Below are 128666 nucleotides of genomic sequence, written 5' to 3' on the forward strand. Positions count from 1 at the left end.
TCTTGCACGCACGCACGCATTCTGATGCGCGCAGACCGAGCAACCAAGTTATTCCCAGTGTCCGACTGAGTTAATTCTAGGGCCACGTGTTAGGCCTAGTCAGGGTTAGATGCCCCGGAGTGTAGGTCCCAGATTGATACCCCTAGGGCAGCCACTTCCCTACTACAGGACACAACAATTGGCGACGAGGGTGGTTGCCGACTCCTCGCTCGGGGTGTGTGTGTGCCCACTCTTGCGTGAGGCGGCTGCGAGCGTTGCCAACAGCTCGTGGTGCTCGTGCCTTGCTGTCCCACACACCCCCACACAGCGTGCCTGGAGAGACGACGACTTCCACCCCTGGCACATCGAAGGTGAGCCGCGCTGCCCAACGCTGACCTGCCGCGCATCGTGGCTCGAGTGGCCGTGTGCAGACTTTCTCCCGCTGGGCCTCCCTGTCCGGTGCCGCACCGAGCCCGTCGGCACGTGCGTGAAGCTCTCCTCGGCCCGCCTGGCACGGCGATCAGGGAGGCGGCCGGTGCTGCCTGGCTGTTCGAGGGGACGTGGTGTCCGCCCGTCCCGAGGCGCACCATCACCATCCGAAACCGGAGCGCCGGTCGCACTCGCTCCGCTGCCCTTGCTGAGGGGCACGCCACGGCCGCTGTCTACACTGCCTGTGGGCACCGACGCGTCCTTACAAGGCCACAGCCGTCAGCGACTTCCTCAGTGTGCCACCTTGGGTCTCGCCTCGGCCGGACACGAGCCTGATCAAGCGCGTCCCGGGCGATGGCTACCATTCCGCCCATTGAACCGTTTGTGGTGGAGGGTGCGCCATCCACTCTCGCTCCGAAATGGAAGGAATGGGTGGACAGGCTCCTAATATTCTTTGAAGCCACGAAGGTCCACAAGGAACAAAAACGCGCCATGGTCCTCCACCTTGGCGGCAAAGACATTCACTCCATTGCTCGGACCCTCACAGAGGCGACCCCCAAGACTCATCATACCCTGATTAACGCCCTCAATGCACATTTTGAGCCCATGGCGAACCAGGACTATGAACGTTTTGTCTTCCGACAAGCACGGCAACTGCCGGAAGAGTCACTGGACGCATACCACACCAGACTCAAGAAGCTGGCACTAACTTGTGGGTTCCAAGATGTAACGGAGGAAATCAGGGGACAAATAATACAGGGCTGCGCCGCTGCAAAATTGCGAGAGAGGATTCTGGAAGAATCGGGGAAGCCTCTGCCCGACATCCTCACCCTTGGCCGCACGAAAGAGCTTTCCAAGGCCAGGGCGGCACATATGGAGGCCGCACTTCAAGCCAATGTGAAGGTGGAACCGATCAACAAGCTACAGGTCCAGACACCATCCAGGTGGCACAAAAGAACGACACCCACCCAAGGCGGGGCATCGGGACATTCATGCGGATACTGTGGAGGCCCGCGACACCCGGCACCAGAATGTCCGGCACGGGGCAAACGATGCTCCGGATGTGGCAAGATGAACCATTTGGAAAAAGTGTGCCGGTCCAAGAGGTTCCGCAAGCCACGCCAAACGGTACAGACAGTTGTGGAAGGTGAACCAAGCAACAGCGACATGGATGATGATGAAGAGGAGGAGCGGTCCGTGCACAAGGTGCACATGATTGGCACCGCCACCAGACGCACCAGGACCCTGCCCCAATGCTCCATCCAGGTGGCGGATCAGGAGATTATGGCGGTAGTGGACACAGGCGCGTCCATAAACCTCATGAGTGCGTCTCTCTACAGAACCATGCCTACACCTCCGATCCTCAGCCCCACCCCCATCACTGTGTTTGCCTATGGTCAAGACATTCCACTCCGGATCCGAGGGAAGTTTCGAGCGGCAATCCGCCATGGGGACAAAGTCACAAGAGCTAACATCTTCGTGTCGGAAGAGGGCCAAGGCATGCTCCTGAGCTGCAGAACAGCCGAGGACCTGGGAGTGGTCGCGATTGCTTTTGGAGTCCACGAAGAGTCGGTGCAGCAACTACTCATGGACTTTCCGGATCTATTTGAGGGCATTGGATGCTTCAAAGGTCGGGAAATACATTTACACGTGGACCCCACAGTGCAACCTGTGGCCTTGCGACACCGTCGCATTGCATTCCACCTTCGGCCGCTAGTGGAAGAAGAACTACATAAGCTGGAAGCGGCCGGAATAATCGAGAAGGTCTCAGGCCCCACCCCCTGGGTTTCGCCCATTGTGGTCACGCGGAAACCGAAACAGCCAGGAGCAGTCCGGATCTGCGTGGATATGCGCCTCCCAAATGCTGCCATCAAACGGGAGCGCCATATCACTCCCACAATAGATGACCTAATCGGGCAAATGGCCGGAGCCTGCTGGTTCTCAAAACTTGATCTCCGTGCGGGATACCATCAGCTGGTGTTAGATAAGGAGTCAAGAAACATCACCACCTTCTCCACACACATTGGACTCCGCAGATACACTAGACTTAGTTTTGGGATCTCCAGTGCGGCTGAAGTCTTCCAAAATGTAATTCAGGAACTGATTGCCGGCATACCTGGGGTGATAAATGTCAGCGATGACATCATGGTGCATGCCCGCACAATCTCAGAACACAATCACCGGCTGACGCAAGTATTCCGCAGGCTCCGAGGTGCGGGGCTCACACTACATCGAGACAAGTGTGAATTCTTGCGAACCAAAATAGGGTTCTTCGGATATGTCTTCTCAGCTGATGGTGTCAACCCAGACCCTGACAAAGTAAAGGACATCAAGGATGCGCCACCACCCACGACGGTCACCGAAGTCAGGAGTTTTCTTGGCATGGTAAACTACTGTGGTCGTTTCATTAAAGACCTGGCCAACCTAACTCTCCCGCTGCGCGAGCTTACAAAGGACTCCACTCCGTGGAACTGGGGACCGGAGCAGGAGAAGGCGTTCCAAGACATCAAGGCCTCCCTCTCCAGTAACACCACGCTGGCATTCTTTGACCCTCGAAATGCCACACTCATAGCGGTAGATGCCGGACCAGCGGGTTTGGGGGCCGTGCTGATGCAAAGGCCGAGGGATGAAATAGATTGGACCCCAGTTGCCTTCGCCAGTAGGTCCCTCACGGACACAGAACAGAGATACTCACAAATTGAAAAGGAAGCAATTGCAATTCATTGGGGATGTCGACACTTCCACCTGTATGTCTATGGGAAGCCATTCACGGTGGTGACCGACCACTAGCCGCTAGTGGCTCTGTTCTCAGGGACTTCATCAAAACCACCCCCAAGAATAGAGAAATGGCTATTGCAACTGCAGGAATACAACTGCAACATTGAGTATCAACCTGGAGCGAAGAATCCGGCAGACTATCTATCGCGCCATCCCAGACCCGCCACTCCGGAGGAGATGGATGAGGCGGAAGAAACAGAAGCGTATGTAAAGTGGGTAGTGGCCAGGTCATGCCCGCGCCCCATATCCCTGGAGGACGTTGTGAGCGCCACGGCCCAAGACGCCTGTATACAGCGGGTCAAGGATATCCTTCGGACTGCCAACTGGCATAAAGCCAAGGAGAGCTGGACGGCGCTCACCCCGGAGGCCCAGAAAATCATGGAGAGCCTATACCATGTCAGGGAAGAACTCAATGAAGACACGGCGGGATGTCTGCTGCGAGGGCATCGTCTAGTAATACCCACGGCCCTTACGGGACAGGTAATACAACTAGCGCACGTAGGTCACCAGGGGATGGTCAAGACCAAGGCCCGGCTGCGAACAAAGGTATGGTTTCCCCTCATGGACGACATGGTGGAGAACATGGTGAGGTCGTGCACTGCCTGCCAAGTCACGGGAGAAGCTTCTCGGGAAGCCCCCATCATTGTAGAGCCCCGACCCCAGGGACCCTGGGAGCGGGTCAGCATGGATTTTGGCAGTCTCCCGGACGGGAGACACACGCTGGTGATGATAGACGACCATTCAAAGTACCCAGAAGTAGAAATCGTGGCAAGTACAAGTGCAGACTGTGTAATCCCGAAAATTGAAAAAATTGTCGCCACCCATGGTGCCATGAGGGAGCTTCGAACGGACAATGGGCCCCCATTCCAAGGGCAAGATCTGGCTACCTATCTGTCGTCTCTTGGGACTCGCCACAGGCGCATAACACCCCGGTGGCCTCAAGCCAATGGGGAGGCCGAGAGGTTTATGAGAACACTGAACAAAGTCATCCGTATTGCTCATGATAAGGGACAGTCCGTGGAAATGGCCATTTTCACTTTCCTTCGAAGTTACCGCCAGACCCCACACTCAACAACGGGGGTAGCCCCGGCACATCTTCTCCTAGGACGAGTAGTGAAGGACTCCATTCCTCATCATCCCCAGTGGTCACCTGAGGTGGTTAATGAGGAGGCCGTTGCGAAGAAAAGAAAGACTACGTTTGCCAAAATCAGCCAGACGCGACGGGCGGTACCGCCCCAATTCAGACGAGGAGATGTGGTGCTTCTTCGCAACCGAATAACTAGTGGCAAGTTCAGACTCAATTATGAGAGGAGACCGTGGCGAGTGATCGGGGTGAAAGGCACCCGTCTTACTGTGATCCGAGGGCGAGAGATGGTAACTCGCAATGTATCTCACTTCAAACTCTTTCACTCAGCAGCTACAGAATCAGAGCCTCGGCAGAGTGTTGAACAAACTGAAACTGCAACTAACACACCAAATGTTGAATCAACACCCAGTCACGAGGTCAGTCAAAGTAGCGATCTGAGAGCAGCAAGCGAAGAAGTGGGAGGTGACGCGGAGGCCCTCGAGGAGGCTCCAGATCCGGAGGGGGCCGACAGAGAGGCGCCAGGTCCCGAGTCAGGGGCTGGAGCGGAAATGCTGAGTCAAAGGGGGTCGCAGCACCAGTTGAGAAACAATCCTGCTCCCTCCTGCCGGCTACGAGACTACTTCACGTAAGACTGTTCCTACTGAATGTCTATGTAACAGAAAAAATAGTAGATATGATATTGCTACAATCAAAGGACGCTGAAGGTGTTTACTAAAATGTTACCTGAGACTGTTTGAAAACGTTTGAGTTTGGGTTTTCGTTGTGTTCTGGTTTTTCCTTATTTTAGGAGGAATGTTATGTTCCTGGAGGCACGCCCCCGACGCCCTGGGCGTGGGGCGCGCCAGTCATGTGACTCCCTATAATAAACAGAGGTCTTGCACGCACGCACGCATTCTGATGCGCGCAGACCGAGCAACCAAGTTATTCCCAGTGTCCGACTGAGTTAATTCTAGGGCCACGTGTTAGGCCTAGTCAGGGTTAGATGCCCCGGAGTGTAGGTCCCAGATTGATACCCCTAGGGCAGCCACTTCCCTACTACAGGACACAACAGGCGCTTCGCTTCGTGGCATTGACGTCTCGACGAGAGTTCCTGATTTGGCCTCCTGACTTTGTCGGTATCCCTGAGCTAGAAAGGGTCCTGTTTGCCTTCCGCCCTGCTCCCTGTGTCCAGCGCCCCACCCTTACCTTCTTTAGGATTTCTCACTACCTAATCTGCGATCTCTGCAAAAGCCCCTGGGCTCTCCGGTTCCAGTTCTTTGCCGGTTTCTACATCGGAGCAGTTTCCAGCGGCAGTTCTGATCTTGGCTCCAGTCCAGCAGCTTCCGGTGAACCAGCCTCAAGAACGACCACGGTTCCCTTCCAGCAGCTTCTGGTGATCGCCTAAACACAGAAAGTAAGATCGTTACTGGTTACTTAGCAACGAGGGCAAAAACAAACAATCCTTGGTAACTGTAACATGTAATTACTGAATAATCTTTTAAAAGGAGAATTAAGAAACGATTCTTGACCTCGTTTGTTGGGCTTTTTTAGTCGAACTTTGTGAAGACAATTTAGACAATTCCAAAAACAATTGAGCATTGGTAAAAACAATTCAAAGCACAGCAGTGACAGAAAACTGCAGCCTTTGTTCTCAGTCAAGAAACTTTCAGACAGTCATTGATATATGCAAAGTCGATGTATATTTGTTATGAGAAATTCATAAATCTGAAGTTAGAAAAAGCATTCTAGACAACTACAGACGGTTTTTGACAATACCAAAGTTAGATGCTTGCATGTTCTTTTCTTTTCTCTTTTCTTTATTTTTCAAAAATACAGAACCCCACTTTAAAGATTCACATTTACATTGGCAAGGTAAGATTAGTGTGTAGAGTTATTTTCTAACCAAAAACTAATCACTAATCCAAATCATCTCATTCCAGTGATGTTGTAGAACTGATAACATTTTGTATTCATTTAAAAGGTTTGAAGTCTTAGAAAAAACTCCTGCCAATTGTAGAAGTGTCAGAAAGGGCCATTTCTTGAATGGTATGTCTCAAAACAAATTTTGTTATTAGATGTCTTTTGAGAAGGTTATGAATATATTTTGAATGTAATTATATGCTATACAGTGACAACTAAAGAGTCCAGTAGAAGAGGCCCTGAACACTTCAAGAGAGAAAACTTCGCTGTCATCTCAAGAAGAGATCCAGTGTGTGCATTGTTTTCTCTGTCCACTTCCCCTTTCCCTTGGAGATTAGTCATTTGGTTAAGAGATTTGATATCTTGCTCATTGACTGGTTCACGAGGGAGTTAGGAGTTTGCGTCGCCAAGAAGAAGACAACAGGAACCTCGTGAGCATCGTCTTGACAGAAAGCGAAGCCACACATTCTCTTGTTTCCTTCTTGTGACGCAACCACGTTAGAGAATAGTCAAAATTGAAATAGAACAGTTAACTCAGTTAATTCAGAATATGACCGAAGAGAAGCAGGAATTGCGTCAGGAGAATCTATCACTCAGACATGAATTAGATAAAGCTAAAGCTGGGTTTACAATGTGGCGAGAGACAGCTGAAGATAGACGTCCAATACTGACCCCTCCTAAGTTTGGTGTTCCTAACTTAACTCCTCAGACCATTTCAGGACAAGGTTCTAATCAACCAGTACAGGTCACTGTTGTAACCCCTCATCCTATTCCTCTTGCTAATCCAGAAAGGTTCACCGGAGATTCCAATCGTTACAATACTTTTATGAGTCAGTGTCAGCTGCACTTTTTGTGCAAACCACAAATCTTTAACACTGATACTGCAAAGGTAGCTTTCATTATTTCATATTTAGGTGGAGTAGCGGCTAATTGGGCTATGCCACTTGTAGATTCTGATGATCCGGTGATACATAACCTGAGAAATTTTAAAATCGCAATGTCCAGTCTTTTTGCCAAACACGTTTTCCTACAGGCATCTGATAATGAGTTACTGAATCTCCGGCAAGGTTCAAAAGATTTGATAACATATATCACTAATTTTAATAGACTGTTAGCTGAAACCAGGTGGCCTGCAGCAGAAAAGAGAATTTCACTATTCTACAAAGGTCTCAGTGATAATTTAAAAGATTCACTGGCCCACATAGTAGATTTACCGGATGACTTTTCCGATTTCCAAAATTTGGTAGTTAAATCAGATCACAAATTAGGCGAAAGAAAAAATGAAAGACCAAAAGCTGATTTCAGACAATTACATTTCAAATCAGAACGCAGAGAAGTTGAGGATAAAAATGCTCATGTAGAACCCATGCAAATAGGTGGAATAAAGGGTCCTCTTACTCAAGAGGAAAAAGATTGTTGGCGAAAAGGAAACCTATGTTTGTATTGTGGTAAATCTGGGCATTTCGCTAAAGATTGTCCAGTTAAACCAGTTAAAAAAAAAATTATGGTGATCGCATCCGAATCTGCTCAACTTTCGGAAAACTAATTATCTCGGGGAACAAAGAGATCGACTCCTTGGGAGGTTCAAGTTTGATGATCTCACAATATGCTACCAGTGTGACTAATCACATACCCAAGCATTTCACCATAAGAATCATTTTGATTCTGTCTAATCAGCAAGACACAGTATTCCCATTCTTATTGATTCCGGTGCTACAGGGAATTTTTTTTACTTTAATTTGGCTCGGAAACTAAACTTAACTCAAGTACCCAAGAAGGAACCTGAACCTGTGAGAGCTGTTGATGGATCAGCGCTCTCTTCAGGATTAATTCGGTTTCATACTACACCTTTGATTCTTGTGACTGACAATGGGCATACTGAATCAACCATTTTTGATCTTATTGATACTCCTACTTTCAGAGAAATTTTAAGAATTCCTTGGCTAGAACTTCACAATCCTAGGATTGATTGGATCAAACGTACGGTAACATTAGATTCATCTTATTGCGAACTTCATTGTTACCAGGAGACCAAAGACCCTGTAATGCCCTTATATTGTGCTACGTCTCATTGCGAACATGATTCAATACCCATGGAGTACTTAGATTTTGCTGATGTATTTGACCCCGTCAAAGCTACTAAATTACCCCCTCACAGGATTTACGACTGCTGAATCGACCTGATTCCAGAAGCTAAATTGCCCTGCAGTCGCATTTATGCTCTAACTGAACCTGAAAATCAATATTTAAGTACTTACCTAGACAAATTGTTGGAACTAGGTTTTATCCAACATTCTACTTCACCCGTGTCATCTCCACTCTTTTTTGTGGCTAAGAAGACAGGTGATCTCAGGGCTTGCATAGACTTTCGCTCAGTCAACAAGGCAACTATAAAAAATCGATACCCATTGCCTTTGATTCCGGTATTGTTAGATCAGGTGAAAGGTTCAAGCATTTATACGAAACTGGATTTACGCCGAGCCTATCATCTGGTTCGCGTAAAGGAGGGCGAGCGGGCATAGGGCCAGATACTATGCCGGTGGATACTCAACTACCGACTGGTTATTCAAGGGAATACCTGTTGGAGCTCCGGGATAAGGGGGACTCACCCTGCTGCCAGTTTAAACATTTTGATCCTCTTTTTAGGGCATGTAACCGATGTGCTACTTCTAGCCTAGATGGAGATAGTGGTAGGCAGGCCTATAGCAACCTCTCAATGGCGCTTTTGAACTGTAGGTCTCTTCCGAAGCATGCCATCGAGATCAACCTTATGCTCCAAGAGGGGGGTCTCGATGTGCTGTTTCTCACTGAAACATGGCTCTCTTCTACCTATGAGTTTGATATTGCTGCTGCCCTCCCGGATGGTTTCCTCATACAGTGCTTACATAGACAACAGGGGAAAGGAGGGGGTCTTGCTATTGTCTATAAAGATAAATACAACTGCAGAATTGAAGACTGTGAAATATCAGACTCAGAGAGTGCTCGCTTCACTATTCAAATACCACCGAATAAATCTCTCTCAGGTCTTTTTATCTATCGCCCGCCGGGCGCCATAAAACAGTTCATAGGATCCCTACTAGAAACCACGAGCCGCGGCTTTTTCTTCTAATTTTCTGATTCTAGGAGATTTGAATCTTCATTTTGATGATCCAAGTGACAAGGTGTCAACTGATCTCTGTTCAGATCTTAAATGTCTTAAGCTAAGGCTTGTAAATAAAGAGGCAACACATAATAAGGGTCATCTTTTAGACCCTATTTTCTCAAACTGTAATCAGCTCTTCTCTACTCCCCCCCTTCCTGTACCATGGTCCGACCATTTCCTAGTTCCATTTTCTTGGAAAACAGGTATAGAGGTACAACGGCCAGCGCCGCCTCGTACTCTTGACAGGGCATGGCCCAAACTTTCTTTGGAAGAGCTGACTCGAGCACTTGAACAAACCGCCCCTAATATTGAACCAGACCTATTGGCCGCAGATATTAGTTTCTGTAATTGGCTGAACAACTCCCTGGATCAGGTATTACCGTTGAAAACAGTAACTAAGAAAAGTTGCACTTTTAAGTCTCCATGGTATAATCCAGAGCTCAGAGACCTTAGAAAAACCTGCAAAAAATTAGAACGTAGATGGAGGAAAGATTGGGCAATTAACAACAAAGATGCATATCGCTCTGCTCCGAGACTATATAAAATCGCCCTGAAAAAAGCACAGGTGGCTTTTTTTGAGACTAAAATCAATTCGGCCTCCAACTCTGCGAGAGAAACCTTTAAGATAGTTAAACAACTACTTAGGGTGCCTTCCCCTATTAACGCCCTAGATTGCTCAGAAGAAAGATGCAATCAACTTGCGGACTTTTTTGACTCCAAGATAGTTAACATCCTTGAGAGTCTTCCACAGAATCTCTCTACGCCGGATGTTAACTCAGATTTGGCAGCCGTCTCTGGCCCCCGGCTTGATTCTCTGAGCAGTATTACAAGGGAAGATTTTTGCAAAGCCCTATCCTCCATGAAAAGTGGCTCCCCGGCCGATCCAGCGCCTATGTATGTTCTCAAGAAGATTGCAGACACGATCGCCCCAGTGGCAACAGAGCTCCTAAATGCCTCCTTCACCTGTGGGGTCGTGCCACCCAGTTGGAAACAGGCAAGGGTCAAAACCCTTTTAAAAAAACCGGGGCTCGACCCCATGGACCTGGCCAACTTCCGCCCGATCTCACTGCTACCCGGTCTACGTAAGATCGCTGAAAAAATGGTCAATCAGCAGCTTTCCGGATTTCTGGAAAATAACCAACTGCTGAACAATTCTCAAACTGGCTTTCGTCCGGGGCAAGGGACAGACACAGCCCTTTTAGTGGTAGCAGAAGAGGCAAGGTGCATCTTAGATTCAGGAGGATCCGCTGTTATGATCCTCCTGGATCTAAGCGCTGCATTTGATACGGTGGATTATAAAATTCTAACGCACCGTCTCGCCAAATTGGGCATTGCAGGAATGGCCCTTAAGTGGCTCACATCCTTTCTGAATAACTGCTCTTTCAGAGTCTGGGAAGGTGGTCTGCTGTCTAAATCCACCCCCCTCCAGTGTGGTGTCCCTCAGGGCTCTTCATTGAGCCCTACTTTATTCAACGTTTATATGGCCCCACTGGAGGAAGTAGTCGCCCCCTTTGGGATTAAAACAGTCACCTATGCGGACGACACACAACTAGTCGTCTCGCTAACCCAACAAGAAGGATGTTTGGATAATCTCTCCGCCTGTCTTGTTGAGATATTCTCATGGATGTCCAATTCGCGGCTTAAACTCAATGGAGCGAAAACAGAGATTATGCTTCTCGGTCACCATCTTACATCTTTCCCTAAAGCCGCCTGGCCTTCTTGTCTAGGTGAGCTGCCCACACCAAAAGAAAAAATTAAAAGCCTAGGGGTGTGGCTTGAGCCCGAGCTGACTTTTAAGACTCATGCACAGAAAGTTGCAGGGACCTGCTTCGGACTGCTCCGTTCAGTACGGAAAGTTCTCCCTCTCTTGCCTCCCCAGTCCAGGACACTTCTGATTCAGGGGTTATTACTATTGAGGCTTGATTATAGTAACGCCCTGTTTCTGGCAGCCCCGGAAGCCACCCTTAACATTCTCCAACGGGTGCAGAATGCAGCAGCCAGGATGCTTGCAGGCACGTCGAGAAGATCTTCGGCCAGACCGGCCCTGAGAGCACTCCATTGGCTGCCAATACGCGAAAGAGTCATCTTTAAAGCGTTATGCGTCACCCATAGGGCTCTGCAGGGCAAAGGACCTCCGATTCTCAGGAGCCTGATATGCCCTTATAAACCATCCCGGGCTCTCCGGTCGGACCGTGGTAATCTTGCAAGGGTCCCCAGAGTTAGGAAGGCACACACAGGGGGTCGCCGTTTTTCCTTGAATGCAGCAAAAAATTGGAATTCTCTCCCCAACTGGATCCGTGCAGAACCCTGTCATCTTAAGTTTCGAAAGGCACTTAAAACTATTCTTTTTCCCAAGGACCCCTAATTATTGGTTTCATCCTCAGTTTGTTTTTTGTTCTACTTTCTGTTAGCGCTGGGACGCTTTCGGGCAGCCATGCGCTTTATAAATCTAATTTCATTTCATTTCATTTCATGAATGGAAGACCACCTCCGTACTAAATTTGGCCTATTTGAGTATACAGTGATGCCGTTTGGTCTCTGTAATGCTCCAGCAGCTTTCCAATACTTTCTTAATGAGGTCCTACATGACTTATTGGATGTTTGCGTAATTGTATATATCGATGACATCTTGATATATTCAAAAAATCCTGAAGAACATACTGGACATGTTCAAGCTGTGCTCCAGAAGTTGAGAGGCAATGCACTATTTGTTAAATTGGAGAAATGTGTTTTTAACACATCAAAAGCTGAGTTTCTAGGATATTGGTTGAGTCCTGAAGGAATCACAATGGACCCCAAGAAAGTTGATGCTATTTTGAATTGGCCATCACCAACTTCTGTTAAAGAAATTCAACGAGTTTTAGGGTTTGCAAATATTTACAGACGTTTCATTTCTCAATTTTCCAATATTGTTTCACCAATCACACAATTGTTACAAAAAGGAAAAAAGTTCCTTTGGAGTTCAGAAGCTGAAGCTGCTTTTCAAACTTTGAAAAAAAGCCTTCACCATGGCACTAGGTGTGGGCGGAAAATCCGTTCCGCTCGCGGATTTTGCGGATTTTCGGGAAATCCGCAATCCGCGAGATTTGCGAATCTCCCGCAAAATCCGCAAATCCGCGAGCAGCGGATTTTGCTCGCACTGCTCGCACTGTTCGCGTGAGTTCGCGTGAGTTCGCGCCCCGCGAATAAGTGCAAAATTGCAGAAATACGATCTTAGCAAAACTGAAAGTAACTACTTACCAGGTTCAAAAGTTCAGGCTCATCATTAGTAGCCATTTCCTGTAGTGCTTCCTGAGGGGCCCCTCCAGAGTTCAGTTGCCAGTTGAAACTGTTATGTGACCCTGCTCTGAACCTCAGAATAGTTACACATATGCCACAAAGGTCCTGAATTACAGCTAAGGGAGACAAGCAGGAGCCAGGCTGGAAGTTAAAATCCATTAATCAGCCCCTAATTCATTATTGTCAGTTGGGGCAGGGCAGGTGTTGTAACTAATTTTGCAACAATGAAAGCACTTAGCAAGTGCAAAAGATCACTAATCAGGGCGCACTAAGGAAGCAGGTGCCAGCTAAAAAAATATTCTGTGACACATTATTCAGCCCCAAATTAATTCAGGTCACTTGAGGCAGGGAAGGTGTGCTTTGCTTTGCCGAAAATAATGTACACTGGACAACCAGAGGGTGTGGTGATGAAACAGAGGGTGGCATGGGTGGGCCAGAGGGTGGCATGAGTAGTCAGAGAGTGGCAGTGGTGACAGAGAGTGGCAGTGATGAAGAAGAGTGTCCCAAACAGGCTGGACACGTAGAAACAACAAGTTCGCGAAACTTGCGACCCGACAGGTAAGTTCGCAATTTGCGAAAGTGTACAAAACCCTCGCGAACTGGCAGAAACACGGGCGAACACAAAAAAAAAAAAAATCCGCAAATTCGCGGGAATTCGCGGATTTTGCGGATTGCGAATCCGCAAATCCGCAAAATTCGCGAACGCGAGATCCGCAAAATTCGCTCATGCTTACATGGCACTAATTTTGGTGCATCCAGACTAGGACAGACCTTTCTTTGTGGAAGCAGATGCTTCTCATACCGCCATAGGTGGAGTCTTGTTATAAAAGGATGTTTCTACAGGTCATTTACATCCAATAGCTTTTTTCTCTCGAAAATTGTTGCCTGCAGAGCAAAATTATACAATAGCTGAACGAGAGTTATTAGCTATTAAGGCCGTTCTCCAAGAATGGAGAAATCATCTCCTAGGGGCTAAGCACACAGTAACCATCTACTCAGACCATAAGAATTTGCAATTTTATTCCACTGTAAAAGTGTTTACACCAAGGCACATGCGGTGGCTGCAATTTTTCAGTGAATTTGATTTTATAATTACTTATCGTCCTGGAGTAAAACAACTACTTTCTGACACCCTGTCATGATTAGTTTGTGAGAAAAACAATGAACAATCAAGAGAATTACAGAGTATTATCCCAACTGAAAAGGTGTGTGCAAAAACTACCTCAGACGACTTTTTAGCCATTTTAAAAAACAAGACACAAAAGATGGATCAACAGCAATGGCTTTCACAAAAACAAAACACTATTAGAGATGGATATTTTTTCTTTAAAAAAAATTGCTCATCCCAGATGAAGAGTTGAGAATTCAAATTTTGAAAAGGAATCATGACATTGCAGCAGTTGCACACCCAGGCATTAACAAAACGTTAGAACTCTGTCAAAGACACTTCTGGTGGAAGAATATGGGTCAAGATGTACAACAGTATGTGCTTACTTGTCCTATCTGCACACGACAAAAATCATTACACACATCTCCAATGGAGTTATTACAACCTTTACCATTTCCACCATTTCTTTGGCACACTATAAGTGTGGATTTTGTTACTGATCTACCAAAGTCTCATGGGTTCACCACAATTCTTGTAGTGGTAGATCTTCTTTCGAAAATGGGACATTTCATTCCTCTGACTAAATTACCAACAGCTCCAGAATTAAGTAAAATTTTCCTGAATAATGTCATAAAACTTCATGGTTTGCCACAGAAAATTATTTCGGATAGGGGCCCTCAATTTGTTTCCAAGTTTTGGAAACAATTAAATGATCAATTGGGAATTGAAATAGCTTTGTCATCCGCCTTTCATCCTCAATCGGATGGTCAAACCGAAAAGGTTAATCAATACTTGGAACAAAGCTTACACTGTTTGACCTCTACAATGACCTCAGGTTGGGATGAAGCTCTACCTTTAGCCGAATTTGCCTATAATAATTCATTACATTCAGCTTTGGGTTGTTCACCTTTCTATTTCATTACTGGTCAACATCCACGATCACTGCTTATATTAATTCCAGATAAAGTTCAAAGCATGCCAGCAGTTTCAGAAAGATTAGCTAGCTTGCAAACTTTCCAGGAACAAGTTCGAAAATCTTTAGCCAAAAATAAAGAAAGAATGAAACAAGCAGCAGATCTTTATAGAATTCCAGCACCTAATTATAAAGATGGAGATTTGGTCTGGTTATCAACTAAGAACATTTAGATAGAAGGCCCTAAAAAGTTGAAACCTCGATTTATTGGACCCTTTCCTGTGGAAAAAATTATCAATCCAGTGTCCATTAAGTTAAAATTACCCCAAGAGTATTCAATTCACCCAGTTTTTCACGTTTCTCTATTAAAACCCTATGATCCAGACACTAGACCAGATAATCCACCTCCTCCAATTGTGGTTGGGGACCATGTTGAATATGAAGTAGAAAGGATTGTAGATGCAAAATGTATTCGAGGTCGTCTGTTTTATTTGATAGCCTGGAAAGGGTATGATGCTTCAGAAAGATCTTGGGAACCTGAATCTAATGTACATGCTTCCCGATTGGTTTGCTTGTTTCATGCTCTGCACCCTCACAAACCAAGACCTGTGAGACGACCTTTGGGGGGGAGAACTGTCAAGAATTCACCTGTTATAATTTGATCTTGTACTATTTAATGTATTAAACAGAGTTGTATTCATAAGGAACCTTGTTTAAGAACAATGCAATTTGGTTTTGCCAAGGCTTGATGTTTTATAGGGCAGTTTCCAATGCTTGTTGATTTCTGTGACCAAGCCTTCAGGCACGTTAAACCTAAACTTCTGTTCACGTTCCTAACAGCAATCTAACTACACGTGTCTCATGTAGCCAACGCCCTTGCTCTCAGACTATATAAACACTCTCCTCTCTGTTCAGGCGCTTCGCTTCGTGGCATTGACGTCTCGACGAGAGTTCCTTATTTGGCCTCCTGACTTCGTCGGTATCCCTGAGCTAGAAAGGATCCCGTTTGCCTTCCGCCCTGCTCCCTGTTTCCAGCGCCCCCACCCTACCTTCTTCAGGATTTCTCCCTACCTAATCTGCGATCTCTGCAGAAGCCCCTGCGCTCTCCGGTTCCAGTTCTTTGCCGGTTTCTACATCGGAGCAGTTTCCAGCGGCAGTTCTGATCTTGGCTCCAGTCCAGCAGCTTCCGGTGAACCAGCCTCAAGAACGACCCCGGTTCCCTTCCAGCAGCTTCCGGTGATCGCCTAAACACAGAAAGTAAGATCGTTACTGGTTACTTAGCAACGAGGGCAAAAACAAACAACCCTTGGTAACTGTATCATGCAATTACTGAATAATCTTTTAAAAGGAGAATTAAGAAACGATTCTTGACCTCGTTTGTTGGGCTTTTTTAGTAGAACTTTGTGAAGACAATTTAGGCAATTCCAAAAACAATTAAGTATTGGTAAAAACAATTCAAAGCACAGCAGTGACAGAAAACTGCAGCCTTTGTTCTCAGTCAAGAAACTTTCAGAGACAATCATTGATATATGCAAAGTCGATGTATATTTGTTATGAGAAATTCATAAATCTGAAGTTAGAAAAAGCATTCTAGACAACTACAGAGGGTTTTTGACAATACCAAAGTTCGATGCTTGCATGTTCTTTTCTTTTCTCTTTTCTTTATTTTTCAAAAATACAGAACCCCACTTTAAAGATTCACATTTACATTGGCAAGGTAAGATTAGTGTGTAGAGTTATTTTCTAACCAAAAAATAATCACTAATCCAAATCATCTCGTTCCAGTGATGTTGTAGAACTGATAACATTTTGCACTCATTTAAAAGGTTTGAAGCCTTAGAAAACACTCCTGCCAATTGTAGAAGTGTCAGAAAGGGCCATTTCTTGAATGGTATGTTTCAAAACAAATTTTGTTATTAGATGTCTTTTGAGAAGGTTATGAATATATTTTGAATGTAATTATATGCTATACAGTGACAACTAAAGACTCCAGTAGAAGAGACCCTGAACACTTCAAGAGAGAAAACTTTACTGTCATCTCAAGAAGAGATCCAGTGTGTGCATTGTTTTCTCTGTCCACTTCCCCTTTCCCTTGGAGATTAGTCATTTGGTTAAGAGTTTTGATATCTTGCTAATTGACTGGTTTACGAAGGAGTTGGGAGTTTGCGTCGCCAAGAAGGAGACAACAGGACCCTTGTGAGCATTGTCTTGACAACAACACTCTAATCTATTACTACATCAATGAATGAAAAATTTGCAAAAACTAACCATACCTAGAAGCTGGCTGGTCAAGAAAACTGGAATTTGAAGTTATGCACTTTTTTTTATTTTGGCAGAGCCCCAGGTGAAGAAAATGAATGGAATAAGATATCTACAAAAACACTCTGTAGACTGTGTAACAAAACGGTGGAGAAAATTATTCACGTTACATGTGTATGCCTCCGACTTACAAAAGAAAGAAAAAAAATGCTGAAAAACGTTTAAATGAGCGGGGAATCCGCACTTGTGGGCAGGCATGTCTAAGATTTACAGATCCAATGATCAACTATCTATATAAAAAAAGCTATTAGATACAGTTGAGCATTGGTCGGCACATGAGATTGTATTAAATATGTACAGTTTATTCTGCCATATTTTGATTCATTTTAACCTCATGTGTTATATTTATATAACACTGCTAATATTATTGTACTTTTAATATAGCACAGCAGATATGCACTCTAGGGATACAAAATACTGCTAGGTATCCAGAACAGTCTATATGTAAAACCGTCCTCATTTTAGAAACAATATATGCTTTTATGAAAGCTTTCTTCTTTTTTATTATCTGTACAATAATATTTGATGACATATGTCTGATGTATAATCTTTTTAAATTCATTTTTCAAAGTTATGATAAATGTAAGGTGAATGCTATTGTTTTAAATAACTTCTTATTATTTAGAAGATCATTTTAACTTGCTTGTTGTATCACCAGAGAGGGTGAAGTACATTTTGGGATTTGAATCAGTGACCTGCAGGCTGCACACAATTATCTGCAGAAGCACATAAAGCAGCTGGACATTTTTAGAGTTGTAAAATGTTTTCATTATGTACCTTGACTTTTGGCTCATAACAAGTACTGTGCTAAAATGTCTTCACTGCAACAAAAAATAGAATCTACCAGCACCTCATATGGACACTCCAGTCTACACATTTACCACCAATTCTTGACAACACTTGACATCATGGCTCAGAAATGCTGAAAATACTACTTAGCCTGTGACTGATCTTAGGATAAGGAATACCGGGAGGTATGAAACTGCACTCTGCACCACATCACACCACTCCACTTTATGCCACCTTACTCTGGAACACTGCACTCCATGAAACTGCACTCTACGCCAATGCACTTTACTCCGCCCCACTCCACTGTACATCAGGGATACCTGGAGGTATGAAAATTGTGAATAATCAATGTTTTGTCAACAATATGCCAGTAGCAGGATGCGGAGGGCTATCTGACATATCAACTGCTCTGACTTGATGAGTTCAGCATGGATTCCCTGGGAGGCGTGAACATTAAGAAATGAGACGCTGTGGATGATTGATTCTTTCAATACTGCAGCTTGCAATTTTTGGGATTTAATCATATTAACGCCGCAAATGTTGTGCAGGACCACCATACGGGGGCTGTATCTTGCTTTACTCCTCCTTTGGATGCCCTTCCCCCATCCCCTTTCCACTGTCCTGAGGAAGACCCGCCCACAGAGGATATAAATTACCATAACTGCAGTAGGGTCGAAACATCGACACTCTCCCCCAGTGGGCCTGTACCTGACATCCTCCTAGCCCTGCCCTTTTCACAGATGGACACTCGCTGCACAACATCAGAAAATCATGAAATAAATACTTGAAAAATCCACAAGGGACAGGTCTATTTGTAAAACCGGTGCTACTGTGAACCTTGACCAGTCTAATGAAAATACTAAACTGATTGTTTGCTGAATTTGCTTTCTAGATTCCCCTCCTTTTATATCTATCTTATTTCATGAGCACTATTCTCCTTCACACTGCAGCAACCTTTATTTAAAACAATTAATATGGTGAGCTGTTATAAAGAAAAATAAACAGTCACTATTAGAGCAATACTAGGTGATTTGTGTTTTTTGAGGATATAAATGTTTGTATATTGTAGGAATTGGTGGTAAGTTAATTGCATATGTATCATATGTATGTTTTTTGACTATTGAATGGTCTTTACAACCAAATTGTAGCGCTTAAAAGTCTAGGACCATTGTTCTCTATACTAATTATTACCCGGGTCCATGGACAATTGTGGGTTAACCCATTATACCTTTTCCGGTTTTGCAGCACTTGAAGAATTGCATTATTTCTTCTGGAGTCCCAAATGTGTGTTATCCTCACTTTGTCCCTCAACCTAGAGGGATATAACATCACATATTTGAGCTTGTGTGCATGAAGTTTGTTCTTGATTCTGACAAAGGCTTTCCTTGCTACCTGTATGGTTGGGGTGAAGTCGGGGTAGGAGGATACCTTAGTTCCATGGCATTACATTTCTCCTTTCTCACTAACATTTGCAATCTCTACCATTTAGCAATGTAACTATCACACATTGCAGTAGGCTGCCTGGAAGGTATCTGGGCACAAAGGACCTGTGTGCTCTTTCAGCCATGTAAATTGAGGAGAGATTGTCTTGTGCAAAAAAATCAGCAGTCATATTTTCTCTAATTCTCCATTTTGCCCTCCATTGTCAATTTCGCAAACCCTATAATACAGAGATTGTTCTGCTGTGATCGTGACTCTAAGTCTCATTCTTGCTGTGAGCTATTTCAAAGGTCATATCATCTTTAGTATTATCAATTAGAACCCACCTCTATGAGAATCATAAATATTTTGATTTCCCAAAATGTGGGTGTTAATATTGAATACATCTAAATATTGAGACTTAAGGCCTGATTAGGATGGCAGTCGGTCTTACGTCCAACCGCCATCCTGGTGGGAAACAGGACCGCCCAGCAAGCTGGCGCGGTGCCACACCCTGACTCATGATGCGACCACCTTCAAGGCAGTCACAAGGTGAATATTTTGTATGGTGTCGGGTGCTGCAGGCTGCAGCACACGCTGAAGTACAAAATATGCTTCCCAGGAGCCATGTCGGAGGGCCAGGGAGGAAGTGGGGCCCACTAAGGGTACCCAATGTCCCTTTCTGCCTGCCTGCCTTCTCATGGCGGGTAGACAGCTATGAAACAGCTGGCGGGAAGGAACATTGTAATACCTACAGAAGTGCCTGGCAGGTCCCGCCACTGTTGTAGGGATACAAGTCCCTCTGATGGACCGACTGCGTGGCGGTAAGTTTTTCCGACCACCAAACATCCACCCGCCATCCTAATGTGGCTGGCGGTAATCAGTATTACGATGGCGGTGAGACCGCCACTGATGGGCTGTTGGTGGTGGTCCTACCATCATCATAATCAGGTCCATAGTTGTTCAGCCCTGTTTCTCTTATCTGTTGTCAAAATATGCTTTTACCTATGACATAAAATAATTTTCTATGCTCATATTACCATGCATATCCTGCTTAAATATATTTTCTGTGCTATATGCACACTCCAAAATTATCTGAATGCTAGTTCACAACATAAATTCCTTATTACCTTGTTTAGGATGTTTTAAAGGGGTATATTTACCAGTCAGTAATGTCTCAACTCTCCGATGGGAGAGCACTTCGACAAATGTCAATAAAGAAGAATATGCATCGATATTGTAGCCAGGTTATATGTTCATCAATATACAGGGTAATATTAGCCTAATTGCAACTTGCTGCTGGATGCCTGAACTACATGGCAAAACTGATAATGTTTATGGTTTTTGTAGTAATGTAGTTTTGGTATTTGATTTTACAATGACTGACTCCACACAACAACAGCGGACACTTGGAACCGCATCGCCCACGGAGACTATAAGATTTGAAACAAATCTGATTTATTTGACTAGATATGAGTAACATTTAGAAAGATGAGCACCTAAAATTAATAGACCTATATATGGGATGAATTAGAGTGTCCAATCCCCACATTAAACGAGAGGTGGTCTTAGTATAGACAGCAAAACAAAGTATTGGCTACGGTGGCGATCATCAAAGTGTGGATATCCTCTTCAACATCGCACAGCTGGTGGCTGAGAATTACATGTGCCTACCATGGAGACCAGCACTGATTGCTATTCATGAAGGTGTAATTTTCAGGTGGCACTACCCAGCCATTAAAGGAAGGGGATGTTCTGTCAGATGAAGAGCGGATCACCAAGGGATCAGAACAGATGATTAGACAACATTTTTTCTCTTGAACTGTATGGTATAAAAGAGGTCATCAGGTGAATGATACTGCTTTAGTCGCTGTACATGCACAGGTCATTCCTAAAGGAGCTAACACCTATATCCTTCTCTGAAAACTTGGTACATGCTTTCACCTGAAGATTTTTATTACTCATTTTTCTTATCAATAAGTGTTTTCTAAATGAAAAGGAGCATGGATAATGGATCTGAAAATTGGTTTGTCTTTAGCATTCTTACTTATGTTGGCTACCTTTAGGTGTTGTACACCTCGGGGCAAAATGCACACAATGGCATGTTGGGGAAGTGTAAAAAAGTTACAAAGAATGGAAAAAGGGTTAGGAAAAGCATTGTCAAAGCCAATAGTTCTGGAATTTTTAAGTGGATGTGTTTCTTTGTTAATTGTCACCTTGATATATCTTTGTGTGGTGGGTGAAACATCGTGGTTCCCATGTTGTAGTTTTGCCCTTTTAATTTTAAAAGCAGAGCTTCAAGTCCCACAATTCAAAGAACTACACCAGACTTGACAAGCTACTTACACTTGACATGAAAAAACTTTAAAATATCTATTTGATATCACCACCCTTGTTTGGGTAATTGACTCCTAGCTAGAATGATAGCAGCTACTTAGCTGACACAGAGAGGACATGTGATCTATTTTGTAAAAAAACATATTTTCACTGGGAATTTAGCCTGACTTGGAAAACATTAACAGTGGTTCATACTGTCCCCTGGCATTGCTAACTCTGAATCAGTGGTGATACTGCCTATTATATGGCAGACATCCACGGTGTGATGATGTCCACCATTAGACTTGTGCTGCTCCAACTATACTGATAGCTCTTTACATATTGTGGGCATATATTGTATGAGATGGTAATACATGGACATTTAATACAGAATCTATCAATGTGTGGCAGTAATCTGGCTCTTTTATTTACCTATCATCCCTCCAGAAACATTTTAGTTATGTACAAGGTGTGTTTTTTGTTATTGCTATATTGAATGATATTGTGTTTTTGGTGCCATATCAGATGCTTTCCTTGTCAATTTTGTAACGTAAACCTGGTGCAAATCGGGATTTTCATAGAAAGGTTGTGTAAAGTAATACACACTAGCGGCATGAGCTACTTTGGTCAAGTGAACTTAGCGTGGGTTTTATTTACATGGGCATTCCCATGCAACCACGCATGAGTTTTGACACAAATCCATAAGTTTTAACACAAATCCCTAACTATTAGCATCAAAGGAATGCCCTCTTGATTCAAAGTCCTGGTTTGGTTGGATAATAAATCCCACCAAAGACGTTGCACTGTGGCGGCTGTGTAAATGCTTTTAATGTACCCCCGTTCAAAGCCTTAATAAATGTATGTGGAATGCATGTGGAATTGATTTGGATTATAGTATTGAGGTGGTCACCACTGAAAATCTTCAACCTAATCATTGAGCCACACTTCTCGCGGAGAAGTGTGGCTCAATGATTAGAGCGGCAGACCCTGATGCAGAGGTCTAACCCGGGACCAGGGTTCAATTCCCCGCCTCGGCGGGTCTTGGGCTCAAAATTCCACTGACCTGATAATTCTTGCCTCGGTGCCTATTCCAATCATGGAGTCCAACTCTGGCAATAGCTTGCTTAATCTCCACAACGCCCCCCACAACACTAAGGATGCCTGGCCTCCACCTTGGGGGTGCCCAGGAGTGGACGCCTCACAGGGAAAGCCAGGATGGGTTCCACACCGGTATTCATTCAAGCACCTTGAGACCCTTGCGGGTGAGTAGTGCGCTATACAAGTATCAATTTACATTTACAATTTTTAACCTCTAAAAACGTTCCCATTCTAATGCATTATGTTTTTTTTAGCTATACGAGCCATTAAGTTGGGGTATGTTTGCAAAGTGTCTGTAGGGCCCCGATAACCACCCATACAGCATACAATTGGATTTTTCTTACCCTCTGTTGTTTTAGTTAAACGATAAACTAGGCATGATAGGCTGACTTTCTAGCAAAGACTCAGAGCATAGTGGAGAATACTTGCAATTTTCTCTTTGACGTTGTTTTGTAGTCTCTGTGATTTCAGTGATCTGGACAATGGCCATCCTGTCGCCATGTTAAAACTCTGAGACATACATTTCTAGTGCATTGTTGCTACTGACTATGTTTAGATGAACAGTTTAAACACAATTTGAACTTGCTTGAGGTTGTTCCCTGAAAACCTGTGCAATCTAAGAGTGCAATTGCTGGTCAAATGGTGTTTCCACTCCCTGCAGGATTTTGAAGATCGAGTTAATTTCAGGAATTGTTTCTTTATTCAAAGAATTCCAGAGGACAAATAAATAAATGCAGGGCAGTGCACAAGTGTTCATGCATAGTAGACCTGCAGGGAGTGTCGAAGAAAACTTGCGATAGGCAGAGTATAAAAGCCTTATGGAACTATCACTGCTCCGACCGGTATCTCAGTTAATTTATGTGTATGTGCTGTACCACTCACTCTCAAGATTGAACAAAGTGCCATTTCAAAAAGAAAACAACATTCCTGTCACTCATCACAAACAAGTGAAAGCACTACTTTTACCTCAATAAATGAAATATATTCACCAATTTTACTTATACTTGAAAAAACAGATAAGCATGTGACATAGGTGTCAGCACCGTACCACACCTCTGCTGACTCAAAGATGGTCACACATTGTGAGTTCACCCCTTTCAATAAGAGTCGCTGGTCACATTTAGTGGCAAGAACTTCTCAGGGTGGCTCTGGCTCATGATTGTATTCCTGGAATCATGGGTCCTGCATATGGAAATGGCAGCTGCATCTTTCCTTCCCCCCTGTCTTCCGTCCTCTGGGTGGGCCTTTGCGACAAGTGGTATTGGAGGTCACAGCACTTTGACAGCCATACACAGGGAAATATGTACAAGGGAATGGTTTAATGCAACGCTGTGGCAAATTACGGAGTGCGGCACTGTGCCATTTCCAAAAAGCAAGAATTCACAGTATTTACAAGAATATGGCACATCCCTGTGTTTTCCCTAGCACTGGTGCTAAACATAGCTGCCTAGCACCAACACAGACACCTTTGCCCCATAGGGCACGAGGGCCTGCATTGCCATATGGATTGTTTATGTGTCGGAAGGGACACATTCCTGCACACAAACAATAAATGATGGCAATTTGCTACTTCTATGTGTGCTACATACAGCAACATACATAGTAGTCGTAAATTGTCATTATTTAATTATTGTTTTTGTGCATGAAGGGACACCTTTATGCACAAAAAAGATAATTATTGGTGTTTTGCTCTTTCTATGTGTGCTGCAGAATGCAGCACCCATACAAAAACCAAAAGCGAGGAGAAATAAAAGTATTTCACATTGTTGCACCAATCTAATGCCATCTTTTGCATGGTGCCTTTGATTTACAGACCCTTGTAAATCTGGGGTAGATCTAAAAAGCAAGGGCTGTTGCGGTGGAACGCCCACAGCAACACCCATTGAAAGCCCCTTTCGTGCAGATACCTGCATAAAAGGGTACCATACGTACAAAATGGTTTTACGTCACAAAAAAGTGGCTTAACGCTACTATGTAAATATGGAGCAGGGCAAAGTGACATTCCAGTTTCACAATATCCTTGTACGTATGCCCCAAAGTCTTTCTCTATTTGCACTTCTCCCCATCCTCCTCCATGGCTTCTTACTTGCCAGAGTTCGGATTTCCCCATAGTTGCAAGGAAGACCCCACTTCTTCCTTAGATTCACCCCAACATGTGGAGTTATTCATGTGGTGAGAGAATGAATGAGAAAGATAGACATTTCAGCACTGCTCCGTCTCCGGAGTCAGGTGAATATTTTTAACAATAATATAGTTTTGTTGAAAATTTCACAATTTTCAGTGTAATTGCAATTTCTTTTACAGCACTCACTCAAGCCATCATCCCTATGGTGCACGGCGTGGAGCTGCTGAGGCGCTTTATTCAGCTGAATCTTCTAGGCACAGAGGGCCAGATGTATTTTAATAAGTTTTACCAAATCATAATTTGCGATTCATAAGAAATCGTAATTTGAGCTCTGGTAATTGAAATGCACTATCTTGTACATGTTCTTAATGGCGATTTCCAAGGATTCGCTTTCTTAAAATGCAAAATCATTAAAAGGGATTTCTTCCCATTTGCAAATTATGAACAGCACCCAGACACACACTCATGTCGTCACCATCAGGAAACAAATGTGTGCACTGCGACCTGAAGCACAGGAGCATGCAGCGAGGACCTGTGTGTACTCCCAGTTACCTCTTGGTGCCAAAACTACAGCTTACAAAGGGCAGCCATTGGACTCTTGCAGAAACTGCAAGCACACTTTCTCTGATGAGTTTGCAATATTTGTGGAGGAGGGTATAGCAAACAATGAGTAGCTTTTTAGAAAAACGTCTCTGACTAGCCCTGAAGCCACCAGCAAATGAATATGGAGCCATATCTAAGAAATGATGGGCCTCATTTATGAGGCTGTGCGTCACTTTTACTCTGCTGGTGCGTCACTTTTTGTGACACACCAGTGGCGTAAAAAATGCGCCTCGTTGCGCCATATTTACAAAGTGACGCATCTAGCTAGATGCGTCACTTTGTATACCCCTGCGCCACATTATACCTGCCCCAGGTATAATGTATGCAAGGGGGGCGTATTGACGTAAGGAAGGGTCGTAGAAGTGACGCAGTGAAATCTATGAGATTTCACTGCGTTACTTTTAGGACACCGTTGCGTCAAAATCTTGCGCCTGCCTCACAGCAGGCGTAAGACTGATGCAGGCCGTTTCACATGGGGCTTGCCCCATGTGAAAGGACACATTGCTGGAGTTGCGGCACTTTTGTGACACACTCCAGCAATGCGTCACTTTTGCGCTTACAGATACGTCAGAAGTACTGACGTGTCTGTAACTCCTTGCGCCATGATGCGCCATACTGTAAATATGACGCATCAGGAATGTCGCAAGGAGTGCGCACTGAGAAGTGACGCATCGCTGCTTTCACGCAGGGATGCGTCATTTCTGATAAATGAGGCCCGATGAATGCTGAGGGGGTAACTACATCCAATATTGCTGAAATGCAGGAGTAGCGGCACGGCCTTCACTCACAAGGAAAGAAAAGCTGGCCAGCATCAGAAAAAAAAAATCGCACTAGAGTTGGAAATTCCACTCTGCCACCAACTACACCATTAGATATCAAATATTGACACCGATGAGCCTCCTCGGCAGCAAACAGGTTAGTGTTAAATTAAGATAATACACATATTGTACATTAAAACATTGTATTAAAAGTGTAGTTTAATGCTGTCTAAACAGATACCATTTGAGTTGGCCTCATTTTACCATTCAATTCATTAACATGTATTATGTTCAACAAATTGCATTATGGGATTTGCAGTCCAATCAGTCTTTCAGTTTTTAGTAGTGAAATAGAAGGCACAGTTTATTATTGTGTTAAAAGGTTATGACTTTACTAAATAGAATAACTTGAATCTGTAGTACCATGAGCCTAGAAAAACAAAATTAAAATTAGTACAGCGTACATTTCAGAGTCTCTCAGTTCAGCATATGCTGGTTTGTCATACTAAAGCAAATATATTTTAATGAAAATTATATTCCATTTTACATATGCAGACAGAACACAACATTACAGAGGAACATGATATTCACAATGTTGCTGATGTATTGGATCAGGAGTTTAACAACAATGACATGCTTCAAGCAGTGGACATCTAACCAACATCAAAAATATCAAACATCATTGCCTACAAGAAGATACACACCTAGATCTATAAGAAAGGTATGGGCAACTACACATCTTGGAACAAACTTTTATATCCAGAGAGTCAGAATTCAAAGATTCTGGCCACAGGTTCCAACCAGACCTGGCGATACAGGTGCCTCATCATCTAGATCCAAATTGGTCTGAAATAGAGAACTCAATGTTAGCCATTCAAACAAACAGTTGAATTTTTTTTAGTGTGATTACAATTGGCATGGATGAGGGCATGTCTGCTATTATTGATAGTACTGACAATTTACATGAAACAATGAAGTCATTATGTGATTTTATTGTTGAGCAAACAGAGCAACAATATGTAAAACATCAACAGGTATTATATAAAATGCAAAATTTAAAACATTGGCAACTGGAACAGGAATACTTGGTCATTGCACGATACATATTCAGCAACAAATATTACAAAGGGGAAGCAAAATGTTAAGGGAAAATACCAACAAAAACTAAAACCACTAATAAATAGCATGGTTTAATTACCCCGAGATTATGTTACGAGTGTATGATAAACACTGTTCTCAACTAAAACATTATGAACAGTCTGCAGAATCAATAGAATATAAAATCCAGCAATGTTATGTTAGTTTTACCTTTGTTCACGGGGTCCGGCGTTGTATTATTATATTGCAGCTAGGGATTTTACCATCAAACGCTTTTACATCTAAAGGGACTGCCTGTGAAAACACCACCAGTACTTGTGATTAATGTGATGGAGGAGTGCAAGACTTAACACAAGTACTGTTTGAATATCCAAACCCGACACTGGTCGAGGCCAGATGCCGGTTTTTAAACCCTATTCGTACCAGGCACAATATAATTATAATACAAGGCCTTATATTGCTTTTAAAATCACTGCCTGATGAATTTGTATGTTATAAACTGCATACATTTCTTAAGAGTTTTTTAAAACTGTTTTGATGTGGTTACATTATCATCGTTTTAGCTGAATGTATTTTTTATAATTTGCTGTCCTCAGCAGAGGACTAAATCAAATAAAAATAAAATAAAACTTCTTAGCATGGTTTAATAATATTAATGTAGACAAATAAAAATACAGATGCTCTCCCCGGTGAGGGGTACTGGGGCTGCGAGCTGGGTGTAATTCATAACGTGGTGATTTTATTGACAACTTGATTTATCCTTCACCAGCACTTGGAGCGTTTTTAAATTTGACTACACTTTACCATATCGGTGCGCTTTTATTTGGGGGGCTTTCAAAGAATTAAGGAGAATGATTTTGTGAGGCACACTGACAATCTTACTATCCTCTATCGCCCTCACTCGGCACTGCCGCTTTTGCCAACACTCGGCGACGGTGGGCGCCATATTGAGTGAGGCGGGGAGAGCGCTCTAGTCGCGCCGTCCTCCCGCCCTCTTAGAATATTTAATTGTCCTTTTCCTCGCGCTCGGTGCCTTACAGATGCTCTCCCCGGTGAGGGGTACTGGGGCTGCGAGCTGCGTGTAATTCATAACGTGGTGATTTTATTGACAACTTGATTTATCCTTCACCAGCACTTGGAGCGTTTTTAAATTTGACTACACTTTACCATATCGGTGCGCTTTTATTTGGGGGGCTTTCAAAGAATTAAGGGGAATGATTTTGTGAGGCACACTGACACTCTTACCATCCTCTATCGCCCTCACTCGGCACTGCCGCTTTTGCCAACACTCGGCGACGGTGGGCGCCATATTGAGTGAGGCGGGGAGAGCGCTCTAGTCGCGCCGTCCTCCCACCCTCTTTTCTCCCTATAATATGTGCAGGCCGGCCAGACGGCGCAGCGGGCTGGCGCAGCGGGCGCGCCGGACGCGCGCCGAAGCCGCGCCTAAGCCAAGCCCGTCTGCGCCCGTCCGCGACCGAACTGCGCCGGGCGCTGGGCATGCTGCTCGAATACCGCTCTCTATCAGGTATGATAACAATGAATTACTCGCCTTACGTTATAAAACAGTCACCGAGCATACGGACTGTCCCCCTATTGATCCCCTTATCTGCCCCCTTCTATGTCCACATTGCAAATGGTCACCCCCCACAATAAATTCAGATGTACCCGACTTGACTTGTTCTTCAAAGAATAACCTCACTCACTTTAAGGGAGGTCTTATTAATGCCAGGTCTCTAGCCTGTCACTGCCAAGACATACATGATTTAATATTAGACCACGAGTTAGATGCTCTTTTCATCACTGAAACCTGGCTCAATGATTCATCCAACCCTGATTTGGCCACTGCCCTCCCTTCAGATTTTACCATCTTTAGGCGAGACAGACCCATTGGACGTGGGGGCGGAGTAGCACTTGTCATTAAGAAAGCCTTTACTTGCCATACTTTTGATTTAGGCCACCTTAAAGACAGCGAGGGCATAGGTTTTTCAATTAAAATCAACGCTTCCACCTCCTTTTCGGGGGAACTCTTTTACCGCCCTCCTGGAAATGCCACTCCTTTCCTAGACTCTCTAGATGAGGTTCTTGGAGCACTTATGCTACAGTACCCCAACTTCACACTATTAGGTGATATGAACCTACATTTGGAATCTCAGGCTGACCCCCACACCACTTCCTTCCAACACTCTTTAAACATCTTTGGACTATCCCAACGTGTCACCGCTGCTACTCACCGTGCTGGACATACTCTTGACGGCATCTGCTCTAATCTCACAACCTTGACCACGTCCCTCCCGATACCTCAAATCTGGACTGATCACTGTTTTATCCCATTTGATATTGTGTTACCAGCCCCTGCCTTATCCAGCACGAAGCGGTCCCACACCTCCTTCACAGTTAACTGGAAGAAGGTGACGGAACGCATTATGCAGGTTTCTCAACCTCTACCTCAATCCCCAAAAGCCACTGGAGATGTTGTAGTTGACTCTCGCAATTTCCACACTTGGATGGACCAAATTGTTTCGGATAATACCGAATCTAAAAGCCTTCATGCAAAATGTTTTAAGAGAAAGCCTAACGCTCCCTGGTTCACTCAGACTTTATCTGATAGTCATCTTCTCTGTCGAAGATTAGAAAGACAGTGGAGGAAAATGTATGACGAGGCTGCAAGAGCACTGTATGTCAAACAGAGGAAACTATATTTTGCCAACATAAAAACGGCAAAAAAGGAATATTTTACTAAGGTCATAAATGAAGCTCAGCAAAACCAAAAAACTGTCTTCACAATAGTCAAGTCTTTTACCCATCCTAAAGCCCTCTTGCCCAAAATTCCACCCTCAGAGAGCCTGTGTAATCAAATCGCAGACTTCTTCGTAGATAAAATCGTTAACATCCAGAAAGACTTTCCTCTTCCTCTGTCCAATTCCTCTGAGTCAACTGACAACCACCCCCTGCTTTCCAGTTTTAAACCTGTTTCCTTTCAACAAACAAGCAAGGCAATTCTGGCATGCAAATCAGGAGCCCCCACTGACTCCTGTCCTCCTATCATTTTGCATCACTTGATCGACGCAGTAAACCCTCACATTAATATCATTATTAATGAATCCCTCGAATCCGGGCTAGTGCCGAACGACTGGAAGAAGGCCATTGTTAAGCCCCTGATGAAGAAGCAGAACAAATCGCCTACGGATCTTACCAACATGCGCCCTATCTCGCTACTACCCGTCCTTAGTAAAGTCACGGAACGGTTAGTACATGATGAGCTAAAAACATTTACAGAGGCCCATAACATCCTGCACCTTCAACAGTCGGGTTTTCGCTCCGGCCACTCCACTGAAACAGCCTTGATCGAACTAGCTGACTCCATCAAGTTTTTGCAGGATGAGGGTAGGCAAGCTGTCCTCATCCTGCTTGACCTTACAGCAGCGTTCGACACTATCTCGCATGTCATACTAATCAACAGAATGCGAGAGATCGGCGTGACAGGCACAGTCTTGGCATGGATTACATCTTTCCTTTCCAATAGGTCCCAGACTGTGTCCCTGGGTCCCTTTCTATCCAGCGAAAAATCCATCACATCAGGAGTGCCCCAGGGGTCCATATTAAGTCCTCTCTTTTTTAACATCTATATGGCGCCCCTCCTCGCTGTGATAGAATCACATGGGATCCTCGTCACGTCATACGCCGACGACACACAACTTGTCGTCACCAGCGACAAAAAGTGGTCTGATGCAGATCTATGTTTTCAAAACTGCCTCTCTGATGTATTCAACTGGCTGAATAAGAACCATCTAAGATGCAATAGTGCCAAGACAGAAATCATACCGCTGGGTAAAGATCTATCTTTCTGTCCGAAAGACTGGTGGCCCATGGGATCGGAGGCCCCCCCCCAGTGCAGTACCATCAGCACGGAACCTTGGCGTGCAATTCGATTCACTTCTCTCTTTCGACGACCACGTCAGGATCACTGCTGGTCGCTGTTTTGGACTTATTAAATCTTTGAAAATTTTTTTTGATTTCCTCCCCATTGCAGCTAGAAAATCAGTTGCGGTAGCTTTAATACTCTCCCGACTTGATTACTGCAACGGATTAATTGCTGGAGTGAAAAAGTCCACCCTCAGAAAGCTGCAGAGCATACAACATGCTGCTGCGAGACTGGTCTTAAAACTCCCCAGAAGGCCATCAGCATCAGCTGCACTAAAATCTCTGCACTGGCTACCATTGCATAAAAGAATCCTTTTTAAATTGCTTCTCACTGTTTTTAAATCCATGCAAAACACAGGGCCTCATTACCTCGCTAATCGCTTTACGCGTTACAATCCCTCACGATGCCTTAGATCCTCTGGGACAAATCTCATCACGATTCCCAGATTTAAATACAAAACCAAGGGTGGGAAAACCTTCACTGTCTTGGCAGCCAAGGCATGGAACAACTTACCAGCCAACCTTAGATTAATCGAAAAGGAGAGCCTTTTTAGAAAACTCCTTAAGACATGGGTGTACCAACAACCAGACACCTCCGTACTGGCAGCCATCTAGCTCCATATCTTCATCATATTACATCTTCCATTTATGCACCGCACGCAAGCTCAGCGCCAATATGCTCCCCTGGGAGCGAACGTCCGCGCTCTACAAATACCCATAAATATCAAATATCAAATAAAAATGCCTAAAATAAAACCATCCAAAAAATTCCCCTCTTGTAAGCTGGTGTATAATGCACACTGCCGGAATTTATAGGAATGGAACTTGGGAATTTTGGGACAAGGTCCGTAATTAAAGAGTGAGTAGTGCAAACTATCTGAATGTGTAAAAACTGTTGGTTCTTCTGATTACTGTAACAAATATGAGTAGCACTAGTGTGCCAAAGTAAGAAGTGTTCCATCAGCATAGCCTATAACCTGTGGAAAATGTGGCACATAAAAAACTACATCAAATTCTGGGGCATATTACCAAGGGCAATATCGCCACTTTTGCGGCACTTTTTGCCAAAAAAGTGGCGATATTGTTATCACCCTATTAGCAAGCCTGCGCTAACATTCGTTAGAGCAAGCTTTCAGGCACTTTTTCCATCGCCTTGCATGTCAGCGATATTTATCGCTAATGACTTGCAAGGTAGGTGTTCCTTACTTAAAGTCCATTAAAATAGTTGCAAACTCAGCATCGCCCTATTATCAATGCGGCCCCTGACCTGTGAATTGATAATAAAACTTGTGCTAACCGCGGTTATCGCAGAACTTTAACTCCTGTTCAAAAGGTGACTTAACCATCTTTCCAATGGGAGGTAGATTGATGGGTTAAGTCTACGCTTGCGTATTAGCAAGCTTTTTCAAATCACTATATTTTTATCATAGGATTTCTCCCGCTATCGCAGGTTATCACCCCTTCACATCGCCTATTGGCGGCATGTTGATAATACGCCGCTAACAAGGCGATGTAATCCATCGATAATAAAAACCTCGCTAAACGAGGATTGCGATAAATATCGCATTTTGTAGCTAATATGCCCCTCTGTTTGCTGAAACTCTGGTGAGATCTTGAAAAATAAGTATACATATATATATATATATATATATATATCTATATATATATGTATCTGAATAATCGTCATCCAAAGAAAAGCCTTCGTATAAAGTACCCAATGACAAAGAGCAGACCCTTGAGTTACTGGTGCAAAGTGTTTAATTTATTTATGCCAACGCGTCCGCCATGACGCGTTTCGCCTCGAAAAGAAGCGTGATCACATGATATACTGTAAGCCAAAAGGACAGACTTTTAAAGTGACAGTGCAATTGCGTTGATTGTCAAGTTATAGACATAGACAAAATACTGTGCAAAAAACGCCATGAAATAAATACATAAATATTGTTACATATTTCAAAAACGTCGAGGTAGTGGCATTACAGGGGCACATTATAAAATATCCATGGATAAAAACATGTATAAAATTTATATTTATCCATATTGATCATGGTGGCAATAGTGAGGAAATAGTGAGGAAAACAATCTGACTATAAAAACAGAATACCCTCAATGCCACCGGCCCAAATTACAAAATGCCGCTAAGAATTATGTGCCTCTGTATCAAAAATTGCACAATCCCAAATTTAGGAATAACAACTGTCCTATGTACCATCCAGGTTCATATAAATACATCTGTGTATGTTGATCAGCATTGCAACTAAACAATTCCTAAATACATATAACAGTATTCCTTGCAAATTCCCTCCTGCTGTGGAAACAACTCCCTGACAGCTTCCTGGGGCTAAAAGGTGCATTCAGCAAAGTACCGGAATGTGAGTTGGTAAAGAAAAACATTCTGGGTGTGTCCTTCTTAAACAAAGGCTATACTTCAGCAATTACATCCAAAATAACAGTGCTGCTGAGTTTATATTTGTTATATATCTCCTCTTCACTCTGACATTCAGCAACCCTGATTCTGGAAATGTGCTCCTCTTTTTACCTTCTCCATTGGTGGTGTAAAACAAACAGCTTTATCCTCCTCGTCATACCATACAGGGCATACACAGAAATCATTGTGGAAAAAAAACAAGTTTCAATCCCATTTATTGTTTGTGCATTTTTCCCACCTGTTTCCACTTGATGCAAATTTGTGATTGCTAAAACCTGCATTCGTGATTATTCCTAATGTGTGAACCAATAGTACATTCAAGGATAACAAATGCAAATTGAGAATCTCTATACGCCAGAGCTAATTCCAGTTGCAAAAATAGTGATTTGTTTTGGTTCACATATTTTGTTTTGGGGCGGGGGGGCTGAAACAGAAAAAACACTTTGATACATACAAAACATAACCTTTCTGCATCGCTAACCTATTTGCAACTGATATAGGAATCAGAAACAATTAGTACATCAGCTCCAAAATGTGGTCTCTGATACACACAATTACTCTCATTGATTCATGCAGTTTGTGGGGTCACTGATTCTCTTGACTAGGCTCATTAGTGTATGGACTGCAGTGCTAACCAGTGCTAAAGTGCTTGTGCTCACTCCCTAATACAAGGTCAACATGGTTTATACCTAATTGGCATATTTTTAATTTACTTATAAATCCCGCACAGAGTGATATACCACATACCCATAGCCTGTAAATTAAATGCCACCAGAGGGCCTGCCGCACTTATTGTGCTACCCTCTTAAGTAGCACCTAAAAAAATTCCCAGATCTGTCATTGCAGCCTGACTGCAGTTGTAAACTGCCATGCCGATTTGGCATTTAAATCCCCTTATCAAAGATATGTCATGGTTGGTACCTATGAAGTTGTAATGAGAAACGCTCTTTAATGGTAAATTCAGATTTTTCATTACAATTTTGAAAATGCAATTTTTAGAAAGTTTGCATTTTCTTGACCTTTGTGCGTGCACACTATGTTTACTCACATGACTGAGTGTAACTGACAGACTTTGTGAAGTCCTCCCGGTACACAGACAAAATATCGATTTTTAAATATCGATATACAAAAATATCGAAGTTTAAATATCGATGGGACAAAATATCGAAGGTAAGTAATATCGACAGTCTTAATATCGATATTGGTATGATATCAGTAATATCGAAGTTGTAAATATCGATGTCAATAATATCGAAATTAATAACTTTGATGTTACTAATATCAATTTTTAAATAAATTTAGTGTATATTATATTGTATTTATTATGTTTTATTATTTATTTTTAATGTAATTTAATTAAATATTGTCTTTTACTACTGTAGCGGGTTGTGGGTTTATAGGGGAATAGGGTGGGAAGTAATTTAATTATGTTAAATTAATTATTAATTAGTAGGAATTATTAATTAATTAATTGAGAAATAATTTTTATTTATTTTTAATTAATTGATTAATTGATAAATATGTTCTGTAGCGGGTTATGGGTTTATAGGGGAATAGGGTGGGAAGTAATTTAATAATAATTAATTAATTGATATATGTTTGTACATATTTTAATTAATAATTAATTGGTAATTAATTTCTATTAATTAGTTAATTAATTAATATAATTTTTGACATATTTATAATTATTAATTAGTTGGTAATTAATTAATATTAATTATTTAATTACATTAATTATAGTAATGTTTTTTATATATAATTTATTGTTAATCTTAATTAATTAATTGGGAAAAATAATATTAATTATTAAATTAAATTAATTACAGCAAATGTGCTAATATATTTACTTTATTGTTATTGTTAATTAATAATTAATTGGTAATTAAATAATATTAATTAATTTTGGGTAAAGGAGTATTTTTAGGGTTCAGGGTCAGTTTTCAGTTTTTGGGTAAAGGGGTATTTTTAGGGTTCTGGGTCAGTTTTCAGTTTTTGGGTAAAGGGGTATTTTTAGGGTTCAGGGTCAGTTTTCAGTTCATGGGTAAAGGGGTATTTTTAGGGTTCAGGGTCAGTTTTCAGTTTTTGGGTAAAGGGGTATTTTTAGGGTTCAGGGTCAGTTTTCAGTTTTTGGGTAAAGGGGTATTTTTAGGGTTCTGGGTCAGTTTTCAGTTTTTGGGTAAAGGGGTATTTTTAGGGTTCTGGGTCAGTTTTCAGTTCATGGGTAAAGGGGGATTTTTAGGGTTCAGGGTCAGTTTTCAGATTTTGGGTAAAGGGGTATTTTTAGGGTTTAGGGTCAGTTTTCAGTTTTTGGGTAAAGGGGTATTTTTAGGGTTCAGGGTCAGTTTTCAGTTTTTGGGTAAAGGGGTATTTTTAGGGATAAGGGTCAGTTTTGGGTTTTTGGGGTACAGGCGTACAGGGTAAAAACAAAAAAAAATTACATTAAATCAAATAAATTACATGAAAAAAATTAAAATTACTTTAAATTATTAAGTGTTTTATTTATTTTAAATGTATATGTATTAGTTTTAATTTTGTTTTAATATTTTTATTTAATAGTTGTAAAATTATCTGTATTTTAAATTTATTTTTACATTATTATTAATACATTTAAAAAAACGATATTTTTGATTCCGATATTTTTGCACTTCGATATTATTTTTTTCGATATTTTTGTACTTACCTTAATGAAGATAGGATTCCGATATTTTTGCTGTCGATATTTTTGCTCCGATATTTTTGCATATCAATATTCTGTCTGTCGATATTATGTCAGACATTCGTCCTCCCAGACAGTCATACAATAGAGTAATTAGGGGTGCCTCAATGTGCCATCTACTGGCAGGATGGGGCTGCAGAGCTCAGCACAGCTCCATTAACACATGAATAATCTGTGCTCTGCCTTCACAAAAAGGACCTAACAACCATGTATTGTCATGTATTGTCACTGCAGCTAGCTTGGACCCAGGGCAGTGGATTCAGGAAATTCTATGCACTCAGCCTTAGCAGGTCCTGAACCCCCAAGCGGTGTACCACCAGTCCCGGGCACATGGATGTGGTGCCAAAGTAGCCTGAGGGTCAATGTCCAAAACTGAGGACTGAAACAAAATCTGGCCAATAGAGCTCTAAAAACCAGGAGGAGACTTGTACCAATCTGCTCGCATATCTGCTAGAGGTGTATCTCTGGTCAGATTGACTTCACAACTTCTCCTGCCACATTCTTCTTCGCAGCAGCAAATCCATTTCAGTAGTACTTCGCAAATGGGGTAAACAACCTCTTGGAACTGTCTTCAACCACAGTCATCTGCTTCATCCTGCAGGAGTTTTTGACTCGATTATGGTGACCAATCTCCGGTTGAGCATCTATTCTGACCGGCCCACAGACCGGATGGAAAACCTCCATTTCAAGATCCAGACCAACCCATCCTCCACCCTCCGAGGCACCCTCATCTACAGACCCCCCCGTCCCTGCGCTCCTTTCTCTGACTCCATCACCAACATCATCATGATGCATGCTATCACCTCCAACGTTTTCACGCTACTAGGGGACCTCAACTTCCACCTTGACAGCCAGCATGACCCCAACTCCACCACCCTCCACACCATCAGACTCAAGCAGATTGTACCCGGACCAACACACTCAGCTGGGCACACCCTTGATCCTATTTTCAAAGCAAGGAACTCAGTTACCTTCAGCCACACCTCCAAACTCCCACGGACGGACCACCGCTGTGTCCACTTCACCTTTAAATCCAACACCCACCGCAGACGACCGCAGCAGCTCCAATGCAGGAATTAGAACAAGATCCCCGATGACCAATTCGCGACCCCCTCAGCAGCTCCCTCTGCTCCCTCCACAGACTCTTCCTGCAGCCTTGCCATGCTAAACATTTCCTTCTCAGACATTTTTCTTCAAGAATGTTTATAAGTCCAAAGGTAAATGCTGGCCGGGTCCAATCAACTTCTTTTACCTGAACCATGCATCAATGCGGTTGGCCTTAACTTTTGACTTTGACCCGGTATCATGCGACTAGATGTCCAGGTTTGACGATTTGGGGCTAGATGTAGGTAAATCAGATTTACCGATTCATAAATACTGAATTTTACCGATTCGGTATTGATGAATCGGTAAATCTGATGTAGGTAATTATTCGGTAACAAATACCGAATTGGTAGGATTCGGTATTCACCAATTCGGTAATTACCGAATCGGTATTTGCCATTTGTTCCTATGGGCCTTGAAGCCCATAGGAATCAATGGCAAATACCGATTCGGTAATTACCAAATCAGTAAAAATACCGAATTGCCAAGGGGGACAGAGTGTCACTTTGACACCATGTTGCAACCCTGTTTCTGGCTTGTGTGCCATGTGACCCACATCTAAGCATGGGCGAATTTTGCGAATCTCGCGTTCGCGAATTTTGCGGATTTGCGAACTCGCAATCCGCAAAATCCGCGAATTCTCGCGAATTTGCGGATTTTTTTTTTGTGTGTTTGCGCGGGTTTCTGCCAGTTCGCGAGGGTTTTGTACAATGTCGCAAATTGCGAACTTACCTGTCGGGTCGCAAGTTTCGCGAACTTGTTGTTTCTACGTGTCCAGCCTGTTTGGGACACTCTTCTTCATCACTGCCACTCTCTGTCACCACTGCCACTCTCTGACTACTCATGCCACCCTCTGGCCCACCCATGCCACCCTCTGTTTCATCACAGCACCCTCTGGTTGTCCAGTCAGTGTACATTATTGTGGCAACGCAAGCACACCTTCCCTGCCTCAAGTGACCTGAATTAATTTGGGGCTGATTAATGTGTCACAGAATATTTTTTTAGCTGGCACCTGCTTCCTTAGTGCTTCCTGATTAGTGATCTTTTGAACTTGCTAAGTGCTTTCATTGTTGCAAAATTAGTTACAACACCTGCCCTGCCCCAACTGACAATAATGAATTAGGGGCTGATTAATGGATTTGAACCTCCAGCCTGGCTCCTGCTTGTCTCCCTTAGCTGTAATTCAGGACCTTTGTGGCATATGTGTAACTATTCTGAGGTTCAGAGCAGGGTCACATAATAGTTGCAACTGGCAACTGAACTCTGGAGGGGCCCCTCAGAAAGCACTACAGGAAATGGCTACTAATGATGAGCCTGAACTTTTGAACCTGGTAAGTAGTTTCAGTTTTGCTAAGATCGTATTTCTGCAATTTTGCACTTATTCGCGGGGCGCGAAGTTGTACTGGGAAGCCGCGAACTCACGCGAACAGTGCGAGCAGTGCAAGCAAAATCCGCTGCTCGCGGATTTGCGGATTTTGCGGGAGATTCGCGAATCTCGCGGATTGCGAATTTACCGAAAATCCGCAAAATCCGCGAGCGAAACGGATTTTCCGCCCATGCTTACCCACATCCATGCCCTTAGGGCATGTCTGTGTGCCACATGGCACAGGTGTACATGCACAGATGTTCAGCTCGGGTCCTGCAATGAGACAACGCCGGACAGAGCGGAGCCTCCTTTTTCCTGAGCTGGGTTCCAGGAGAGGTGAGGTACACTCCCTGTACTATTCAGATGTAAGAGACACCGTTTGGTACAGAGGAACACGATTTTGGACTATTTATGTATATCCTTTACAGATTGTCGTTACGTTCACTTTATGTATGCAGTAGCTAATGCTTAGAACTCTGGCCCTGAAGAAAGCCATGGGATCTTGTCCCTACCGGCTGAAACATGTTGGCCTTGTAAAAGCGGTTATATGTTTAGACTGCTTCCTCTGCATTGTTCTTGTTTGTTTGAGGGAAAGGACAAATTACATTAGAGTTTTTCGCCTATTGATCCTTTTACCCCTTGTTTTTAACTCACACATCTTTTGATTTTTGCACTGCACTCGATCCCATCTTTATCATTTGTTCATGGGTACCTTAGCGATTGATGGTACGACCCAATTGAGTAAGGGCGATGGATGGGTCTCATTGATCAAGAGACATACCACCCCATTTTTGGATGACCAAATGAGAACACTTGATCTACATACCTATTTGATGGGAATCCAACACATCTCTGTACGGGTCTTACCAACAATCTCAGTAGGTCCTTCGACAGGTTTGTCCTGGCACACATTCTGATATAGAGACTTATATAGCTCTATTAGCGCCTAACTCACTTATGTAGGAGTTTTGCAGCAGCTCGGAGTACTTGAAGCTCCGTTATAGACCCCCGGTTCTTTTGTTGTTAGGATTATAGTTAGGGGGATACGAACTGGGCAGGTCTTTAAATTTCCCTCAGACCCTTCTTCAATTGTTTGTGTTTTACAGATGTGCATGTACACAGGAATTCGTTATTTACCATGCAATAGTATTACATGGTAAATAACGAATTCTTAGGGGCCTGTGGCACTGTTTGCAGTGCCACCTACATATAGATTTACTGAATCGGTAAATTTACCGGTTCAGTAAATTTACCGATTCTGTAAAATTTAGGCACCCTACATCTCAATCACCAAATACCGGTCGGTAACGGCCGAAATCGGCCGTTACCGACCGGTATTTGGTGACCTACATCTGGCCCCTGATCTTTTAGGCGCTATATTTCACTTAAAATATATACAAAAAATCATAACTCCTGTTATACTGATTGAGTTTCTGTCACTTTGGTGTTAAATATTTTATTAAAATGTACTCTCCTACTATAAACTGGTTTGGGATTTTTCTTGTGTTGTGTTTTCACCTTATGTCTGTTTGTGTGCTGCATAAATACTTTGCACATTGCTTATGAGTTAAGCCAGATTGTTCTTTTTGCCAGGCTACCTAAGGTTAAGCACATTTAATTTAGTGACTTTTTGTTGTTCGCCCTGCAAGGGATTATGGCTGTTGCTTGACCAATGCTCTCTACCCAGTCAATCAACAACCCAATTTCAAACACCCAATGAAACTTGTTAGCAGTTCGATTGAAACATGTACTCTTTGATGCCTTTGACAGTCATTATTTGGCCAATTGATGGATGCACTGTGAGCAGGCACAGATGCTTGTTGCTAGGATCTTTCAAGACATGAATTGTCTGGTGTCATTTGTATTTATTGTGAAGCACATCAATAGGCAGTTTGGGGGGCCTCTGAGACCTTTCTTAATTGACCTAGTGAACTTGCCCAATGTCTAAAATCAGTTGTCCAGTGTCCACGTTGACACCCAACCCATTTTTGGTCAGCCAGAGGCAGCTTTAGCTTTCTTCCTGAGCTTACATCAAAAATACATAGAGAATTACATAAGTTCACCCCCTGAGGCATTAGAGTTGCAAGTAACATTCAGAGTTTTTTTTTCTTCACTCACATAACAACCAATGTATGTGTCATTGATGAAATATGGAGTGTTTTGTCATCAAAGGCTTCCATAATTAATTTAGGTGTGTAAAAGTCTATCTGGGCCCACATGATTGCTCTCTTTGAAAAGCTGGGGGTTTCAGGTTAAAGTTTCATCATATATGCAGAACACTGAGTTTTATTGTATTTTTCTCTAGGTCCAATGATGCCCACATGAGTATAACAACCAGTTGTTTTCATAGAAATGGTCATGTGATTAGCTTTAAGACTATACCTTGCTCTCACACATTGTCCTTTGTTTTGCTTTCATAGTCTCCTCTTCTGGTCCATGCTGTGAGAGAGTTTATCCTACTGCTCATGAGTCCTCACCATGGCAACGGCACTAACAATCATCACTATACTGATCCACCTGTGGGCAGTAGTACCCACTGCAAGTGACTACCAGCCAGGCTGCCATGGACTATCTACACCAAACATGGGGGCCTATTCCGGGGAAGGGGACGTGGTGTTTGGCATTTTAGCCGCAGTCCATGAGGCAAATTTGTTTCCTTCCACCAACCTCTTGTTTACAGATCCTCCTGTTCCGAGGCGCTGTGAAAAGTAACTATCTTCTCATTAAGAGATTGTTCAATTATTTACAGGTGATGTTGGCGCCTTTGAAGGATCAGAAATGTTGTAATGTCATATTTAATATTTTGTTGCAGTTAGTGACGTGTTTTCAAAACTAGTGTATCTAAGTTCACCATATGTCTCAATTTCACCACAGTGACAGTTATAAGTTGCAAGGTACTTGCGGGTGGCAAACTCAGCACACAACTTTCTATTACCATGTTGGAACACCCCGCCAGTACCGTTAAGGTGGTACATTCCTGCCAGAGCCTTTAAATGGTGCGGAGGTTAAGAGAGAGACAGTGGTGGCCGGCATGATTCGTGGGGGTTGGGCGGGTGTGGGTATGCGTGGGGGGATTGGAAAAGGGTGTACAATGTAAAAAAATATATAATAATAAAATAAACACTTATCCTGCTGCACCAGGTTTGCGTCTCTGCTCCTCCTCTCCTCATTGGACTGAGGCACAGGAAGCAAAGCCAGACTCCCCTGACCAATCAAAATGCTTCACTACGGTGTTGTGATTGGTTTTGAGTGTCCTGGTTCGACGCTCAACCAGGGAATGGTGGCCAGGGCCTGTTCTCCATGCAGGCTATATTGCAGCCTCGATGGAGAACGGGTAAAGTGCGCATGACTGGTTTGGACGGCCTGATAGGGCCAACCACACAGTCATTGCACACCTAGGTGTGGGCAAACCACTCCTTCCCTGCCCTTCTCCATCTGAGAGCAGAGCAGCCCCACCCCCTTGCCTGCCACCCACCTGCCTGCCCGCACAGGATACATAACATGATAAAAACTCAAAGTTATTATCATTTTATGTTTCCTTTACTTTGCAGTTCACTGCTTAAAAGCAGTGTGGCGACGCTCCCTTGCCACAGCGGAGGAGCCGCCACTGGAAAGAGATTGTAAAATGAGAGTAGGGAGGAGTAATAATAGTTCTGGGATTGGTGAGCATTGCATGGCCCACCTTTCCAGAGAAAAAGCTCAGATGGGGGCAGGGTTCTGAGCTTGGTTGGGGCTCCAGCTGAAGCCGCAAGTGAATTTAGAAGTTGGTATTTCAGGCTGATAATATCAGGGGCTTGTATTTCCACATCAAGGATTACCAGGTGTGGGTCCACCAGGCCAGTCATTAAGTGAAGCATAAATTCACGTCAGAATTCCTCTCTGCTTGACTTGTAATCCTAGCCGAAGGGGGCAATCCTTCAATTTGAGGTTAGTGCTTAACAATGTAACGTATCCTGGGAGTTGTAGTCCAGTTTACATACAGGTAATTAATTTTAACTGACAGACCTGAAAGTAATGCTAAAGGCAAAACTAACACATGCTTGCACATTGCATCACTGAGTTCAGACAGTCCTCTGGTAACAGTGTCCTAAGTATAACATAAGGCGTCATTTAGAACTTAATGGATGGGATGCTCAGATAGAAATGTGGTGGATACTGGTCCACTGTAATACAGGTGCATTGTAGCTGACTGCACTTGTAATAGGGCACCCAGGATATCAGCCACATTTGTGGCAAACATTCCAGTCTGTTTGATACCTCCTGTACCAAGGTGCTCGCTCCGCCCTTTTCTGATTTTAAAGAAATCAAATAAAAGTATATTTCTCTCTCGTTCCAGTCTGTCAAACTCCAAATAAGGCCCTGTGGTTTTTGCCATTAAATTGCAGAAGCTGAGCAAGCATATTTCAATGTCTAGCACATGTTACCCCATTTAACTTTAGATACACATCATTTGGCACAATAATTTGCACATTGCTTGAACGCGTTGTCATTTTGCAGTGGAATAAACGGCTGCTTTCTGCTACCGAGTGCAATCCCTTTGCGGGCACCAGCATCATGGAGATGAAAGAACTTATGTATGTGCGACAACAACACACTCATATGTGTGTGCTTGTGACCTATCTATCTATCTATCTATCTATCTATCTATCTATCTATCTATCTATCTATCTATCTATCTATCTATCTATCTATCTATCTATCTATCTATCTATCTATCTATCTATCTATCTATCTACATACCCTGTTGAAACTGCTGCTACAGCCTCAGCGCTGTGCCTAGATTTTAACAATTGAAGGAAACGCTCGCACTGCTTGCACTTTAAAAAATTGCTAACTGTTATTTGTCACCTACCCTGATCCTGTGAGTACAACAGCGAGTCAGGCTGTTCCTCGTCATTTTTTAAAACTGCCTATTTTGCACTGCGAGGGCGGCAGCGAGTTAGGCTGCTCCTCGTTATTTTTTATATTTCTATTCCGCAATGTGACGACAACAGCGAGTTAGGCTGCTCCTCGTTATTTTTAAAATTGTTTATTGCACTGTGAGGACAACAGCGAGTCAGGCTGCTCCTCTCACTCCAGCATTTTTGGCTGCCAAATCCCGGGCTCCGTTCCACCACGGCTGAGTGCCGATTGCGTGGAGAGCCTAAGGGGAGGTAGGCAGACCAATCGGGGGCCATCCACCACGGGACAGAACGGGGGGCGGAGCCACGAGCCTCGCTTCCCCCTCCCTATTTATCTCCATGTGTTGGCCGAGGCGCAGCGGACGGGCGCAGCGGGCGCGACAATGGCGCGCCGAAGGTGCGCCTAAGGTAAGCCCGTCTGCGCCCATCCGTGACCAACCGGGACCAGGGGCCATATCCCCTGCTGGTTTTACTCGAAACATGCCCACGCCCATCCGCTACTCCCGTAGCGAGTTGCTAGCCTATGCTGACAATAAGGGCAACAATGAAAGGCTATGTATTCAAACGGGCCCAGGATCATCCTATGGACCTATTTCCTGCCTCGCTTGTCGTTGGTCTAGTATGGGTCAATCTCCATCAGGCCATCACACAATCCATGTCAACAATTATATGAACCTTAACTGTTTATACTTCAATGCCAGATCCTTACCTCAACACGCTCTGGATATTTGGGACTTACTTACGTTCAAAACCCCGGACCTGGTTTTCATTACTGAAACTTGGTTACCTGATACTAATGCCCCGGATCTAGCAAACGCCCTCCCCTTTAACTATAAAATTATTACGCAAGATAGATCTGGTAAAAGAGGAGGGGGGGTCGCTGCGATATTCAGGGAACATTTAGTATGCCTTGTGGAACCAATAACTGCCCACAACGAACATCAGACCTTACCTTTCAGAGTACTTCATGAGGGTTTTACCATCTTAGCTGGAGCAGTAATATACAACCCCCCTGGACAACAAGCCAATCTTGGCGCCAAATTACTCAATCAATTTCTGCCACTCTGTTCAAAGCACAAAAATTACCTAATTATTGGTGATTTTAATATTCACTATGAGAAAATGGATGCTCTGAGATCTTCCCAACTGGAATATGACATGGAGATCCTTAACTTTAAGCAGTGGGTAGTGGGCCCCACTCACATAGCTGGCCATACACTGGACTTACTTTTTACCAACATTGAATCCACCAACATACGTGAGGTCCAGCCCCTACCCTGGTCGGACCATTTCCTTATATCTTTCTCACTCGACCTTCCCTGCAAGCCTCTGAAATCCAAAGCAGTTCCCCAGATCTCCAAACGAGCCTGGAGGTCAGTTAATGATTCAGATTTTGATAAATATTTTCAAGAGGCCAATCTCAAATTCCTGGATGATTCCTCTGTCTGTACAGATGTCACCTTACTTGACGCTGGAATACTGCAAATATTAGACAAATTAGCCCCGATGCGGGAATCTAGGAAAAAAGCTTTAACGGAAAAATGGTACACCCCCCATTTAAAAAGCCTTAAAAGGGAATGTCAAAAACTTGAACATCTTTGGAGACAGTCCAAGGACAGTGTAGTCAGACTAAATTATGTCCTTAATCGGAAACAGTATACCGCCGATATCAAAAATGCAAAGAAAGATTATTTTACCCAGCGCATCCAAGAAAACAGTAACTCAGCTAAGGAACTGTTCAAAATAGTGATGGAGCTTAGCAAACCACCTAGCATCTCTCAATCATCCCCTCGGCTGAGGTCTGTGACCGTATTAGCACCTTCTTTGCTGAGAAAATTAAGAAAATCTATTCTACCTTTACCCCCCAGCATGCTTACAGTAACACAGATAAACCCCCCAACACTGTGACTACAACAGAAGCAGCATCAGTCCTGCCAGACTCGGGAACTACACCCCTTTTAACTAGCTTTGAACCACTCTCAGTGGACGAGGTCTTAGCAACTATGAACACAGTCAAATCCGGTTCCCCCTCCGACCCTTGCCCCCATTTTGTGTTCTCAAAGATTGCGTCCACGCTCTGCCCCCTGATCACACAACTTTTTAATAAATCACTAAGAACCGCTACTTTCCCTGATGCATGGAAGCATGCTTCGGTGATCCCCCTGTTGAAGAAAGCTGGATCTGACATTCTCAATCCAGAGAACTATAGACCCATCTCCCAGCTTCCCTATCTCTCCAAAGTCTTGGAGAAATTAGTCAATGTACAATTGACAAGGTACCTGGAAACCAACCTCCTCCTGGATCCCTCTCAGACGGGCTTCAGAGCTAACAACAGCACCGAGGCAACGTTGCTGGCAGTGTCGGTCAGTATCAGATCCTCCACAGATCAAGGTGGGGCAGTGGCACTGATACTGCTTGACCTGTCAGCGGCATTTGACACGGTATCCCAAAATTGTCTGCTGAATATACTTTGGTGAGCACAACAAAGAAGGGCTTAGACTCACCTACAGTAAAGCAGAGTCTATAACTCGAATGAACAGAGAAGGTGTTAATACTGAGTCTCATTTAAAGGTCACAAACAAATTGTATTCAAAACCAACAAACACTCAATTGTCAGCCGATTATTGGAATAAATCCATCATTATTTATTTCAATTTAGTAGAAAAATACTTTTGAACAACACAACAAAAAAATGACGAAACTTATCTTATATATATATGTGAAGAAAAGGACCAGGAAAAAAAGTTTAGAAAGCAGACAAACGTTCTATACAATAGACAATAAATGCAAACACCTCAGTCGTGTAACATCCGTTCTCCATTCATACTCACACTCCTTCAAATAAACAAAACACGAAAAAACATGTAACACAGAACAGCAAGAAAGGTAAAAATAGGTCAATGGCTTAGTCAAAAATAAGTCACACCAAAAGGCGAACAACAAAGATAAGGTTAACAAGGTCGACGCGTTTGGAAAGGGGCGACCACTCGGTCCCCCCGAACGTATGGCAGAGTGCCTCGATCCCCCCGGGAAGACATTTTTGGGCGGGAGGCGCGTCTCGGCTGGTATGCCCAAAGCGGCGTAGCCGGGGCGCGCTTTTTCCCGCCCTTGAGTGGGCTGGCCTAGACACGGACGCCGCCGGCCACGCCCTCGGGGCAGGCAGGGGCGGGTTTACGCCCGCCCTGAAGATGGATAAAAAGAGACGCAAGACCAGAAGACATCCTCTTGTTCCTGTGCTCTGAAGCTGCACCTCCCCGCTGCACGTGAGCTCGAGACGGAACGAAGAGCCAATTTTGAGCGTTTTTAATCGTTCTTGTTTGTTTTTCAGTTATTTTGTTGGAGAATGCCGAAGAAGGTTGGAAAGCGCATGAATACCGACCAGATGCTGCGTGCTCTCATGAAGGAGATGTCCGAGCTAAGGAAGCGGGTGGACATGAATGAGGAAAGGGGTCCAAAACGTCCTTTGGCGGGAGCAGCCCCGGGAGGGAAAAACAAGAGGCCCAGGAGGGGGGCAGCGGGAGAGGAGATCCCCGGTCCCAGTGCCCCGCTCGAGGCTCCAACGCCCGTGCCAGAGGAGGGGAATCCGATCACCCCCGTGTCCGAGGATGATATGCCGCCCGAGTTGGCAGCACAATTGGCAGCGTGGTTGGGAAAAGGTAACGAGGGCGCCACGGCTGTCGAAGCGCAGGAGCTGGTTAAGCAATTGCGTGAGAAGCGGGAAGCAGCCAAGGTGCCCGTGCCGGCTGCAGTGGGGGACAAGACACCAGGGACGGTTGCGACCACAGAGGCAGCGTCAGGTGCAGGTAAGCGGCCATTGCCGATTGCGAGGGATGAGTCAACACCCTCTCGGAGAGAAAAGTTGGGGCAACATGTTCCTTTGGCAATTAAGGAAAAGATTTGGGCGGGGGAGTATGTGAACATTTTTTCGTTACTTGTTGATCACTATGAGGTGGAGCATGTAAAGAGTCAGAAGGACTTAATGCATCCGAGTGTTTGGCGCGCAAAAATGGCCGCCTTTAAAGTGAATGAGAATATCGCCAATTGGGGCAATGCCTGGGGAATCTTTACATCAATCCTGGGCGAACGTAGGCCTGAGTTGCTTTCCGAGTTCCCAATCTACCAATCACGAATCATGGGGTACTCGACATCGCATCAGGGGAATCATTGGTTTTGTTACGATAATATGTTCAGAAAAGAAAAGGAGCATAATAAAAGTTTAACCTGGGATTGTTATGATGCCTTGACCTGGGATAAAATGAAGGAGTCAGGGATGTTAAAAATGCCATTGGTGGGAAGTAATGTGGGTGAATCCTCCCGACAATATGCGGGGACGCCCTTTCGGTCAGGTTCGGGGGCCGACGATCACTCGAAACCTACCGGCAATACCGGAAGAAAGGGTTTCTGTTTTAATTACAACAGAGGAAAATGTACGAGACCGCAGGGATCGTGTAAATTCAAACATGAATGTAGTGGTTGTGGGTCGTCCCATCCTGAGGCCTCGTGCAGAGCCAGAACGGGTGATAACGGGGGGAGAGGAGGTGCCAAACAGGTCTAATATAGTCCGAGGGGCGTCTTTACCCACTCCCATTGATACCCTGGCAATGATCCCTTGGCTCAGTGATTACCCGGATCGTACTTCTGCTGGGGTGCTGCGAAACGGTTTTTCGTATGGTTTCCGCATCCCGGTAGGGGACTTTCAGGGTGTGGATAAGTGTAAAAACCAACTTTCCGTCCTGCAGCATACAACCGTAGTACAGGAAAAGATCCGAAAAGAGGTGACTCGAGGTCGGGTCGCTGGCCCGTTTAGTGTACCCCCAGTCCAGAATTTTGTTTGTTCTCCCTTAGGGGTAGTCCCCAAGAAAGACCCTGGAGAGTTCCGACTAATTCATAACTTATCAGCTCCACGAGGTCTTTCCGTAAATGAGGCAATCGATCCAGAAGTGTGTTCGGTGCGGTACGCATCCTTCGATGAGGCCGTAGCCATTTTGAATCGCCTGGGGCCCGGGGCGCTGATGGCGAAGTCAGATATCGAGTCAGCGTTCCGTTTGCTCCCGGTACACCCAGACGACCAGCGTCTCCTAGGTTTCATGTTTCAGGGTTGTTATTACATGGATAGGTGTATGCCAATGGGGTGTTCTATATCCTGTGCTTATTTCGAGAAATTCAGTTGTTTTCTACAATGGGTTTTCACAAAGAAAACGGGTTTCCAAGATGTAATGCACTACCTTGATGATTTCTTATTTCTTGGGGCAGCCGGGGGTCTTGAATGTGGCCGGGCCTTGGCCGACTTTTGTGTGTTGATGGAACAGTTAGGCGTGCCATTGGCGCCGGGTAAAACAGTGGGTCCTACGACTTGCCTCGAGTTTCTGGGGATCGAGTTGGACTCCATTGAGGGGTGTTTCCGTTTGCCAGCCGAGAAAGTGTTGAAGTTCAGGGCTACGCTGCAACTGTGTATAAATGCATCAAAAGTTACGCTGCAACAATTACAGCAAGTGGTGGGACAGTTGAATTTTGCCCTGAGGGTGATACCAATGGCCCGCCCCTTTTCCCGTTCAATTGCCCAAGCGATGGTCGGCCTGAAAGAAGGCCATCATCGCACGAGACTATCGGCCGAGATCCGCCAGGACATGCGTATTTGGTTAGCATTCTTGGCGGATTTCAATGGTAGAATCGTCTGGAACAAACCAGCCGTGTCTTCTGAGGAGCTGGGGCTATGGACAGATTCGGCGGGAAGTATAGGTTTTGGCGCCATTTTCGGCACAAAATGGTCGGCACAAAGATGGCCGACTTGGTGGCATGAGAAGGGTCTGACGAGTAATATTGCTTTCCTCGAACTGTTTCCCATCTTGGTGGCCTTGAGAACATGGCCCGATGGGTTCAAAAATCACTCGGTCATATTTTGGTCGGACAATATGACTGTGGTCGAGTGCATCAATAGTCAGGCAGCACGTTGTAAACTGATCTTAAGACTGCTTAAAGAAATTGTTTTACTATGTATGCAATTGAACGTGCTATTCAGAGCAAAACACGTGCCAGGGGTGATGAATCAGGCAGCTGACGCACTGTCTCGTTTTCAAATGCAGGCTTTTTCGGGTTTCCTTCCCTCAGCGGACCCGGAGCCGGCACCCTTTACCGAAGCTCTCTGGTCTCTCGGTGCCCCGAACTTCGTCACCTCGTGGGAGAGAGTCTAGCACCAAGGACGAGGAAGGCATATGAAGGGGCGTTTCGGGCCTATTTAGCCTTTTTGGGGAGTGATAGAGAGCGACTTTGGGGTCATGAGGAATGGGTGGTGAATTTCCTGATGTCCTTACGTAGGGCTGGGAAATCGGTGGCTACGGCCCAGAGGCATCGTGCTGCCATTTCCTTTGTTGCCAGAGCACACGCTATCCAGGACCCAACAGCGTCCTTCGTTGTACAGAAAGTGCTGCGTGGGTGGCAACGCCTTGAGGGTCGCAGAGTAGATGAAAGGCGCCCGATAGGTTTGGATAGATTGTCCCAGTTGTTGGCTACACTTCCTGCCACATGTTCATCTCAGTTTGAGGCAGTACTGTTCCGAGCCGCATTTACGCTAGCATTTCACGGAGCAATGCGGGTAGGCGAACTAGTTGCAAGGAACAAACTGGATGTGGCGGGGGGGTTGTGCCGGGAACACGTTTAGATCAGGGGAGAAACAATGACTGTCTCCTTTGTAAGGTCTAAGACTGACCAGGATGGGATGGGTGACTGCGTCATCATACGCAGGATTCCTGGGTCCTCCATATGTCCGGTAAAGTGTTTAGAGGATTACCTAGCACGAAGGGTGGCATCATGGGGGGGGACTTTGTTAAGACACGCGGACGCCACCCCACTGACGAAATTTCAGTTTCAGCGGGTGCTTGCGATGTCAGTTGCCGCTGCGGGCTTGAACCCGGGCGAATTTGGGACCCATTCCTTTCGGATAGGGGCTGCTACGGAAGCTACAGCCAGGGGTCTTAATGTTGAGCAAGTGAAACGAATGGGGCGTTGGTCCTCCAATTGTTATAAAAGATATGTGCGGTTGCACATGTTGTGAAGCTGTAATTATGTACTCTGTACTCACGCTTCTTGTTTTTGTTTGGTTTCAGTTACGCAAGCCTACGAGGCGGGGCGGACTATGCAGTCGACCTTACACCGGGCCAGCGGTCAGACATCACCGGCTGTGAAAAAGGAGGTGTGGGTCGTGGGCCACTCATACGTGAGGCGTGCCGCAGACGTATTCAAAGCAGGTGACATGATTCACGTAGCTGGGGAATACGGGTACAGGATGTCCTTCTACGGAAGGGGCGGTCTCTGTATTGACCAGTTTCAAACATTTTTTGAGGGTTTGTTAGGGCGGACAAGGTCACCGCCGTCTATAGTTATAGTGCATGTTGGGGGCAATGATTTGGTCACCATCGGTAGACGACTACTCCTGGAGGCAATGCTTTCCACTGTAAGTTGGTTGGCGAGGAGAGTTCCGGGGTGCACGATTGCATGGTCCCATTTGATTCCACGAAAGGTGTGGCGGGGGGCTATCTCTATACCTGCTTTGAATCACTCTGTTAGGAAGCTTAACAATAAAGTGAGTAGGTTGTTCCGTTCCAGGACATTGCATTCTATTTCTCATAGCTGTATTAATGATGACAGGATGTATTCGGGGGATGGTGTGCATTTGTCTTGGGAGGGGAATGAGTTGTTCTTAGGAGACTTCTTAGCATGGTTGAAATCTTTGAAACATGACCTTTAGGTAGGAGTGTTGTGGGGGGTCCGGATAGCCGGTCAACTATCCGGCCTGTGGCGGTAAGGTCATGATCGGTGAGCACTAATTGGAAGATCCCTATGAGTGGGCGTCACCCAACACGGATGGGAGCGCTCGGGGGAGGTGGCCTTTGGCCCCTCAACGGGGAGGCGGTCCCTTCTAAGGATGGGTCGCCGGAAGAAGAGGAAAGGCGGTCAAGGCCCCTTCCTGTGTAGGAGGGGTTACAGCCCCCTCCTGGGGAATTTCCCGGGGCCAGTGACATCTGCGACGGCAGATGCGGTAAGTTGTGTGGGGTTGGGGGGAGGTCTACGATACCTTCTAGATACCTCACACGAGTCTTCGAACGACCTTTAACTGGCGTCGAGTTGATAAGTGCCCCCGTCAAGACAAGGGAAATTGTAGTAGTTGCACGTGAGTACGCCTCAGTGCTGTCGCCCCTCCCAAGTGGGGGGGGTATGTCTGGTTAGGGATCTTGACACCGGTTACGACCTTGCCGTTGGCCCTTAAACGTTAGGATGTACAATTTCAATATTTCAAGTAAATGTTTTGTAGGATGTTAGATCGGCTAGGAGAACCTCTGTATTAGAGAATCTGTTAAGGTTAGCCAAACATCGCAGTGTGGTATGAAATTGTACATTAATGTTTAAATGTTCTAATTTTTTGTTTTTAATAAATACGGCCGGGAGGGTCACTCCCTCCCACTTCCAAAAACTTCAAGAACCGTTTCCGGTTTCCCTCATTTGGGGATTGTGTTGAGAGGGGGTGGCGGGTATCTCAGCCATATGGAAAGGGGCGACCACTCGGTCCCCCCGAACGTATGGCAGAGTGCCTCGATCCCCCCGGGAAGACATTTTTGGGCGGGAGGCGCGTCTCGGCTGGTATGCCCAAAGCGGCGTAGCCGGGGCGCGCTTTTTCCCGCCCTTGAGTGGGCTGGCCTAGACACGGACGCCGCCGGCCACGCCCTCGGGCAGGCAGGGGCGGGTTTACGCCCGCCCTGAAGATGGATAAAAAGAGACGCAAGACCAGAAGACATCCTCTTGTTCCTGTGCTCTGAAGCTGCACCTCCCCGCTGCACGTGAGCTCGAGACGGAACGAAGAGCCAATTTTGACCCACCCACCAGCCCCTGAGGACAGCTAGTTGTTTTAATAAAGTTGATCAGTTATTCTATTTTCGTTTTCAGGTTGTTTTGGTGTTATGTTGATATTTAATGTGTAATAAAGATTGGTATAATGTTACAAGTTGGTGATTGAAAAATGTCGGATTTAAGGTCCATTTAGACACAGGTTTTTCGGTCATAGTGGCCAATGTAGTTTCGTTTAGTTAGCACTTGTCGTATTTATTTCGGTCAGGCGGTAGGCGGTAAGGTCATGATCGGTGAGCACTAATTGGAAGATCCCTATGAGTGGGCGTCACCCAACACGGATGGGAGCGCTCGGGGGAGGTGGCCTTTGGCCCCTCAATGGGGAGGCGGTCCCTTCTAAGGATGGGTCGCCGGAAGAAGAGGAAAGGCGGTCAAGGCCCCTTCCTGTGTAGGAGGGGTTACAGCCCCCTCCTGGGGAATTTCCCGGGGCCAGTGACATCTGCGACGGCAGATGCGGTAAGTTGTGTGGGGTTGGGGGGAGGTCTACGATACCTTCTAGATACCTCACACGAGTCTTCGAACGACCTTTAACTGGCGTCGAGTTGATAAGTGCCCCCGTCAAGACAAGGGAAATTGTAGTAGTTGCACGTGAGTACGCCTCAGTGCTGTCGCCCCTCCCAAGTGGGGGGGGTATGTCTGGTTAGGGATCTTGACACCGGTTACGACCTTGCCGTTGGCCCTTAAACGTTAGGATGTACAATTTCAATATTTCAAGTAAATGTTTTGTAGGATGTTAGATCGGCTAGGAGAACCTCTGTATTAGAGAATCTGTTAAGGTTAGCCAAACATCGCAGTGTGGTATGAAATTGTACATTAATGTTTAAATGTTCTAATTTTTTGTTTTTAATAAATACGGCCGGGAGGGTCACTCCCTCCCACTTCCAAAAACTTCAAGAACCGTTTCCGGTTTCCCTCATTTGGGGATTGTGTTGAGAGGGGGTGGCGGGTATCTCAGCCATATCGAATCGGACCCTTTGTCCGATTCTCATCAGGACCAGACCGAAAATCTGTGTGTGGTAAAGGTAGAGATGTAAACAGAGGAGATGTAAGGAAAAATCTGCGTGCACTCTCTGCACGAACGTGTGTCCAGGTACAAGTCAGTTGCGCGTCAAGTCTCGGGAAGCGAATGATGTGGAAGGGATTACTGTTAAAGCTGTTAGACAGCCGGGGTTGTGTGCGGCCCTAACTCAATGTTCAATGGGGCCGGAGGCGGGAGGGTTCACCGCGGGCTTGTATCAGTCTTGCATGCCGTGTAAAGGGGGGCCGCTCAAGAGTCCAAATGCGCCGTTATTCAGAGGCGCATTTGGACTCTTGTGTTCTCTACATTTGTGTGACTTATTTTTGACTAAGCCATTGACCTATTTTTACCTTTCTTGCTGTTCTGTGTTACATGTTTTTTCGTGTTTTGTTTATTTGAAGGAGTGTGAGTATGAATGGAGAACGGATGTTACACGACTGAGGTGTTTGCATTTATTGTCTATTGTATAGAACGTTTGTCTGCTTTCTAAACTTGTTTTCCTGGTCCTTTTCTTCACATATATATAAGATAAGTTTCGTCATTTTTTTGTTGTGTTGTTCAAAAGTATTTTTTTACTAAATAGAAATAAATAATGATGGATTTATTCCAATAATCGGCTGACAATTGAGTGTTTGTTGGTTTTGAATAGAATATACTTTGGAGCAAAGGAGTTCAATCCACTGCATTGAGCTGGCTGCGCTCTTTCCTGAGCAGCCGCACTCAGGCAGTACATATGGGTTCCATTCCAGGCTCAACCCCATCGGCTGCAGGGTTCCCCAGGGTGCCTCGCTGAGCCCCACTCTTTTCAATGTCTATATGTCTTCTCTCGCCGACATTGGAAGGAAGTGGGGCATTGGCACCTGCTCTTCTGCGGATGACACGCAGCTGATGGTGGCCTTGGATGAGAAGCCTGATATCACTAAAACCAAATTACACGACTGCCTCCCAGAAATGGCCCAGTGGATGCATTCACACTGTCTAAAGTTAAATGCAGGAAAATCCGAGATTCTTCTGTTTGGTGGTGCCAAACGTGTGTGGGATGCATCGTGGTGGCCACCCTCATTCGGTTTGGCCCCCACTCCAAAACAACATGCCAGGAACTTGGGGATCATCATGGATGACTCCTTGTCCATGAAGGACCATGTGCGATCCCTCTCTGGCAAGGGCTTCGCCATCCTAAAACTTCTTGCCAGACTATTTCCCTGGATACCCCTGGACTGTAGACGTTCCGTCACACAAGCCCTATTGGTCAGTCCTTTAGACTATGGCAATGCGCTGTTTGTAGGAATGAATGAACATCTGTTCTCTCGCCTACAGGTACTGCAGAATTCGGCGGCCAAACTTATTTGCAGCAAAGGCAAATTAGACTCGGCTTCGGATTGTGTGAAAAACTTCATTGGCTCCCGATGCGCCAGAGGGCTGCCTTTAAATTTCTTTGCCATGCCCATAGGGATCTGCATAAGACTGGTCCCACTATTCTTCAAGGGAAGATCAAATTTTATGTCCCTACTAGGAACCTACGATCACTCCAATCAGCATTGGTTAGGACTAAACGGATTTATAAAGTTAGAACAGGTGACCGTTCCTTTTCTTATTTGGCAGCTAAGAGGTGGAATGAGCTTCCCGTCGACTTAAGACACACCACAAATTATCTCTTGTTCCGAAAAAAACTGAAAACCCACCTCTTCCCCAACCTCTAAACTCTCTTCAGTATTAGTCATCAGTAGTCTCTACTTGGTATAAGCGCCGTGATATCCCCCGGGATGAGTGTCGCGCTCTACAAAAACCACAAATAAATAAATATAGATATACAGACTGATATTTGCAATTATAGTTATATAAAAATCATTAAAATAATATTTTTAAACTGTAATACATTCATAGTTATGTTTCATCGAAGTACCATTCATTTTACACATTTCAAAACATTGCAACAATCCATACAAATGTATGTAACTATAAGATGATTTAAAAAGTGATAGAAATACATGTTAACATTGAACTATACATTCCAAATGCCTATATACTATAAATGTATAATATATAATAAATAAAATATTTAAATATAACAATTTAATTAATTAATGTTATATATTGGAACCAATCATACTATGTCAAGTTATTAATCTTTGTAAATCATTGTAAAAATTAAAAAACAATTATATAGTAATTTGGCATCCGGTGGCTTAGTGGACTAATGCATCCACTGTTGGTGCCTGTGTTTGACCCCTTGGTCACAGGTTCAAATCCCATCGAGATCACTCAGCCTTTCATCATTCTGACATTGATAAAATGAGAGCCATTGCGTTGGGTAGCAATAAACGTCTTTTATTCAGCACCAAGATGCCCATGGGTGAACGTGCTCATTACAAATACACATGTACAAATGTATTAAACCAAAGAAAATGTATAAAAAAAATATCTTATGAGTAGCAATGGCCCAGTTTTACAGCAGAACGTCTTATTTACTTCAAAACAGAATTCACAAAACTGTGGATGGAAATATCCACCTTCACCTCTTCTGCCCTTTCTTTGTGGGAGATGCCCAAACATGTAAGTTTACTCCTTAGTTGCAAATGTGGGAGGGAAAAAGGGAAGCAATAGGGAAGATTTATTTAAAAAAAAAAATGATCCACTTAATCCCCCGAATAAATACCGCACTCCAAAGTGACTGTATTAACTCTCACTAGATTAACACTGGGGAAGTGTTGAATTGTATGGCCAATTTAATTTGAATATTTAAATATTTTAAATATTTTTAAATTTTAAAAAAATATGAATTTTAAATTTACATTTTGATTTAATTAAATGTATATTTTAATAGAAACTTTATATTTAATTTCTATTTTCCTCTTTAATATATATATATATTATTCTAATAAATAAATCTGCTGAAGCAAAGATTAAATGTAATACATTTCAATGTATCAAAATTACTTAGTAAAGCATTTTAATGTGTATTTTTACAGTAAATAACTTTCAAAACATTTCCCCTTAATCCTCAACTCCAGTTTATTTTCAATTTAAACAAATTATTATGCCACTATTAGCAGTCCTAATTTAAATGTTTACAGTATTCAAAAATAAACATTTTTATCTTATATATACTTGTGATTCCCTTCCTAAGAATTCTATTATCCTAATAAACAAAACAACTAACTTAACTCTTTTTTAAATGTAACATACATATTAAAATAATTAAAAAATGTATACATTTTGTAGCAATTTAAAAAACAAAATTCTTTCCTTCCATAATATGCCCTAAGATTATAGACCAGGAACATGGTTAAGTCATTATTAAGGCGGAACACCTTTGGAGCTATGGGACACCAGAACGTGAACCCGGATAATTGAAAACTCACCTACAAATATAATGAGACACTCAGTCAAGTGTTGCCCTTTAAAACCAATGAGACATTATAGCCTTAGCGGGCTATACCAGCCAGCTATCATGGGCTATAAGGCTATTAGAGCATTACACCCATCAGGTCAGGATGTTTTAATTAGTAAAACAAAGGCATCACGGAGCCCAAGGGAGTTAAAATCCCCTAGGGCTCCATGAGGGCTTTGTTCACAGCTGCCAGCCATTAAAAGCCCAGAGCTACCCTATTATCTTCAATGGAGCGTTCAACATGTCAATGTTCTAATATAGCCTTAGAGCCCCCGATACCGGGCTTTACCAGCCATTAGAAGTCCGGAGAACTCCATCGTTTTCAATTGAGCTCCCAAAATTGCAATGTTCTAATCTCTCTTACTAGCTTTATTTTTATAAACAATAGTTATGTGGATAAGGTTAACGCACTCTTGGTGGTATTCGGCTTGATTCACCTGAGAATGGGGCATAATATATAGACTCATTTCCTGGGCACCGGTGATTGTGCTGAGGAGAGACTTGGTGTCCCATAACTGCTGTGGAGGAAATGAGCCGGAGCCTTCTGACAGTCCGGGCCAAGGGCGGGTCCGTTAGAGTCCGGAGGAGGCTGGGCTGGGCCATCCCTCCTGGTTCGTGAATCTGGATCCAATGAGCAGGAGCCTTTCTATCCTCAGCAGAGGCGGACTCGAGGAAACCATTATAGTAAAGGCCTTGTGGGGCAATATCCTCGCCTTTCAGCAGGAACAGGTTGGAGGCAGATCTACAGTTATTTTGGTACTGGTCTTGGTTACTGGTGCAGCCTGTTGCCTTAACTTTTTGCCCCGGTTCGATTATAACATTCTTGTTAGAAGCACTGTTTGTGCCAAACTTGTACAGCTTGAAAACTGTTGTGGGGTCCCGCCTGAGAGTTATGGGGAAACACAAAGAAGCAATGGCAGTAGCCCGAGGGACGGCAGCAACCACAAAGGACTCTTTTTTACAAAGGGCAGCTGGGATTTTAGATAAGGAAATAGAGTTGGTGCTCCGTCGGCTCTCCCACTTCCCCGCAAATCGACCCTTTACTAGTCCACCAAAATTCACCTTATCTCAGACGTCCCACCAGGAGTTAGGATCTTTAATCTCACCTACCAGACTAGAAGAGGACAGTGTGCCTGGATGTACAGATGTAATGGTCAATAACACTCGGATGGAGTCACCATGCCCTACTGCATGGAGCAAGGGTGCTATCATGCCCCTGGTCTCTGAGTCATCTATTCAAGCAGGGAGTACCAGAAAAGGATCAGGAATGGGAGTTAAAAGAAAGGAGGCTAGATGTATCAAGGTATTTTTTAGCCGCAAACGCTGCAATTCGCTAAAAAACAGCGTTTGCGAATAAAAATATGAAATTGGGATGTATGTAAGAATTCGCATTGTAAATTAAGGAATCGCTATTTTTGCGATTACTTATTTTGCGAAAGTACATATTCTGCGATTAATTCTGCGATTTATTATTTTGCATGGTCCAACGTTTGCGAATTTCTCAAACAAGAATTCGCTAAATAAGAAATCGCAAATAGATGTATGAAAAATTCGCAAATTGCGAAAACATGAAAATCGCAAATTAAGAAATCGCTATTACCACCAACTACATGCAGGTGGTAACCAGTTTGAAAGTATAAAAAGAAACCCACAATGCAATGTACCCTCTCAAAATGGCGGGACTATACCTGATAGCTAGGAGGCAGCGTATCCAAGCCCTTGCACAGAGGAGACAGAGGCAGGATAAAATCTTCAGAATGCGCATTACGCTGTTCCAGCAGACAGAAGAGGACATCTTTGAAAAATACAGACTTGACCCACACCCTTTTTTGGACCTTCATTGATAAATTGAAACCTTACTTGGAGCATCAAACAGCCAGGACACAATCAATCCCTACTCATGTGCAGGTATTGTGCTCACTGCACCTTTTGCCTTCAGGTTCATTTCAAAGGGTCATTGCAGAGCTTGGTGGGGTGTCTCAGAAGGCTCTGTCACACTTCGTTCATCTTGTTCTGGATGCAATGATGAACAGGCTACCATATCAAATCTACTTATCCAACACCCAACAAGCCATACAAGAGACTTCACTGGATTTCTATCAAATTGCTCGATTTCCACATGTGATTGGTTGCATAGATGGCACCCATATTGCCATCTCTCCACCAGCAGCCACAGAATATGTGTATAGAAATAGGAAAAGTTTCCATTCGCTGAACATACAAATGGTGTGCAATGCAAAGTACATTATCACTGATATTGTGGCTAAGTACCCTGGGAGCACTCATGATTCCTTTATCTTTCGGCAAAGTGGAATACATAGACGTCTGAGCACTGGACGGTTCGGAGAGGGCTATCTACTAGGCAAAATAACAACATCTTTACAGTCATACACACAAAAATAATTCTTTGTTGTCACACACTCATTGTTTCTTTCTCATCTTGCAGGTGACAGTGCCTATGCTGTGCGGGATTTCATTCTGAAGCCATATTTAAATCCATCAAATGTCCATGAAAGGAGATATAATAGGGCACACCGGTCAACCCGTGGTGTCATTGAAAAGGACATTTGTAATTTTAAAAAGCCGTTTTCGCTGCATTCATAAAACTGGTGGTGCTTTACACAACAATCCAAGAACATGCTGTCAAATTGTAAGTAGCTGTGCTATGCTACATAACATGGCTATGAAAAAAGGGACTGAAATTGAATTGAGTGACTCAGAAACATCTGATGATGACATACCTCCACCTAGAAGAAGTAATGCCGGAGTAGGAGCTGCTGCTGGCCGTCAGAGACATACTGAGATAACACACAATTACTTTTAGGTAAAATAATAAATTCCAAAACATGTATTTGCTTTTAAACTTTTTGTTTTTATTTCAAAACATTGAACCTACTGATTGTAGGGCAACATGACCTGTTAATGAACAGGCAAAACTGAATTTGTAATATTCTCCATTAACAAATGTCAAATGTGTAAGACCAAAATTAGGCTGTGCAAAATGACACTTTTTGCGCTGGTGGGTTTGAGCAGAGCGCTGCTCAGATTCCATGCTCCCCATATCTGCAGAATGTCCTGCATGTCTACCACTCCTGCGCTGTCCAATCTGTGATGTAGGAGTGGGGATGCGACTACTCCTACTGGAGCTTTCTTCACTGTCAGCTGCTTCTAATAGCGCACTGGCACCAGAATTTGCTGTCTGTAGTAGTTTAACAGCAGATGTTACCTTGTCTAGGCTTTTTGCTATGTTCTTTGTGCAGTCACTAACCTCTCTCTGCATAGTAATACTACGTCTAGTAAAATTGCTTGTCACAGTGCACAATCTGTTTATGGCTTTAGTGTAGCCTTGCATTCTGACATGGGCTCTGTGAGCTGCCCTGTTGCGCGATTCCTCATTGCGTTCAAGAGCCAAACACAGTCGTTCCATTGATGAGGCCATTGCTCTCATCCCATCTCCCTTGCTCTCATGATTATTATTTAATTTGCACAGCTGCCGATTAATGGAACGTAGGGCCTTGTGCTGTTGGCGCTGCACATGTAGCATGTCTTGCTCCAACCCTGCAAAGACAGTTGTATCATCCACATGTCCACTACTGCTGCTCCTAGATCTTTCCAACGAATAAACACGTGACCTTCTTTGTGCATGTGTTTGCTTTTCAGACACTCGACTGACAAATGTGTCCTGAACATTTTCTCCCTCACCACCTTCTTCAATTAGATCTTCTTCTAAAGGAGGCAGAGGGGCCACAGATCTGCACTTTTTACTGGCAATAGGAGTTGTCACAGTGTCATCACTGCTACTGTCTTCTGCAGCACAAACATCTTGCAGAGGTGATAGATTACCATCACTTTAATCCCTGGAAGGACTTGCCTGTGCTGTGGACTTAGATAGAGACATATCACTTTGTTGCATGGATGCTTTATGAATTTAATACATTGTTTTTACTTTAAAAAAATCTATTTGGTTGTGCATTTCAGTCTTCCTTTCAAAAACATAATGTTAATCTTTTTTATTAAAATGATAAGATTAACATGTGATAGGGTAACTACAACTCCCATGATGCATTGCTCACTGTATGTGAATCTATGTCTGCACTTAAACATTCATACCACTGTGTACTTGTACTGATTATTAGCACATGCGTATCCTAAAAGTTCAGTAACATACAAACATGCATCTTACCTTGTGCTGTTAGTGAAGGTTCAGAGCTGTCAATGTCAGCCACACCACTCACACTCTCAGGCAAAAGAGTGGCCTCCACCAGCTCCTCATGTGGAGTAGGCTGCTCTGCAGTAGATGTTCCACCTCCTGTTTTGTTGGCCTCCTTCAATCTTGCTGCAACCCTTTCCTTTGACCTCTGGAGCATATCGTACCATCTTTTGCGCAACTCATCTATGGTACGGGTGGTCACTCCAACTGAATTTCCAATCAAATTTTCCTTTTTCGTGCCTCGGGCACTTTCAGTGCTTTCTTCCCAAACAGCAACTCATGGCTGCAAGCCATCTCTTCAATCAAAATTTCCTGTTCTTTTTCAGAGAACTTGTGCTTTCTCTTCCTTTTCTCTCCTGCCTTTCCCTCTTGTGATTTTTCAGACTCCATTGACAAGCCAAACAGGTCTGCTCAGCTCCCAAACAGTCTTCCAACTGCCACTGGGCGTGGCTCAGGCAACCAGGTGCAGGTAATCAATCCCACTTCCTGACTGTGATGTCATCACCCTGTTCCAGCATTTGCAGATTCCCGTTTTTTGCGATTTAGAAATCGCAAATTATTCTGAGAATAATTAGCGATTTTTATGGAATCGCAAATTGTTCGCAAAAACCAACATACATCGCGTTTTGCGATTCTGATTTTGCGATTCGCTAAAAATCGCTAATTAAGATTTGCAAACCTCAATCTTGATACATCTAGCCCTATGTTCTTTGTCTAGGGGCAAAGCAAAACATCCAAGGGTAGAGGGGATAGTCCCAACAAGCTACAAACCCTGACCAAGGATGATATGATGACCATGATGGAAAGCTTCTTGGGCTCTCTGTTGTTAAGTATGGACCTCAAATTGGATCCTATCAGGCAACATTCAGCTGCAATAAAGCTAGAGGATTAGCCATCAAAGCATTTTGGGGGAAAACGACTCTCATAGTTGACCATTGCGGGCATCAGCCTGTTACTGGCCAGAGGGTAAGAAAGGGCTTGAACAGGGAATAAGGAGCAAGGTGCAGTCATCACTGATAAATCCTGTGCAAAGTGGTGTAAACCACCCCTCCCGGTCCCTGGCAGAATTAGGCCAACCGGCAGCAGGCCCACATGGTAGTGGGAAGGATTTGAAAACCTTGAGCCCAAAAGACCACCTGGGGCAACCCAAGCCCTTATTGGGTGAGACATTGAGAGGAGGGGGCCGGTACAGGGGCCGGAGCAGCAGACCTCTTGATGCAGAGGCCAACCACCCTACACCTTCCACAGGAATCAACACCGTCTGTAGTGGTACTGGGGAATGTCCCAGTGCTCCCCTCGGGTGCTTCAGAAGACTTCTATCAACTAAGTCTTGCAATGGCTGAACTCTAAACCTCTCTGTCCATAAAACACTTCAAAGGTGACTGTGTTATCATCAATTTTATTAGACCCCACGTGGCAGAGAACATTTTGTTTGCAGCTAATCAGAGTAAACCATGTGGTCCCATGTCATCCATCGTGGAATTCCCCCTGGGGCATTTTTATAGACCCTCGACTAATGTGACGATGCCCAGTGAGGAGAACCTGTGGAGGTATCCTGCTCATCCTGCTCATCCCCAACCTGTTTGGCAGACGGTGACCCATGACTCACCACTTTTTAACAGATTTGCTTCATTGGAAATGTTGGACACCTGCGATTGACTGACTGAGATGGATTTAGCAGAGCAACCGATCCCTAGCTCCCAGATGTCACCTGGCCTCTAAGTTGGTCAGTTGTATGGCAAGGCTTGTGAATTTGTATCATGGAATATAGCCAGGTTAGCTAGTAAGTTTACTGACCCAGGCTGGAGTCTATTTGTAAAAGATTTCAAGGTGATATGCCTTTAGGAGACATGGTCCATCACAAACAGTTTTGTTCTGGAGGGATGTAAGACTTATTTTGTGCCTGCCACCCCCTCAAGGGTGGGAAGATCTAAGGGTAGGCTGGTAATCTGTGTCTCCTTAGCAGTTCGTTGTAGACTGGCGGTGCTACCAACCGATATCCCTTGTTTGCAGTCCTTGTTATTTTCCTGCGGGTCTGATAACTTGTTGCTTTTGAATTTTTATGATGCCACCTCTGCTTTTCCTGACGTTTGTAATATTTCGACGTTGGGCTCTTTCATAAGAAAATTGTCTTTTAATGCCCCTCACTATAGTAACCTCATGATCGCAGGAGACTTTAACCTTCACCTATGTGGGGATCCGCGGGGTTTGAATTTAAATGACATGGGCTGCCCCCGCTCAAAGGGTATGAACTTAGAACATACTAAGTAGGGAGACATTCTTAAATCCCTAGTAGATTAGTTCGATCTAATCATGGCCATGTGCCGGTTGGACCAAGGAGGGAAACCTATCAGCCTATTAGGCTGATAATATTTAACAATATTAAACCAATAGATGTAAATGGCTATTTAACCAAAATTGTGGCATAAGCGGACGATGTGGGATATTTTATTCTTAAGGTTGTTTCTACTAATATTTCTATTGGAAAGGAGGTCCCTTGATTTACAACGAATTCAGGATATCAATTAATTATGGGCAAAACCCAGATTAGTTGCTTCAAATTTTGTCAAGTACATGATAATCACATAGTACCATCAGCTCCTATCAAGGGTAGAACATAATTACTAATTTAAATAATGTGTTTCAGCAAAATGATTATACTCCACAAAGTTAAGCTGCGCCTGAGAAGTTGGCATGAAGATGGAGGTCTTGTAAAACTGTATAGATTTTATGCACAATTCAATACTTGAGAAAATGATGAAGCAATCTATGCAGAGGAATCACCAACGTTTTTGCTTGTGAAAATAAGGTATACAACTTTTTTTAAACGTGTCATACACCAAATAGGTTATATAAATTAGGATCTCAAAATCAATCCCAATGTCTTAACAAAGAAGTTGACCAGATTCCCATGTTCACCTTATCACTTCTTCTAATAGATGTTTGGGAAAAGTATTAAAAGGCTAAGTGACATCTTATATTCAGACTCAGTTAATCCATGCTGGGCCTGCTCAATTAAATACTGTTGCACTAGTATTAAAATGGTTAGCCAGACTGAGTCTGCAGATCAACACATCAGCATTGAGTGTTAATAGCTGGAGACTAGTCACTAACACATTAAAAGGTCGGTCGAGTTGGGCTATCTTTCAAAGAATATGAGGACCGTTAAAAAACTGGTTAGGTCTTAAATAGGATGAATAAATGAAATGCATTTTTATTATTTGTAACTCATTTATAAATAGAAAAAAACATGATTTAATGTTGCTGGGTTTTTTTCGAGTTATAACTGTGATTTGTTTTGTAGGAATTATTGTGTTTTGTATTTAGCTATGTAATTTTTTCACTTTCATAATGCAAGCACATACGTTTTGAAAAGTTGGCTATGTCTCATTTTAAAACACTACATTGTTGAAATGAATTCACAGCTGTTTTCATATGCATTTTTGTGGTTTCTAAAGAATTCATATAGCGTTCTATCAAAGTGTCCTTGCCATGGTGTTTGCAATCAATGAAATCAATAAAGGTCCCAATTTTCTACCTAATATCACTCTGGGATTTCGGATTTATGACTCTTGTCATTCAGAGATGTCAGCTATTGGGGCAACCCTTCAGCAGCTTTCAGGAGGGAAGGTGACAATCCCCAACTACCTCTGTCAATCAAGCCCAAAGATGGCCGGCTTCATTGGAGATGGCCCATCAACTGGAGCCCTCCCTATGGCTAACATACTTGGCGTCAACTCGTTTCCTCAGGTAAGAGAACAATCTAGCGTGGATAAAGGAACAATTAAATTGTGTATTTAAATATAATGAACAGGCTTTGGTTTTGTTTAGCCACCTTCAATAAATACATAGGGCCTTACTGACTTTGATGGTCCTCCAACTGCACCGCCACTGTGCCATCCGCTGGTGGACCGCGGAAGCTGTGGTTCGCCCACCTACCAGATTACAAGTTACATTTTGGCTGGTGGGTGATACTTTGCTTGTCTCAAGATGGTGGGCTGTCAGCCACCATGAGCGAGCATACTGCGCATTCCTGCATGTTGTGGCATACATGCCACACTGTGCAGGAACTGGGGGTACAAATCCAGGAGGGCACAACATGTGCCACCCTGCATGAGCCCCCAGATCCAGGAGCAGCAGCAGGGCCTCCTTTGTCACCTCTTTCCCACCCTTTCAATGGCAGGTTCACGGCCATGGAAGGGGTGGCAGACAGGTTACTCGTAATATGCTTGGTGGTGCCGCCGTGGCACTGCCAGCATATTGCAGCTCTCTGACTACTGCATCCTGGATCCCTGGTGGTCGCACCAGTCCTGTAGATGTCTGATTACCCAACTCGTAATACTGCAGGCAGACCTGCTGTCTGGCAGTGGTCGGACCGCCACTGCGAGTACGGTAGTCATACGGGCCGCTGTTGGACCACCCTATTCATAATGAGGCCTATAGACAGCAAATTATAAAAGTTTACACCTAAATATATCTGTGGAATAAGTGTCATGTGTTAGTTGTGCCCATCTTTCTAAAAGGTGTTTTTTGTACTCTTTACTTAAGACAGGGGTGAGAGTGACTCATCCTTTTATCAAAAGAACTCCTTGTGACTAGGCTTTTTTTCTTCCTTTTATGAACCTCTTTATGAGCATGGTGGATTTATGAGGGGAGATTCTGGTGCCAGACATAAAGGTCCTGATTACAAGGGTGGAGGTTGTAAGGCCGCGGCACTAATGTTGGCGGCAGTAGATCTGCCGCATTACAACTCTAAAAGTGGCTGCAGGGGAGGATCACCAGCTGTGCCGAGGAACAGTCATTCCCTGGCGGTGTTGGAGCAGCACAACAATGTAAAATGCTCAGGTGGACTGGTGCCGTCATGCTGAGCATATTACGGGTTCCTGCACTATGAGCAAGAACACATGCCCCCCCGCCATGGGGATACATTCAGGGGGGCCCAGCATGTGTTCCCCTGTCTGTATTCCAGCAAAGTTCCAGCACTGCATGGATGTCACTGTCCGTGCCCTGCAGGAAACTTTTTTGCTGTTGCCATTGCAATGCCTGTTTTCTAGCACCTGGCAGAGTGGGCTAAAGAACGGTGATGGATTAAACCCAGATCTTTTGACTGGGTGTGAGTGTTTGATTGATTCAGATGCTCCGTCCATCATCACCCCCTTTTGTACCGCTTTTGGCCGCCATAAGTGTGGCAGGGTATGCTCAGACGTGAGTCCCTTGCTCACTTTGCCACTGGATTCAAGCAAGCCGGGCTGAAGACGGCTGGAATGCCAGAAACCGGTCCTCGGAAGCTTGTTTCCGGTCCAGGGAAGACATGGCTTGGCAGTTCGGGCTGGACTGTTCCCATGAGGCACAGGGTCAGACTGATTTGCATATAGCCATGTCTGAACTGGGGTGGCAGAGTGGGCTAAAGAATGGTGATGGATTAAACCCAGATCTGGGTGTGAGTGTTTGATTGATTCAGATGCTCCGTCCATCACCACCCCCTTTTGTACCGTTTTCTAGCACCAGGCACCACCATGGGAGAGGCAAACGTACCATCCGCCGTACACAAGTTCAGCTCGTAATAAGGTGAGCGGTCTTTGCGCTGCTTTAGCGGTGCTGTGTCAGTAGAGAGCCGGCGCAGCACCAACAAACTCGTAATCGGCCCCATAGATACAAGCCAAGTATCTCCTTGCCAAAATTTGGCCATTACAAGTATTTGTTCCTGGAATACAGAATATGCATGAGGGCCAAAACAGTTCCTTATCTGGTTGTTTATCCCAATTCTGAGGAACATTATGGAGATTTTGACCACCTGCTCTGCCTCAGGCGGCGGCCCATTCTGGAATGTCCCTGTAGTTTTACTTTGTGTGAAACCTCACCCAGCAAAACTGTGCCTGTTTTCCTCTACCTGATAATTTCAGGTGAGGGCACCTCAGACGCTGTATTTTCTTAAGGAATACTGTGGTGTTGTCGTATCATGCCTGGAATCAGGAACACTGCTGGGTTCCGACCACGGAGTTACCTTCATTTCAAATACCTCTCTGCCATTCACGTAAGGAGTGCCCAAGTGTGCATCTGGTTTAATAAGCGAAAAACTCCTTTGATTTTCCAAGACAGAAGAACACTAAATGGAAGTCGAATATTTGAAATGTTTTCTTCCAAGATGAACCAAATGAAGAATTGAATAATCAAAGGATATTGTTGTTGAAGATCTCTGAACAATTATTCACTGACTTAAAAGAATTACCAATTCAGAAAAGAGCAAAAGAAAGGTCCATATAACTGTAAAAAAAACTTGCAAATGTATTTAACAAATGCCACAACAGCATCAGGCAAATTAAATGAAAAATCTAGAAAACATAGCTAGACTAAACTAAATAAAGTCTAGTAAACATATAGGTAGACAGATAACAATTTTATTTCATTTGGAATCATACAAAATTCTGACACATTATATAGTTGTTGCAAGGTGTCTTTTGGCAGGGTCAAAGTGTGGCTCAATGGTTAGAGCGGCAGACCCTGCTGCAGAGGTCTGGCCCGGGTCCAGGGTTCAATTCCTGCCTCAGCGGGTCTTGGGCTCAATTTCCTCAGACATGATAATTTTCGCCTCGGTGCCTATTCTAATCATGGGTCCCACTCTGCAACTCTGGGCAATAGCTTGCTTAAGCTCCACAACAGCCCAAACAGCGCTAGGATGCCTGGCTGCACCTTGGGGGTGCCCAGGAGTGGGCGCCTCACAGGGAAAAACCAGGAAGAGTTCCACAGCGGTATGCGTACAAGCGTCAGAGAGACCCCATGTGGAGTGATTCGGGCGCTATACAAGTACTACAGCATATACATTTACATCATCATAAAATCTGGTTCTCCTGTTTATGCAACTATAAATGGTGTTTAAATAGCAGCTCCTCAATGTAGTATCTTCAGCCAATAGTAATATTTATTATATGTTTCAATATTAAATAATCTGAGAAAAACTGTTTCTTCCACCGACTTTAGAAGATAATTCACAGGTTATAAAAAGTAAAGCTGGAAAAGTTACATATGTGGCAATATAAAAAGGCCTCTAGAAGTCTATGAAGCAAATGTTTACAATAGCTACATGTGGGGGAGGAGTCTGGCCGCTGAAGAATTTGGCCTCCTTACTTTATACCTTTGCTGCCTGGAAAGGCCAAAGGGAAGCCAACAGTGCAACCACAGACAGGGCAGGGCACCTTGCTGCGTTTACCATCGCCCAAAAACACAGCATAATCATGGCTGCTTTGAGGTTGGAATGAGTGCTCAGGCGTGCCTGCTGTCTTGTGCACCATACAGGCCTGCCACTCACAGTCACACAACCTAATGGGGGGCCTTGGAACACGCCTGCCATCACCCCACACTCCAAAGAAGAACATGGGACACTGGAATGAAGCTGCTGGTGTGATGGGTTCCTCAATACCACAGTAAAACCTCTCTTTATCTAGGCCTCCCCTCCTGAGCCTGATGTATGGGAGCATTCGGGCCTGTTATAGATGGATATGCCCCTTCTCATCACCAGGACCTAGGTGGCCCTGCCTGCACAAGGGTGGCACAACTGGGCTAACACAGTAAACCCCCCTCTTTGACATTGACACTAACATGCTCCTGGCCAACACAACCAACTGCTGAAAGCTGGCACAAGGAAGGGTCAATCCCCACTAAGAGGCCTTAGATATTTCCCCTACCACGGGGGAGCAACCAACATGCCAAGAGTCTCCACACAAAAGCTCCACACAGAGACCCCTTGCCTTCATCCCACAGGTATTGGTCATTCCCACACCGACACTGGGCTCTTATCTGAATCAGCTCTCCTTCCCCAACCCATGGGCACACAGTGACCACTGGAGGCAGCAGTGGGACCCTCTATAATCGACATCGGAAGCACCCTAAGGCACACTTAAGTCCCCAGTGGCCATCTGAGTGGACCATTAACCACTGACTGATGGGGCTCTTTTACTTCATCCCAGGAGCCAAACACATATGTAAACTGACTACTATGGCGTCCAGTAAACCTTCTTGGCAGCTGCTTTTCACTGAGGTAGTCTCCCAAGACAAGTCTTACACCAACGCCACACCTGAGCACCCGGAACATACAATGGATCTATTTCTGAAGGAAATCAAGGTGGGGGGGGGGGGGGGGGGTCACAGGCTTGCGATCATAGATGCAAAAATGATGAACTTCACTGCCAAAATGAAATCCATCCAAGCTGATTTACTTAAGTGATCAATGTTTGAAGACACTAGAGGCATGACAGAATCATGCCCCCACTGGGGACACTGACCTCTAGTGCCTGCTCGGGGACACTGCGTTTTTTCGATATCCTCTGCCAGCTCCTTCCCCTCTACTGGAGCTAACCTTCCCCCCCAGTCGTAGAGATTCAGAGTGTCCATAAGATTTGCTCTTCCAGGCTGGCCACCATCATGTGGGTGAGGCCTGTCTTAGCCTGCTTTAATCAACATAAAAATTCTAATGACGTCCTGCACCCACGACCATACGTCTACGAAGGCTACAAAATGCACATTTCAGCTGACCTCTCTGAAGAAACAAATGATAAAGGAAGACCTATCTAGCACTAAAGTCTCTGCTTTATCAGTGAGACATTATGTTGGGCCTCTTAGAACGCGCACAAATGTGGTTTATGATTGATGGATGATCACAAGATGTCTATGAACTGGAGGAACTGCGACCCTTCCTCAATGGCATCCAAGACATGGCCATGGACACCACCAATGCTTTCCTGGCCATACCCCCATTGTTCATGGACTGCATTGTGCCTCGGGTCAAGAGGCACCATCACAGGAAGGCAGGGACCAGAATAGGAAGGCTAGATCCCAAAGAGGCAAGGCTAAACAGATCTGAACAGCAGTGGACCTCCCACATGGCAGGGGTGATGACAAATCCCACTTCCCATTGAAGAACGGACTGAAAAAGACTGACCCACTATCCCATCAATCGCTCTGTGGGTTTGCCCGCTGCCAGCAGGTGAGTATGGCCTGCAAGTTGCTCTTTATTATACTTTAAAGTTCTTTACTCTACTTTCATGTGCTTCCTTGTGCCCCCTGACATTCCCAGAGTTGAATAAACATGTTCTTATTGCACTGAAATGTTGAAAGTCACCTGTATACTTTATACACTGTGTAGTTGATTCTTTTGATTTTTTTGCTGCTTACTGAAGTTATTATAGTTGATATCTTGCTCCATGTTCTCTTATCACCTGCCCTGGCTCATATGATGCTCTAACCGATGGGTGATGGGTGGGTTGGCCTGGAGTTGCTGCTTCTGTCTCTGGTGGAGGAAAATGACTGGCTCATTTTGCCCTGCTGTGGTATCCTGCATGGGAAGAAATCTCCATGGGCTGTATGTACTGGCCTCCTGTTTTGGAAGACTCAAGGACATCAAAGTCTTTCTACAGTGTGCTTTTTTTATTGAAACTTTCCGTACTTACTGGAAGTCCTTGGTATGGAGAGAAATGCATTGGGCTTTGATCCCTGTAAAGCGCCTGTGTTCTTCACCTTGGGAGGCTCTCTTGCGCTCCCTTGATTGCTATTCGCCATAAGCACTGCGGGCCAGAGTTTGGGGCTGAGCCCCCATCCACTGTGGCCAGCAATATTAGGAAAAGCCAAGAGCGGCCGCTTGTCAGCAAAGTGAGTGCCACAACCAGCAGCTACCAGGCCGGCACCGCCTATGTGGGAGCAGTGGCCAGAAGAAGGACCGTGGGCCACCAAAGCACTGCCAGACCAAGACACCACGCCGAGTGCCTAAGCGCATCCGTAGCGAGAGACGGCTGACCAAGAAAAGCGGGGAAGCTATCAGAAGAGGAGAGAGCCGCAGCCCCACCAGATTGGTGCACAACTGCCCCATAGAAGTGGGGGCACTTAGAAAATGAGAACTGCAGCCACACTGGAGCGGTGTGCGACCACCGGACTGATAGGGGAAACCCTCTGCCACTCCTCCAGGGAAGCCGGATAGGCCGCACAACAAGCGTCCTGTGAAACCCGACCAAGTGAGTGCCCTTCTCCCTCTTCTTTTTCTGAAAGTCTCTCACTGCGGCACCACTTGAGTGCAAGCAGCCACTATTCCTTGCATTTAGTGAAGGAGGCATTTCTAAAACGGTTACCACACAACTATTGGTAGCATGTAGGCGTTTCTGTAACCTGGGCTGTGAAACTAAGTGGCTTGGTGTATCAGCAAGACCTGCATTTTAAGGATTCCCCATTTCCTGAAGGGTCAAAGCAATGCCTATTTGCTAATACCTGTTTCCTAATGGTCCATGACATGTGTGGGTTATGATTATCCAGGATATGCATATTTGCTAATACCTATATCCTAATGGTTTACAACATGTATAATACCGAAGTATTCATGTTATTGCACTATTCATACTTATGACAATTGCCTAGTTGGGATTGTGGTCTAATGCATTTGACCAATATTAGAAAGTGCTATTTGTATGTATACCTTGTGTGGAGTCTCATTTGTGGTGTGCCTAAGGGGTCAAATCAAATCAAAATCAAATCTAAATAGCTTTATTCGGTGTAAATAAAACAAACACCATAAAAGCACGCTAATACATTAAAACAGAAAAAACATTCACATATTACATCATAATCCATAATCAAAGTTAAAATCAGATTTACTCATTTAGCTTTTCATGGGGATAAACTAAGTATAGAATCAATAGGGTATTAATACATGAATGTATCATGAAAAAGAAATACAATTGTCTCTGTATATACAATATCATGATCCGTAATCAAAGTTAAAGTCAGATTTACACATTTAGCCTTTCATGGGGATTAACTCAGTATAGAATTAATAGGGTATTAATACATGAATATATCATGGAACAGAAATACAATTGCCGCCATATATATAAAATAAGGTGCTAGTGCTTATAAATGCATACAATTATATGGAAACATATGTGAAGAAATTACAGTTGTTAGTCTTGTCTTTCGTATAACAGTACATATGCTTTTCTCTTCCTAATAGAGAGTTGTACAAAACGAATGTCAGAGCTCATCATTTTCACATTATCCAAACCGCAGACAAAGTTAAAAGCATTTTTATAATTAAAAAGTCTGTTTCTTAAAAAAAAGGGGTTTTAAAACTGATTTCCGGATACCCATATAAGAAGGACAAAAAAGTATGAAATGCAAAGTTGATTGTAAGGTTTTACTGTTAAATGGGCAAGGTGGTAATGTGTGGCACCATTTTTCAGTTTTTGGAAAGGCTATTAAATAATGTAAGGTGCCAATCCATAGCCTTGTCAGGTAAAATCTATGTTGTATATTCCTTGCCAAGTATAACTGAATGCCCCTCATCAGCAGGCGTTCACAATAACTAGCTATACTCTGTTTTTGACTGGCAACCCTTTCCCGTTTCTGCTCCATTGTGGTTAAGTATCTTAATTTCAAATTACTTTTACTATAATCCTGTATGGAAATAGGATTGTTTTTATCAATATTTACTTCACATTTCATTAAAAGTTTAAAAATGTCCTCCAGCCATGGTATTTTAAAACTGTGGTCAAGGGCTAGGCAATCCTTTAAGGGGTCACTGCTGTGTATATGTGTTGCGCAAACACTTTAACCATTGCCTCTAAATCATCAGTTAATTAGCTTGGCAGTGGGCACTGCTTTGCACAAGGCCGTTTTCTCAGGACAGCTTTGATTTTTCAATATGAAATACATTTTCAGTGTATATCAAACTTATGCAGAACACTCCTACACAAATCAAGTGTTCCGATTGTGAATTAAGTACATTTTGCTCATTGTTAAATCATGCATCTCTAAATGGTGAGAGTACATTTGGAAGTCAATTATTATTTAGTGAATCCGCCCCTGTACATCAGATTATTTAAAAGACTACTATAAAGTTTTTTTCATGCTCAACAGATAAGTTATGTTGCATCGCTCCCCATCTTGAGTGACAAAGTGCAATTCCCGTCTTTCCTGCGGACAGTAGCAAGTGCCTCTTTCCAGGCGGATGCTTTGGTGCAATTACTGCTCCACTTTGGTTGGACCTGGATAGGAATTGTGACTGCCAACAATGACCTGGGTCTCTATAGCAGCCAGATGCTCAAGGAAGCAGCAGCACAAAATAAGATCTGCATAGACTTTTTTGAGACTCTTCCAACACAAATCAGCAAGGAATCCTTAGCCCGCGTCATTGGAATTGTGCAAAAATCCACAGCTAAAGTGATTGTATGTTACACCTATGTAGTGCACATCACTCCAATCCTAAAAGAGATTTCTATACAAGGGATCACTTCAAAGCTTTGGATTGGGGTTACAACCTGGGTTCCTTCAACTATATTTAGCAGGCGGGACTTGTGGGGAACTTTGAATGGCACATTGGGACTCGCAGTGTACAGTGCAGAGATCCCAGGCTTCAATGAATTCTTCTACAACATCCACCTATTGGAGCAGGTCTTCAATTGTAAATTTGTGGAATCATTTAGTGAAATGAAAACAGAGAACATGACCGATGGGGAGACACTCTGCACTGGGACAGAAAAGCTACAATCTCTTGATGCTTCTGTTTATGAGATAAATAATTTCAGATTCCCTTTCTCTGCCTACATTGCCATCTATGCCTTGGCCCAAGCCCTGGAGGATCTTCTACTTTGTAAACATCAAGAAGGTCCTTTTGCTAACAGATCATGTGCAGATCCTAAGGATTTTCAACCATGGCAGGTTAGAACCCAAGTTCATTGTGTGCATGTTGTTTTCCTTATATTTCATCAAAAACAGTGTGAGTAGTATTATAACTTTAAAAGAAAAATAGCCTCAATCCAATAATCTAATCAATGAAGCTCAACATGACCCTTATATAAGAATAGCAGTAAATTAATATATTTGTAATATTCTTCTCTATCTCTGTGTAAATTACTTTTTATGGTTTGTGTGCAGATGCTGCTCTATGTGAAAAATGTTCACATTACAGCCTCTTCTGGGAGCCAGTTCTTCTTCGATACATCTGGAGAGTTCCCAGCATTACTGGATTTATTATATTGGCACATGACATCCAATGACACCACAAAATATGTGAAAGTGGGGACCTACAATGCTAGTGCTCCTGTGGACTTTAAGATGGTCATTGATGAAAGTGCCATCTTTTGGGGTGGAAAACACATTCAGGTGAGAAAGAGTCTATTTTCTTCTGCGCAAGAACAGGGGAGCTGGCCCTGGCCTACTGGTGAGGAAATGTAACAATCCTGCAGCACAGCAGGGTTTACCATACTATTAATTTACCTTCGGCTTACTGGTTCACTAAAGCACAGTCAAAACAGTGGTTGGAATGAACAATTTAGAATGCACATCAATGTGCAAGGTGGCATACCTATCAGTACAGAATGCAATATAATGACATTGGGAATGTGTATTTTTTGTTTTAGTAACATTGATACAACAGTGTTCTTATAAATAATGGAATGAATCACATTTAAATAGTACAACACATTGTGGCACATTGTTGAAATGCCACAGCATATTGCATTGGTAAAATCTGTCTCCTAGTTTGATGCAGGTAACTGTGTTTGAGACCTACAGAGAGAGAGAAATAGTGGCGGAATGTAATGAAGCGGAATGTAAGGTCTGCGTCACATGCTCAGTACACTACTGGCGTTTTAGAGAGCATAGGCATGTGAGCATTTACCTGCAGTCTCGGACACAGAGACAGCTGAAATGAGACAGGTTGTTGATGATGATCTTTACATATTCTTGATACTAGAGATGCTTGTTGTAATTCATTTATCAGATGAGCAAATTTGGGTTGCTGGTTGAGGGGGTGAAATACTACTTAAGCAGCAACCACAAGGGTGAAACACAAGCAACCACAAATTAGCCTGTGTTTAATCCTCTGGTAGTTCGGCACAAAAGCAGTCAGGCTTCAAACAGTAATAAAATGAACACACTATATATGAAAAATCTCACACTATTTAGAAAAATAGAGCAAAACTTGATAAATGATTTGAAACCAAAACAAGAACAAAATCAGTAGAAAATCAGTAGAAAGGAGATATGCAAAATAGTGCCTAAAAGCACAAAGAGCCAATGGCGGGCATCTGGTTGCGCAGGGAATCACAAGTTGGGATGGAGCAAGGCACGAAATAGGTACCAAGTTAGGCCAGCTGAACAAGATTACCTTAAATCCCAGTTTCAGAGTACTGCAATGACCAGCATCCAAGATGCATAATGCAACCAAGGCCATGCGACGTCCTGGTGTGGAGATGCGTCACATAGTGGTGGTTCCAAGGAGCTGTGAAGCTGCGATAGGAGGTACTGCTGCATCATTGAGGATACTGTCAATGAAGGGCTTGCAATGCATTGAAGATGCGATGCACACAGGCCAGTTCTTAAGAAGTTGTGGTGCTTATGATGCAGAGTTCTGCATCATCATTGAGGATACCATCGATAATGGGCTTGCAATTTACAACAGACTGAGTGCAGGTGATAGGTACAAGATAGGTGAAGGATGTTCTGTCCCTGAAGCTTTTGATCAGAAGGTAAGTCAACTGAACAGTGGAGTAACTCTGAGGTTCCTGGGTTCAAAAAGCATGTCCAGTCCTCCACTCAGGTAGCAGGTCAGCAGGTATCAGGGCAGTAGTACAACAGAGTTGTAGATCTCCTGACAGAGAAGCACAGCAGTCCTTCTGAGTCTTTCACAAGTCCAGAGGTGTACTGAAGAGTTGGGTCTAATTATACAATAAATCAGGAGGTTTCCACCCCCAGAGATATTTAGAATAATATGCCTCCCTGCCTGGGTACCAGCTTGTCTTGAATCACAAAACACTTGTGTCAAACCCTTTGTGACTGTGCTCAGGCGGAGTCTTTTTGATGTACAAGTGTGGTAGGTGACAGCTCCTCTCCCTCATCATGTAAGAGAAGGCCTATCCTGCCAACACCTAGAGCCCCCAACTGTCAGCTAAACCTAGCTATGTGACCCAGGATACAAAGAGCAGCCACCAAATGGGTAGGACAAGAAAATGTTGAATTTCTAAAAGTGGAAAAGTGGAAAAGAGATCAGAAACAAATGGAGGAGGAAGGCGAAACATTTGGGGAAGTTCACTCCAAGGCTGACAGGTATAACAAGCATATGAGCACTGATGGTGAAGCTCTAAAGTGTTTCATAATGCACTAATTTAATTCAGCAGATGAAAACAGATCTTTCTAATGCTTAGTTAGCATATGGGAAAAAGTACCACAAGGTGTCAGTCTGGCTCCTATCTACTTTAAGCTTTAATCTCAAATCTCTTGGTGTAATCAAAAGAACTCAGGTTTCCAATAACAGCAATATTCCAATGACAGTAGGTTCATTAGGATTTCTTCACCTTCTTTGTCATTTCTTCACTGCATCGATCGGTGTGGTGAATTCACTGAATGAATGCTGAGCAGGTGCATTGCTTTATTGTTTTTCTCGGAATTCATTTGTTTTTTCTCTAAAGGAAACTTTCCCTGCAGTTTTTTAAACAACTGTGGTTATCACATTTGGAGAATTTTCTTTCTGCATCACAGAACCAATTTCTTATCTTTCTCTCTGAGACCCCTTTGCGAGGTATGGCAGGCATGAGCAATGAAAGTCAGTGACAGAAGCCTTGCTTTAGATCCCCTGGAGCTGTTATCAGTGTGAGTTTTGGCCATATTCGACTTTGGCTGCCATTTCAAGGGTTTCTGATGGGGGAGTCAGCTGGGGCTTTGCTTTGGAAACACAGCAGTTACCCCTAGTCTAATTTAGACTGTTGTGACGAAAGAGACAGTTCATTTAAGAGCAGCATCTCATGGCAATAGTACAATTGTATGTCAGCTTTTTATTAGTTATTGGAGTCCACTCGTTGCCTGCCCCTAGCTCAGATATCGGTACAAAAGGGCGTGGTGATGGACGGAGCATCTGAACCAATCAAACACTCACACCCATTCAACAGATCTGGGTTTAATCCATCACCGTTCTTTAGCCCACTCTGTCAGCCCAGTTCAGACATGGCCATATGCAAATCGGTCTGACCCTGTGCCTCATGGGAACAGTGCAGCCCGAACTGCCAAGCCATGCCTTCCCTGGACCGGAAACAAGCTTCCTAGGACCGGTTTCTGGCATTACAGCCGTCTTCAGCCAGGCTTGCTTGAATCCAATGGCAAAGTGAGCAAGGGACTCACGTCTGAGCATATCCTTCCAACTTATGGCAAACTAAGCGGTACAAAAGGGGGCGGTGATGGATGGAGCATCGGAACCAATCAAAAACTCACACCCATTCAACAGATCTGGGTTTAATCCATCACCGTTCTTTAGCCCACTCTGCCACCCCAGTGCAGACATGGGCATATGCAAATCAGTCTGACCCTGTGCCTCATGGGAACAGTCCAGCCCGAACTGCCAAGCCATGCCTTCCCTGGACCAGAAACAAGCTTCCTAGGACCGGCTTCTGGCATTACAGCCGTCTTCAGCCAGGCTTGCTAGAATCCAGTGGCAAAGTGAGCAAGGGACTCACGTCTGAGCATACCCTGCCAACTTATGGCGAACAAAGCGGTACAAAAGGGGGTGGTGATGGACGGAGCATCCGAACCAATCAAACACTCACACCCAGTCAACAGATCTGGGTTTAATCCATCACCGTTGATTACTTTCAGGTTAAGAGAAGCACTAAAACTACTTCAATGTCAGTACATTATTCCCTTTTCCCTTCACAGCCAAAGTTATGTGTGGCTAATTGTTTGAAAAAATATATTTCATGAACTGCAGATCTAATATTGCATTTAGCATCTCAAGTACTCATTTCCTTTCAGACGCCCTACAAGATCATTCTTTTGCTCACCACACCACCCCAGTTTGGACCCAACCGTTTTCTACATGGGGCAATCTACTTTCTTTTTTGTATCAAAGTATTTAGTTACATCACTCACATCTAACAATTCGCCAGTGACTTCCCATCACAGGTAGAGCTACTGTCATGTCACTCGCAAAGTTTTATATTTATTTATTTATAAAGTTTTATGTAGCGTGAACATGATCCCGAAGGATATCAGAGCATTTTACAATTTGAGGGAAAGGAAGGTAATAGTAGTAGTACAATCGTCAGAAGGGGTACCAACCTAAAACAAATCACATATGCATATCAAACAAAAGGTTATAATCGAAAGGGACAATAAAGGGTAAGATAAAAACCGGAACATAGCAAACTGGGAGGGGAGAAAAGTGACTAGTATATAGAGTTACTCTTGAAAATGTCTGAGGACCAACAGGTTTTCTGCAGAGTAGATTCCCTTTTACTGAAGATACTGGCGTTTTATAAAAAATCACACCATGGTATTTGCATTATCCCTATAATTTGGAATACATTCCCCCCAGCTATACACCGCTCTACATCTCATTTTATGCTAAATATGGAGGGTAAACCTACGTCAAAAGACATTGCCATACCTAACTCATTTAGGTCCCGATTCTCAAAGGTAAACTTAGACATTTGGTCTCAATTTAGAACAAACGTCAAAGTTTATGACTTTTATTATTCACAAAGGGCATTTAGCAGTGCAATCTTTATCCTGGCACTTTGGACGGTCTATTTGTCCACATTTAAAATCCAAGTTATCAATTTCCTCACTGTCACTTGCATCTACTTCATTTACTTTCTGTTTTAAGTTCTTCATCCTCCAGAATGAAGCAAAATGTACTCATTAAGATCAACTGCCTCAGTGTACATCTGGAAGGTAGTCCTTCCGAACCACAAGAGTGGAGCAGAAGTGCTGTTCTTCTCTCACCACTTAATGAAGTGCCACACACCCTTGCTTAACGTTCAAACACCTTTTCTCCGTTCATCCCATTTAATCGGGGGATTACCAGGACTACATAAGAAAAACAGAGGCGCTGTGACATTCTGCATGATAGCAAAAGAAGTGGCTCAACTTATTTACCATATGTTCCTTTAATTCTGGATAACATGCTACTACAATTACATACAAGCTATGCTATGTGAAAGAAACAAATTTACACATCACTGGGATCCAAGAACACTTATGTAGCGGAGAGTCAATGTAATAACACATATTGCAGATGAAAGTCAGAATAAATCATATGCACCAAAATCCCAAGGCCCAAGAAATATGTTTGTATGAACAGTATTTTATGTGTTTTCCTTATAAATATGAAGATAATGTACCTTTTGAGGATGAGAGACATGCCCATTGCAGTTCAAATATAACCACTATATGATTATAGAGAGGTATGGGTAGTATGCAGTGTGAAGGCGTGCCTATTGTCATGTACAACACTCAATGTGCCTTTTCAGCATTAAATACTAGTTGGCCAGTGGAGGTGTGTCTATTGCTGTGAAAACCCCTATGAATGCTGAACGTTGACCAGATACGGGAGAGGCACAGTATTTATTTATTTATTTATAGTAGGTAGTACATGCTGTGAAGGCGTGCTCATCGCCATGCTAGGCCCACCCAATGACCTTTGCTGACCAGAGAAGGCATGCCTAATGCAGTGAAACACTGCAGTGAATGCCAAAATGTGACTAGATACGGGAGAGTGTAACTGCAACAAATGATGGACAGAATGCTGAATGATTCAAACATTCTCCCCCAGTCAAGAGATTTGGGTTAAATCCATAGTTCTTTCAGGGAGGACCTGGCTGGGCAGATCGGGCTGGACTGTTCCAAGGAACAGGGTCTGCACTGATTTGCATATGGCTGGGTACAAACTGGGGTGGTGTGGTGTGAAAAAGAATGATGGATTAAACCCAGCTCCTTGTGACTGGGGGAGAGTGTTTGCATTGTCCAGCATCCCATCCATCAATTCTTTCTTTTGCATATGTCACCCTAAGTGGGAAGGGTATGCCCAGACATGGGTCCCGTTTTCACCACACCACCGGATTCAAGCTAGCCTGGCTGCTGAAGGGTGATGTCCTGAATCCAGTCCCAGTATGCTTGTTTCTGATCCAGCATTCCGTCCATCAATTGTTTCTTTTACATAGATATGGGAGAGGCTCCATAGGTGTCATGCCTATCACCACATGGAAACTCACTGCCATCAGGTAATCAAATGGGAAAAGACTGAATCTCTATAGGTAGCACCATAACATCTGTCTGCATTGATCTCTATGGACAGTGGAGCTAGTTTTAGCACATGAGCTCACCTCTCGTGTGTCAAGGCAGAGCAAGTTTATTGCAGCTCGCGACCTCGCAACTAATGCGGCGATCTCATAGGAAGAACCAGACAGTGTTAGTGTACTCTCCACTTGTGGTGTGATCTGTCACTTGGCCCACGTCTTGTAGTCACAGGCCCTTTTGTGCACATGAGCAGCAGACAACCTCTGCTCCCAAACCCACTGTATAAAAGTAGGTAAACACAGTACCTTAATATTAATGCAAAGAAGGTTTTTGTACGGTCTAACAGATTCAGAAGCGTGTGTGCAAAGGACACAATTAAAATAAAAATAAAAATAGAACAGTTATGCAGTTGAAATCTGATGTTGAGATGTCCTTTCCTCTTCACAATTTTAATCCTGTCGTCAGTGTTAAAGTAGCATGCATAACGCTTACCAGTAGAAGAGATGAAAGGATTTATTAGGTTCTTAATGCAGGAAAGAAATCTTAGCCATTCTCCTCAAAACAGGCCACCAGTTCACTCATTTACAAACAAACATTCTACTTAGAATTCTGCCAAGACAATTCCATGACACACAAGCCCACATTCTAAATGAGCTGGTGACAGCCCCAGTTACTACACTAACGTTGCAGTACTGCTTAAAGCCACTGGGACTGTGAAAGAAAGAAATCAGAGGGGGTTTGTAAAAACAGCGGTTGGATAATACTCACCTCCGTGTCTTTAATAAAATCTAGCCTTTCTGACACGAATGCTTGGAAAATATACATTTTATTACAAGTCTCATAATATTCATGGTTAAAGCATTGAAATTACAGTGTCAGAGAAATAAGCAATTCGTTTACAGTAAAAAGTCCTGAACATATTGACATTTTACCAATCTGCAGATTTGAGTATATCATGTAACCTCGCACCCGCCTGAAAAGCCAGAGAAGTCATAGTCCCTCTGGCTGAATGAGTGCCAAAGGCGTCAGAATTAATGCCAGCTAGAGACGAGGAAAACCTAGCCTAGTGTGTCAAGGTAGGATCAGAGCAAAAGACACACAGATGATGGCCGGAATTCAGAGCAAATCAAACTTTTCTCCACTAGTCAATAGATCTGGGTTAAATCCATCATTCTTTTGCTCACCATGCCCCCCCCCCCAGTTCCTGTATCTGGGAAAAATAGTACAATTGGAACTAACAGAATATGCCTCAGGCCTAACTAAAGCTTTTTTAACTTATAAACATGTTCCATGTTTTGAAACGGCAATAGATGAAATTACTCCTCCGTTGTCCCGCAAGCTTTTTTTGCAGTTTAGATACAAGACCCTACCAACTAACTCTTTCTGTTCGAGATGGTGCATGTATCCTCCTGTAGTTGATTTATGTCCTACATGTAAATCCTCGACAGAATCTATTGTTCATTTACTTTTTTTCTGTCCCCATTACGTATTACTGAGAAAAAAATGGATAATACCACTATGCAGACCTGTTGGTCCGGGCCACTATCTTGAAATCCTGAGGCTGATGTCTTCGGATGCCCGTAGATTGATAGTCTTCGGTATCTCCCGTTTTTTGTATGCTATGTGGGTCAGGCGGAAGAAGTTATTACTCTGATTCTTGTCTTTTTATTCATGAATTTATACTTATTATATAATAATTTGCCGCAATGTCTACTGATAACCCTTTCTTAATGATTTTATTATATGGTTTTATTGTCTTTTAAATGGAACCTGTGCTGTGATGTACTTTTTTGAATCTCTGAGATTGTAATAAAGTTTATATATGATATGGTAATGTAGCAAATGCCCTCAGTGTTTAAAACAATATAAAAGTCATAGGTTTTTATACAAGCCCAGTTCCAGAACTGCAGATTGCTAAGTTGCTGAGTACCAAGGTAACTGTATCTGGATTTTACCACATGCCTCTGGGGAGAAAGAAGAGAGAGAGAGAGATAGAGTGAGAGAGAAAGTTGGTGCATTATTTACATTCTTTGTAGCTTCCTAGTGTGAAAAAAGAGTATTACAATTTTCTATTCGCATCCAGAATTAACATTAACAATTCTCTCATTCTTACTAATATATTGGCAGAACAGTATATCCAACTGCCCTGGTTTGACTGTTTTTCAGTGATAATTCTCTGGAGGCCAATGGGTGTTGTTTTACTGTGGGTATCTTTCACATTTATTGGTAGTAGCATGATTTCCACAAGTTTGCAATAGGGCCTCAGATCCCATTGGAGCTATACAGTGTTACTAGTGATGGCAAGACACATCAAGAAAAATATTGTGGAGATTGATTTTTTTTTTACGTTTGTTATATTCTAGGTCCCTCTGTCAGTCTGCAGTGAAAGTTGCGCTGCTGGGTACAGAAAGTCTGCCATTATAGGACGTCCCACGTGCTGCTTCCATTGCGTGCCCTGTCCTGATGGGAGCATTGCCAATCAAACAGGTGGGATCAGTTGTTTCCTTACAGAAAATACATTTTCAATATTTGACTTAAAAATCTCAACTATTTCTCTAACCAGGAACATATATAAATTCCCCACCCTAAAATACTGACATTTTCTGGCACCTCAGAAAGAACATTTATTAGTAGCTGTAACAATATGAAAAAATGAGTGGACGTGTATGTTCAAGATAAGCGAACTTATTCTGCAAAGGGAGCAAAATTGGTAGTGATGCAATTGAATATCTGAACTACATACTAATCAATAAGCAACATTGAATAAGCTCTAAATTTAGGTATACTAAGCGGCTAAGATTTCCTAGTGGGATAAGAATGAAGTGGTAACAATTGTGATATACAACCTTTGTAACCTGTAAGATATATATATTCCTGTGTTCACATGACGGAAACCTTGTGGGGCAGCTCAACCTTTCGGTTTTCTGGAGATGATAAAATTAATAAATACAGTTGATTTGGGCAAGAATACCATCCATTATCAAGACATAATGCAATATTTCCCTTGAGTATGCATCCAAGTAAGATTAGAGATTCTTACTGCTACCAATACCAAGATTAAATCTGGCAACAATTACCATTTGATTAACAACCAACTTGAAATCTCCAAAAACAGCACCCATCCTGGTAGAGTAACTGGTTGGAAGGTCAGTCCTTACCTTGGGGAATCTGCCTTATTAAACTCAGACATGAGTACCATTTTGAGCTATTCAACAGAAACCATTTCAGCTTTGAATAAGAGTCGGTGGCTACCCATTTCACATTATCAGCTGTTTGAATACCTGCCTCTGGATTCCAGGATAAACAACAGGGTCACTTCATAACTGATTTTTTGGGTACTCATATTCCTTAGAGCAAATAAGGATGAAGATGCCTCTTGTTGTATCAACACCAGCTGTTGTAGCAACCTCATTGGCAAAGGCTTTGCAAGAAGACATGTGCACTCTCCTTGGGCAGGTACACTTACTGAATGAAAACTCATTGAAAGAATAAATATGTCATAATTGAACAAGAAGCAATGACGAGAAGAGTTTTTCTATAAACCATTCCTGTGGAGGCTTCTATGAATGGCAGACCTCCTATAATTCTACTCAAGACTATTCCTTGTTATTCTAGATATCAAAAACAAAGTTTCTATATAAATGTCTTTGCAATATTATCGTAATATTGTGTGTTCTTTATAAAATTGTAAGTAGATTGTGTTTATAAAATCATATATCCCTTTCTAAAATTGTAGATTTATGAACCTTGCACTTAGCCTCTGTGTCTTTCCCAAACTATCAAGCTTTCAACAGTGAAAGTGGCATTCAGCGCTCTGTCATAACTCTGGCTGTTACTTACCAATCAAGGTGAATGGATGTTTCAGAACATTGATTGCGTCTTACTATGAAAGAGGGATGAAGAATGAAAATGATGATTGAGAGATGATGAGAAAAATGGGCGATGGATTATTGTTGAAGGATAAGATTTAGGGATGAGAAGCAGGTACAATGGATGATGGACGAGAGATAAGAAATAGTAATGAAAAGCAGAGATAATGGATGAGAAATAAGAATGAGAAGTAGGGATGATGAATAGGGATGGAAGTGGGGTTCTTGGATTAGAAGTAGTGTTGATGAAAAATAAGTAGGGTTGAGGATTATGCATGAGGGAACATTGATGAGAAGTAGGGACTAGAAACAGTAAAGATGGATGATAGAAAAATAGTAGCAATAGTAGCTAATGGATACAAATAATGATGATTGATAAGGAAAAGTGATTTCCAGTAGGTTTGATGCATGAGAAGTAGGGATGTAAAATAGGGATGATGAATGAGCAGTAGGGATGATGGATTTGCAAAAGGTAGGATGATAGATGACATATGAGATCTAAGGATGATGGATGAGAGATGAGTAGTGTTGCAGCAAAGTACTCATTAGCTGACTGCATATTGCAAAAGCATAGCACCCACTAGGAAGACTATCAGTTCATTTTCTTCTGTAACCAATAGATAATTGCTTTAGAGAGTGGTAGTAATGTTTGGATATGACTGTAGAGTCTCTTCTTTTTCAAAGTATGATTACACACATGCCAGATTCACTTATCCTATCTTCAATGGAATGGTGTTTCATTGAAGAATCTCCTACCCACATATTTGTCAGTAAAGCTTATGTACAAGCTCAGCCCAAATTACATAGGGTTGCAACTAGGTCTTACGAGAAGTTATGAAAAGACTGGGAGGTTGACTTGTATTCCAATTAAAAAATATCCAGAATCTGTAAATCGGATATTGTGGAATCTCAGTTGCAAACATCTCAAGGAACCGTGTCACATATTTATTACGGAAAATATTACTATGATTCAAGCAAGTGTATACACTTTGGTCATTAATAAAAAATAACTTGTAAAGTGCACATCCATGTGGTCCAAAAAGGAGAAGGCAAGATTGCATAACCACTTGCAAACTAGAGACTGTCTGACTCAGAACCAAAATTACTGTGCACGTAAAATAGGTTCCATGAGTTCATTTTAGGGAAAGTTCCCTCTAAAAACTGCTCACATTCCGTTGATCTTTGTACTGAAGAGAAAATATGTGGATTCCACAGTTCATATTCATCATGTGTGTCTTTGCATCCACAATATCCATTTCTAGTGCAGTCTTTGATGGATAAATGTTAATGCTGATATGTTGAGGAAGCATCTGAATTATCAAGAGAGACTGGACACGTATGTGAACTGACCAGGTGCTCTGAGCATGACTCCTGAGATTATGTATATACATTACATACATTACATAATCAATCACCTCCATGATGTTGAAAAATCAGAGCAATTGTGATAAAAATCTGATAATCAATATTTTTCTGGCTTAAACAACTCTTGCACATTGGCATCTTTCCCAAACTGATTTGCCTAGTGATAGCTAAATGATTGACTCTGACTAGAATTAGAGCACAAATCCTCAACTGCATTTTAAATCTTCCTAATAAAGACTTTAAATATTATTCAATATTCCATGGACCGGTGCATTTGCTAATAAATGACAAAGGACTTGACAAACTGACAGTTCTCCTCTCCCCATTTAGAGGTAGGAGAACTGCTGGGTTTCCTCCACAGGAGCCGCAGTCAAATTCAGCATCAGAAACCAATGACCTAGCAATCCTTTCACCAGAGAACGATCAGGTGGTATTGGCAGCTGCACCATGCTTTCAGGGAAGGGGGCTATCATTTGTGTACTCTATGTGGGACCATCCTTAAAGGCATGGTGGTCCCTGGAAGGGAAATCATCAATGACCCTAATATGCAGGGAGTTTCCTCTCTACTCGTCAGGAAATTATTATTTTATTCTGAAAGAACAAATTCCAACTTTGAAAATTTGTTCTAACAAAACAAATTAATTTGATAAGAGGGCACAGTAAAACATTATGATAAAGTATCTGTGCCTTCAAAGGAGCCGCTGCAGTGGCAACTGAAGCACCAAGATCTCTGCCAGCCAGACGGGGATATCTAAATTGTATGGACAGGTCCCCATCAGGGTAATGGAGGCCATAGCCTTTGATGACCTGGAAGGCCAGTGGACTAATCATTAGACTTTAATTAAGGCCTGTTACCACCTAACAAAGTTCAGCATTATCAATATGAATAAAGACTGCACATCAGATGTCAAGAGTATATTTTTTATCACACACTGATAGTGGTATTGTAATCCTTTTAGGTGTCCCCAAAACCTCACATAAAAGCTGTACTCTCACAAGGGCATGTTTAATAACTCATGCCAAAAAACTTTGTACACCTTTGCCAGCATAGAATCAAATTCTCTCCAAATTCTAAGGAAGACCCTGAGGATCCTTCTGAGTTTTTGCTAAACAGACAAATATCTCTGTCCTTGTGGAGAAGTGTGGCTCAATGGTTAGTGCGACAGACCCTGATGCAGAGGTCTAGCCCGGGACCAGGGTTCAATTCCCCCCCGGTGGGTCTTGGGCTCAAAATTCCACGGACCTGATAATTCCCGCCTCGGTGCCTATTCCAATCATGGAGTCCCACTCTGCAACTCTGGGCAATAGCTTGCTTAATCTCCACAACGGCCCCTACAATGCTAAGGATGCCTGGCCTCCACCTTGGGGGTGCCCAGGAGTGGACGCCTCACAGGGAAGGCCAGGATGGGTTCCACAGCGGTATTCGTACAAGCGCCTTGAGACCCTTGCGGGTGAGTAGTGCGCTATACAAGTATCAATTTACATTTTTACAATTTACAAATAACAGGGACACAATTGATTGCAGAAGGTTCCCAGAACATCAATGGAAAGTTCTGTCTCAGCCTGGACTATTCTGCCACCATGTCGCCTAATGGTCTCAAACAAGCCTTGCCATAAAATTCCCAGACAATAGCAAACCCTCCATCTGGAATATATGGAATATTACCCAGTCTCTTTGCATTCTACAAGACACTTACGTCTAACTTTTTCTCTACTAGGCTGTTCACATAGTACTGAAAGCTCCCTCTGTGTTTTCTCTTTCTGTTTTCTCTTTCTTCCAGGTTTTGCAAAACAACAACCCTGCAAATATGACTGTTTGTATTACGTTTACTGCTTCCTGTAATGAGTTCTGACCCCTATAGGGATTTCTGCAGAATGAAAATACAATAAATAAATAATAAAATATACCACACAAAATATGGATGTGGTGCTAAACAGGTTAAAATAGAGCAACAAATTTAAGGCGTAAGGTGCGCACACCTGGGAATCATTGCCCTGGTGAAGAACTGGGCTAAGGGCGCAGTAACAGAGGAATTCTCTACTGGGAAGACAAAGAAACGTCTTCCTACCATTGACTGGTTCAGGTGTAAGACCACCATGCCATGGTTTGAGACTCTCCATCATGTTAGAATGATCTAATATGAACCGAAGGACAATACTATATGATCAGCAAACAGTTCTATGTAGTAACACAATATGTTGATGATAAACGTATTAGAATAATTGTATTGGGTGCACTGGCTGCATAACAATAGACAAATATTTCAGTGTAATTGAAGATAGCAGTGAAAAAGAAATGTGCCTGAAATACTTCAAGGCTTAAAAAAAGATACCTCGGGTGTTAGCAGCTTATAGCTCCATTTGAGGCTATCATTAACTATTGGAACAGGGTGCCCTAGGGAGTAATTATTTTGAGGGTTATCTCATTTAAGCTTCTGCCTTTAATTTGGTGTATATTTTGACACTGTCTACTTGCATCTTTTAAGAATACTGTTTACAATCCTTTGAAAGGTAATTGACTTCATTTAGCTTGGCAAATAGGATACTCCCTCACAAATGTGGCAAAATACTTTGTCTGCCAAACTGATGGCCACCTGCCCTATTTAGAGTTGGATAATTTTCATTGGTGATACCTCTGCTGGCTCCACCGGCCAATGCCTTACACTGCCTGACTGACAGACTTGGGTCTGCCATTTAAAGTACTTTAGTCCATCCATCCTATTAGTATGGACAGTCAAACGCAGTTTTTTGTCTTTTGGGAGTGGCGATAAAGTACCTTCCCACCCTGGGAGAAAAATCCCACGTCTGGGCATTAGTTGTTGTTTGTTTACAAAAGCACACTCCTGCTGTATAAAAGATGGCAGCAGCTCCGCAAACAATCAGTGTGTTCTTAGGAACCAGCATGGGAATGGCTTCTGTGAAAGCATAGGGATGGCCACCGAGGGGTTGGCACCTCTGAATACAGACTGCCCTGGTCTAAATGACCCCATTAGCCTAGAGAACTTGCACTTCTGGATTTTCTCTTCGTACGTGAACTCTAGAACCCTGAATTTTGCCACTTCATGCAGGGTTGTTTCCATTGCATGCTTCTTTCACATCTTTGTGAACTCTATGACTGAACAAATCCTCTTGAACTCCTCTACTGCTCTAATAGCGTTCACTCATATTCAACCAAAAAGGGAACCAGCACATCTGCTTTTTCCACCTCTGAGTCATCTCTTTCTCTCCCCAAATTCTGCTATTGAGACTAATTACAATTATACACCTATAGCATTACCCTTTGTCACACCAATGTCATTCCTGGCAAAAAAGATGATTGCATCTTTGTGGAGATGCACCTCCAAACATTGAATCTAAATGACTCCTGGGTAGTATTTGTAGACTCTAAATCATGTGTAACCTCTTAGAAGATGAATATGTATCAAACTCAAGCTTCACTCCTGAGGCGGAAAGCCGGGAGTTAGCACACGCTTTTTAACTCTGTATAACTTGTTTTTACCTGCTAATTCCCTGATTGAATTTGAGCAAGCAGCAGACCGCCCAGCCGATTTAGGGCTGACGCGGCACACTGCTGCCAGGGCAACGCCCCCTTCCTCAACCTGTGGACACGCCCACATGCGCTGACCACGCCCCCTCTCACTATTTGAACGCACGCTGATCTAGAGCGAGCGTTCACAGAACTTCACTCCTGAGGCGGAAAGCCGGGAGTTAGCACACGCTTTTTAACTCTGTATAACTTGTTTTTACCTGCTAATTCCCTGATTGAATTCGAGGAAGCAGCAGACCGCCCAGCCGATTTAGGGCTGACGCGGCACACTGCTGCCAGGGCAACGCCGCCTTCCTCAACCTGCGGACACGCCCACACGCGCTGACCACGCCCCCTCTCACTATTTGAACGCACGCTGATCTAGAGCGAGCGTTCACAGAACTTCACTTCTGAGGCGGAAAGCCGGGAGTTAGCACACGCTTTTTAACTCTGTATAACTTGTTTTTACCTGCTAATTCCCTGATTGAATTCGAGCAAGCAGCAGACCGCCCAGCCGATTTAGGGCTGACGCGGCACACTGCTGCCAGGGCAACGCCGCCTTCCTCAACCTGCGGACACGCCCACACGCGCTGACCACACCCCCTCTCCATGACACGCGCGGCTCAATAAATCATGTGCTGCAACCGGAAGCGCAGCGGACGAGCGCAGCGGGCGCGACGAATGCGCGCCGAAGGCGCGCATAAGGCAAGCTCGTCTGCGCTCGTCCGCGCCGAGGACGGGCCAAGGGCCACCCCCCCTGCTGCTCCAGCACTACGACCACCTACTACTACGGTGAGACTGAAATATTCCACTGCCGAATTACTAGAACTCAGGCACAAAGCTGCTCTACCTCATGTTCCACCTCATCTAGGGTATTCCAACCCCATCCTAGGCCCACTCATATGTCCTACTTGCATAAAAACTACTGTGAAACCTTCTATAGTAGACCCTCCATTAGTCCAAGCAGCGCTAATAAATGCCAGATCCCTCCCCAAACACAAATTAGAAATCGCCGATTTGATTGAGGCGCACAAATTGGATCTCCTGTTCATCACAGAGACCTGGGGTGATGAAGCCTCTGGACCTGATTTTAGAGCAGCTACCCCCACTAACTACAATGTATGTAGATTAGACCGGCCAAAAAAAAAAGTGGTGGCATTGCCATAATCTACAAAGACCACTTTAAACTCACGGCGAAACAATTTATCTGCCCAGAATATGAGTCTCTCATCTTTTCACTAGGCCTCTCGGCAAAATCATCCTTCAAGGGCATGTTAATTTACCGCCCCCCTGGGTCAAAAGCCAAGTTTCTAGCCAATATAGGCAATCTCATTGAAGCAGCTGCAGACTCCCCTCACTTTACTTTACTAGGTGACTTTAATTTTCACCTAGAAGCCCTTAACAACCACGATACCACGCAGCTACTCACAGACCTAGCAGCTGCTGGCCTGATGCAATTGATAACTTCTCCCACGCACCAGGCAGGCCACACATTAGATGGTATATTTACTAACAGTCCTCTTGTAACTGTTACCCAAATCATCCCCCTCATCTGGACAGACCATGCAGCGATTCGTTTCACTGTTGAAACTAACCCTACCAAACCTACTCTCAATGCCCCCTCTCAAGCTTCCTATAGAGATTGGAAAAACATCAATTTAGCTCAACTAGCAGAGATGATGCAGGAAAATCATATTTCCGATGAGCAAGACCCCACTATAGCGTCTACCAACTATTTGATTAGACAGGGTCTGTAACAAGCTAGCTCCATTCAAAATCTCCCATCGGAATAGGAAAATACCTTCAGCTCCATGGTTCACTAAAGCCCTTCGTACTCAAAAACAACACTGCAGGAACCTTGAAAGGCAGTGGCGCCGCAACTACAGCTCTGCAGACAAAACGACCTATAAAAATGCCCTTTCCATCTATAAAAGACTGATAGTTGCTGAAAAAAGTCTCTATTATACTTCCCAAATCGACCAGGCGAAAAACTCGGCAGGAGAACTTTTTCGGGTGGTTTCCACTCTGTCCAACCCCCCTGCCCCGCGCCTAGAAGGTTCTCAGTCTTTAGCAGATGCCCTGGCCAGTTTCTTTGAGGATAAAGTTAGCTCCATTTTTCTTACCTTCTCACACTCCGCCCCTCATCCTCTCCTGAGGCACTTCTCATTAATACTTCGCCCATCCTATCATCTTTCGGCATCATTGATCAGGATCATATTCAACGCCTGGTAACCAGCATTAAATCCGGATCACCCCTTGACCCATGTCCCCCTGCTATCCTGAACCTCATCCCAGAAGCAATCTCTCCCGCACTGTCTACCATCTGCAACGCCATGTTTGCAACTGGCATATACCCCTCAGTCTGGAAGGAGGCTATCATTAAGCCACTTCTAAAAAAGCCAACTCTGGACCCTCTTCTTCCCGCAAGCTACAGACCCATCGCCTGTCTCCCTTTCCCAGCCAAGATATTCGAAAAGTCCATGAATATCCAACTTTCGAAATTCATCAATGATAACAATCTACTTGATGACACTCAGTTTGGCTTTAGACAGGGGCATGGGACGGAGACAGCACTGCTAAAAGCCGCAGATGAAGTTAGAGCAACAATGGACATGGGAGGAGCGGCCGTACTAGTACTCCTGGACCTGTCCGCTGCATTTGACACGGTCGATCATGTCACTCTGATCGACCGTGTCTCAGCTCTAGGAATAAGAGGCAAAGCTAAAGATCTGATTGCCTCATTCTTAGCCAATCGCCCTCAGACCGTCAAGATGGGCAACTTCACCTCCCAGACCTTCTCCCTCCCATGCAGTGCTCCACAGGGCTCCTCGCTAAGTCCGACGCTTTTTAATATCTATGTATCGGACTGAGCGAGGGTGATAAAATCTTATGGAATTGCCCTTACTACATACGCCGATGATACCCAACTGGTATTATCGGTGCACAACAACGGAGCATCCGTCGCAGCCAACTTTCAGGAGGGAATGAAGGCGATAAGCTCCTGGATGTCATCAAACTGCCTCAAACTTAACTCCGATAAAACGGAGGTGATGACGTTCGGGAGCTTGCAGCCAGCATGGTCCCCTCAGTGGTGGCCACCTCAGTTGGGCCCCCCCCCGGAACCGGTGGAAAAGGTCCGCAATCTGGGAGTCACTTTTGACAATAAGTTGACTTTCCTCCATCATGCCAACGCCGTTGTATCATCTGCCTTCTATACCCTCAAAAAAATAAAAAAAACTTCTTCCTTACTTACCACAGTCAGCGGGCAAAACACTCATCAGCACCTTAGTGTTTTCAAGAACTGACTATTGCAATTCACTTCTCCTGAATGCTCAGGAGGGAGTTCTCAATAAACTCCAGACAGTGCAAAACGCTGGGGCCAGAACCCTACTATCCATCCCTAAATTTACATCTACCTCCCCGTTCATTAAAAAACTTCACTGGATCCCTATCAGGAGCCGAATCAAATTTAAGGCTCTGTGCATAGCCTACAAAACCCTGAACAACGTAGGACCACAGTTCCTAAAAAAAGCTCTCCGCCCAGTGGAACAACGCAGGACTCTACGATCTTCCTCAGCCTTCTTACTGTACGTCCCCCGGACTAGAAAGGCCAGCTGGGGAGATAGATGCTTCACTACTGCCACGGCTAAACTGTGGAACACTCTACCACTCCACATCAAAACAGCCCCCACGCTTCTTAAGTTCCGAAAAAGCCTCAAAACATGGCTGTTCTCCTCCTCCTAACTCCCCCGTCATACACAAGTGATTTCTGTAAACATCAGCGCCGAGACACTCGTATGGGTATTTGCGCGCTTTAAAAATTGCAAAAATAAAATAAATAAATAAATAAGCTGTCATGGATGTGCCTCATATAGTGATGTGTTGGATTAAGTATTTGCACCCTCTTTGAATCCAAAAGAGCGTTGGGAAATCACCTGTAGCATTTTAAGAGCTGGGAAACCTGGTCACACCTATTATAGTGGTACTGTGTGGTTGTGAGGTTTCGTGAATAACACGAGGCCTCACAATATTCTGCACACAATAAATTACCTAAATCAACTAGTAATCATTGAATTAATCTGCTTCAATCCTCAGCTGCACTGCACTACTCCTGGGAGGCTCAGAGAATATTTAAGATAAATCCAATCTCAGCCCTTAGCTTGGGAGGGGAAGATGGCCTTTGAACAGTTCTGGATTTGCACCACAAACATTTGTCTTGAAATAATTCAAACTACCTCTCTCTATCCTTGTAATTCTTCTGCCTCCTACATTCCAGCACACTACATCATCTCATTATCAATTACCCTCTACCATCTCATGTTTCTGCCTTACTGCATCTTGATACATAATTTCAATCCATATGACCATCTGCTACAGCCTCTCCTTTGGTCTTATAGTTCATAATATCCTCTAATCCTGCAATCAACCCTCTATTCCTCTCTAGCACAGTCCCAGTCCTTACCAAATATCCCAGATATCCCCTCAACCCTAACCATACAACACCTCCTCCAACATTCTATTATTGATTCATTGCCATCCCCTATCTTTATCCCAGAGAGACTCCTCCATTCTCTGGCTTTCTCTACCAGACTGCTTAGTACTGTAACTGTTTGCCCAGAATTTACTTCTGTGGACATTACCTGTGACATTTCCTCCTAACGCCCACCCAGTCCAAAAACCCAATCCTCACCCCATCTCAAGAGTTGCTATTACACAGGATTGCCATGCTCATGCTTAGCTACCCTTTCATTTGGGTTCATTCCATTGATATCGCCCCTACAGCATTGTCACACCTTTGAAGGCCCTGTCATCATGCTTCAAAGCATATGCCCTCTGGTCAGCACACAGCCAAATCCCTGCTTTGCATGCTCATCTCCCACTCCCAAACCTTTCCCCATACTCTCTGCTCCCAGCACATCCTCCCTAACACACTACCCACCCTTCTCCTCAACCTTCTAACCACCTTCCCCACTGACAAAAAGTGGCAAACCAAACTGTCCTCTCAAACCTTTGTCTCCTAATCAGCTCTATATCGAAGAACCATTGATAAATACAAGATTGTTTTCCTGATCCCAAAATTGTACTACTCTTAATTACTGAGACCTAGATTGTGAATGACGGAGCCCTGATTTTTACTGAAGAAATTCCACACAGCTGTATTATCTTTAACATATTGAACGCAACAATGGGAATTTGAGTTTTTCCATCATTCTCAAATCCACACTGTAATCAGTGTCACAATCACAATTGGACAACTTAGTTCACCATATTGGTAACATCAATACTGCTGTTCGATTGACACAATCGATTGGTTAATATAAAGTTGATTGAATCTATTGCAAGTTGTGCCACCCTGGGGTGCAGATATGGTATACCTTGGTAGACCCCTTGCCATTTGGCAGATCAGTTCCATTCTTTTAGGTTGCACCTACACAGGTTCTGAGTGGGTCTTATAGCTCGTTAATGGTATCCTCGACATTGATGCAGGACCTCCTTCTGAAGTCTCGCCACATCTTGGAACCAATGCATCGCTTCGGCTGGATCCTTGCAGTACTCCTCAAAAGAGGATTTGACGTACTCTATTCTGAACTGTATTCCTGTTGTGGGCACTGCTCCATTGTGGTTAGCATGAACGTGTGACTTTGTCCCGGTCTGGCACAACTATATATCCACAGTTGGTGCTTTGTGTGTTTTGGCTCTTTTTTTCTCAAAACTCTTTAAAATTGCATATTCCCTGTTCTACTGAATGGATTTTGTTGTTGTGGTCTCATTTTGTTTATTAAGAATTACTCTATTTTCCTCACTTGGTGTGGGATTCATTTTGTGTGATGTTTACACTTTATTACTGGTGAAGTGTTGCACAAATAGTTTACACATTGCCTCTAAGTTAAGCCTGACTGCTCTGTGCCAAGCTACCAGAGAGTTGAGCACAGGTTAATTTAGGGTTGGATTGTGCCTCACCCTTACTAGGATTATGGTTGCTGCTTGACAAGTATTCATACTCCAGTCAACCAGCAACCCACTTTCTTACAGTTGTCATTTCAGTAAACTGCACTTTGCATATTTTGTATATTTTAGAAGAAAATCCTAAAGTGGGCACTTGTTCCAGTGATACAAAAAAACAAATAACCCTGACTCACAAGAACCTTACTCTCTATGTGCCAGAAACAACGTTCTCCATTTCCAGTCTGGATCCATTAATGTAGCTGGTCAAGATGCTGTCACGCTGGTGCTCAGTAATCGATGAGGCTCTGAGAAAGTAGTTCTAATAGTAGATCCAGCTAGGTCTCTACCATCAGAAGTTGAGTGGTTCCCCCACCGTTACGTGAGTTAGGAAATCCACAAACCTAAATTAACAGAAAAGACCACTGATTTGCAGCAGCTGTTCCACTCTGCCTCTAAATGACTCACTTAGGGCCAGATGTATGACCCTAAATTGGAGTCGCAAATGGGCAGATTGCCCCTTTGTGACCACAATTTAGGGCATATCAATGTATGAATCTCTTTTGGTGATTCTGTAAATTTTACAGAGCAAATAAATGAGTATTGTGACTCATGTAGGAAAGTAGGATCTACTTATTATGGTTACCCCCACTTGTTGGTTGATGTGATGCTGTTTTTGACTAGTCTGACTGGGATCCTGCAAATCAGGACCCAGTCTATCTGCTTTCTCCTTAAACAGTAATTATATGTACTTGAGTGCACTCCAGTTTGGATACTGGGGTACCCTTGTCAGTCCCTAGTGTAGGATACACATGTACCCAGGGCATAGGTACCCAAGAGTCGTCCCTTGGGATGCAGCATGTATTATGCCACCAATGAGAGATCATGCAAAATGGAACTACAGGCCTGCCGTTGTAGCCTGTGTACGTTGGTGCATGCACCACTTACTTAAGATATAGGTTTACTATATCTAAGGGTCACTGCCCTTAAAGCCTATAAGTCACCCCTATAGCAGGCCTGTACAATCAATCCTGAAGGCAGGATGCTTGGTTCTAGGTGAAAGGGTGCCCCTGCAAGAGCAGGACACCCCTGCAGCCTATGGAGTACAATTCTCCTGGGTTGTCAGTGAATCAGCCATATACTAGTATAGAGTGGCATTATGCAACCGCATGATCACCAACTCTAAAACGGCTGAAACAAACCCTATCATGTTTGGTGTCAAACATGTTGGAATCATACCCCAACACCAGTAACCGGTTTGAGAGGTATGATTCTACCCCTCAGAAGCGAGCTTCATGGGGTCCCTGGTGTTCCCGGTACCAGCCTTCTAGTCCCAGACAGCACAAAACGGTTGCTGCTGACCAGAGACACATTTGTGCCCTCCTGCTGCAGAGTCAAGCTCAAGCAGGGAAAGCAGGAAAATAGGCATCCTGTCACAGGGAGGTGTGAACACCTCCCAGATAGGATTTAGTGTATTAGGGCTGGGTGGGTGTACTTGCCAGTGACTGAAAGTCTGCATGAGGGGCACATTTGGTATCCCTTTGCATAATCCTGTTCAAACCAGTCCTAGGAGCCGTTGGCTTCTGCTCTGGTGCAAAACTCGATAAAGGACATGGTAGTAACCTCCCCACTGTGGTCCCCTGAATCTTTCCAACACACTCCTGTGGGTACTTGAGGGCTTACCAGGCTGTAGATCCTTAGATTCGACGCAGACAAGATTCTGAACAAGAAACCACTGCACTTCGACCGTCTGGACACTCTGGACTTCGCAGGACTTTGTTTGGGCCCGACTTCATCTCCCTCCCAGTCTGCTGCGTTGTCAGTGCCTGAGCACAATACAGGATCCATGTAGGACCTATGGAGCATCAAGGACAACCGAAGATAATCTCCCTTGGAGTGAAGGAGTTACTCCGCTGCATTTGCAGGCACCTCAACACTGCTGACTGGTCAGTTGATCCCAAGCTCCTATGGACTCCAAAAGGTCCAGCAACATAAGAGGTGGATTTCTACATCCCTCAAGCCCTGGGCTGCCCTCTTAGTGAGTTTGAGGCCAGTGTCCCTCGTGGGGCCTGCAATACCCCAACCCCTGTGCATCGCGTGTATTTGCAAGTGCATGTGCTTGTTGGCATTTCCTGAACAAGTGCATTGGGCACCGAGTAGCCCCAACCTCTGGCACTATTTCCTACCAAGAACTTTGCCCTCCCCGCACTGAGTGCTCCGTGGGCTGTGGTTTGGTGAAATCGCTCAAGGTCCTCTTGCAACTACTCTGCCTCCGGCCTGTGGTCAACTTTGATTTTCTGGAGATTCCCTACAACTAGTGAGCCTCCTGGGCCGTGCTGGTCTGAATCATACACTTCTTTGACCTTTTTTGTGGGTTGCAGTTGCCAAGGCTTGTTGGTGCTCCCACCGGACACCGACCCCTCAGCACTTGACATCCTTTGTGGGACAGCTCGCATCCAGCTCCTGGTTGTCCTCAACATCTCCTGGTCCCCGCAACTGCAGAGTCAAGGACTCCATCAACCAACCTGAAGCACCGACATCGGTGGGCATTCGGCTACCGAGCCCCTGTTCACTCTCAAGTGACCCAGACTCTGTCCTTTCTGCTTTCAGGTACTCCTTGACAAGAATCTATGTTTGGATTCCAACTGACACTTTTCTCCCTTCCAGCAGGGGCTCTTCTTCAAAGTCCTCCTTCGGGTTCGATGGCGGTTTCCGACCCCACTTCAGACCTATGCACCCGGCTTCCCTGGGATAGGTAACTTGGGTACCTCAGTATCCATGGGTGGGGTGGCTCTCCAACCTTCTGTCTGTCACAGGGTTTCTTCAAAGTCCACTGGGAGGGGTCCTTAAAATCTAAAACTTCAACCGCAACTTTCCCATTGACTTGTACGAAGTACGCTGTCGTGTTCCCACACTCCACACTTACTCTGTGGTCCCTATCAACTTACCCTGGGTGGTGCCTTGGGGTCCCAGCAATTCTATGTCCTCTGGACACTGTCTGAACTCAAGTCGTGGTTCTTATACCACTTACTTAGTATATGGTTTGCCCCCCCGGGCCCACTGTGTATTAGTGCTATTTACTGTAATTTCTTTCTCAAGTATTGTGTGCTTTGTGATTTATCTCCATGTAGGAGATACTGTGTCGTACTGGATAGAGTTATAGTAATAAATACATATTTTTATACCTACTGTGTGGTTCTCCTTTCATTTAACCAATACTATAAGGTTGCATTCTGGTAAAACAGGCTGCTTAACATTCCTTCAAGACTTAGCCTGAAGGCTGCTCTCCACAGCTACCACTTGGATAGCTTTCTAAGGTTATCTTTGGCTTCTTAAATCACCATAAGGGTTGTTTGGACTGGTGCAAGGTGCCCACTTTAATTAGTGGACAGCATATACCAGGCCAACTTCTCACAACTCGCTATTAGGAAGGGGCGTGTCTAGGGCGTCCCTTCCTAATACTGACTCGCATTTGTATGTATGAAAGTTTTGTGACCGTAATTATGGTTGCAAAACACTTGCAATTTACAACCTACTTCAACTAGGTGGTAAACCATTCCCAAACAGGAAGGGGTCCCCAGAGGACTTCTTCCCCTTTGTGATTGGGGCAAAAAATATTTTGAAGGGCAGACAGTTGTCCTTGGGAACACTGACTACCCTTAAAAGTGAAACTGAAAAGTTTCATTGTTCATTTGTTTAAATGCATCAAGTGTTCCTTTAAGGGAAACGGGCTGCATTTAAAAAAAATAATTCTGCTTTATATAAAAACAGTCACAGACATGGTGGGCAGGCCACCATCCCTGTGAGTGCTAGCCAACCCTACTGGGGTCGCAAATTGTGCCTGCCTCATTAATATTAATGAGGCATGCAATTTAGGACCACATTAGGAATCGCAAACAGTGTCTGAGACACTGTTGTACATCCCAATTTGCGAGTCGCAAATGTGACGTAATTTGCGATTCGTAAATTGGTGGGTTGTACATCTGGCCCTTGGTCCATTTGAATGTATGTTTTAGTAATGGAATAAAAGACAACACAACATTCAGTAAAACACATATCAAAGACAAGCAAGGTTAGGGGCAATGAGTAAGGAAGCAGTAATAGAGATCAAGATATCTTCTTCTACCAAAGTCATGTACCTACAGGCAACTGTTTCATCAAATAAGGAAACTGGCATCCGAATGCTAGTGATGTACCGGACCACTGGGATGTCGGAAGGACTGCAGAGGACTTTTCAGGTTATTAAACCTGAGACACAGAGTGTTTCAGTGGCAACAGCTGCCAAGAATTGCCTCAGCCACACTCACTGGAGATCTCTTTCTAGCAGAACCATCTCTTCATCAGAGAACATGTTGCACTTGAATGTTCTTTCAAAATCAAAAATAAGTTTCTGCAGTTCGAATTGATACATTCTCTGTTTTTTAAACTGTGGAAATAATACACTATATAAAGGTGAATAATATAGGCCTTCAACAATATTACAACTACTACATCTACCTAACACTAAATTACATATCTAGTATATATTTACTAATCCTAACTCCACATCTATTAACCTGTAACTACCCTTTGATGTAGTGGTTAGTTGAGTAGAGGTTATACAATATTATTTTATTGCAAAACAATCCATGCATTTTAAAAGGTATATATCAACTGTGGCATTTGATCCATCAATAAAATGTTGTAAAATGTATATTCTCTGATTCTCTTCAGATGCCATTGACTGCATAAAGTGCCCAGAGGACCACTGGTCAAACATCAAGAGAAACAGATGCCTGCCAAAGGAAATTGACTTCCTGCCATATGAGGATCCCCTTGGTTTCATTTTAGCTCTGATCGCCATCTTCCTCTTTTTCAATGCTTCTTTCACATTGGGTATTTTCATAAAATATCGGCACACCCCTCTTGTGCGAGCCAACAACCTACAGCTCAGTTATATTCTTCTTGTTGCCCTCATGATGTGCTTCCTCTGTTCCTTGATTTTCATTGGGCGACCTAGGAGAGTGACATGCATGCTCCGTCAGGTGATCTTTGGCATATCCTTCTCATTTTGTGTTTCATGTGTGATGGCTAAAACTATCACAGTGCTCCTTGCCTTCAAGGCCACAAGGCCCAACAGTAGCTTAAGGCAGTGGGTAGGCTCCAGAACGTCCTACCTCATTGTGCTGTCCTGCTCCTTTATAGAGTTTGCCATTGGAGTTATCTGGCTAGGGACATCACCACCATTCCCAGAACTTAACAACAGTGCCAGCAATTGGAAAATTATAGCTGAATGCAATGAGGGCTCCATCCTGATGTTCTATTGCATTTTGGCCTTCATGGGACTTTTGGCTTGTGTAACTTTTGGGATTGCATTTTTGGCTCGGAATTTGCCAAATAGCTTTAATGAAGCAAAGTACATCACATTCAGCATGCTGGTGTTTGTCAGTGTCTGGCTCTCTTTTATTCCAGCCTATCTCAGCACAAAAGGAAAATACCTGGTAGCTGTAGAGATTTTTGCAATTTTGTCCTCTGGTGCTGGTCTTCTCTATTGCATATTTGCTCCGAAGATTTATATCATCTTTCTGAGACCAGAGATGAATACAAGAGAATATTTGGTGCAAAAAAATGTTCACCATAACTAGAAATAATGAATGATGAAATATAAAATGCAAATCAAAATTCTGATGACTAAATTGAAAAACTTGAATGCATGAAACCTTTTGCCTCATTCCTATTCTTGTTGTTTGAATTGGCTTAATGCTTGGAAATTCATTTTTTTTTATATATCATATATCTCATGCAGCCTTAGATTTTCTACTTGAAATATGTCATTTCACCTAAAATGAATGTTGATAGCCTTGACTAACTTCATTTCTCAACAACCAGCAATTTGTTTATATTGTCATTGGTTCTTTAAAATGTCTTTGTAAAGCTACTAATGCTTGACAATATTACCTTCTCCATTGTCCTTGATTTGATATTGTTACAGATGTTGGTCTATTAACTCAATTTTCAGATAAGCATACAAAAACTGAATCCATTGTTCATAGACAACTGAGTAGGCATAATTATTAAAATAAAGCTTGGTTTTCTACAATCGCTCAGTGTGAGTGAACAACATTGCTCAAGCAATTTAAATAGCCATGATTAATGTTCTCACTTGGCCTAACAGAAGACTTTACATCTGCCAGGCCGAGACTACTCCACTGTAAAGAAGGTTATTTTCCAAATAATGATGATGAATCCAGAGTAGGATAAAATCCAAAGGTAGATTTATTTCAGGTAAACTTCAGCATTAACACGGGAGTGCTACCGTCTTCCAGTATGTCTAACAGCTACTGATCTTTACAACAGCTGTGGCCCTAACAGGAAAATACCTCACGAGGGATGCATCTTCAAACATAAATACGTTTGAAGATACACTCCTCTGCGAGGAACCAGCTGGAGTGACAATGGAGCGTGCCAGCTGGTTAATTGATGTAGCGTGCATTAGAATGTAGATAAATAAAGAAACATAAAGGAAAGACTATACCTTACATCATCTCCCTTCCTATAACATTGACAAAACTTTGAAAAGTATAAAGTTAACTTAAGACCTATAAAAAATCTCTAAACTAGAAGGAATAGTATAAATACAATGAGTTCTAGACGGTCTAAACATTGCATTGGTAGAAGTGCCACTCTAAACAGAAACAGGACTAGAATGTAATATGGCCCTAACTGGAAGTTCGCCCACGAAGCTCGCCCACGAGAGATGCATCCCCAAACATAAACACGTTTGAAGATACAGTCTCCCGCGAGAATGTAGCTGGTGGAACATAGGAGCGTGAAGTGGAATACACAACATAGTAGAGAGCGTGATGAAAGAAGTAACAGAAGAAAAACTATACCTTACATCATCTCCCTTCCTATAATAACAAAATTGAAATGAGTGAGGTTAGCCTATCTCAAAACCTTAAGGAAAAAGGGACAATTACAATGAGCCCTTGAGTTGAACAGGAAACTTGCAAGGAACATGCAGAACATGAATGTCATAGAACTAACTACATAACAGTAGCATCATGTCACAGAACACGTTACATGCAGAACATGAATGTCATATAACTCATTACATAACAGTGGCATCACGTACGAAAAGGAATTAAGATGTTTTAACCATAAAAATGCTTAAAACATGAAAATCTTAACAAAAATCCTTTGACACCGCCACCAAAAGACAAAGTGTGTGCTCCAACCAAAACCCTAGGTTTCTCAAACACCCCCAAAGAAGCTAAAGTTTCTATAATTGAACAATACCTCCCTGCAGAGACTCATTTGAAACTGAAGGTAAATCTAAGGTGTTAATATTAACATGTTGCATATCAGATTCTAAGGGAACCACATCAAACCCTGAAAGAATATCATGTTGACTATGTTGATCAAAATTCTCAAATGCTGACACAGAACTAACTTGTACGGTAGGTCTGGCCCTGCACACATTATTAAAATGACCAAACTTCTGACAGTTCGTACACTTCTTCCCTAGAGCACTACACATGGGACTGTTACTGAGATGTGTTCTTGACCCACACCTGAAACAAAATGTATTATTACCTCTCTGCTGAGGTTTACTAAAACTATTCTTGAATGACACTGCATTAACAGAAACATCATTCTGTACAAAGTTAACAGGAGAAACATTTTCAAACATAATACTTTTTGATGAAACAATGCTCCTTTCGATACTTTTGGCCATATCAACTACTTCAGCCAATGTTGGATCTCTGCAACTTAAAATCCTTTCTTGAATTTTTTTATGGCAACAACCATAAACAAATTGATCCCTGATGTAAATGTCTAAATCAGCTCCAAAGTTGCAATCAGCAGACATGTTCCTCAAAACTGAAATGAAATCTTCCACGCTTTCCTCCAGGTTTTGCTTTCTTTTTCTAAAATTATAACGCTCCAGAATGACATTTGGAAGTTCCAAAAATTTCCTATTGAGTCTTAGAATTGCATCTCTGTAAACATTCCAGCCTTCGCCTCTTCCTGACGGTGGAATTGAAAGGGGTAAGTTATCGTAAACTTCTCTACCAGCTCTCCCCAAGTGACTATAAAGAATAGCAAGCTTCCTTTTTGGAGCATATTCCTCTGCATCAATCGCCACTAAATAATTCTCGAAGCTTCTAAACCAAGTTTTCCACGGTTCCACAGGTTTTCCATTAACAGGCAAGAATTTGTTCAGAATAATTACCTGTTGATTATTAGCCATTTCTTTTTATTATTTTTTTAAATAAATTGTATTGAAAATAATATAATTTGTAAATATGCAACTCTTGTACTCTTCCTTTCTTATAGCTTTTAACTAAGCTTAGTAGACTTTAAATCAAATGTAAAATGTCTTTAAAATTGCTGAAGATGTAGTCTTTAAAATGTTAAATATCTTTAAATGTTAAATGTCTTTAAATGTCTTTAAACTGCTGAATGTCTTTAAAATGCTAAACTGCTGAATGTCTTTAAAATGCTGAGAACAATATTCCAAGTCTTTAAAATGTTAAAAGTTTTAAAAATGCTGAAGGTCTTTAAAATGTTAAAAATAAAAATGTTTCACTTTCAATTTAATATACTGTCAGGCAAATGTACTTTCAATTTTATGCAGGTAACGGGCCTCCTTTTTCGTTATGACAACAATAAAAAAAAAAATGTAACTTTTAAAATGCCCGGAGACTGTATTTCAACGTTCTCATTGAAATCAATTTCCTTACGTTTTTTATAAATCCTTAATACATTAAAAAGGAAATCTTTTACATACCATTTCGTAGTATAAGTTCTTGTAATGAAATGTGAACCCAAGTGAGCGCTTCCACAACGAGCTTCAATTGAAATAACAATTTTATAACAGAAAACGAGCGCGTTGTATTTTTCCTTGAAATGGGCTTCAGGGATGGTAAAGTTAGTTGCGTGACGATGTCATCACGTTTAAATCTCACGAGATTATCAAACTCTGAAGCTCCGTGTAAAATGAAGGAAACAGACAAAAATGCGCTGCCAGGTGAAATCTCTTCCGTTTTCTTCCGTTGAAAGAGGTAAGAAATAAACACCAGGTTCACGTTAAAGAAATGCGTGGTAGAACAAATTAATCCTTGGAATGAAAACCTTTCGAGGAGTGAAACAATCCAAAGATTTAGTGAAAATGCTGAAATCCTTCTTTTTTTTTTAAAATGAATCCCGTCGCCAAATGTAAAGAAGGTTATTTTCCAAATAATGATGATGAATCCAGAGTAGGATAAAATCCAAAGGTAGATTTATTTCAGGTAAACTTCAGCATTAACACGGGAGTGCTACCGTCTTCCAGTATGTCTAACAGCTACTGATCTTTACAACAGCTGTGGCCCTAACAGGAAAATACCTCACGAGGGATGCATCTTCAAACATAAATACGTTTGAAGATACACTCCTCTGCGAGGAACCAGCTGGAGTGACAATGGAGCGTGCCAGCTGGTTAATTGATGTAGCGTGCATTAGAATGTAGATAAATAAAGAAACATAAAGGAAAGACTATACCTTACATCCACCCATCAGATCTATTATAAATAACCGCCTACCTGGCAGCCGTTTATAAAGGCATTGGCAGCAACTAGCATCACATTGGTTCCTGTCAATACATTTTACTGCTTGCTATGGATCTGATTCGGAAGGATGAAGCCTTGTAGCAAGCAGTATTCCTTTCTTCTTCTCAAAACGAAAACCCTAAAACTGGAATTTCTTTTTGAAAAGAAAAAAGTAATCCTCCCCTCACCATGATAGACTTCACCCATGGTGGAGGGAGCATTATTATGTTTGTACTGTTCCTTCTGGTGGTAAGGAACAGTAAAACATTACTAAATGTCTGCCCATCTAAATTGGGCGGGTGGACATGTAGCCATTTCCTCTATGACCTTGACTCCCCTGGGCCATCGGAGGGGATTAATCATAGTGGAAGCAGAGTAGTCTCTGTCGTGATTAACTCTATAGTCCACCTGCATGTAAATGCAGCGAATGGACCACTGTACTGGGCGGGAAACATCCATGACAACGCGGTCAAAACACCATTACCACACGTCTTTTACAATGCAAGTCGTTACCACGACTTACGCTGGAGGGCGCTCTAGACTAAGGACTAGTAGATTTACTATTCCAACACCTTCCCTACTGTACGTAGGCTGGTTTTGGAATAATAAATCTAACGATTCCTGAGTCCAGCACCCTAAGACTTGCATTGTAAAACCTGCGTTGTGATGTACCGCAATCTATAAGATCGCGTTGTAACATCATACAACCTACTGGCCGGTATATATCAGCCCCTTAGCTTGCCAAAGTCATTTAAAGGGAGCAATCAAAAATAAATTGCACTGACACTCAAAGATGGGTGTTAGATTTTTTTGGATGCATGCCTGAGGCAAGATGTGAAGTGTGCAGTTTATCTGATATGGGAAGACCACTTGTAGTTGAATATTGCTTCATGCTTGTTCATGCCTGTTCATACTTTTTTTCACCGTAGATGATGAATTCAGTAGGTGCCAGATTGACACATCAGAGATTCATAACAAGTGGGAATAGAAGGTCCAAGGATTCCAGAGCTATATCTGTTTTCACAAAATGTTATGAAGGCGGAGGAAACATACTCCAAAACTCTGGACCTTTAGTATTTTGAAATTTAACAGTTTTTAGGAGAGAGAGAGTATGTTTTCCATTTTTGTATACGTATTGTTTTAAGGTTGAATCCTGTAATCATTAATTCAAATTGCCACTCAAATGATAAGGTCGCTCCAGTTTTAGAAAAAACTGAATTTTATTGGTGCAGATTCGAACATTGACAGCCGACACGTGTTTCACCCTTTGTGGCGATTTGCGCCAGGGCTTTCTCAAGGCTAATTTCAATTTTGTTTGTGCATTCTGGTAGGATCTCAAATTTGCATCATTATGAATGTGCGACAAAACAAGCTGCAACTGGACTTTCTTGCCACATACGGCACCTTCGTGGAGACACGTTAGATCACAGGAGATTTACCTCCAAATTGAAATACTCCAGAAACGTGTTTTGTCGCACATTCATAATGATGCAAATTTGAAAACCTACCAGAATGCACAAACAAAATTGAAATTAGCCTTGTGAAAGCCCTGGCGCAAATTGCCCACCAAATTGGCATGGCGGGACCGCCGCTCACGTCCCGTTTTCCACAGGGATGGCGGGCGTACAAAGTCTGCCCGCCATCCTAATCAGCCCCTAGGTTTGGAATGAAGTCAATAGGCCAGAGCTCACTACTTTAAAAAAATGTGCCAAGCCTGTTGTCGACGAGGCATTGAATATAGTGTGAGTCAAAGCGCTGTAATGCAGTGGGAGATCAGTATTTAAAAAGTGCATGCACCTCGGTGCGGGTGTTAGCCACATGAAGGACAAAGGTTTCATGGGAAGAAGTAAGGGTAACGTCTTTCTGGGACATTAGAGCCGTTTTTCGACTCATCTTGTTGAACTCTGCTTTCAAGGTCGGAATGGAAGGCCAGATGGACACATCGAGCTTCCCATGTGGGGGTGGAAAAAGCATATTTTTACAGCAGACTACACATTGGGAGACGGTCACAATGTACAGAATCCCTGCCAGCATACCGCAGCAATCTTCATTATTTAAAAGTAAATATTTACTGTTACCTAGCAATGTGAATGTTGAGGTTATAGCTGGGATGGTATTACCCTTTAAAATGCAGGCTAAATTTGGAGCTTGTGGGTTACACGAGCCATGCAATTGTATGTTCTTGCAAACCAGGGATTGATCAAGTGTAGAAGTGCACTCTTCTCCATTTAAATAAACTTCTTTACCCTCCCTCAGGCACCTATAGGTAAATGGCAGAGATCAAACTTCATGGAGATAGGCGCTTCCCAATGGTTCATATCTGCCTATGTCATAGTGTTTCATGCATGAACTGAATTTAAACAGTTTGAGCCATACAGCTCAATTAGATCTGGCAACAGAAAAAGGTAAAGGTTCCAACTTCTCAATATGCAAAAGTGAATATGTAGCATCCTTCATATACATAAATTGTTGTTTTTCAGCCAAATTAAATGGCAAAAATAGAGAGGATGTGTTCATGTAGTCCCAAAGAACTTTCCGTCTTTAAAGTTTGCAAAGTCCAGGCAAACTGCATAATGGAACGTAATTGATTTTGACCATGGTACAAAACAGACACTTCATTCTGCACAATATCAACAACAGATGAAACAATATTATCAAATATGTAATTTTGGGAAGAAAGGGTATTAATGCTATTATCAACAACTGCAAGCACTTTTTCCAAATTAGCCTGATCAACAGCTCTCAATCGAGAGGCAGCTTCAATTTGAGACAGTTTCCAAACTTCGTTGTATATAGCATATATCCATCTTTTTGACCTGCCTCCTACAGGGCCTTTAACAAAGTCATTCAAATCAACATTGTCAGTCAATTTGGACAAATGAAGTTTAACTGACGCTAAAGTGAATGTTTAAGCCAGTTCTGACATAACTTGCCTACCAAATAGGTAGTAACAGAATGGTCACTTTTAAAACGCGGATCCACCCTAACCTGTGTATAGCCAGGGGCTAGACCCAGAAAATGATGTTGGCATGAATCTGAACTTTTTTGCTATAATACCCAACCTTGTGGATCCAAGTTGAAAATGTTAAAAGAGGAATTTAGTATAAGGGACTGCAATTCATCAATGGACCTATCAGTGTGATTGTACCATGTAGGGTATTCTACCAAATCAGGAATGGAAGGGGCATTTAATTTGTTAAATGTGGCTAATCCAAAGCAAGTGGTTTGAGAAATAGTCGAGTTAAAAAGCAACATATGGTTTGGGATGAGACATGCACAATGCAAAGCTTCAGTGCCATGCACTTGCCAGCTTTTAGAACCCCAAACAGATTTAAGATCTATAGTATATTTCCACAGCTCATAGCCCTCTACAGCTAATTGATCAATAAAGGATTTTGAATAAGTATGGGTGAATTTTTCGGATCTGCGATCCGCAAATTTGCGTGAAATCGCCACACAAATCCGCGAGTTCGCGAAAAAATTCGCAAACTCGCAGATTTGCCCAAAAAGCTGCGTAAAGTGCCAGAAGAGTTGTCTCCATGTGTGTTACTTACTATGCTATCATGCCAAAGGGCACAGGGGTCCCTTGAGTGAGCTAAACATCCTCATTAATTGAGTGTAATGACTTCTTTTATGCAAACACCAAAAGTCTATCCACTCGTTTTATGTACACTGCTGATCTCTTATGTGTATGATGGCTACAGCACTGAAACTAAACAGCAAATCTTTCACTGATACAATTTGTGTGTCTAATGGTTATGAAGCTCAACAAAGGAGTAGTTGGCAGCTATGTGCCTTCTACTTAGCCTTATTGAGGAAGCAAGAAGTATAAAGAAGTATAAAGCAACAAGCTTTTCTTTCCGCTCTGAAAACTGTGCGCCCTGTTTGGATTTCACACAGACGCTCATTTATGCAGAGCTGATGAACGTGGCATCTATGAACGAATTGAACGCGTATTCTTCACCGGCACGCACTTCCGGGCCCTGAAATAATATAGAATGTGTCCAGCCCATATGGGACATCTCGCTCGGCAATAAGGGCGCCCGGGCACTCTCGAGTCTGATGTCTCTATGCCAAAGAGAGCTCGTCTGTAGTGTGGCAGTAGAACTGCTTAATTGAGCAGCCCTGGGTGCTAACCGCAAGAGCGTCATAAAATATTAATCGAGGGAATTGATCTTTGGTTCATCATTTTAACAGCCGCATATTCTGAGGCGGGGGAGAACTAACAGGACCTTCCGAGTGGCAGCGCACCGCGTGTACCCGTGTCTTGTTTTGTACGAAACATCACCTGCGGGGTGGAAGACGCAGGGAGTCTGTCATGTGCTGAATGGAAGCGTAGCCACCATGTCACAGCCCCAGGCAGTGCCAGGGACCTTGGCAGCAGTCTTTAGTGCAGTGGGCGGATGACAGCTCTCTTTCTGGAGTTTTGGGTGTTATAAACCTGTAAATGTATAGTGCTTTTCCTACACTACAGCTGCGTAAAGTGCCAGAAGACTTGTCTCCAGTGACCATGTGTGGGTTACTATGCCATCGCCCCGAAGGGCGCAGGGGTCCCTTGAGTGAGCTGGGCATAAAAAAAAATCAGCCCGCTCGCGAATTCGCAAATTTGCAGCAATTTCGCGGAATTTGCAGATCGCGAAATTGCCCAAAATCCGCAAATTTCGCGAGCGTAACAGATTTTTGACCCATGCTTAATTTTGAATTCAGTAATTTAGTGTGGGTGAGTCTAACTTTGGAAGAGGACTCAGTAGTCATATTAAAAACAAACGGGTCAGGTTTGGATTGATTAAAATCAGTAAAATAGGTAAACATTTTTAAAAGAGTTTTTGAGCTGCCTTCAATGGGAGCTGGACAATGTTCCCATTGTGTATACTTACCACATTTCTAAATGTGTTTGCTTTATGCAGAAAATTATTAATGTTGGAAGCAGAATAAGTCTGCATAATTGGCTGAGTAAAAGTACAAATCTTCAGCATCAAAAGCAGCATAATATTTCAAATCAGAAAATAGAGCCTCTACGTCTTGGACATCCCAAACATCAGAACGTATATTTTGTTTTACAACATCACCCATAGAAACACAAAGTACATTTATAACCTCTGTAGGGCCGTGGATTTGAAATTTAACAGCATTCCACACAATCCCATCTAATACAGGCCAAGCTGTGATATTCAAAAAAGTCTATTCACTCTTCATGATGTGGGACGAGGAGTAGGGTGCCAAAGTTCGATCAATTAACCTAATTGTAGATCTTTCTTTAACATAATGTCCATTTACTAGACAATAAAATACAACTACAAACCCAATTGACATGAATAAAAAAATCGAAATTAACACCAGCCAAATGTAAGTCCAAGGGGCTATCAAAAAATGTCTTGTAAACCAAACAGCAAAAATAGAAACTTTCAATCTTGTTGAGTCAGGGTCAAATGAAAAGCGTGACTGGTTAACAGCACTTGCACATCAGACAACAATACTGAGTATCATTATTGGGAACACCAGCCAGTGGATTCAATAAAGGATTAGTAACTGTATGCATCTCAATGGCAATGTCAGGCATATTAGTTTTCGCCTGAGCCAAAACAGAATTTTTCAGCATCGCTGGACAAGAGACCGCTGGTGTCAACTAAGGAGAATTGCCCACTTTTTGTAGATTGAAATTGTCAATGGAGATGTACCTGTTATCCTTGCGACAAGGAAGTGGAGGTAAAATGACTGTTCTTGTGCCCTGCAAGCACAGGAACTGGTGCACAACATGATGGGCTGAACTCCTTCTAGTTCCCCACCTTCTTACGGACCAGGTCACCGACTCGGGGAAGCCATCCAACTACCGGAATCTGAAGCATAGTGTTGGACTTGGCCTTTTTCCCCCAAAATTTTTCGCTTTTGACCCCCTTATCTGGATTGTCTCCCCCATGGGATTAAACCTGTATAGGCCATGAGTGGTGTGAGACCCCTTTTGAAACATGTAATTACCTGACATAATGTGAACACTTGTAAATATCCCCCATTTTGAAAACGCACCTGACTGAAATGTATTGTTTTTAAAATGGATGCCATGGCCATGGGTTTTGCCACCTGACTGACATAGGTCAGCTGTCTAGATAACATTACCCAGCAACCCCTAGCTTTTGGAGGGAAAGCCTGGCACCCAGGGTGCTCACCCCCTCCCCTAGAACCAGTTTAGGCTAGATGTGCCAACATTCTAGAAGGTCCTGGCACTGCCTGGGAGGAGGATATAAATAGGGGGAAGTGTCACCAGAGAGTCAGTCAGCGCTGGGACAAGGAAGGGAGGGGGACCTGCTGTGAGGTGCGACCGCCACATGGGCCTGTGAGCTGGGCCCTGCACCCCTATAAACCCCCCCCCGCTGCTGTCCCCATGGGCCCCTGACAAAGGGAGGGCCCTACCCAGGACACTGACGCTGTGGGACCTTGAACTACGCCAGCGCTGAAGGAAAGAAGTGCCCCCATGAGGAGGAATGCTGTGGGCTTGAACCCCCCAGGAGGTGAGGAGTATGCCCCTGGGGCTGGCTGTTGAACTGTTCGCCCCCTCCGTGAAGTGCGCCTGTCAGACGCTGTTTGGGGAGGATGGTGCCCCCAGGAAGCTGTGGCCCCCTTTGGAAGTGCTGCTGCTGCATTGCCTTAAGCGCTGGATTGGGAGGAGCTGCGTGTCCTTAGAAGCCCTGGACTGACTACCCAGCGCTGTGAAGTTATGAGGCGCTGTACATATGGTAGCTGACATCAGTGAAGCGCTGTGTGCTCAGGATCCAGAGGGGCTGCCTGGTGCTGTGTTAGAGCGCGCTTCTGTGCCCAGGGTTACTGCCACTGGTATCAGCGCTAGAGACTGTATGCCCCTGAGAAGCGCTATGACCGCCTGCTGAAGCGCTATGCTGCCCGGGAACTGCTGGGCCGACCGAGCGCTGCATGCCCCCTAAGAAGCGCTGGCATCGTGTGCCATTCAAGCGCTGTGAAGCTCCTCCGCGCTGAAAGCGCTGCTGCCCCACTCACCGCCGCAGCCGAGGCTGCCCTGAGGAGAACTGGAGTTGCCCCGGCGGCCCTCGGTGCCAGGAGAGGGCCGCCGCCATCCTGAGTGAGCTGCGCAGGGCCCAAGTGTGGAGAGGCCACCGTTAAAATTCCTCTCAGGCCGCCGTTAAAATTCCTGTCAGGACGCCGGAGTTTGAAGTGGGCCGCGCTAGGCCCGAGGAAGCCGTCCCGCTAGCCTCACGTGACGGGGGCGCGTCAAACCACGCCCCGCCGCGCAGTGATTGGTCGCGTGGCCGAGCCCCTGGCAAGCGAGTCTCGGATTGGATCCGGGGGCTCGGTACACGCCATTGGCTGCCACCCACGCGCCTCCCTCCTGATTGGTCCCCGGGCCCGGCAAGCACCAGGGAGGGCCCGGGACGGGAGAGATACCTACGCGGGGGCTCGAGAAGTGCATCGGAGCCCCGCGTGTCACTGACATTGCCGGAGGGCTTAGCAAGAGGCCTGCCTGCCGGCGCAACTCAGGGGAAGGCCCTGACCCGCCCGCGCAGGCCCCCGGAAGGCCGGGGCAACGTTGAAGCTGAAGGGAGGCCCCGAGGGAAGCGCCGGAGTAGCGCGGGCCTCCCCTGACTGGCCCCCAATACCCTGGAGGGTCCCTAAAAGAGACAGGTAAACCCCCCCCCCCCGAGAAGAGGAAAGTGGTGGTTGGGCCCCATTGGCCTTGACTAACTGCCACAGAGGGAGTTTGCCCTCCCTGGGGGAAACCGAGTGACCGTTGGGCCATGGAAGTAGCCCCTGGCTAGGGGATTAGTTTCACAGGATACCAGTTAGGCCCTACTGGACTGCCTACAGAGGCCCCGGTTAATCCTAAAGGCCACAGGGGAAATGTAGAATGTTGTAGAGGCCCCCAGGGAAATGTTGATACGCATAGCCAGGTGATATGCCTAAAGAAATGCACATTTTTACCTGTTGCCTGATGTTCAATGAAATGTTCCTGCCCAGTGGCATACTCATCCTGGTCTTAATGGAATGGTTGTTTATCCATTGAAAGGGTTATTACCTCATGAAATAGTAGGCCTGATTATTCAGGGTAATGCACGGCTTGTTCCTGAGTGAGGAAAGGCTAACTTACTGCCTACACTCGTACAGTGATTCTTTAATGGTTGCATCCCAGTGAAATGTTTTCTGACCTCTAAAAAGTGTTACATTTAAGCCCTCGTTTTACATCTGTTGGAATGTTGCCTGGCCAATTACCTGAATGGGTCTACTGCTCCTCTAGGGAAGTGTTAATTGCACGAGGAGATGTTGCGTTTACCCTGATGAAATGTGTATGCCCCATGTTAAGGAGCCAGCTGCGCTGATCCATTACAGGTGTTCCTGGCTGGTGTTATATGATGTTTTTCCCTTACAGGCGATGGGTTGGAGTTGTCACACATGAGGTGTACTTGCGCTAATGTTGCAACTTACAATTTCAGCAACTCCCCTAAGGATGAGAGCCCGAGTTGGCCCCGCCAGATTGGTTCTAGGGCTACTGGTCATTTAACTAACCTTTTCCCTTACAGCATGGACTTTGGACTCAACCCTTTTTGTCCCATGTAAATAATTCCCCATGATGTACTTGGCTCTGGCGCCAGTTGGCGCCTTGTTGTGACTACCACTAGTCTATTTCTTTTTACCTTGCAGGTTGGAGACATAACTAAACTTAATCTTTTTCCAACCAAAGGTGGTGTCTTGACTCTTTTGTAGTGTGATTGGTGGGTCGTCTGTGGGTACTGCGTGAGTGCTTCACATGTCCTTGGAGTTTGGCCTGCCCGCTTGATGCCATGCTACCCCCTTTGAGATTTGGGTAACCCCCCATTTCCAACATTTGGTGGCAGAGCGGTGGGATAGGACTTGTGTTTGCGCAGTACCACAGCGGCCACGGGTTACACTGCAAATAGAGCTTTGGATGTAATCCGAGCCTTGTTGTGGGGATTATTGTTTTTTTGATTGCTTCCTCCAGAAGAGTGTTTTGAATTGTCCCCTTGTTCCACTGGGAGGGTGTGTCCCGGGTGTACCTCGCCACGATGGGGTTGATCTACCAGGAAGTGGAACTGATGGAATACACCGAACAGGAGGTGATAGACTTCCTCCTGGAGAGAGGGATACCCCCAGTAGGGAACATTAGGAGGAACCTGTTTCTCTATGAGGCCCTCAAGAGGGGAGAGCCCTTAGAGATTGATGGGGACTTGTCAGACTACACCCCCGAGGTTTTAAAGGGTCAGTGGGTTAGAGACCAGAGAGAGGGCTCCCCATCCAGAACCCTGGGAGGTAGTTATTCCGAGGAGGAGGAAGAGTTTGAGAGGGCGGAGACGCCAGTAGCTGTGGAGGACACCGAAGATAGGGAGTCTCGCACTGGGTCCAGTCCCGGGGGCACTGCCCCATCCCTTTCCCTGTCCCCAGAAGAGTGGGTAGATAGGCGAGAAAAGAGGGAGTATCAGCTGGCGCTGGCAAAGCTCAGGCATGCCGAGGGCTTAGCGCAGCTGAGGGTAGAAGAGCAGCGACTAGAGACTGAAAAAGTCCTAGCGCTGGAGAGGATGGCGGAGGCGGAGAGGGCCTTCGCCAGAGAGAGATCAGCTCAGGTGGGTAGGTTGTCCCCTGAGAGTGGTTTTAGGAGTCTGGATTCACCGAGGAGGGTGGGATCCAGTGGTGGCAGCGCGTGTAGGTCCAGTGCAAGGAGTCCCACTCCCGAAACCCAGGAGACTGTGCCTGATTCCCCGGAAGAGGAGGACGGGTTAGTGTTCAGGGGCAGGGGAAAGCTGTCCCATCAGTCCTGGGGAGAGTTCGAGGAGGAGTGTTGGACTGTACTGGAGGATTGGGTGGTGAGGAGAGCAGTGGAGGATTGGGAAGGGCTGTGCCATGCCGTTATCAGGGAGCACATGCTGAGGAGTTGTTTCCCAAGACTGCGTCACCATCTGTTGCAGTGCGGGTTCTCAGACCCCAGGGAACTTGCACGGGAGGCAGACCTCTGGGTAAGTGCCAGAGTGTCTGGGAAGGCAGAGGGGAGTGATCCTAAAGGGAGTGAGACGGGGAGGTGTCCCAAGGTGCCCCAGCTGCGGCCACCAGGCCTGGAGTGTTCTTTAAGAGAACCCCAGCTTGGGAGGCTAGGCTGCCCCGATGTGTCATCCAGAAGGAGGGATCCCCTTATGTCAGGAGAACCCGGAGCATCATTAATCAGAGCTCCAGGGGTTCGGGGGACTGACCAGTCACAGGGTCTAGATCTTGGACTGGGGTTCCGGGTTCAGGAGTTGCCTGGCCTGGAGGGTGGGGTTCCTGTAAAGCAGGTCCCTACCAAATTGACTCCCAGGGGTACCACTTCCAGTGGGAGGGTGCGGAACTCCGGGAGGGGGTGCAGAGGGAGGAAGGTCTCTTCTCTGTCACCAGCTCAGCCACAGGGCGCAGATCCCGGGTTGGGTGGCCAGGGACAGGAGTTGCCTGCCCTGGTGGGAGGGACATCTGTAATCAGAGTCCCCCCGGAAGTGACTCCCAGGGGTACTTCTCCGGGTAGGAGGGTGCAGAATTCTGGGAGGGGGTGCAGGGAGAGGGAGGACTCGCCCCTGTCACCGGTTCAGCCTGTGAGTTTCGACTCCAGGTTGGGGAGAGAGTTGTGTGAGGGTGTCCCCAGGCGTAGGAGATGGAGGAACCCAAGGAGGAGAAGTAGGGGGAGGGGAGCCTCGCCCCTAAGGGCTGGTCATTCTGAGGGTGTAGACCCCAGGTGGGTGGACCAGTGGAAATTTGGAGAGAAGAGAGTGGTTCCAGAGTATCACAAGCCTGAGGCTAGTGCCTCCCACTCTAGGAAAGAGAGACATCCCACTAGGGAACACCAGTGGGGTGGTTCTGTTGGTGAAGGGAGGGTTGCGAAAGAGAACCATTGGGTTCCAGAGTGGAGGAGAGACTGCAGGTGCTCCTGTAGTTGCAGGCCTGCGTCCACCTTTTTCCGCCCCAAGCAGGGAAGCCCATCAAGGCATTGATGTGTCTACCCTGGCTTTTGGCTGGGGGGGAGTCGTGTTGGACTTGGCCTTTTTCCCCCAAAATGTTTCGCTTTTGACCCCCTTATCTGGATTGTCTCCCCCATGGGATTAAACCTGTATAGGCCATGAGTGGTGTGAGACCCCTTTTGAAACATGTAATTACCTGACATAATGTGAACACTTGTAAATATCCCCCATTTTGAAAACGCACCTGACTGAAATGTATTGTTTTTAAAATGGATGCCATGGCCATGGGTTTTGCCACCTGACTGACATAGGTCAGCTGTCTAGATAACATTACCCAGCAACCCCTAGCTTTTGGAGGGAAAGCCTGGCACCCAGGGTGCTCACCCCCTCCCCTAGAACCAGTTTAGGCTAGATGTGCCAACATTCTAGAAGGTCCTGGCACTGCCTGGGAGGAGGATATAAATAGGGGGAAGTGTCACCAGAGAGTCAGTCAGCGCTGGGACAAGGAAGGGAGGGGGACCTGCTGTGAGGTGCGACCGCCACATGGGCCTGTGAGCTGGGCCCTGCACCCCTATAAACCCCCCCCGCTGCTGTCCCCATGGGCCCCTGACAAAGGGAGGGCCCTACCCAGGACACTGACGCTGTGGGACCTTGAACTACGCCAGCGCTGAAGGAAAGAGGTGCCCCCATGAGGAGGAATGCTGTGGGCTTGAACCCCCCAGGAGGTGAGGAGTATGCCCCTGGGGCTGGCTGTTGAACTGTTCGCCCCCTCCGTGAAGTGCGCCTGTCAGACGCTGTTTGGGGAGGATGGTGCCCCCAGGAAGCTGTGGCCCCCTTTGGAAGTGCTGCTGCTGCATTGCCTTAAGCGCTGGATTGGGAGGAGCTGCGTGTCCTTAGAAGCCCTGGACTGACTACCCAGCGCTGTGAAGTTATGAGGCGCTGTACATATGGTAGCTGACATCAGTGAAGCGCTGTGTGCTCAGGATCCAGAGGGGCTGCCTGGTGCTGTGTTAGAGCGCGCTTCTGTGCCCAGGGTTACTGCCACTGGTATCAGCGCTAGAGACTGTATGCCCCTGAGAAGCGCTATGACCGCCTGCTGAAGCGCTATGCTGCCCGGGAACTGCTGGGCCGACCGAGCGCTGCATGCCCCCTAAGAAGCGCTGGCATCGTGTGCCATTCAAGCGCTGTGAAGCTCCTCCGCGCTGAAAGCGCTGCTGCCCCACTCACCGCCGCAGCCGAGGCTGCCCTGAGGAGAACTGGAGTTGCCCCGGCGGCCCTCGGTGCCAGGAGAGGGCCGCCGCCATCCTGAGTGAGCTGCGCAGGGCCCAAGTGTGGAGAGGCCACCGTTAAAATTCCTCTCAGGCCGCCGTTAAAATTCCTGTCAGGACGCCGGAGTTTGAAGTGGGCCGCGCTAGGCCCGAGGAAGCCGTCCCGCTAGCCTCACGTGACGGGGGCGCGTCAAACCACGCCCCGCCGCGCAGTGATTGGTCGCGTGGCCGAGCCCCTGGCAAGCGAGTCTCGGATTGGATCCGGGGGCTCGGTACACGCCATTGGCTGCCACCCACGCGCCTCCCTCCTGATTGGTCCCCGGGCCCGGCAAGCACCAGGGAGGGCCCGGGACGGGAGAGATACCTACGCGGGGGCTCGAGAAGTGCATCGGAGCCCCGCGTGTCACTGACATTGCCGGAGGGCTTAGCAAGAGGCCCGCCTGCCGGCGCAACTCAGGGGAAGGCCCTGACCCGCCCGCGCAGGCCCCCGGAAGGCCGGGGCAACGTTGAAGCTGAAGGGAGGCCCCGAGGGAAGCGCCGGAGTAGCGCGGGCCTCCCCTGACTGGCCCCCAATACCCTGGAGGGTCCCTAAAAGAGACAGGTAAACCCCCCCCCCCCGAGAAGAGGAAAGTGGTGGTTGGGCCCCATTGGCCTTGACTAACTGCCACAGAGGGAGTTTGCCCTCCCTGGGGGAAACCGAGTGACCGTTGGGCCATGGAAGTAGCCCCTGGCTAGGGGATTAGTTTCACAGGATACCAGTTAGGCCCTACTGGACTGCCTACAGAGGCCCCGGTTAATCCTAAAGGCCACGGGGGAAATGTAGAATGTTGTAGAGGCCCCCAGGGAAATGTTGATACGCATAGCCAGGTGATATGCCTAAAGAAATGCACATTTTTACCTGTTGCCTGATGTTCAATGAAATGTTCCTGCCCAGTGGCATACTCATCCTGGTCTTAATGGAATGGTTGTTTATCCATTGAAAGGGTTATTACCTCATGAAATAGTAGGCCTGATTATTCAGGGTAATGCACGGCTTGTTCCTGAGTGAGGAAAGGCTAACTTACTGCCTACACTCTTACAGTGATTCTTTAATGGTTGCATCCCAGTGAAATGTTTTCTGACCTCTAAAAAGTGTTACATTTAAGCCCTCGTTTTACATCTGTTGGAATGTTGCCTGGCCAATTACCTGAATGGGTCTACTGCTCCTCTAGGGAAGTGTTAATTGCACGAGGAGATGTTGCGTTTACCCTGATGAAATGTGTATGCCCCATGTTAAGGAGCCAGCTGCGCTGATCCATTACAGGTGTTCCTGGCTGGTGTTATATGATGTTTTTCCCTTACAGGCGATGGGTTGGAGTTGTCACACATGAGGTGTACTTGCGCTAATGTTGCAACTTACAATTTCAGCAACTCCCCTAAGGATGAGAGCCCGAGTTGGCCCCGCCAGATTGGTTCTAGGGCTACTGGTCATTTAACTAACCTTTTCCCTTACAGCATGGACTTTGGACTCAACCCTTTTTGTCCCATGTAAATAATTCCCCATGATGTACTTGGCTCTGGCGCCAGTTGGCGCCTTGTTGTGACTACCACTAGTCTATTTCTTTTTACCTTGCAGGTTGGAGACATAACTAAACTTAATCTTTTTCCAACCAAAGGTGGTGTCTTGACTCTTTTGTAGTGTGATTGGTGGGTCGTCTGTGGGTACTGCGTGAGTGCTTCACATGTCCTTGGAGTTTGGCCTGCCCGCTTGATGCCATGCTACCCCCTTTGAGATTTGGGTAACCCCCCATTTCCAACACATAGCATCAGTCGTGGAGGGCAAGTGTTCCTTTCAAAGACTGTCACAAGTCTTTTGTAAGTTCTGTAGTACAGCAGAATGATCATCTACGTTAAAGGGTGCAACAGACACCGCCATGTCTAGACCCTCAAGGTCTGAAACAAATATTTTGATGCCAAAGAGCATTTCGTATGGGGTCCGCCCACCCAGAGACCTTCTAGGGAAATTATTAAGTACATGTTGAACGCTATAGAGATGGGCCAGCCAGTCCCTCCCAGTACCTAAAACCCTAGCTGTCAAGGATTGCTTTAAGTCACAGTTCATTCACTCCACAACACTATTACACTCAGGTCTGTATGGAGACGAAAATTTGACCTGGACCCCCAATGAATCCATGGCATCCTTGTACGCCTTAGAGGCGAATGCTGGACCCAGGTCCAAATGAAGGGTGCCACATGCAAAAATTCCCACAAAGGCACGCAAATCCCTTATCACAGTTCAAGCATCAGCACTACATTGCGGCCAGAGACAAATAAATCTTGTGCACAAATTCACTGCGACTAAGATGTACTTATACACAGTATCAGAGGAGAAAGGACCACAGCTATCTAAATAAACACACCCAAGTGGTTTCTTAGATATATACAGCTGTGTCTGTGGCGGGCGCACAGCAGTTGAAGGTTTGATCTGCTGGCAAATGTCACAAGTAAGGACATATTTACGCATCTGTTTCTACAATCTGCGCCACCAGTAATGCTGCTGTAAGATAGAGACAGTCACTGAAACGGCGGCATGCGCCGAGGCTGTGCCCTTATGAGCGGCAGTTATCAAGGATTGCCTGTGGTCCGCATTGGGAATCAATCTGTCACCAACGTTTTTAATTCTCACATGGGGAATTTTATCAGGACTTAAATGATAAGAGTATTTAAAAGGGAAACCTCTAGGGTAATTACCTCCCTTCTCTGTTGCAGCAATGGCTGCCAAGATGTCATCATTAATCTTACTTTTGGAACGTGTAACTGCTGCTACTACATATGTGGCTACTGCTGTCTTCGCTGCTTAATCAGCAAGACAGTTACCAACAGCGTGTGCTCCTACTCGCTGATGACCAAGAGTATGAAATACAAACACGAGCGGCAGCCGTTCTTTAAGCTCTGCCACTCAAACCCATAGCATTTTGTGTTTGATTGTGCTACCTTTGGAATCACGATATTCATTTTGAGTCCAAAAGAATAAATTGTTATGGCGGGACGAGTGAAATCACTTTGGTTTCGTGATCGCGGTGAGAAGATCAGGTGGCAGTCACCGTGTGGGCTCGCGATCAGTTGACGTGGTTTCCCCCCTCCTTAAGGTTGCAGGTTCGCAATCTTGACGCAACCTTTAGGTTTGATGTGAGCCTCCCAAGAAAACTTATTCTGGATCCCTAGCCCTGAAGAAGTTGCTTCAAATTGTTACAGCAACGAAACATGTTGGCTAATAACTACTATTATGGTTCCATATGAGCCATTGTTAATGTGGGAGAGCTTACAGCGAGTAATAAAAGGTATTAAAAGCAAGTAAGCTTTACCAATTTTTAATTGGGGAGAATTATTTTCTTATCTTCTAACGGGGTCCTGATATATTGGCACTATTATGGCATTTTTGTAGAAAGTAGAATCACACCTTGGTTCTCTTTCTTTTCCTTTTTCTGCTTCATTGGGCAGAGGTCTTTTTTCTATTCCACACACATTTTCCTTCACTTTTGGAAAAAGGCAACCTATGATGAGAAGTGGGGTTGCTGGCGAGTACCAGTCAGCTGTCCCCCCCCCCTGGTGTTGCAACCGTGAGGTGCCTTTTTTCCTTTCCACACTTTTTTAGTTAATGGGTGGACGGTCAATGGTAGTTTTTAAGTTGAAGTGAGATACACTCTAGTAAAATAACCATATAGTTATGGTTATAATTGCAGGTGAGGTCTAAAAAGAAATACACCCTCCTATCATTACAAACTTAAAAGTTTTTTATGTATCTGAGCAAGGACAGCCACTAATTGTTTTGACACATGTTGAGTGGGGGGCTGGTTGTCCTGGTGTTCCCCCTGAAGCTCCTATTGTAATAGTGATTGTATGACTGAACACAGTAGTAAGAGTCACTTACAATAAGAGTAGTCACACAAGGGTCAGCATACTCCAGCGCAGGCACCAGAGCACTTAGCTTTGCCAACTGGGCGGTATTGTCCCCTTATGTCTGTGTGTGCACGACATCGGACTTGAACTCTCCATTCACCATTGTACCCACCACTATGGCGCAGGCCGTTGAATAAGCATGCTTTGATCCTGTCGCCATTTGCGCCGATCCATCAGAGTAAATGATACAATAAAAATCCTCCAGCCGGGCACAAGGTCAAAGGAGCCGGATGAACTAATTCATACTGCAAGTACTCCAGGGTTTGCAAAGAGGAATCAAAAATAAACGTGACATCCAGAGATGTCAAGAATGTGGCCCATTGTATCCAACGAGGATGCAAAGCTTTTGAATTTGGTACACTGGATTTCGTCACTGCCTCTAATGCAGGATAAAGTGTAACAACCAACATGCGTTTCCCCTGCGACAGTGCTCTCTCTTTCAGAATCGCCATCTGCACTGCAGTCAAACTTTTTCCACAAAGGAAAATCGCATTTCAGCCGAAGTGTACAAGAGTGACTTGTAAGCAATAAGTACTGTGTCACCTTCATTAAACGTCAGGTACGTGAAACCAACCAAGCCTGGCACAATTCTTAAAACTAGGTTGTTGTGGTTGTCACGAGTCAGTAAGTATTTATTATCAAGAAGATCAGACTGCAAAGATTGCAGTATAGCTGAATGTTCAGGCAGCCAGCAAGATTTGGTAAAAGTTGGTTGTATCAAGGCATAAAGCAGCTTGATATGCTGGGCATATTCGGGAATGTAAGCACGCCCAAAATTCAGAAAACCCAGCGAAGATTGTAGTCTTTTCAGAGTTGTAGGAGCGCGCAATAGTGCACATTTCTCCAGGAAGTGAGGGGCTAAAACTCAACCTTCATTGATGAACTCATAGCCCAGGAACAACACTGTGTACTCTGCAAGGTGTGATTTTGCAAAGTTAACTTTATAACCGAAGTCCGTAAACATACAAATGATGCGGTCAATGCGACACAGATGTGGCCATAATTTGTCGTCTGTGAGATAAATGTCATCAACATACGAGCACCCATCAGGGTCAAGTCCCTCTGAAAGATAGACTATGTGAGCGACAAAGACGCCTGGGCTGTTTTTATAGCCCATGGCTAATCTTTTGAACTGTTTTTGTTTGCCACCACAAGTGAACGCTGTCCATTGACTACTAAGAGAGGACAGGTTATGGCTAAAAAAGACATTGGATTTGTCAAGTGTGGTCTTAAACTGTTTACGCACGAGACTATCCACAAGGGCAGATCTGTGAGTATTCTGTACTGCGCAGGTCCGACATTGAGAGTTCAAGTGCTGGTAATCCTATTCTAGGAGGTACGATCCATTATGCTTGGTCACCGTAAAATGAGGATTATTAATCGGTGACACACATATTTCAATTTCACCTTGATATTCCAATTGTTCAAGGATTTCTGCAACTAGAGCTTTCGCTTCACGCCGCATGGGATATTGGGGTTGAGGCTTTGGCAAAAAAAGGCAGTGGAATCTCATGACTGGGCGAAGGTTTGTCCGATCCACATTGAGTACGGTACAAAGCCAGTGCAAGCACCTTAGCCCACTCTTCTGCAAAATTCAATGGCAGCTGTTTCGGCACAGTGTGTGCGAATCTAGGGAGGATCACCTCCTCCCCTCTCGGAACGGTCAGAACGAAAGGTGAGGGACACTCTGCCTCCGCGAACAAAATGTCATATGTCGAGGTCAGATTTTCCCCCAAAAATCCCTTTTATTTTACGCTGTATGTCACCTTAAATTAAAAGGACGATCTAATATAGTCTATCAGGGGGAGCCACTCTAGTGTCAGCTGTTTCTACAGTGATGAACGTGTCAGTTGTTGTCGCCTTCAGATACGGACACAGTGCTTGCAGCACTACTGTAAGCTCTGCAGCGCTGACGAGCAGCATAATCGCCCATGTCATGTTCTGAAGCTGTGTTCTCACTATCCGTGGCATACCTCGCGGTTAACGCGGCATCTTTCTTTTTCTGAAACTGGGAGCGTTGACGTTGAAAGTCATCCTGCTTGCCTTTACCTTCCATCTGGTGGGGCTGCTCACGACCTTGGGGGGCACCCTGGCCTCTTCCGCGTTCTCCTCCACTGGTTTGTGAGACCGGTGTTACCTGCAAAGAATGAGGAGAACGTTGATCAGGAACCTGATATAGATCAGGTGACTTAACATTAGCACTGTCGCGCAAATCATATGTGCGCTCAGTAGACACAGGTATTGGTGATGCAGGACGCGACCCCTGTTTCTGTTGCTGCATCCCCTGTTTTTTACTTTTCCAATTCTGTTTTGGAAAAATTGAACGGTCGTCTTTATTAGACTTCACAGTCTTAGTTTACGGTTGAGCTGCTGTCTTAGCAAAAGGCTTAACACCCTAAATATTGCGGCCAATGGTCTTTTAAGCCTCTGCAATGATTTTGGGTAACTGCTGGGGCTTATCGGCATCGGGGACATCGCGCAAAGCATTAGACACCTGAAAGTTTACCGCATCCCCCTTGACATTAGCAAAGATGAGATCGGTAACTGCGTCAAACACTCCGACAAGTCTCATTCCCAATTCAACAGCCGCCTCCGGGCTGTGTTGATCTTGAACATGTTTGATCACGGAGGGCAGGACAGTCATACACGGCATGCCGAAGCACTTTGCATAAACTGCCGCAAATACTTTACCCCAGGTCTCACAATCTGTTACCTCTGGTACTAAGTCTTTCTGCAAACTAAAGGTCTGAATCCTGTGTTTTAAAACAGGAGTCGTGTTAGGAAATACTGCGTCCAGTTGGTCAAATTTCTCAGCAAGCCAAAAGGGCATATCGTTCTTATCTTGTCCCCTCCCAAATTCACCATGAAGGGACAAATTTTTATCCCAGACGGTCCAACTGATTGCACCACAGCACCAGGTGCCCCCACCTGGATGTTGTGGTAAACGTATTGCACTAAAGCTCTGAGCACTCCTACTACAGAGGCATAAAGGACTCTCAAGTCCACAACAGGGACAGTAAGGTAACCTGGGGGAGGAGTAAACCCTGCCAAAACAGGCCAAGTGGCCCCAGGAATAGACAAGGGACTCAACCGAACCGCAGTTATTGAGTGGGGAAGGGTGCCATCAAACCAAACTCGATGCTGCCAAGCAGAAAGTGGAATCTCCTGTGTCCTATATGGTGCATATACTGCAGGCACCACAGTGTGCATATACATATGGAATGTACCATCATCCACATTTGCAGCAGGAAAAATAACCATAGAGTAGAAAAGCTCAAATGGGTACGCTGCATCTGCACTAACCACAAAGAGCACTGCCATGCTGAGGTAAGTGATTGTGGAGAGGGACGCGACTATGCTAAGCTATGTCAACGTCAGCCATAAGGACACAGTATTGAAAATGCAATTTAAATGAAATGTAGCACAAATGGATTGTAATTCAAAATAATAACAGTTTTAAAATATCAAGCTTGAATAAGCCTATACTTAATCCATATAGTCACTGCTGTCAACCGGAAACGTGAGGGTGACGTGAACTGTTATAAGCAGTACTCGAGAGTCTCAAATATTAGACCACAACGTTAGGTGCGACATGTTGCGGGTATTCTGCTCATACACAGAACTGTGCAGAGAGATCCAGGACCTCAGTGAATTGTGGTGTATCAAAAAACTGACCTCAGTAACCAGAAACCCCTAACCAACTAGCATCAGTGTCTCGTTAGCTCTCCGTCCTATAGAAAAGCTACCAATGATTAGATAACCCAGAACATGCAACTTAGGGTACTCTCAGGAATGGTGGGAATCAAGAACACTCTTTCGTTTTTATTCTCATACCAGTCCACAACATGAGTGAGTAGAGAAACTGAAAAGTGTACAATGTTTATTTTAACGACGTGCTCTAGGATGCAGTATTTTTGCTAACATAAGCAGGTATGATTAAAAATAATACAATCAGCATTGTTACAAATCCACAAAACACAAAAGGGAGAAATCATAATATAATGATAGTGGAAACAGGTCCTATAGTGCCTTGTGAACCACCCTCCCCTGGCAGGATGGGCAAGATTGTTTTCATGCAGGGTGGGATTCCTATATGCACAAAAAAAATTCAAGGAGGCAATTTCCTCATTCTATGTGTGATGCATTCTGCATCACACATTGAAAGTGGAAAAAATGAGGAGAAATAAACATATTTCTCATCATTAAGGCATGATTGAGGTGGCATACCATTTGATGTGATCTCAGGTTTACTTATTTCAGTAAATCTTGGATTTCATCTAATGGAATTGCAGAGGTGGATGCAAGCTGCTTGGTTGCATTACATTTCTTTACAGAGTCACCCAAGGTGGCAAAAATCACCTCTTGCGTGGCTTTGTAAATCTTACTCAAGACTTTGTTTTGCCTTGCGGCGCATTGCGCAACACAAAGACAACACAGAGGCTGAGTAACTCTGGGCCATGGTGCTTTCCTCCTCTCTTCATGTCACAACAACTTTTTGCTCTGCGCTGCATTGTGTAGCAGTTTTGTAAATCTGGGCCTGTGTGAGTTCCTTTCAATCTGGGAGAGCTGTGTTTTGCAGAGTAACAGATGCAAATCAGGTGAGAAGTGAACTTGCATTTCAAGTGTGTTTTAAAGTGTCAAATTTGGACTGGATATATTAGCATTTTTTTCATCTGTTGCTTTTCTCTCTCTTAATTGATTATTTAGAGGAAGGATGAAATGGAGCAGGTGACTTCTGGATTGCATTATCCTTGTCCATAGTAATATGTGTACCTTTAGCTTGAGAACAATGGTCCCGATTTACAAAGGTAAATTTAGTTAAAAGTCTAACTTACAACTTTAGGAATTCACAAAGGGCGTTTACTACTTGTGATTGCCCTTTGTAAATACCAAAAGTCTAACTTTACGACTTTCAGCATGAAAACCGAAAGTTAGACTTTCATCTAACTTTACCTTTGTGAATCTGGTCCAATGTCTATTCATTTTGCCCCTTTTTTTCTACTTCTACAAATGTTAGTTGCTAATTTATGTCATCCTATATTACTATCACTCATATGGCGACATAGTTTTAGGAACTGTACAGGGCTGTCCTTGGTTTATATTGCTTTAAAATACTGAGCGGTCTTGAATATATTAGAACACGTTTCTGGGATGTCATAGGTGCGCGTTCCCTCATGTCGCTGATCTTTCAGATGTACTTTCTCACATGGTTGTCCGTGGGTTGCAATACAGGTTCTCAAAGAGATTATTTAACTGTTGGGTTGTATATGCAAGTGCACACACTTCAGTTTCAGTGAGATGGTAGGGTTGCATGGTGAGAGACTCACAGGTCAGTGGAGCAAGGTCTTTGCTGTCCTGATGGAAGACCGTCCACTAAATCTATGGATCCTCAGCTAGCTGGAGTGGGTCTCCATGCTTTCTGTTGAATCCCTGCTTTCTTGACTACATTGAATACACTGACAGTATGATGGACATATGCCATGATCAATGATCTACTTGGCAAAGTATTTTGTTCTACAATAACAATCTCCCAAGGGGCATCAGTATAATCTTGCCGAAATAAATAGCAATTGTTCAATACACCAAGAGCTTTCTCCCTGCTTTTGTCTTTTTCTTACCCAGGATCTCCAAATCTTACACGGCAGAACTGGGCATGGAAAACGAATGACAGGACATGTCAACACCGCTGTGATCGGACCGTTGTCCCAGGGCCATATGTATCATTCCAAATTGCGATCGTAAACGCCAAAATCCGCAGAATTTCAGCGTTTGAGATCGCAATTGGGCTTAGTGGTATATATGTAAGAAAAACTGCCTCGCAAAATAAGGAATCACAAAATTTGCGATTTCCTATTTTGAGAATTGCATTTAAAGAATAGCAAATTGCTATTCCTTAAATGCAATGTAAGAAGCACAGAAAAAGTGCAATTTGGCCTTAAGGAATCGCAAATTATCACCAACTTCAAGTTGATCACATGCACATTTCAGGGGGGCAACAGGGTTCCCTTTTTACACCCTGGCACCCTTTGAAATTGCATTCTCAATTTGCGATTCTCTAATTGAGAAGCACAAATTGAGAATGTCTCCCCATTCATTCCTAAGGGCCTACTAGCCCATAGGATTGAATGAGAAGGTATTCCTTATTTGCGAATCTCAATTTGTGATTCGCAAATAAGAAATATATAGGATTCACAAAACTTTTAGCAAATCCTACTTACATTGCATTTTGCGATTCTCTAATTGGGATTCTCTAAACATCACAATTTGAGAATCGCAAAATGGTTTCTTCATACATATGCCCCCCAGTGTTGGATGCCTTGATTCCTAACTTCCATATTGAAAGATTTACCTCTTCAATCACGGACATGCTGTACAGAACGTACAGAACCTGAAAATCGAACACAGTGACAAGGGACAGTGGTTCCTCAAATCTGTGTCTCAGATATGGATAATGGAGAGAACAAGGTTCTTCAAATTACTTTAATTTTAGGATAGGATTTCATTTTATGATTGGTTAATAAAACAGTAAGCAGAAATTAAATGGGGAAACGATTTGCCTTCAACACACGAAGACACTCCTTTTACAGCTAATTCCAATCATGTTGATAACATATTTTTTTCATATAGCACTTATTACTCCAGGTATGCCCTAATAAAGTGTTTTAAGGTACAGGTGCTATCAATGTTAAATGTGGTATGCACTTGTAATAAGACAGACAGGATATCCTTCTAGCTTGTGATGGAGTACCCATCCACCAAACTCTAAATCAGGCTCAAATTTGCCATTGCTAGCATTTGCTTTTGTGACCTGTAGGTCGCATGCACACATGGAATCCACAAGTGCTTATGGGTGCGTTCATTTGGTCACAGTCTAGTCTTCAGAGCTGTCCATCACAATGTAGGTGTCACTGACAGCTGTGCCTGATAACTGCATGTTATGCAGACAGGCTATGATTATATTGATGAAAGGTGGCTATTTTCTGCTGGTATTAACCTGTCATTACCTGGAGGAGGACTGGCTGTGGGGTGGTGGGTGGACCATCAAGGGATGAGCACAGGTGATTACTATGAAGACATTTCTCTGGTGACAGCCATGCCTAGGAAAGAAAAAGTCTTTATAAATCTGCTGATCATACTAAATGTCCTGTAACTGTTCGAGTCGTTGCAGACATGCAGATTATCTTCACTACTAACATGCTTATATTTTTCTGTGATAATTCAGTAAGTACTATTTTAAATTCTAATGTGTTTTAGTTTCTTGTTTTCTAAGCAACAGAGTGTAGACTCCAGTAAAATCGCCAAGGACCTTTGGGCAACAATGTAGTTCAACATTGTATAAATCTTTTGCCAGGTCAGATTCATTCATTTTTTTAAAGGATAAAGCAGCATGAGATTTGAAACACAAAGTTGACTTGATAAGTCATAGAAGTTCTGGTGTTGTTAGTTTTGGAAGAATGACATCCTGCCAGCATTTTTGTGCTGGAGTAATGGAGCTGGTTCCCAACCAGATGAACCTGTGGATGTGTTGAAACTGGTCATGTATAGGATTTTATTTTGATTGGTCAGTTATCGACATGAGCACCCAAACAGTCCCCATAGCTGTGTGGAATAGAGGATCCATCATACGTATGGATAATGCTTTCCAATAGGATGAAACAATCTACCTGCAGACAAGCTATCTGTGTACTAATTTAAAGTCTACTCGTTTAAGTTCACCCGTGATTCATCTGCAAAGATGAGTAATTAGTTGAATTGAATTGAAACTGCACTTGTATAGCGCTATCTACCCGGAGGCCTCGTAGCGCTTATGACTGGAAACTTACTTAGCGCGGGCTCAGGGCAGATCAGCAGGATTTAGCATACAGGTGAGTTTTCAGGGCTTTTCTAAAGGAAAGATGATACCTTGCCTTGTCAAGTCAATATATGACTATTTCAGGCCATAACCCCACAAAACACTAAGGGGCTCCTTACAATGTCGGTCGTAAGACCATATGACAAATCGTCATTAGCAGTCTGCCCGACATCTGAGGCATTTGTCTGACCACTGTATTGGGATACAGGCAGTGTGACAGATGCCTGCGGGGAAATCT

At 44.1% G+C, this 128666-nt stretch overlaps 1 protein-coding gene across 1 annotated transcript; it reads left to right on the plus strand.

Moving 5' to 3' along the window:
• The first annotated feature begins 41152 nt into the window (after positions 1-41152).
• LOC147684524 (extracellular calcium-sensing receptor-like) lies at positions 41153-100463 on the plus strand. The gene is made up of 6 exons (XM_086939685.1): positions 41153-41382; positions 64551-64842; positions 72988-73788; positions 74005-74232; positions 82500-82623; positions 99553-100463. Exons 1-6 carry the CDS (start codon positions 41153-41155, stop codon positions 100461-100463), a joined length of 2586 nt encoding a protein of 861 aa, XP_086795811.1.
• Positions 100464-128666: the final 28203 nt, after the last annotated feature.

The sequence above is a fragment of the Lissotriton vulgaris genome, chromosome 10, assembly GCF_964263255.1.
Source record: "Lissotriton vulgaris chromosome 10, aLisVul1.2, whole genome shotgun sequence".
Classification (NCBI taxonomy): Eukaryota; Metazoa; Chordata; class Amphibia; order Caudata; family Salamandridae; genus Lissotriton; species Lissotriton vulgaris.

Bases quoted from the DNA above. Each gene is read 5' to 3' on its own strand.
- LOC147684524 (XM_086939685.1), top strand. From the start codon at position 41,153: ATGGCAACGGCACTAACAATCATCACTATACTGATCCACCTGTGGGCA. The intron at 74,233-82,499 runs GTGAGAAAGAGT...GTTATATTCTAG, and splicing joins GGGGTGGAAAACACATTCAG to GTCCCTCTGTCAGTCTGCAG. The intron at 82,624-99,552 runs GTGGGATCAGTT...GATTCTCTTCAG, and splicing joins GAGCATTGCCAATCAAACAG to ATGCCATTGACTGCATAAAG.